Raw genomic sequence first — 144,179 nt, 5'->3', positions numbered from 1 at the left:
TCATCCGGCAGCAGCGTTTCCTAGCAACGCCTCTTGAATGTACTGTACAGTATACTACCCCATCTCATGGGCGCATTTAATAATCTGCTTTGCAATTTCCATGTAAGCTTTGTTAAAAGATTTATGCTGCACTTGCATCTTAAGTGTATCTCGCCGCTCTTCTTAAAGGTGTGGACAGGAGGGCCTTTTGGTGCGTTATATGACAAAAGAATGAATAGCAGGAAAAGTCCATGTAAGGAGGTCAATGTTTTGCACAAGAGTGACTTTGACCCAGGCTTTTTTAACCAACTGTAAAGTTTAATAAATGATAATAATTTTATAGCGTGACCTCAGTGTCACGATAAAGCCCCTCTGAGTGCATACCATACGTACGGATGTTACACAAAAGTAATACTCTCTGCCCTTAGTCTGGAGAATTACTGTGCATTTCAAGTACAATTATGCAGCACATAGGGTTGAAAGAAGCACTGGAGCAGGAGTGCATCACGAGGCCCAAGAGCTAAGCAGGTGGAGTAGTGAGAGTTTGAATGTGATGAATTACGTATATTGTTGGATCTAGCTGTGAGGTTTATGACCCCTGTAAAGGATCCTCATCACCCGCTTGACAGACAGTATATATTCTCTGGGGCGGCCTGTGACTCCTGCTGCCTTGTGAAATTGTGACCACCATTTCTCTGAGTCACCGCGCATGGCTCCTGACTGCACACGTTCAAGCGACTCATCGCTGTGCGAGGGAATCGCAACACAGATGATAGGTCGGGGTTGCGCGGTATATGTGGTGGATGGTATACATTTGGCCCATGGTAGAGTTTTTGACAATACCAAACAATCGCGGTAAAAGTGGTAACACTTGTTTATATTGGCATAATCATATCTGCATCAATGTGAAAATGGCTTTTAGCATGTCTTAAGCATGCCAGAGAGCTAGACGAGCTGCCACCTGCCAGTGCCGTTTCTTTAATCAGCTCTGAAGTGTGTACATGTTGAAAACTAACCCATCCCCCTTGCTTTCAGCTGCTACTGGGGAAAATGCTAGGCGGTTAGCTAACTTGCTGGCACGTGTAAATATTGTCCTTCTAAGGTGCAGATGTGATGTTTACTGTAAGCATGAAGGGCTTCAATTTGATTGATTGATTTTATTTGGTGATAGCATAGAAAACAGCACATTATTACTATCGACAGTCAAGTATCATCACAGAGGATAAAAACTATGAATAAAGAAACAACTGGATCTAGGTTTCCCTCTCCCAGACACGGGTCACCGGGGCCCCCCTCTGGAGCCAGGCCTGGAGGTGGGGCTTGAAGGTGAGCGCCTGGTGGCCGGGCCTGCACCCGTGGGGCCCGGCCGGGCACAGCCCGAAAGGGTAACATGGGTCCCCCTTCCCATGGGCTCACCACCTGTGGGAGGGGCCATAGGGGTCGGATGCAGTGCGAGCTGGGCGGTGGCCGAAGGCAGGGACCTTGGTGATCCGATCCCCGGCTACAGAAGCTGGCTCTAGGGACGTGGAATGTCACCTCTCTGGCAGGGAAGGAGCCCGAGCTGGTGTGTGAGGTCGAGAAGTTCCGACTAGATATAGTCGGACTCACCTCCACACACAGCTTGGGCTCTGGTACCAGTCCTCTTGAGAGGGATTGGACTCTCTTTCACTCTGGAGTTGCCCACGGTGAGAGGCGCCCGTACGCTGGGGTTCACCCCGGTGGACGAGAGGGTAGCCACACTCCGCCTTCGGGTGGGGGGACGGGTCCTGACTGTTGTTTGTGCCTATGCACCAAACAGGAGTTAAGAGTACCCACCCTTTTTAGAGTCCTTGGAGTGCTGGAGAGCGCTCCCGCTGGGGACTCCATCGTTCTGCTGGGGGACTTCAATGCTCACGTGGGCAATGACAGTGACAACTGGAAGGGCATGATTGGGAGGAACGCCCCCCGATCAGAACCCGATCGGTGTTCTGTTATTGGACTTCTGTGCTCATCACGGATTGTCCATAACGAACACCATGTTCAACCATAAGGGCGTCCACACGTGCACTTGGCACCAGGACACCCTCGGTCGCAGTTTGATGATCGACTGTCATCTGGGAACGTCTGGCAGAATCCCCTGTCAGAAGGAGTTTCAACTCCCACCTCTGACAGAAATGTGTTCATGTTCCAGGGGAGGCGGGGGACAGAATACTTTGAAGACCTCCTCAATTCCGCCGACACGCCTTCCCATGAGGAAGCAGAGTCTGGGTTCTCTGAGGCGGGCTCTCCTATCGCTGGGGTTGAGGTCACCGAGGTGGTTAAAAAGCGGGGGTGGATGAGATTCGCCCAGAGTTCCTAAAGGCTATTGTGGGGCTGTCCTGGTTGACACGCGTCTGCAATATCGTGTGGACATCGGGGACAGTGCCTCTGGATTGGCAGACTGGGGTGGTGGTCCCCCTTTTTAAGAAGGGGGACCGGAGGGTGTGTTCCAACTACAGGGGGAAATCACACTCCTCAACCTCCTTGGTAAGGTCTATTCAGGGGTGCTGGAGAGGTGGGTCCATCGGGAAGTCAAATCTCAAATTCAGGAGGAGCAGTGTGGTTTTCGTCATGGCCGTGGAACAGTGGACCATCTCTACACCTTCAGCAGGGTCCTCAAGGGTGCATGGGAGTTCGCCCAACCAGTCTACATGTGTTTTGTGGACTTGGAGAAGGCGTTCGACCGTGTCCCTCGGGGGGGTCCTGTGCTTCGGGAGTATGGGGTACCGAAACCGCTGATACAGGCTGTTCGGTACCTGTACGACCAGAGTCAGAGTTTGGTCCGCATATCCAGCAGTAAGTCGGACCCGTTTCCGGTGAGGGTTGGACTCCACCAAGGCTGCCCTTTGTCACCAATTCTGTTCATAACTTTCATGGACAGAATTTCAAGGCACAGCCGAAGCGTAGAGGGGCTCCGGTTTGGTGGCCTCAGTATTGCATCTCTGCTTTTTGCAGATGATGTGGTTCTGTTGGTTTCATCAAGCCGTGATCTCCAACTCTAACTGGAGCAGTTTGCAGCAGAGTGTGAAGCGGCTGGGATGAGAATCAGCACCTCCAAATCTGAGACCATGGTCCTCAGTCGGAAAAGGGTGGCGTGCCCTCTCCAGGTCGAGGATGAGTTCAAGTATCTTGGGGTCTTGTTCACGAGTGGGGGAAGAATGGAACGGGAGATCGACAGGCGGATCGGTGTAGCGTCTGCAGTGATGCGGACTTTGTATCGGTCCGTTGTGGTAAAGAAGGAGCTAAGCCAAAAGGTGAAGCTCTCAATTTACCGGTCGATCTATGTTCCTACCCTCACGAGCTGCGGGTCGTGACCGAAAGAACAAGATCCCGGATACTAGCGGCCGAAATGAGTTCCCTCCGCAGGGTGTCCTGGGCTCTCTCTTAGAGAGAGGGTGATGCCTCCCAGACGCCTCCCCAGTGAGGTGTTCCGGGCACGTCCCACCGGGAGGAGACCCCGGGGACGACCCAGGACACGCTGGATAGACTACGTCTTTCGGCTGGCCTGGGAACGCCTCGGGATCCCCCCGGAAGAGCTGGATGAAGTGGCTGGGGAGAGGGAAGTCTGGGCGTCCCTGCTAAAGCTACTGCCCCCGTGACCCGACCTCGGATAAGCGGTAGAAAATGGATGGATGGATGTATGGATGGATCGATACCAGTATGAGTATTCACTCTTGAGTACTCACCAATACTTATTGAGTACCTATACTACGAGTACTTTTGATGCATACAATTCAAATTAACACAATGAGACCTTTCTCTCTTACTGACGCACATTATGATTTGCCGATGTGTCAAACCGCCGCAGTGTAGCACCAACTACTGGTGTGAAGAACTTATTCAATGTCAGATTTATTTATTTTTTGGCTTTACTATCTGCGGCTGGTGCGACATGGTGGGCGACTGGTTAGAGCGTCTGCCTCACAGCTCTGAGGACCGGTGTTCAATCCCTGACCCCGCCCGTGTGGAGTTTGCATGTTCTCCCCGTACCTGCGTGGGTTTTCTCCTGGCACTCCGGTTTCCTCCCACATCCCAAAAACATGCATGGCAGGCTAATTGACAACTCTAAATTGCCCGTAGGTGTGAATGTGAGTGCAAATGGTTGTTTGTTTATATGTGCCCTGCAAATGGCTGGCAACCAGTTCAGGGTGTACCCCGCCTCCTGTCCGATGATAGGGATCTGGGATAGGCTACAGCACGCCCGCGACCCTAGTGAGGAGAAGCGGCTCAGAAAATGGATGGATGGATGGATCTGTTGCTGGTATTGGCAGTCTTCACGAGTACACAAAACCCAAGGCCGGTATCAACCCGATACCAATACCTGATATCGATACTACTACAACTTGCTGTTCTCTAGCAAGGAGTTAAACAGCGACATTTCCAACAGGTGTTGGATCTATTAACATTTACAAATCGGTCCACATCTATGCCTTTCTGTGACTTCCAGTCTCCGTATCTCTGTTGCAACCTGTGATGACACTCGAAGTTCCCTCTGAGAACACCCTGTTTGATGGCGAGATACTGTTGATCAATTGTTCGGTATCATCTCAGTCTCACAATGTCAAAATTTGAACAGCATGATGAAGAAATGAATGCCAATTCTAACTGAACCGGGAAATCGTTCGTCAATGGATTCACAAACACCTGTTGTGAATTTTGTTGTTCAGCTCCAAGTTGTGCAAAACTTACCAAAACATTTAATAATTGACACTTTAGAAACTTTAACTTTTAGAGAAGGAGAAATTAACCCGCGATGTATCGAGTGTATTCCATATATCCACCACCCCTACTTGTTAGCACAGGTTAGTGATCTACTACGGCACATTCCGACTTCGAATACAGGTTAGGAACAGTAACCCAGAATGAACCAAGCACCCCCTGTAATTGATGATGCAGGCTGTTTTTAAGTCAGCGTTTTTCTGTTGTTGTTGTTCTTTTTTGTTTTTTTACAAAACTGATAACATCTCCTACTTGATAACTTTTTGGCCCACTATTCCAGAAGGTACAGTACATTTGAAACATTAAAGTGATTTATACTCTCTCTTATATTCCTTCCAAACCTTCCACTTATTTTGGGTGAAGCATTATCTACACAACTCTGACCTTGTGAATTTCCCCACTGCACAATAAATACATCAGGTGTTTCCTCGGAGGGGCTACAACTCCTTGGCTTACAACGGTACCGATATACAGTGGTGCCTTTTCTTAGCAGTTTAATTTTGTTTCCTGACAATGCTAATAACTCAAAACACTTGTATGTCAAATCATCTTTCCCCATAGAAATGAATGTAAATGCTATTAATCTGTTGCAGCGCACCCAAAAAAAAAAAACTTTTTTTGTAATGTGTTTTTCTATAACAAAAAACACTATTGTACTTCATAAAAACATACAGTAATATCATAAATGTAATTCAATAGAATGTAAACAATTAAACAGTTTGTGTATCATAATTTCATTCTTCAACGCTTATTGGCATTGTGCTGCTTGCTCATTTTGGTGTGTGTGCTATGGCCACCAGGGGGCAGTAAGCTATAACATACTGCACATATAAATCAATGAAGAAGATGGACACGACTAAGTTACTCAGTAAGCTACAGTAATTTCAGTCGTTTTTTGCAGGTGATAAAGAATACAAAGAGTAAAAATATATCTTCACAAGGCACAAGAAGGCACGCTCAGTTATTGTTGCACTTACTTTTTAAAATGTATTGTTTTATATTTTTGGCGGCAGCACGGTAACGACTGGCTAGCACTCCGCCTCACAGTTCTGAGGACCTGGGTTGAAATCCGGCCTCGCCTGTGTGGAGTTTGCATGTTCTCCCCGTGCCTGCGTGGGTTTTCTCCGTGTACTCCGGTTTCCTCCCACATCCCAAAATCATGCATGGTAGGTTAAGTGAAGACTCTAAATTGCCCGTAGGTGTGAATGTGAGTGTGAATGGTTGTTTGGTTGTTTGTTTATATGTGCCCTGCGATTGGCTGGCGACCAGTTCAGGGTGTACCCCGCCTCTCACCCAGAGTTGGCTGGGATAGACTCCAGCACACCCGTGAACTTAGTGAGGATAAGTGGTGTGGAAAATGAATGAATGAATATATTTTTGGTTGAGGTGTTTTTCATAAATATATTGACTAAGTACGACTTTACCACTGCATTAGTGTAAGTTAGTGATAGACTACGGCACTTACCGACTTACATAAATATTTGGGTTAGATTGTCGCCACAGGAACGGAACGCCGTCATAAACCGTGGATCCCCTGTGATTAATTACAATGTAACCTTTTTTGTTGAAAAATCCAGGTCGAGATAAATTTCGCAAAAAAAAAAAATAATTAAACATTTTTTTAAAGAAGTGAAGTTCCCCAAAAGCATGTGGAAAATTTCCCACCTTGATGAACTTTTTGACCTGTATTCCAAAACAGTACAGTACATTTGGTGCAAGTATATTTATCCCCGCTTATATTCTTTCCGATACTTCCACTTATTTTGGGTGACGCTTTATCTACACAGCTCTGACCTTATGAATTTCTCCACTGCACAAATACATACATCAAGTGTGTCCTCAGGGGGGCTACAGTATCCAATAACTGGACATGCATAAATATAAGGTTAGTATGGTTTCCTTCATCATGTTCACCTTGCTGCTCAGCCACCGCTACAGTTTTGCTTTGTTTTCTTCATCATGTGTTTCACTTTCTCTCCAGGGACCTGTGACTGCCACTCAACTTGAAGCATCCAACATTTTGGTGACAGACCCGGAGTTAGTCTCACTCTCAACTGTTTTTGTTGTTGTTTCCTTGTTTTTCCCCTTCACTGACTCACCCTCATTCTCTCTCTCTCTCTCTCTTCACCTGTTTCTCTCTGGAGCTTTTCCACCAGATTAAAAGAAAAAAAAAGATGTGTTGACTTCCATTTGGCTGACTTCACATCAGACTTTGTACACGATGCTCGGAAGCTTGGCTGAATTAATCAGCCATCCACTTTGAAAAGTAACACCACTGCCAGATGCATAGGGCAGTGTGACCAAATATGAAAAGGATTTTAGTGTAAAAAGACCTTACAGGTCAAATGGGGTGTCTGTGTCAGTTTGTAATTGTCTAGGATGATAAAATATGTTAACAGAGGGTGCCGTTGAGTTATTCTTCCGTTTAATCGCAGTCATGTTGCATGCTTAATCACTCTTTAGTGTCACTGACTGCAGGGAACAAAGGTGACACTGATAATACCCAGCTGAGATAAGATTCTGTGGGAAAATGTGTCTAATTAATATTTTGCAAACCCGCCCACACCCCCCAAAACATTGAATGACTCACCACTTATTACCTCAAATATTCTAAGAGTGCATTTGTACAGTTTTGCTGAGGGACTGATTAGTCCTGAAAACAATGTTTGGTTGCAATGTAATTAGTGGATGTGAAGTCCTGTGGAACTGCCATAGTTTGATGCCCTGAAGGTCATAAAGTTTGGAATTTGAGCAACATTTTCTGGAAAGAAATATGCCTCTAAAATTGTATTTAATTGTTTTTCACAGTGGTACCTTGACTTTTATAGGCTTAATTTGTTTTGTTTTTTTGAACATGCTTGTAACTCAATCTACTCATGTATCAAATTATGAGGGAGATGAGTGTTGTGGTGTTCTCTGCCGCCATCTAGCAGCAGTACATACACAAGGCAAAAAAATAATAACAAGGCGACAGTTCATGTCCAGATATTGTATCCATCATCCATTTTCTGAGCCCCTTATCCTCACAAGGGTCGCGGGAGCGCTGGAGCCTATCCCAGCTATCATCGGGCAGGAGGCAGGGTACACCCTGAACTGGTTGCCAGCCAATCACAGGGCACATATAAACAAACAACCATTCGCAATCATATTCACACCTACGGGCAATTTAGAGTCTTCACTTAATTTACCATGCATGTTTTTGGGATGTGGGAAGAAACCGGAGGGCCCGGAGAAAACCCACGCAGGCACGGGGAGAACATGCAAACTCCACACAGGCGGGGCCGGGGATTGAACCCCGGGCCTCAGAACTGTGAAGGAGACGCTCTAACCAGTCGGCCACCGTCCCGCCACCCAGATTATGGTACAAAGGATAAAATATGTACCACAATTGAACTGGAAATGGATCCGCAAAGTGGGAAAGTGACATGTCTCTGTCCTGGCTAGTCAGTATGATATTGTTAATAATACAAGAAAACAACCAAAAGTGACCTGCATTTAATATTTTAAGCAACTGTCGCATCCTCGTCACATTTGAGGACGCTCGCCTAGAAATGACCAAGATAATCTCACATGCTAATGATAGTTTACACTGTTGGTGTCCCTGTTATACTCCACAGTCTCCACTTTGCCGCAGAGGTCCGTTTTCTTGTTGCCCTTGGTCTCCGGGATGTAAATACAGTAACTGTTCGTTGTAAATGATTAGCATGTCTAATTCTCGTAGGATTCAACGCGGTTTGTTTTTCAGTTTTCCTGTAGCACGATTTAGGAGTGTTAAACCAACTACCCGTTGACAATACATTCATCGACTGATTTTAACATCCATCCATTTTCTGAGCCTCACAAGGGTCGCGGGAGTTCTGGAGCCTATGCCAGCCATCTTCGGGCAGGAGGCGGGGTACACCCTGAACTAGTCGCCAGCCAATCGCAGGGCACATACAAGCAAACATCCGCACTCACATTCACACCAACGGGCAATTTACAGTCTTTAATCAACCTACCATGCATGTTTTTGGGATGTGGGAGGAAACCGGAGTGCCCGGAGAAAACCCACGCAGGCACGGGGAGAACATGCAAACTCCACACAGGCGGGGCCGGGGATTCAACCCCGGTCCTCTGAACTGTGAGGCAGACACTCTAACACTCTAACCAGTCGGCCACCGTGCCGCCTGATTTTAACATGTTTTTTTTTTTTTTTAACGGCTCCACAAATGTGTTTTACTAAAGCAAACCTAGAATATTGTGAGAAGCTGACAGAATATGGTTAAAAGCCTCCATGTGAATGAATATAATTTGGAGAATAACACCAATCATTTCATGACTTTTGTTACGTTGAGTTACTTATTTTTTTTTCCTTTTAAAAGGTGACATTTTGTCAGGTTTAACTTGAGAAATAAATTATTAGTTTTCCTACCGTGTACAAAACTCCTCTCGTGTTCCTTAACAGCAGTCAACTCAGCAACGGTGACGAGTAATCCAGAGGATGAGTCCGTAATAATTCAAACAATGTTTTTCCGTCTACGGATTTAAAAAATAATTTTAAAGAATCATACATTGTGTTTTACGCATTAGCGGCCACTTAGCTACCTAGGTTAACACAATAAAAAGCTACTAAAACGCTGCTATTGACATAAAACCCAAATCACACAGCTAAGAGTGAGTAAATAGATTTTTAAAGTTCACAAACGAAATAATAAAACAAAAGCATACATAATCGTTAATATTTGTCAGTATAACTGCTCTAATTATTTTATGCCCGTGTGGCTTTTCTTCTTCTATTGTCACTATTGCAATTCGCACAGGTAATGTACAGCGCCGCCTGTAGGTCAGAAATATATTTAATCTAAAACCCTTCCGGGACAACCAGGAAATCATTTTGTCAATAAAAAAAAAATATTATTTTTAGACATTCAACTGAATATTAGTTAACTGGGAATTTAAATGTTAGCAAATTTCAAACGAGGAAAAATACAAACATAAAAATATTACACAAAAAGTAAATAGAAACATTTCAAACTATGTAGTGAAGTTCTATTGCCACACAAAATCCATCCATCCATTTTCTATAGCGCTTGTCCTTATTAGGGATGAGTCGGAGCCTATCCCAGCTGACTTTGGGTGAAAAGCGACGCACACCTGGGAAATGTCACCAGTCATTGGCAGGACAAATACAGACAAACAACCAATTATACTCATCAATGGACATTTTTGAGTTTTCAATTAACGAAGCATCCATATTATTTCAGAATGTGGGAGGAAGCCAAGTTTCCCGGAGAAACCCTACACAAGCACAGGGAGAACAGACAAAAGAAGGAGCCAAAATTCAAACCCCAAATTTCAGAAATTCTGAGGCCACAGTGCTACCCCACACAAAATTATACTTAATTTTTATTCAAGCAAGTTGGTAAAAATACTACTGCTTTGACTGAGAACCTTTATCATTATAATGGCAGAAATTTTGAGTCACCTGTCGTAACCGTAATAAATCTCATTAAATGATGTACCTAGGCCATGACAGTACACTAATTTCCCTATGTTTGTTTTAAAGAGTCACTTTGTTTGTGCACGGTAACTTTCAAGGCCATCTTCTTAGGGGAGGATAAAATGTGACGAGGAAGGAAGAGTCAGCACCAAGAACACACAGCAAGGTGATTAAAGTCAGTCCTGAAGGCCCTTTCGGGAGCAACAGATTAAGATGATGCTTCTCTCTCATCTTCCTCAAAGCTGGAGTCATTTCATGTGGGCCCCAACAGAGTGCAGCTCGTCTGAAGCCAGCATTGCTTCATAAATAAAACGCATCCATTTATGTTTGAATGTTGTTGATGATCATTTGAAAGATTTGATGACAGTGGCAGTTTTTGCAAAAAATATGTGTTTTACTGTTGCTGATTCAAATTTTCTATAGCAATTGTCCTCATTGTGTCACACACTTGTGTGTTTTGGACATACTTGGCAAATAAAGATGATTCTGATTCTGATTAGGGTCGCGGGTGAGCTGGAGCCTATCGAAGCTGACTTTGGGATTGTCCGTTCACACCAATTGACAATTTAAAGTCTTTAATGAACCTCATACATAAGTTTTCCGAATGTGGGAGAAAGTTGGAATCCCGACAGAAAACCCACGCAAACATGACGACGAGATAGTTCGTAAGGGTGATGGTTGTTGGTGTATGTATCTTGCGATCTGCTTGCGACCACCCCAGGTTGTACCCGACATCTTCACCCGAAGTCAGATTGGATAGGCTCTAACTCAACGACGACTCTAATGAGGACAAGCGCTATAGAAAATGGATCTAACTCATTCACGGCCAGCCATTTTAGAGCAAGTTCACTGATCGTTTGAGACCCACAGAATATTGTGTTCTGTGACAATATACAGTAAGCGCCAAACCTACCAAAAGAAAGCAGACTACCGACTTTTAGCGTAAAATGGTTTGTCTCTAGCTTTTTCCATTCTTTAGTAATCAGCGGTAGAACATAAGTGGATTTGACCACTTTTATATTGTATATTTCAATTTTATTTCACTCTGTTGGTGGCAACATATAGAGGCTGATACTGCTCGCAATGACAAACTATTTGGGACTGAAATACAACGCATGCTATTTATTATGATGACGTTATGATGTTCCGGACCTTGGCCAGAAGAGATTTTCCCGACCTGAACCTGTTTAAATTTGAATCGAATAGCCATGCGTTACTGTCTAGTTGTCATTTGTTGCATATCAGGTTTGATAGAGTGGGTCTTAAGAGCTTTTTCTTTTTTTCTCTTTGAAAAGAGTGATGTTATAACCTTGCTTACAACCTTGCTTTAAATGCGAACTTGTCTGGGTTCCACAATATTTAACATTTTCTTCCCGATGCAGACAATGCAGATGTTTTTCACGGAAAGCGCCCAAACCGGTAGACATGGAGAAGGTTGATGTTAGTGAAATTCTACTTAGCGCTGGATTTGGGATCATGAAATTTTGATGCATGTACATTGAATGTGCATCCATCACATAGTGTGCACGTGGGGGTACACGTTGATGTGCATGTTTTATCTGACATTCATATTATATGGTGAATGTATGTGGGAGCAAATGGGAGCAAATGTGCCTCAAAGGCCATACATATTCCGCTTCCATGTCACTCATATATTACTCAAGGGTATAATCAAATTAGAGTGAGTCGCTCTTGATCCCGCCTTGCACAAGATTTTAAAAGATCATAAATACTGTTCTAATTTGATCAAATTACCGGCTAACTGTGCCGTCTTGATGAGAAAGAGGTGCAATGATAATGTTTGCCAAATTATGTAAGCCTTTTTATAGCTATTATTCACGGTAGTTGTCAATTTTGGAAGCAGTGAAGCAAATGATTTGATAATGGTTTTGAAAGGCATTCAGATAAGCAAGGTCTTGCTTCGTCATTTTCTTCCACTGTTTCCCCGCATGCACAGACAGCCATTGTGCCACACATAGATGAAGCCATTAGCACAGATACATTAAACATGAGCCGCGATCTGGGCAGTGGAATAAAATGAAACAGATGGTAAGCATATTTTGAGCTGAGCCAGCGTGATTAATTCACACAATGATGACACAGCATCGCCAGCAACAGCAATGAAAACCTGTCCTTATAGGTTTTCATTGCAAAAACAACACAAAAAACAAAGTTTGACTTTTTTCAGTGATGTGAATCTCAGTATAGTGGTGACTTCACATACGAGTCTAATTTGCACTTTGACCAAGCTTGTAATCTAGAACACTTGCCCCATTGAAATGAATGAAAATGTTATTAATCTGTTTCACCCCCCCCCCCCAGAAAACAACAAATGTGTTTTTCAATAAAGAATATAACACTGTAATATTCTATAATATTAATTTATTAAATTACAGCTACTTCTGGTGTATTGTAGTATAATATTGTCATGCAGACAAACAAAGAGTTTCACTCAACTACAGTAATTGACTCAGTAACCTGTTGTAACATTAGTCATTTCTCGAGGATGATAAAGAATACTGTATATGCCTGTGAGTGTGGATATATTGTCTGTCTACAGGTGTTGCTGCACCATTTGTGTTCAAATATTCATGACTTAAAGTGTCATAACACTGGAACTCATTAAATAATAACCACCCCTGCACTGAGTTTCTCCACCCATGACATGACTTTTGTGTTCCCCCGCTAATTTGCAATTCGCTACCGGCAAATTCACCTGTTTACGGACATTTTTGGGGAACCGGTTCTCCTTCATTTGATAAAAACCTCATTAATTTGCCATTTTTGTGCTTAGGCCAAAGCCCTCTAAAATAAAAGTAGTACTTCGGTGCCATGTTGTGGTATCTTGGTGCCAAGGAACTATTTAGCCTTATCAGGAAAAGCATACTAAAACTCTTTTTCGTCATTTGGAACTAGTGCCTTAGACAGGGTGAAGAGAATTATGAACAGCATTTACAAAACCTTCAGGTTTCTGCAAGCTAGCAAAGAAAATGTCAAGAAAAAGCCTTCTACAACAGCTGAACCATATTGCAGAAAACTTCAGGTTTCTGCAAGGTAGGAAAGAAAATGTCAAGAAAAGCCTTCTAGAACAGCTGAACTGCGTATATTTGGGGTTAATCAGAGGCACTTTAAATGGTGGCAGGCTTGGTCCCATTTAACATGAGTTTAAAGTGATTGGTTATTTCAGCACACAAATACATCCCAGTTAGAGGAGGGTGTGTATGCTTGTGCAATTACATTATTTCAGTTGTTAATTTATACCTTTCCTCTAGAAAAAAATAACAAAACATTCATCCATCCATCCATCCATCCATTTTCTGAGCCGCTTCTCCTCACTAGGGTCGCGGGCATGCTGGAGCCTATCCCAGCTGTCACCGGGCAGAAGGCGGGGTACACCCTGAACTGGTTGCCAGCCAATCGCAGGGCACATACAAACAAACAACCATTCGCACTCACATTCACACCTACGGGCAATTTAGAGTCTCCGATTCATGCATGTTTTTGGGATGTGGGAGGAAACCGGAGTGCCCGGAGAAAACCCACACGGGCACGGGGAGAACATGCAAACTCCACACAGGCGGGGACGGGGATTGAACCCCACACCTCAGAACTGTGAGGCTGACGCTCTAACCAGTCGGCCACCGTGCCGCCTAACAAAACATTATTTAATTTAATAAACAAAATATTAATTGAAATTTTCAGGTCAAATTAATGTTGGAAAGGTCTTGAAATGATTCATCATGGTGTAATTTTTTTTATTTTGCAAGGACCTGGCCTCTGAACAGGGGTGTGTACTTTAATATCCACTGCATGTGACATCTGCTTGTTGCTTTTGAATGATGGATGTGTCGTGCTGGCGCGATGGATGGTGACTGTCCTCCTACATCGTGCGCATGGGGGCGGGGGTACCAGTTTCTCTGGAGAGAATGGGCTAACCACTGTCTCTTTTGTGCGGTGACCCTCCAAAAATGTATTTACTCATCCCACTACTACCCCACCACACCACTGAGTGGCACCTGCAACACATCTGTCCCCAAAAGTACATATCAATGTGAAGAAGTGTGACAGCAAGCTTGAACAATGTCTTTCCAGGTTGCGCTACGGACTATCTGTCCTTGAGGGGACAGTTGCCCTCAGACCTATCTGTCAGAGCAGAGCATTTTACAGTACATTTCCTCGAAATACACAGGCTGCAACCTATCACAAAAGAAGCATATTTTTCATACACTTTTCTTTTGTAAGGTGAGATGCCACATAGTTGTTGCTCATTGATTGTGAGATAATGTCATGTTGTTCCATTCATAGCATGGCATTACGCTACCAGCACTTTTTGTGACTCAAAATCAGTGTTTTGTTTGTTTGTTTGTTTGTTTTTTGGCCCTAATATCGGTATCAGCATTTGCCCCAAAATAATTCATATCGGTCGGGCTCTATTACTTGCAGAAGGGTTTCTGTTTACACTTCCATGACATATATCAGAATTGTGCGTTCTGAAATAAAAATATCTGAATTGTGTCACTTGAACTATACAGTGTAAATTCAGCCTCACGAGCAAGCATCAGCACGAATTAACTTCAGCAGCCACATGTTCAACTCCTTGTTTTCTCCACAAAACTAATTACTTTTTTGTTCTACTTTAAATGATGATTGACTGTGACATTTGATGATAATGCAACATCACCCAGACCAGCAAAGTCATTATTTCGCCCACATGGGAATATATTTGGCAGTCAAAGTTTTGTTTGACTGTATTAAACATTTCACCCAAGGAATGATTTATTCCACCTGACAAGGAGTCCGTAATTGAATGTGGACTTGCAAAACTAAAACTACACTGGCACAAAGATGCCTATTTTCCATTGGATCCCAATTATAAATGTTCCTCATGTTCTTTTGAGTATGGTAATGACATACAGCGACACAGGGGGAAAGTAAAGAGGGGTAAAAGTTTTAGCAAACGATAATTAACTGGTATGTTTACATAGCTACCCCGCTCACGTGGCTTCTAACAAACGTCATTAAATGTCTAGACAGAGAAAGTGTTCCTTTGCTCTTCTTTGTCTGAAGTGCTTTTTTATGCATTGGAAATACCGCAATTAATTCAACTTAATGATGAACCTATTAATGTGCTTAAGTGCTACAACAGTATTTAAGATTGCCACTTAGATAAAAAAAACATTGATAGATTATTCAAATTTCCGTTTTAATGAACTTCACCTGAGTGGAGTTCATTTTCTCTCTCTTGTCCCTTTCTGATCGAAGTGCTTTTTCTGAATACCAGCAGGTGAATATAATTAAACTCTTCCCCGCTTACATGACCTCAACAGAAGAGAGGAGAAGGAAGATGAAGTTGGAATGAAAACAGTGCCTTGCAACATTTAGCCCAATCAGCTCTCGGAGCGTGTGTGCTGACGGGAGGGCTTGACTCTTGTGGCGAAATAAAGTGGAGACTCTATTTTTCTATAACATCAAAAATGCATGTCAGGAGGGAGTGCATTATGAATTCCATATTGAGGTTTTGTTCAACAAATGGATGTGCTCTTTATTTATTTATTTATTCATTTATTTAGTATAGACATCACAAAAACATTGCTTTCAAGTCCCTGTAAAGTGAAACTAAATATGCCTTGTAAATTTGACACAACACAGAGAAAAGTGTTTGTTAAGAACTCTGCCAAATTTAAGTGATTAAAGAAATCGGCAAGTAAAACGAGGCTTCAAAATCATGCAAAATCCAGCCATTTTCTCTGCTCTCAAACACTGTGGGCATGTCCGCTGAATGCATGAAACCATATATCAAATCAATTTCCCAATTGAAATTAATTGAAATGCCAATAATCCATTCCAGTACCCCCAAAGCCATCACCATATTTTTCTGTATTGTATAAAAACATAAGAGAATGTCATAAAATACACTAGTTTTACAAAGTGTACTTACTGTATGTATTCTAGCATTTGCAAGGTGGATGTGTGCCTTTAAGGGGCGCTGCCAAGTGACTGACATCAGGAGCTGGAGTTGGGTTGGCTTGGTTATCACCAAGTGGTAGTAAAAGCGAAAGATAAACATAAAACCGCGTTCACCACACGTTTTGGTCCGTAACCAGCCCTTAGTCTGCGTGTGAGCGTCTGGTTGTGAGCTGAGGCCTACAGCAGCTCCTTGTGAGTGTTCTCATTTTATATTTCTGTTTGTCTTATTTAATAAGTGACAGAAACTGCACCGGCGACTTTAGTTCTCGTTATCCCGATGCAGGGACATTAGAGTACATTAATTGCCATGTCTCACAACTAAAAACAAGTCATAAATTGGGGCACTCACCTAGGTGCCAAGGTACTTTTAAGGAGACATACATCAATGTCACTAATTAAAACAGTTCCCATTTGTCTAAATAAAACTTATCGGGCATTATTCTGTCAAAATACATAATTTATTATTCATTACAGTCAACTTAAAATGAACTTGTCACACTTTGGTTCATACCATGCTGTTTTGGGGGGGCGCGTCTGCGTCATGCAAATGCACTGCACGGCTCTTATTACCAGGAGGACCGATTTAGCAACTTTTCTGACCAGCTGATGCTTTTTTGTGGTGTTAATGGAGACTTTTAAAGACTATGAGACTTCTTCTAGAGTAGGAGATATTCCCCACTCTGCGTCTAGATGCATCAGAATTGTATGGGCGGGAGGCACCTTTTTACCAGATGCAGAGTGTCCTGTAACATTACTTTGACAGTTTCACAGTAAATAACTTAACATCTAAAAGATTTTCCTTTTAATTTCCAAATTTTGTATGGAAATGTGTATATTTTAGACTTCTTCTTGTAATTCACTGTTTTATCATTACTATTTTACCAGAAGCAAATTGTCCAGTTACATTACCGTGACAGTTTCACAGTATACTGTGAAAAGTATATATACTTTTTATGTCTAATTCTAAAGACTTGATTTTTATTTTATTTTAAAACAAAGTGTGTACTTCTTTGCATATCTGCTATTTTGTCAGGTGCAGATTGTCTAGTTATATGGGGTTAAAATGGGTTATGTTGAACTTATGTGGTTGTGATGTAATTGAAGCCAAATAGTACATTAATATGCAAGTCAATCTTTTTTTTTTTGTCAAAGTAAAATGCTGTAAGCTATTTTATTGATAATAAAACACAGTTTTACAGGCTTTTTAAAAAGGTTTTCACTCCATGAACTGCGTCATCTTGTCTCACTATTACGACACACACTTTCTATTAACTACCTTAAAACATTATTCATTTATTCCATATATATACATGCACTGTTCAAGTCTGAGGTGCCGAAACCTGTCCGACTTCCAACGTTTTGGCATTTCAATCCCTCTTATTCGACGTGGCGAGTTGAGATTTACCCCTTCTCATCTTTATTTTTTCACACAAAAGCTGTGCTATTCTCAAATCCAAAGGGATGTAACGCTCTTTATGATATTACAGTTACATAGACACTTGAATTTCACAGACAAGCTAGGCAAAACCTTCTCTCACGCCTGCTCATTGAAAAACATACTTGACGAACATATTCGTTGGTAGCAGTAAACAGATGGATTCCAGTTGACAAATGTAAATGTCCACAGCAGAGAGAATTGCATGAGAGAATTGCAGTTCCTATTTTGTAAGGCTATGGCAACAGCTGTGCCTGTATTTGCATGTTTACTGGTGAACTCAAAACCACCGCAATGTGATGATAACTTTGCAGAAAAAAAGGGCAAAGAAACATGGCAAAAAAAAAACCTATGCAGGTGTCAAGTGCAATTCATTTGAGTTAGTGTTTGTGCGCGCTCAACTGTTTTTTTGGGCAGCGTTTGAACACCCGACTACCTGGGGAAGAGTCCAAGACTGTTTACAAGCGAGGTAACAAATGGAACACATTAACAACTCTTGAAATATTCATCCCAGTGCCAGAGCAGACACTGACACAGTAGCCAGTAAGAGAATGATGAATCTAAAGACGCCGGTAAAGGAGACTGACGAGTCAAACACCTTTTTAATCCACCGCTTACTGAAAAATTCAATTAGGAATTAAATCCTTCCTATAGAATGCATAGTGTACTTATAATAGCTCTACATTTACATTAAGTATGAGTCTGTGCAACATCCGGATGCCGTCTGTTCTAGTTGCAGTTGCTAGGTAACAAGGACTTCATGGGGGATATCCTCATTATGAAGTATTAAAAAGTGTCATTAATTGCTAATTTGCTTTGAATATCTAACTGAAATGCAAGCATGCACATAGCTAGTGTGGATTTTCTTTGGTATGATTTACAACAGTAACATGTACGTATAGATCACAAAACAGGGACTGTGCCAGATGTATGAACTGTTTTGTAAGCGAGATGGGAGGAAAAAAAAGTCACGGTCCATGTGTCACATTGGCAGAGGGAAAGCGTTGCACAGTTCTGGTGTACAGTTATGTACTGTACGTGCCCCCTCTCTCATCAAACAGGCACCTCCACAGCTGACAATCCAGCATCCTCGTGTGAACAATCTTATTTTTAGACCGGAGAGCACTTGTTTTATTTCAGTCCTCGCGGCTCTGCCTGCAGCACCACAATTATTTGATGCCCCTTCCATGGCCCATGAAGTCATTTTCCTCAAAGCATAAAGCCAGCAAATGGATAAACAAAGGGTGCTGTGATTTATGAGGGATCACAGCGTTGCACAGAAACATTCCTACTGGCTGGATTTTTTCCATTTTCTTTCCTCTGTAATCCTGCTTTTGGTTCATTTCCCCTTAAGGAATAAGGGGAAGGGGGGCAGCAATCAAAATACGTATGACAAGCATCAGCATGATGTCAGACATTGATGTCTTTTATGGCTGTACTCGGGCCATGCCGTCATGTACACAGATGGTCAATCAAGCACATTTTTCTTTGTGTTTGGGCCCTTTTATCCCTGTAAAGCCAAAATAAATATAGCTTGTAAATTTCACACACCATGAAAAAAAGTGTTGTCAACAGCCCTGCTAAATTTAAATTGTAAAAAAAACACCCGAGTAGCCTATATAAAATTTCAAATCGTGAAAAATCAAGCCAATGTCAAACGCTGAGTGCATGTCCGCTGAATACGCTGAAACCACGCCGCCTCGACTGTCAACTGTCAATCAAATGCCACTACTACGACCTGAAAAATGGATGCTACTCTGTCTAAAAATGTTCAATAGCATCCTGCATTTTTATTGATAAGTTTCTACAGCTAATGCTCTCATTTTAATCACCACAATTGACCCCTCTGACCCTCTTCCCCGTTCGACTTTGTTAAATTCATTTTAGTCGATTTCCTTGAGGTTTTTAGAAATTGTAGTTGGCCAGATTAAGCCATCAGGCTCCCATTATGACTCTGTCCCTCCTCATTTCTGTAAGGAAGTTCTCCCAAGTACAGGGCAGTCTGTTCTCGCCAATTTAAAGAGTAGTCTGTCTTTTGGTGTTGTCCCCCAGAATTTTAAACATGCTGTGGTGGAAAAAAAAAAAAAAAGACCCAGTTGAAGTCGGTTCTGGATGAACATAATATAATGGAGGTTCTCCAGTCAGGTTTTAAGATGCTGCATAGCACAGAGTCAGCCCTTTTAAGAGTTTTTGTCTTGTTTTGCTGGACCTGACTGCAGCATTCGATACGTGTGGACCACAGTATTCTGTTGGCTTGTTTACAGCACGGGCGGCACTGTGGCCGGCTGGTCAGTTCTGACTGAGGAGTCGGGGTCAAATCCGGCCTCGCCTGTGTGGATTTTGCATGTTCTCCTCGTGCCTGCGTGGGTTTTCTCCAGGTACTCCGGTTTCCTCCCACATCCCCAAAACATGGTAGGTTACTTGAAGACTAAATTGCCCGTAGGTGTGAATGTCAGTCGAATGGTTGTTTGTTGATATGTGCCCTGCGATTGGTTGGTGACCAGTTCATGTTGTACCCCCGCCTCTCGTCCAGAGTCAGCTGGGATAGGCTCCAGCAATCTTGCTACCCTAGTGAGGATAAGCGGTATGGAAAATGGATGGATGGCTGGATGTTTGCAGCACCTGGTGGGCATTAGTAGTAGTGCTCTTGAGTCGGTTAGAGCCTATCTGGTAGGCAGAACTCTGTGGGTAAGCCATGGTCGTTTGGAGTCCCATTCTGCCCTACTGTCTTATGGGGTTCCACAGGGTTCAGTTTTAGGGGCCCTGCTCTTTTCTTTGTACAGTATTTGCTGCCACTGGGTTCCATCCTGAGAAAGCATGGGATTTCTTTACATTGTTATGTGGATTTATGTCCCACCAAAGAAAAATGATGCATTCTCCTTAATGCCACTTTTGTTGTGTTTTGAGGACATTAAAGCCTGGATGGTATTGAACTTTTTGAATTTTAACAATAAGAAAAAAGAAGTTATGGTGTTCAGTCCCAGTGGCCATTGTAAAATCCCCTCCTGTTGACTTGGGCCCCTTGACACGCTATCAAAAGCCAACAGTCTCAAATTTAGGTTTTAAACAGGACAGTGATTTTAAATTGGATTGGCTAATTGCTGCTGTGGTCTAAAATTGGTGCTGTTGTCAAGCCCAGCTTTTTTATCTTAGGCAGCTGGCTAAAGACTCTTCTTTTACAACAGCACTTTGAAGCAGTAATCCATGCTTTTGTTACTGTAATGCACTTTGTTTTGGAGTCAGCCAGTCCTCCCTCAAATGGTTGGCTCAAATTGCTACTGCTCGCCTCCTAAGCACGTAGGAGAGAGCACATAACTCTAATTCTGGCCTGCCTTCAATGGCTTCCTGTGCATTTTAGAGTCCAGTTTAAGATTTGTTTTTTTAAATTATTTAATTTTTTTTAAAATCTCCAGCCCTGCACTCCTGCCCATTGCCTCGGGTGACCTGAGCAGACACTCCTGGCTGTACCTGGCTGAACTAAACGGAGGCTCAGAGGGGATAGAGATTTTTCCATTGCCGGTCAATTTCTTTGGAATAACCTCCCCCTAAACATTAGGCAAGCTCCCTCTTGGTCATCAAAATTACATAGTGGTAAGTGTCCAGTCTTTAGTGATCATCTGCCAGTGGAGAGCATTCGGGCAAACTATAGATCCTGCACTGCCTCTGCCTTCCGAGCAATGTCTCTGGAAAAGGAGGTTGACAGTCACTCATTGGTCTTAATGGCGCACATAAAATGGGAGGCGGGAGATAAAGCGAGCATCGGGCTCGCACAGCCTCGGCGTTCCTTCGACAGAGAGTGGCTTTGGTGTGATGTGTCCTTCTCAGCCTCTTTTCCTATAGTGCTGTTGGGGACCAAAGTGCTGATGGATGGATTTTGACTCAGGTGCAAAATGAGCTGTTTTGCAGACGCCCACACCAGTTATCTTACAAATACAATACGCCAAAGACGAGGCGTCTGTTGTGGCTGTGTGTTTGCGTGCGCACATGTTTGTGTGTGTTTGCATCCACTGTGCAAAAACAAACAGATGATGGCTTTTTTTTTTTTTTTTTTTAGCTTCTAACACACAGGAGAAGAGTTGTATCTCTCCGTGAAGTGCTTTCTGAAAAGCAGTTACGTCAGTTTGCGCTGGCTATTTTCAAATTTAATTATCAAAGCTATTTATAAAGGCAGGATTGGTGCCAAGAGATGATGGTGTGGGGGGGCAAAAGTATAAATGTGAAATGAGTTGTGACAGAATGAATCAAGGGTACGGAAGAGTTGTCTCCTCCTGTGGTGTCGGCTTTTACACTCACTCTGTTGTTTTAATCTCCCTTCTTAATACCAGCCTTGCCTGACACAACTTTGATCACTGTCATTCTGCAAACTTACACCATTGTGACAAATGCATTATTCATCCCTCCTCTGCGGCCTGTAGTGCAATTCTCTCATCCGCCTGTCAGTTTCCTCTTTTGTCCCGTTTGCTCTTTCACAGGATGACACTCCAGAATAAGTGAGCAATGATTCATAATACTCAATTAAAAATATGAAGCCCTTTTTATGGTAAGGGACCATATTTGATAAGAGAAACAGGATGATATTACACATTTATGTCCTTAATTATCCTTAAAATCCACCATTAAAATTAAACACAATAAAAAAGACTGCTATGCAGTATTTAAAAAAAAAATAATTCAAGTTAATGTTTCATTTTATTGAGTGTAGAAAAGGTCAACAGAGGTTGTCTGCATCAATAAATTCTCGCACCTGAAAGCTCCAATCCTTAAATATTTTTATCCATCCATTTTCCATACTGCTTATCCTCACTAGGGTCACGGGCGTGCTGGAGCCTATCCCTGCTGACTCTGGGCGAGAGGCGGGGTACATCCTGAACTGGTCGGCAGTCAATCGCAAGGCACATATGGACAAACAAGCATTCCCACGAACATTCACACCTACGGGCAATTTAGAGTTTTCATTTAACCTACCGTGCATGTTTTTTGGAATGTGGGAGGAAAACCGGAGTACCCGGAGAAAACCCACACAGACACGGGGAGAACATGCAAACTCCACAGAGCTGAGGCCGGGATTTTAACCTGGGTCCTAAGGACTGTGAGGCAGATGTGCTAACCAGTTTTTCCACTGTGCAGCCCAAATATTTTTATACAGCATAAAAATATTATCACAGAATATATTAAAGTGGGCGGCACGGTGGCCGACTGGTTAGAACGTCAGCCTCACAGTTCTGAGGAGCGGGGTTCAATCCCCGGCCTCGCCTGTTTGGAGTTTGCATGTTCTCCCCGTGCCTACGTGGGTTTTCTCCAGGCACTCCGGTTTCCCCCCACATCCCAAAAACATGCATTAATTGGGGACTCTAAATTGCCCGTAGGTGTGAATGTGAGTGCGAATGGTTGTTTGTTTGTACGTGCCCTGCAATTGGCTGGCAACCAGTTCAGGGTGTACCCCGCCTCCTGCCCGATGATAGCTGGGATAGGCTCCAGCACGCCTGCGACCCTGGTGAGGAGAAGTGGCTCAGAAAATGGATGGATGGATGGATATTATAGGTCGCTCAGAACCTGAAGTGGGAGACCAACAACAACTTCATCCTCAAAAAGGCCCAGCAGAGGATGTACTTCCTGCGGCTTCTGAGGAAGCACGGCCTGCCAGAGGAGCTGTTAAGGCAGTTCTACACAGCAGTCATCGAATCAGTCCTGTGTTCATCCATCACAATCTGGTTTGGTGCTGCCACAAAAAAGGACAAACTCCGACTGCAACGGACAATCAAAATCGGTAGCCCCCTACCCACCCTTGAGGACTTGCATGCTGCCAGAACTAAGACAAGAGCATGCAAAATCCTGTTGGACCCTCCACATCCTGGTCACCACCTCTTCCAGCTCCTTCCCTCAGGTAGGTGCTATCGAACAATGCAAACTAAAACTATCAGATATTCCAACAGTTTCTTTCCTCTTGTCATTAACTTCTTAAACAGTTAACGTACAATTCCATTGTAACGTGCTGCTAATTTTGTTTTGAGATTGTTGTCACATCTCTGTCGGGCCAATTATACATTATTCGTGCACTCAATTTTGCATATCTGTTGTTGACCAATACTGGCCACTCATGTGCTTGAGAAGTATCTGCACCATTTGCACTATTGACACTTTTCCAGATTATGGCAGTACTAGTCACTTTAAACTGCTTAAATTTCTTGAAGTCTCTGTGGCATTTGCGCAATGGTCACTGTACCAGACTATTGCTCTATTAGTCATTTCAAACTGCTCTAAATTGCCAGAAGACTTTGTCAAAGAAAAAATTGTGGCGAGGCACAGATCTGGCCAAGGTTACAAAAAAATGTCTGCTGCACTTAAGGTTTCTAAAAGCACAGTGCCCTCCATAATCCTTAAATGGAAGACATTTGGGACGACCAGAACCCTTCCTAGTGCTGGCCGTCTGGCCAAACTGAGCAATCGGGGGAGAAGAACCCTGGTGAGAGAGATAAAGAAGAACCCAAAGATCACTGTGGATGAGCTCCAGGGATGCAGTCGGGATTCTAGAAAGTCAACCATCAAAGTCAACCAGTCGGGGCTTTATGGCAGAGTGGCCCGACGGAAGCCTCTCCTCAGTGCAAGACACATGAAAGCCCGCATGGAGTTTGCTCAAAAAACACCTGAAGGACTCCAAGATTGTGAGAAATAAGATTTTCTGGTCTGATGAGACCAAGATAGAACTTTTTGGCCTTAATGCTAAGCGGTATGTGTGTAGAAAACCAGGCACTGTTCATCACCTGTCCAATACACTCCCAACAGTTCATAATGGTGGTGGAAGCATCATGCTGTGGGGGTGTTTTTCAGCTTCAGGGACAGGACGACTTGTTGCAATCGAAGGAAAGATCAATGCGGCCAAGTACAGCGATATCCTGGACGAAAACCTTCTCCAGAGTGCTCAGGACCTCCGGCTGGGCCGAAGGTTCACCTTCCAACAAGACAATGACCCTCAGCACACAGCTAAAATAACGAAGGAGTGGCTTGAGAACAACTCTGTGACTGTTCTTGAATAACCCAGCCAGAGTTCTGACTTAAACCCAATTAAGCATCTCTGGAGAGACCTGAAAATGGCTGTCCACCAACGTTCACCATTCAACCTGACAGAACTGGGGAGGACCTGCAAGGAGGAATGCCAGAGGATCCCCAAATTCAGGTGTGAAAAATCTGTTGCATCTTTCCCAAAAAGACTTATGGCTCAAAAGGGTGCTTCTACTAAATACTGAGCAAAGGGTCTGAATACTTATGGCTGTGTGATATTTCGGTTTTTCCTTTTTAATAAATCAGCAGAAATTTCAACAGTTCAATTTTTTTCTGTGAATATGGGGTGCTGTGTGTACATTAATGAGGGGGAAAAATAACTTAAATTATTTGGACAAATGGCTGTAATATAACAAAGAGTGAAACATTTAAGGGGGTCTTAATACTTTCCGTACCCACTGTATATATATATATATATATATATATATATATATATATATATATATATATATATATATATATATATATATAAGCAACCAATTAGATCTTCCACTGTTTCATAAAAATAGGGTAATTTACATAAAAAGCACCCCAGCTCAACTGGGTGAAGATCCAGAACCACTTTCAAATGGCAGCCGGAGTCCAGCCACCGGACGACACGTTTTGAAACACTATATGATGCAGAGGCACTGACATGCATAAACACTCACATCTCCCACAGGTGAGACGCAGTTGCTATCGTGTCAAAGCCAAAAGGTAAGCAGAGCTGCATTGAGTTTTGCTAGATTCACAGATTAGCATTAGCTTCTGCTAAGCCACACTTGATACTCAATTAAGTTGTCCACATGGGGGTTATTTGTGTTTGGTGATGTGTCGATGCACCACATAACGTTTATACACAGAAATTCTAGGCTCAGTCAAGGTGATGAGTGGGTCCAGTTTGATGATGTCAGTATTACGTCTTTGCATTTTGCAGATGATGTGGTTCTGTTGGCTTCATCAAGCCGCAATCTTCAACTCTTGCTGGAGCGGTTTGCAGCCAAGTTTGAAGCAGTTGGGATGAAAATCAATACCTCCAGTCTGAGGCTATGGTCCTCGCTTGGAAAAGGGTGGCGTCCAGGTCGAGGAAGAGATTCTGTCCCAGGTGGATGAGATCAAGTATCTTGGGTTTTACTCACGAGTGAGGAAAGAATGGAGCGGGAGATCTACAGGTTGATCGGTGCAGGGTCTGCAGCGATGCAGACTTTGTATCAGTCTGCCGTGATGAAGAAGGACGATTTACTGGTCGATCTACATTCCAACCCTCACCTATGATCACAAGCTGTGGGTCGTGACCGAAACACCATACAAGCGGCCGAAATTAGTTTCCCGCGCAGCGTGTCCGCGCTCTCCCTTAGAGATAGGGTGAGAAGCTCAGTCATCCGAGATAGGCTCAGAGTCGAGCTGCTGCGCCTTCGCATTGAGAGCAGCCAGATGAGGTGCCTTGGGCATCTGATTAGGATGCCTCCTGGACGCCTCCCTGGTGAGGTGTTCCAGGCATGTCCCAACGGGAGGAGGCTCAGGAGACGCTGGAGGAACTATGTTGCCCCGCTGGCTTGGGAACGCCTTTGGATCCCCCCGAAAGAGCTGGACAAAGTGGCAGGAGAGAAGAGAGTTTCCCTGCTTACGATGCTGCCCCTGCAACCTGACCTAGGATAAGCGGAAGAAGACAGATGAATGGACTTGGGACTCTGCTCCCGCAAATAAAAGCAGATCTAATTGCAATACCCCGGTTGTATCCCTGGTCATCATGGCAGCAAAATCTGGACTTGCTACCTGCTCAGCAATACATTGGAAGGGCGATATTGTGGCTAACTTGTATCAACAGATTTTGGGGGTATTTTGACAAAATAATTACACAGATGTTATTAAAAGTTTTTTCTGTCTTGTAAATTGAAGGGGGAGTTTGCAGCTTTCTAAACGTAGCACCTGACTCAACAACCAGACAAAGACAGAAGGCGTTTCCATATTTGTTTTATGGTGCAGACATTTCCTATAAGCCGCCACAGAAAATTCCTCATCCCAGTTTGTAGTCAAACAGAGCACACGGGACCTTTAAAAAGCGGATTCCACCAATTTAAGAGAGATCACAACATAAAAAAATAGCTACATTCTTTTTTTTTTTTTTTTCTTATCAGCGTGACTGACGCTTCAACAAGTGTCCATGGATAATGTAACAGGCTTCATCCTGACAGAATAATATAATATGCGAGTTTCTACAATACAACAAAGGGAAATAATCACCTTTGACAGGAGAGGAGTCGATGGATAAAGTACCAAAGTAGTGCTTGAATATAAAACAAGTCAGGATGGAATTGAACAAGAATGCTACGTACTTGCCTCTGGTGTTCACTTTTATAATTTTAATGCGCCCTTAGAGCAAGAATTACTTGACTCACTCATTGATATTCAAGACAAAGAATGACTGAATGATACAGATGCTGCTAGAACACACTGTTTTTTTAGTTAATTGACTTTTTGCCCAGTTATGATAAATAGGATTCTTTATCTAAGACTTGAATGAGTTTAAAGATGTTTGAAGAAATTTCTTCTCATTCCAACAGAACAAAATGAAGTCCGAAGCACAATGACCGATAAAAGACAAATGTCATGTCATTTCAATTTATTATAACAAAGTTGACCCCCCACTAATTCCAATCATTACTTTGTCTGAGGTCTGCAAACGCTTGAGTGGAAACCATTAACACAGATTTTCACATTAGACAGATGAAGGTACCCACTACACTTTAATGGAATGGACATACTTCCATTTCATTTTGTAAAATAGGCCCACACATGCTGATGATTGGGTCAATTAGGAAAAATCTTTTTTGCCACTTCAGATTGTGTCCAGAAGAGGTGCTTTAAATGTTTGGATGAAACTTTATTTGAAAAAAATTGAAAATTAAAATGTTGCCATTGCTATAAATCCCTTCTGAAGTTGAAAAGATAATAGCACAAAGTAATCAGGGCCGTACAGAAATGACAGAAAAATAAATTAAATTAAATTACATTATGAGAAAAAAAGTCAAAAGAATTTGTATTTTTCAAGAATAAATCAGAAAAACGTCTAACAACGTATTCCACCTAGCAGCTACATTTTTTAATTCCTGAGACTGTTGCTAATGTACATAACGTGTGCCATGTGCCCTGCATGACTTGCCTTGTTTAGTATACTTTTATATTATACCATATTTAATTTTTCATATTTTGATTATTTCACTCGAATTGCATTGCATCTGCACCATATAATGACAATAAAGGATTTTTATTCTATTCAAAAATCTAGAAAAGTACTACACTGAATTCATATGTTTTTGAGTCTTACTGTACTGTAATTAAGTCTTATTTTCCACAAAAAAATGTTTTAATATTGGGCCTGCACGGTGGATATGTGGTAACCAGAATTGCTGTAAGCACATCACAGTTCTTTGGTTCTGGGTTTGAATCTCAACTTCCTGTGTGGAGTTTTCCCAAAACATGCACGTTAGGTTCATTGAAGAACATGATAAAATTTAAGCTTTGGCCAGAGCTTGGACCTACGCTGGATATTAAAAGTCTGCACACCCCTATTCAAACACCAGGTTTTTGTGATATAAGATCCACCATTAATATGACCTGTACAAATAAATATTTTCAAGAGCGGAATTAATAAAATAAAATAAAAACTGAAATGGTTGCAAAATTGTGCACACCCCTTTTCACTGGGATGTGGCTGTGTTCAGAATTAACCAATCACATTCAAACACATGGTTTTTTTTTGGTTCTGTTTGGCTGTTTGGTCAAGCAGAATGGAGGATCTGTATCCCTTTTATGTTTTATTGTGTCACAGTGGAGTTTTTAAGATGGCGCTGTGGTTTCTTAGTATTATAATGGATATTTATTGAGAATCAGAGTCGATAAGTCGAACAGAACAAAGTTTCTAGAGGGGAGTGAGAAAAGAAGACAAAAGACAAAGCACTAACTGTAAACAAGATGAGAAAAGTAAATCCTTATATATCTAGAACAATGACACATTAGACGTGAGTGTTGTATGGGGGAATAGGTTTACAGGGAAGGACATGACAAGATAGGACAGGACAACCAAGGTTGGACCTTTTGGCCATATTGCTTGAAGGGATGTTTGACAATTTCTTTTATATCACATAAACCTGGCATTTGAACATAGAAAAATTGGAAAAATATGCCCCCTTTAATAGCCTTGGTAAATCCAAAAGAAAATCTTTGGGGGTGACCTGAAGGAAGTGTTAAATGAGATGTCTTCACAATCTGGAAGAGAAAATGTAGTGAGTCACTGCAAGAATAGATTTCCATTTGTTCGCCATGATCAGCAAGTCTGGGCATGTTTCTGTTCAGATGTTGTTTGTCATAAAAGCTGCCAACGAAGATCATCAGAACATCTCGCAATCTCCGAGCGGCTCTCTACAACTTCAGAGGTGCTCACGTCTTTTGTAATCGCTATGTGCGTCAATTAGTTCAACGCTGCATTCCAGTCCTGCCTGTTCTTTTTAGGTGCAGTACTAGACATCTGGCTGCCACAGTGACAAAGGAACCAGAGGGACGTCTGAGCAAAGATGTCCTTGGTGATAAAGACCAAGTGTATTCTAGGAGAGCAAGTGTTGATCTAGATGGGGCATAAAGGGAATAACACCCCACTTTGCTGACATTCGCTTTGCTAGTCTGATTGTTCCCGTGGGTTTGTTTGTGGGACTCCAAAAACAGGCGTATGAACATTAGGTTAAAATACAGAATCAACTGCTGGTGCTTCTTTTCGAGGCTCTGATTTTATCTCCGTAGGCTTAAAAAAAATAGTGTTATTATTGGTTCCCTATGTGTGACAGAGAGAAAGTGCATTGTGAATTATGAGCAGCAGCGGTGATTTCACAGGTTTGGATCAAAACAATGAAAGTGCCAGAGGAAAATCTCTCTGGCAATGACACTGGCGCAGAAGCTTTAATCTGGCACACTTCAGAAATAGATCACAAACAGACGCAGCCTTCTGCGTGGCCTGTAAATACGATAAAAAACGGAATACTATTTAACGAAAGGTCCATTGAGGATCGTGCCTCTCCCTGAGATTTGAAACAGGATGTTGTTGTCTAGTTATCTACTGGAACACATTATTCAGGATCAGTTGGCAGGGACGTGTGGAGTGGATAGTGTGGATCACAGAATTTCATCTTTTCTGGGATGCATCTGTGTACAGTTGGAAAGACGCTTTGGTGTATCAATCAATCAACCATTTACAAACCGCTTGTCCTCTAATGGGTTCTGGGTGAGCTGGAGTCTATCCCTGCTGGGTGAGAGAGGGTGTACACCCTGGACTGACCACCAGCAAATTGCAGGCCAGATATAGACAAACCATTCAAGCGCAAATTCATACGGATGAACAATTTAGAGTCGTTGAGGAACCTAACATGCATGTTTTTGGTATGTGGGAGGAAGCCGGAAGACCAGATTCAAAGCCCATACCTCAGATGTGTGAGGCAATCATGGATGTAAAATTTATTGAAAATTAAATAAAGAATCTTCATAATTTATTAATCAAGGGTTGGGCTTGATCTCTTAATGAGCAAGACATTGAATGAAAATTCCAAGACCGACCCCTAAATCAGGGGTTTTCGCGGAAATGTCTGAAATGAGATTTTCCTGAATTAATTATCTTTAAAGTCATTTGTTGTTACAGGGTCTTAAAGATCTTAAATCTTAAAAATAGCACGTTGATGTCAAATGGTGTCAAACCCTCTGACAACCAAAAAATAACAGTCAACTTTACTGTATTTATGTAGCCGTGAATCACAAGAGTCTCAAAGTGCTTCACAGGCCCACAGTGCACAAAAATCAATGACATCCCCTGATCAAGACCCCCCAGTCCCTCATCTGGACAAGGAAAAACTCACAGAAACCCCTTTAAGGGGGGCCGAAGAAACCTTAAGAAGGGATCACAGATGGACGAATATGCCTTCCAGGATGACCAGGCAGCAATGGATGCAGAGTGGGCAAAATGTATCACATGATACGATGCTGTAAGGTGGTAATTTAAAAAGCATGAAAGTTCATTTAATGAAATGAAGCGCCGCAGGTAGACCGCTACGAGGCAGTGGTCCTCCTTAGGTCTTGTCCCAGCCGGTCGATGCAGAATCCTTACAGCGACAGCCTCACTTCGCTCATCGACAGCTAGCCCCCTCTCCAAACAGGAGGGGAGGCGAGAAGAGCAGCGCCAGTAAAACAGGCAATGTTTCATTTTGTGGAGTATAGATAAGGTCGTTTTTTTTCATACTGATATAATACTATGCTCATATCGCCTACTCCTAATGATCACATGAAATGAATGAAAGGTCTTAAATATGATCAAAGTGGCTTTAATACAAATCTTCAGTTTCCTTAAACCTGCTTTTCCCCGAAGAGTAGAAGCTGGTATGATCATATTATCTAGCTTGTGTACTGTATTTGCAATTCCCAGAATTGATTTATTTGGGGGCTTTCACACTAGCGTAATTGAATCCATGTTTATCAAACTTGTTTCCTTCCTCTGTAAGGGAGAGACAAACTTCTTCCTAGGTTGCAATTTTGCCAGTGTCAATTGGCGAGCCACGGGCACCACAATATGATAACAAAAAAGCTGTCAAATGCGTTGGCACCACATCTGTCCGAATGGTACCTGGTGTTACTGCAGAATATGCAGAGGGCAGTGAGAGATGGAAGTGAATCATTCGCTGTGGCCACCTCTGAACAGGGTTAAGCCCAAAGTGAAAGTAAGTGACAATATAGTTTTTCTGTCATCATGCTAAACGTATATACCCTGCTACTTACAATATCGTATTAATGCTATAAAAAAAAGGTTCATTCGAAAAAAAAAAAAAAAAAAAAAAGGGTGGGGGTTGGTTATATAAGACGCTACAGCGTTTGCACTTCATACAATACTGTATGTTTAACCATTTTGGTCTTTGCTGACCATTTTTGTCCACCTCAATTCCTTTTTAATTTTAGCTGTTTTAATGCAAATGTTATGAAGATTACCAAAGGTGGCGACTTTTGTCTGACTTTGTAAAGTCAAACTTCAGCTCTTTAAATAGACCCATAATTTACTGTTCACATCAAATTGCACCTTGTGGCTTTATCAAAGACACTTTCGGCCGATTGAAAGTCATTAAGACTATCATTTTAATTCCTTGTCATTTACTGGATTGATCATTCAATTTGGGTGATGTGTGTTTCCTTATGCACTCAATTTGACATGTTCTTTAATGTTTTCTGGAGGATTACACCATTTAAAGAAACGTTTAATGGCTTACTGCACTCCAACGGAGCAAATGAATGATGCATATTTGCTTTTAAGACTGTGCTGACCATGAAAGAAGAATCACATTTTAATATAAGAGGTGGAATCTCCCACTGCTGGCTGTGGAAAGAAAAAATATTAGAAATATAATTTTAAAAAGTTAGTACTGAGAACAGATCAAAACAATTTTATGTGTTTTACAACCACCGCTTTGTGCAAACAAACCGTGATTTGAAGGGGATACAAAAAAAATGAATGGAGATTTGATACTAATTAACAGAAAAAAAATTAAAATTAATAAAATCTGTAAGAAAAAAGAAACAGAAATAAGCAGGCGACCAACCGCCTGGGAGTGGAGAATAGCGGTGATTGTCAGATAAATAAAACGGGACAGAGAGAAGGATAGAGGGAGCGAGCGACGGAGTGTTCCCTCGGTAACCGGCAGCTTGTCAGGTGTAATGCCATTGGAGGTTATTGACGTGAACATACAAGTAGCATGCAGTCAAAAGAGTGCTAAAACAATGCTGTTAGATCTTTATTCCTGAAGAGATTGGGTAATATACAACGATTGGAATGCATTGTGAACCAAATCATAATGTGATGGGTTCAGTCAACAATGAAAATGGGGCTGTGACTTCATAGAGATTATGGGTTTGGTATTATTGCTTTCATCAAGGAGACTGCTGCACTAGCTTCTCACTGGAACTCGTGTGTGACCATGAAGATCGACCGTTGTATCACCGGGCGGAACAGCAAGGTAACTGATCTACTGACTGTCTTATTTGACAAAATACCCAAAAATAGTGAAAGCCATTTAAGCATTTATTCCATATCCTTGATATTTATCTTATGGCCCATGTACTAGTAGACTCTTTGTCCTCAATAGTAGCACGATTCAGGACAGTGATAGAACGACTGTCTTATCAGTAATAATTCTTCCACTATTATATTCCACTACTGTATGACATTTCTGCTCACCAGCAGGAAAAATTGTTACTTGTTGATATCTGCAAGCTACTATTACTACTAGTGATGTGCTAGATGTTAACAAGTAGAATTTTATAATGTCACCAGTAGCACACAGTTGTCAACTACTGCACAGCTTTGCCTCATTAGTAACATGTAGTTGTCCGACTAGTATGCCAATGTTGTCCTACCAGTGAGTACAAAGAGCTTACTAGTTCATGGACCTTAAGCTTAAACTGGCTATCAAAGATATAGAATAAATGCTCACATAGCTTTCCATAAATGGTTTGAGCATTGACTCGATATCCATTACATAAAGCTTAAGAAAAGTGTTACTAGCATGACACAGTTGTTCTACTAGTGCACGGAATTGTCTTACTAGTGAGGACAAAGAGAGTTCTGGTATGCCATGGACCTTAAGCTGGTTATTGAATATATCAACTAAATCATCAAATGGCTTTATAAGCATTTAGGTGCATGTACTAGTACACTCTTGGTCCTCACTAGTAAGACAATCAAGTGCAATAGTAGAACAACTGTCTTACTAGTAACATTCTTTTTCCACTAATGCCTTCCACTACTGTATGACATTTCTGCACATAACTAGGACAATTTTTCCATGCTAGTCAATCAACTACATGTTACTAGTGTAGCAAAACTGTGCACTCATCCTACTAATATGCCAAAGTTGTCCTACTCGTGAGGAGAAAGAGAATAGTAGTGCATAGACCACAAGGTGGATAGAAAATAAATGGCTATGAGCATTTAGGTCCAGGTACGAGTATGCCGTTTGCCCTCACTAGTAAGACAATTAAGCTACTGCATCTTACAAGTAAAGTTTTCCACTACTGCCTTCTACTACAGTATGACATTTCTACATACTAGGACAACTTTGACATTTTAGTAGTAGAACTACATATTACCAGTGAGGCAAAACAACCAGTGGGCATTTTGGTGCAACTGGTAGGGTCCAGGAGGCTGCTAGTACATAACACATGCCTGCTACTGTAGTTGGGCCTTGAAGTATTACTAGTGTAGCAACATCGGTTACTATTAAGATTTAATTGGGTCAGAGTAGGTTAAAACTGGCCCTAGTCGTAAAAAAAAAACTTGACCAGAAAGACACAGTCGTTCTACAGAATTGTCTTACTAGTGAGGACAAAGAACGCACTAGTGCATGGACCTTAAGATGGATATAAAATGAATGCTCAAACGGCTTTCCATACTTAAATGCTAATTGATATGAGCTCGCCTCAACGAGTGATTGCGTTGTGCTTATCAAGTAGAGGGAGAGACCCTTTGAACTGAAACGTGACTTTAATAAACATGTGGAAATTGCGTAGCTTTTTGTGCCCATTTCAGGTGGGACATGAGATGCAGTGTCGAAGGCATCGTTGAACAAAATATCCATCATGTTTGTGCAACAAACAGAGTCATTAAAAATGGCACATGGCAAAATAGCACGCCTATGAAAGAGCAAAGAAATACAGTGAACGAACATGAAGATGGAAACAAGGTAATATAGTTTAAGGCTAAAACATCTTTGTCTATTACCTTTTGTATAGTCAATAAAAGGAGCATGCAATCAACAGAACATCGTCACAACTTTACATTAAACAACAAAAGCAAGAAACTCAAGGAACAAATGTTATGTGCCGCTCGTCGCCACAAACTAGAATCATGACATGTTGGTTTTAAATTGTATGGCTTTGTGCAATTTTCCACTCTCTGTAGATTCATTAATGGATTTTTTTTTTTTAATAAATAAAGATAACATGCCAGGAGTTATTGAGATTCAGTTCTACATGCGCTGTTTTCTTACATGCCTGATTGTGCTAATTGTACACTGTCCTAAAGAGTCCGAGGTCTCTCATCGTTGCATGTACACACCATACATCCGGAACAAGATGTGCTCCACTACATCGAATCTGTGTATCATTCGCTCTTTTCATTTTCAACTGCCAATCAAAAGTAAATCATTAAAAAAAGGAAAAAGTCACTCATTATTGTGTTATTTGTTATTTAACAAAAAGAAAGGTAAGCATTTTTCCAAATTCAATTTTAGGCTCAGATCAAAAATACTTGAAAAACAGGCCACTGACTGAGTTTGATTTTAATATTTAATTGGTTTGGTTTGCGTCATCCATATGTTCAGTGGTACACTCTATGTGAGCGTGTTAGCCGCCACAATAAGACAACTTGCATATTATAACCTGGACAATTGTGTATTGTTTATAGCAGTGGTTCTCAAACACTTTTCACCAAATGTAACCTCAAAAAATAGCTCTCCAAATCCCACCATAATAACCACGGTTAAAATAAAGTACTAGGCCTAAGTGTTCAACAAAAACCAAGGCAGAGTTTGACTGAGAATAGCAAAAATCTGCAAATGGCAGAGGTTTCCCCAAAAGTGATTAGAATTGCCTATTTTTAAAAGTAAACTTCAAACTATCAACATACCACAAACCGTCATTCCAAAAGACTTGGGAAGAGGCTCATGGCATTTCACATACTTAGAAACACACTGTGGACAGTATCTTGCCATGAAAAAAATATTCAGACTTACTGTATACTTCATAAAAACGTGAATAAGGCAAGGTTTTCTATGAATAATAGGCTCCAAAAATTAATTTGTGTAAACTGGACGTGAATTGGCATGAATGGGTTCCAGCCTTCCCAGAAAAAAACAAAACAAAAAACATACATATTTAAACAGAATTTGAAACAAATTTGGCTAAATGATGGCTCATATCTTGAAAAACTCTAAAGTCGAGTCACTCGTACATTATCTGAAGGCACCACTGTATTAGAATCAAATTCAGTCCTGTGACCCATTTGTGCATTTTATCTGAGCCTAAAAGTGAATCATGAAAAAAAGTGAATTTTTTTTGGGTCTTTTTCTTTTTTTGGGATAAAGCTAGATTTAAAAACAAACCACAAAATAATGAGTCACTTTTTAAATTGCCAGTTGAAAATGGAAAGAAGGAATTTATACGCAGATTGTATTTGTGCACATATTGAGAAGAATGTTGTCAATTCATAAATCAGGAATAGCACAAGGAAAGTTTAAAGACGGGTGTCTTCCTTATGTAAAGCGATCTGAATTCATCTTTCTGAGTTTGGGCGGCAGGTGTCCGTCCATCCTGCCTCCCCCGGCCAGCCGCTGCAGCTTGGGGGGTAAGTCCGCCACCGACTTGCTGATGGGCTCTGTGCTCATTTTGGAGGCCTTCCCGCCCTGCTTGTCGTCGGACACGCCGGGCACGGAGCTGATTCGCTGCAGCTTCATGGGCAGGTCTCCGAAACTGTAAGTCATCTCCGAGGTGGTGGAGCTCATCCTCAGCAGCTTTTTGGGTAGGCCGTCACGTCCCGTGATCTTCTGGAGCTTGGCGGGCAGCTTGGTGGTGCTGTCATTGTCCTCCAGGGTCTCCAGGCAGTCCAGGGAGCTGTTCTTCTCCCCGCTGTTGCACAGGGACGGCGCCATCAGGGGTGAGGAGAGCAGCAGGGCCTCCTCCTGCTCCTTCACGCTGTACGGCGGGGTGGGCACCTCGAAGGTGGCGTGGAACTGGGAGTAGTCCACCTTGAAGAAGCCTTCCTCCAAGGAGATGACCGGGAAGAAGCGGTGTCCCCACAGAACCTCGTCCTCGGTGTAGGACGTCCTCGCTTGGCACGTCATCCCTGTCAAGCGGCACAAACACAAGATGAAATGATGTCATATTACCTCCATAAAAATTCACTCTAGACAGGAGTGTCACGGTCGTTTTTTTTTTTACAAGGGCCACCATTGCAGTTATGGTTTCACCTGGCCGGGCCAATTATCAGCGCCGATATTCGGCCTTTTTTCAAAAACCATTAAGAGATCAAGTTAAAATGAGGCAAACTTCAGGGAACTATTTTTGTATTTATTTATTTACATTTTCAGTTTACTTTATAAGAGATGCTGCTTACCCTGGGAAATCACTGTACTTTTTGTTTTTGTTTGAACTTTAACCAAAGGTAAGTGAAAGATTAACGTTTCAGTTATATGGAAATTTTGGAAAACTTTAGGGAGCTATATTTATTTGTTTAGGTTTTCATTTAAGACATGCTGCTGAGCCTGGGAGCTCCCTGCACTTTTTGTTGGAATTTTAAAACATGTTGCAAAGCTGAAAACCTGTTTAATAAATATATGCTTAAAGGCATTTAAACTAATTGGTGGAGTTTGTCTTATTAAAATGTTGATGCCAATATTTTTCCCGTTACAGCAAATGAATATCAGCTTCACATATACCGATATGTCGGCCTCCTTGACTACTAATAACCGGTATTGGTATCGTAGCTGAAAAAAGATAAAAACATATGGGTCTATCTGTAGTTATAAGGTATAAATATAAAAACATAATAAAAGACAATACAGTATAAAGCAGAAAGCCACACACACTGTACAGTGAACTGCCACCAAAAGCAGAAATTGAGACCCCCCTAAAAGATTTCCAATCGCCTATAGAAGCCACAAGATAGAAGCAAAGCACCACATGAAGCGCTTCAACTCACTTCAACAAAGTTCCTTGGTACCAAGATGCCACAAAATGACTTTTCCCATTAAAATGCCATAAATCCATCCAAGCCTACCGAAAACAAACATTTTTTGGTTACGTTTTTAACACAATAACACTTTAAATTGAACGCTTGTATTTTCATAGTCCCACATTTTCCAGCATTCCAGATTTTCTTTTTTGGAACATATCCTCTGTTATTTGCTGAGTAACTCACCTATTTGCCACAGGCATGCCTAACATAAAAATATTGCTTTCACACTATTTTGTGCCCAAGACCTAAGTTGAAGTGAGGGCAGGAGCTTCAGTTAGTCAGGCCATAGCCTTGTCTCGTAGGGAAAAAAATGCTTTACGTCTGCTCCATGCTCCTTGAAAATGTACTTTATTTTTGTATTTGTATGTTTGACTGTGTTCAATAAATGGCTGCAAGTGTATCAGCATTTTTTTTTAAACTTCACTCCAGCGGCGGTGTGTCTGTTTACTAAAAGTGAAGACAATGTACATTTTAGTTACAGTTTTTGGCCAGAATCATAAAGTAGACTTGCATGATTTGCTTTAGTGGCCACATGAAACGATGTGGCGGGCCGGATCGAGCTCCCGTGCCTTGAGTTGGACACCAGTTATCTTTAGCAGTGACCGCAAATTATTGCCCAAGCAAGGACTAATGTTTGGAGATGATTAAACACGGTGGTGCTTTTATCACAGGCTTGGCACTCTTCCATTACAACCCAGTATTTAGTTTTGGGGATGCTTTTTCAATTTCACATGGAGAAAAAAAACAAACAAAAGGACTCAATCCATGACATCACAGACACAGCTGCCAAAATAAAAGCTTATAATTTACTGTCACTTTTTAAACCGATTGTTTATGAGCCGCTGCAGAGTGACTCATAAAAAGGACAATTCAACCTGAAAATGAGTGCGAGGTAGATGCTGCATTAAACTCTCATTGCATTTGTCATATATGATAGACTCAATTTGTCCACTAAAATGTTTCATTCATGTGGTAAATTTCATTATACAGAGGCCGGGGACATTTATCTACTGATTCTTCCACTCACTACTGACCATTTGTGTACTTACCAATATATCTAATTTGTTCCTTGTTGCTGATAAAACTGAATAATTTGGCAGAAGCAGTGACAAGTTGGTTGTTAAACCGGGTATACACATACCAATACCTTGGCAACTTGACAATTAAAGTCAGCAAAGGGCCGATTATTGAATGTCTCTTAAAGATTATCCTGCGATTATCTTGTGGTGTGGGGTGTGTTCAGAGTGATTTTTATTCATTTCTGATCGCTTCGGAAAATGCTGACAGTCGTAAATGTTAAACATGATCAATAGAGTTCTCCTGATCCGATCAAAAATCAGATTTGATTACGTAATTTTCAGCTGATCGGAACAGGCTCAAAAAGACCTCTTTTTTCCCCCCTTTCTTCCCACTGTAAAATATGGATTTGAAGATGAAAATAACAACAGTTGAATTGCTGTAGACTGAAGTGTTACTTTATTGTGCTGTTTCCCCGCGCACTCACAGTACAGCAAGCGAGACGGACAGTGCCGGAAGCAGCTATGAAAACCAAACGGCGAATTCGGAGAGAGAAAGCAGATACTACGAAGTAATTCTGCAAAGCCAAGTTAACAAACGTGATGCCTTGAAACTACTTACTTTCAAGTAGTAACATGACTTGAATTATTTTGTGACAAGGATTGTCATTGAACGAGGTAATAGTGTTGTTTGTAGATGACTGGAGTCACGCAGCCGAGCATCAACTACGCAGCTGCATGGACTGGTCATTATACATTTAATTAATACACACACTTCTAAATTACTGTAAATGTATGAAGGAAATCATATGTCGCGGTATCGGAGTCGATATCGGCTGATACTCAAAATCAAGTGACTTGACTCGTTCTGACTGTTGAATATTTATGATCACAAATCCTTGTGTGTGTGGTTAACACTGAGGTCACAACAATGGCCAACGAGGACGCAACCTGAAGCTTGTGCCGTTACCAAATAAGCTAGCAGATAGCCTAGCTTCTACTGCTGCTACTCTTTCTTTTTTCTGCACCGTGCTGCTTCTTACAGGTCAGTTTTGGTACTACCACAGACAGGGTTTAGGGTTTGGGGAGCGTAAGAACACACTTACCAATTTTTCCCTTGTCATATGTGGGGTCTCTCACATTTAAACAATCTGTTGGTGGACCCCGCTTTAGTCTGTTGTGCTATTCTTTACCCAAATGCATTTTCCTTGGGGATGGGGAATCACCTAAAAGAGAAATAAACTGGCTTCTTAACTGGACCAGTTACAACAGAGAAAATAATACCTAGCACAAATTTCCAAACGTTTTGTTTAATGCTGCTTAAGGATGGCACATAACAAGAGAAAATACATTTTTTTCTATTTTAGGAAAGTGAGCTTTCATCCGACAAATAGGGTAAAACACAACTTTTAGACTAAAACTCAGGTCCTCTGAGCTACTTGCATTTAGCGCACTAAAAAAGATAAAGGATTACTTGGTGGAGGAGCAAAACACAAGAGAATTGGCTGCAGCCGAAAACCCTTCAGACGGTCTTTCTCTCTTTTGATGGTAGTCATGATGCTGCTTAATGGGACTAAAAAGGAATCCAAGTCAATCCAGAGCTGTGTTACATTCACAACATACTAAGCTAAATCTTTGATCATTTTGATTTGTACAAGGATTGCATTTAACTCTGAATAGTGTTCCCCCGTTATATTGTTGGTTTATCATTCGTTGTACGGTATTTATTTGTATTTGCTTCATTTTACTCTGCTGTCTGCAGCCAGGTCAGCGTTGCAAATGAGAATTTGTTTTTAATTGCAATAAATAAAGGTTAAATAAAATAAGTAAATCATTTGAGCCCCTGTTATATTGTTCTTTTTTTAAAAATCCTTTTTCTGTTTTTACAGTACTCTACACTTACTGTAATGGAAACTTGTATTACTAGTTTTAGTGTGTTTTTCTATTTTTAATCGTGAATTGCGACAATTGGTTTAATTAGAAACAGTAGACAAGAAGTGCCTCCAGTCTGCTCAAGAAAAATTGCGAAAGGTCGAGTTGCGAAGCCGACTGCATGCATTTCCACGAGAGGAAGGACCCCCTGAATCAGCCGCCATGCCCCACCCCACACCTTTGAGAGCTCTGTCTTTCTTTTTTGACCACCTGGCTGTGAGTGTCTGTAGTATGTGTATTGATCGGAAGATACGACTTTATAAAAATCCAGCTTTGAGAACGTTCTGCATGCTGCATGTCTCCATGTCGAATTGTGTGACCTCTTAACAAAGACAACAAACTCCGCAAGTGACTTTCTCTTCAAGTATTTGTTTCAGACACTGTATTCTGGATTAGAAAACTTTTTTCTCTTTCAACATTACTTACTGTAGGCTCTTGCATGTGGGAAAGGAGAGTCACATTCTCTGACATCCTTTCCTTCCGTTTATAGAATGCCAGGAGAACAATAAAACACAAATTATGCAAAAGCTGCTGCCAACCACAGTTCATGCTCAGACACACACCCAGACTCGCCAGCATTACATAGCAACACATTAGGCCCCGCTTCTTGAAAGCACACATGAAGGCTGTTACATACTGTACTTTTGATTTGGATTAGCTTAATATCATTGCCAACGTCCAACTTTAACGAGATGTGTAAAAATGAAAAAAGTTTTAATGTTTTCCTTTTTGTTTCAGGATGAAGAATAACATTCTCTGGGAGTCAATAGACGTTTTATGCGTTAGAATGTGTTGTATACTGCCAATACTGTGCTAAAAATATAGAAAAAAGGCAAGGACATGAGGAATACAGTATATTACCTAATTTAAGCAAAATTATCTGCCAATAGAACAGGAAGATTTGAATTGGCAAGATTCTTTACAACAAATAGCTAGTCTAAAAACACTGATGTCTTAAAACTAGTGTATTTATACTACCTAAAATCATATAAAAAGTCTACACAACCCTGGTCAAATGGCATTTTTTTTTTTAGGGGAATATGAGAACAAGATAAATAATTTAGAAGCTTATTCCTCCATTAATGTGACCTATAACCTGTACAACTCAAATGAATAATAAAAAAAGGTACATAAGTACAAATTAATAAAACTGAATTAATGTGCTTACACAAGTGTTCAAAAAAGTGTTAAAATGTTTTTTGTTTTTTTTCCCCAATCCAATTATAATGGCGTCAGGGGTCCACTATAATACCAACTTGTGGTGTTTTTTTTGTTTTTTTTTTTAACTCCACACATAGTATTTACCTATTATGTGGTTTTTCTCTGACATTTTTGTTTGAAGCCTTCCTGATGTGCTGCCACTGAAGCCCCAAAATAGAAAATGTGAAAAAGTTACACTTGGAATAAAAGTGACAGGGGATCAGCCACATGTTATTGGCTGCTAAGTGGTGACAGCCCATCACCATTATTGAGTAGCTGCCATTATAACCCCTTGCATTACATCTTACCACTTTGCTTGCGACAGAGCTCTGAGCCATTTCACCACCTATTTATTTTATTAGCGTGAGTGAGCTTTCAAATAATCTATAATTGAGTTTGCATCTAAAACAAAAAGATTAAATCAGTTTTTATCAGTCCAAAGAGCCCTCCTCTTTAGCATTAAGGAATGGCTTCCGGGCACTGGTGTCAAGGTTTGTTGAAATCCATTAGGAAATTGGGGAAAGCGGCGTCTTACTATCATAGATTTTAATTACCGCCTTAAAGCCGCGATAGCAGCATCGGTCCAAAGTGAGATGAAGATGTCATGATTGGAAGTGGAGGCATCTGTGCCTGATTCCCAAGGTCATGAAAGAATTCTGCCTCTGTACACAAGCACAGATGTGCATGAGACTGAACATTCAGAGCATTGAGGGTATTCATAGTATTACTTCTGCACAATTGCCTCCCAGTCCCGAGGCCTTAGGCATATGGAAGTGTGCCGCAATGAATCTAATGGGGAGGAAAAAAAGCTAATAAGAAATATAGCCGCGGTTGGGAGTAAAGTGGGATCGCAATCTGGGAGCTACCGTGAGCCGCTCTAAAACCGCGCGGAATATGTCGCCACAAGTCGGCTTATCGAATATTACAGTCGATGCTGCATTGCCGCCGACTCCCCGAACACACCCACAAGATCAAAATAACAAGCTTCGGAGTCCAAACAGATAAAGCCAATATGTGCCGGAGGCAAAAGGTTGCTACAGTAATACACAAAGATGAAGCTAGAGCCAACATCAATTACTATTGTTCTGTTGCACTTGGAGTTACTGTAAGGCTTGGGAATGGTGAATTTCTCAAGAAGAAATACAGCAGCAGCGGCCCTTGGGGGTGCTATAATTGATTGCTTGTATACTAGGGTGCCTTGAGATACGTTTAATTCTTCCCTGCCCACTCTCGTAACTCAAAATATGTGTAGCTCTAATCATCTTTCCCCAGTGAAATGAAAGATAATACCATTAATCTGCTCCAGCCTGACCCCCCCCAACCCCTAAAATAATTGTAATAATTTTTTAATGAGAAAAATAGCACTCTATAATATTGTACTTTATAAAAACATACAGTAATGTGAATAATTAAACAGTTTTTGCCTCATTTTTTGCTTCAATCCAATGGCCATTGTGCTACTTATGGTGTGTGCACCCGGGGGCAGTTTAGTACAGGAATACGGATATGCATGGAGTTGGTAAAAACTCTTCGGTAAGCCGCAGTAATATCAGTCATTCTTCACAGAGGATAAATAGTATATGACTGTGATTATTGTTTTATTATCATTCTTCATATGTTGCGCCTCTGTTTGTGGTCAAATATCCGTTGCTTAAAAGGTTATAACCCCATGACACCTATGCTATTTGTTAGCAATGTCTATGGCATTTGGCATTTTTATTTGTTAGTATTAAGCGAAACTCGACTAACTGATCGAAGGCAAAGGTATGTGCTTGTTTCAAATACACAATGTGTAATTGTCTTTGTTTTATGCTTAGTTTCACAGTATGCAACTTTTGAAGAATTCTTCACTATCTGCCAACTGCTGCTTATTGTGGAGTTGAGTTGAATTCCCCGCCACCATGTAGCGCTTGTATCCCAAATTTTTGCTCGCAAGTCAAAGCGAAAAAAAAAAAAAAATGTCAGAACGGCAGCTTCTATCACAAACAACTCTTAAGTCAGGTCACTCATATCTCAAGGGACCTCTTTATCTCAAAGTGAAGAAACTTGCAAAACCATATTTTCAGCGCAGAACCCATGTTTCACATGGACATTTATTGCAGACAGACGCAGTGTTGGGCCAATGATAAAATTAGCCAAAAACGACAAAGGGGCATTTGTAAATGATTTTTAAGACACTGTTAGATGATATAAAATGATAAGTATGAGTGAGCTGAATGGTGGCTGGCATTTCTTTATCTCAAATGGTCATTGCTAGCATGCTAATGCTAATCTCGATTGCTAACCATTTCACATTTAGCATTTTGCTGTCTCAAATTCTGAGCACCAAATTTAAACCATATATACTCAGTACCAACATATTCAGTTATGCAGTTTAAAGATTGAAGTCCATCCCTCATAAATGAGAATAAAATGCATGTTAGTAGTTAAAAAAAAAAAAAAAAAAAACTTAATAAGTAGTAATCGTGGGCGACGATTATTATTCAATTACTTGATTAATAATCAATAGGAGAGTCCATTCTAAAAAGATTCAATGTTGACAGCCGTCAGTTGTTTACATTAATACGTATTAATAAGGTTAGTGGCCGGAAACGTTTGACTCGCCCCAAGTGCTGGCAACCCGTGCAGCGCCACAGCATGTTCCCTTGTCTGCAGACACGCACAGAAAAAAAAGTCAGTAATGTGGGCTGTCTAATCATGTTGAAAAGGGACAATGGTACAACCCTTAATCATAGTTATTAATATTCTCTCAATTGCTGTAGGTTGTACAAGGATTGACACCTGGGCCGCGGCATAATTAAAGAGGCGCTTGCGACACCTATGTTTAAGTGTGTTGCTAAAGAGCAGGTGTTCGGCAACACACACACAAACACACACACGCGCGCACAAACACACACATACAGTGGTGGCAAAGAGGAATCCAGCGCAGTTACATTTGTGAGAGATTTGCCCACATATTGTACAACAGGCACATTTGGGTTGAGTAGCCAAATATTGTACTCAAGTAAGAGTACTGTTACTTTTCAATAATATGACTCAAGTAAAAGTAAAAAGTAGTCCTCCAAAACATTACGTGAGTAAAATAAGCTCCTCAGTGAAAAAAATATTCAAGTACTGAGTGATGAGTGAATAACTTCTGATTTATTTTTTAAATCAGAGTATGCACGTCAAGTAAAATAAAAATAAATAAAATATGAATGTGCAAATTCAGATATTGCTGAACAAGATCACTTAATCTAAAAATATAATAAATAAAATCTTTATAACAGAGTCAGCTGGGATAGGCGCCAGCATGCCCATGACCGTAGTGAGGATAAGCGGTAACGAAGATGAATGAATGAATGAAGGAAGGAATGAGACATCTTTATAAAATATATTCTTTGTAAAACAACAAATTAAGGCAAAAACAGCCCCAAGAAATGGTCTTGTACTATATTGTTTCTACTTGTGAAACAGCACAATACTGTAAGCTCACCAGGTAGAATACAAAAACAGGAACAAGGCTGCAGTGGATATAAAAAGTGTACACACCCCTGTTCAAATGCCAGGTCTTTGTGTTGTAGACCAAGATAACTCATTTTAAAACTTTTTCCATCATTAATTTGACCTAGAATTTGTACAACTCAACTGATTTCTTTGTGTATCTTTCTGAGAGGGGAGGTGACAATAAACAACTGGAATTAACTTGAATGTGATTGACTTGGACTTGCTGGCTTCTTGTCCAGGTTGCAGAGGTTTCCTCTGGCCATTTGGGGTAACTAGGGGATTAGCTCTGGTTAGGACCGTCCCAGATAGTAGTCAGCCATTTTGATGGTTGTCTGCCTTAAACGTTCATTGTCACAGTGGTTTCATTAGTCTGCTGACTTTATTACTGTAAGTCTGCAGAGTTAAGGAATATATTCGTATATTCATATCATAGTTAGCTTTCTAGTTACTGTTAGAAGAACCCTTACCATATATTTAAGTAAGAGTGGTTAGCCTTAGCCCACATATGTTATTGTATCTCTACAGGGAACCTTCATCGTTGTCATTAAATATATAACTTGACATCGAGGAGTGTGTTTCTTCATGAAGGAGCCATGGTTGTCGTCGAATGCTGTGTCCCTGGCTGTGCCTTCAAAACCTAAGATGTGTCTCCCCTATAGTCATGGAAGGGGCATTCTTCGCTAGGCTCTTGACAGTCCCCAGCTGTGGTGTGGCGACATCCTGCCGCTCCATAATATACGTGAGCAGCTCAGTCCGGTCAATGTACCTCACCTACAAGTCATTGCTTGACCTCGGCCTCTTGACTAGTGACTTTCTGTCTAGCGACAGCAGAGTGAGGCTGTATGATGGGCAGGGTCTCAACACCCTGGACACACAAAACGTGTCCTCATCCTTCAATGCTACGCGGTCAACCAACAGCGGCTGCAAGGGGCAATATAGTCCCCATGACGCGCATTACTCATGTCCCCAGTGGCTAGCCCCTCCACCACGCCCTGCGGAGTTGCCATTCCCTTGCATGCTAGATAATAACAAATGAAAGACTGGCTGCTCGACGGATACGCCTCCTCTACGTTCAACACCTGCCCCCATCGAAATACATGTGGACCCAGCAGACACACCGAAAGCATGCCACACCGCCGCCGCCGTGCATCTACACTGGCAGCAAAGGGTGTATGATGACCTCCTACGGGACGAAGCCCTTGGTGTCGTTGACTCAATGCCTTCATATGGTAGTCACTCGTAAACATGACAGCTCCCCCCGCAGGACAGTGGACCTCTCAACAAGTTCTGACAATGTGAGACTTTCGCTATCGAATCCCCGTTTCACTTTGCGCGTAGTATCCCAAAGGACTCCTTGAAAACCATCATAGATGCCTGGAATGGCTACCACAGTGTACCTCTTCGCGAATCGGATCATCATCTGACCACCTTCATCACGCCGTTCGGCCGCTGGCGTTACACAAGGGCACCACAAGGTTTCCTGTCGTCGGTGGGAGGGCTTCAACCGGCGTTTTGATGCTTTCCTCTCTGACTTTGAGTGTAAAGAACGTTGTGTAGACGACACTGTCCACTATGACCTAGAGCAGCACTGGTGGTGGACCATTGATTTCCTTACACGTGTTGGTCAGTCAGGCATCGTCTTAAATGCGGACAAGTTTCAATTCGAGGGCAGGTGCGGCGACCATGCTGACTTCAGGGTTTCGGATAATGCCATAGAACCACTCCCGAAATACTTTTCATGGTTTTCATGGTCTTCTGAACTGGAGGTAGCCTTCCAAGCATCTAAACAGGCCATTGTGTGGGCCATCCATGAGGGCGTAGAGATCTACGACATTCAGAAACGTACCGAACTGCGCCCGAACTGGTTACTTCCTACTCCAACAACTTTGTGACTGCATCATTTTATTATTATTATTTATTTTATTATATTCATTTCCTCCAGCCACTCGGGGTAACTAGGGGATTATCTCCGGTTAGGACTTGTCTCAGACAATAGTAAGACATTTTGATGGTTGTCTCCCTTCAACGTTCACGTCACAGTGGTTTCATTAGTCTGCTGACTTTATTCCTGTAAGTCTGTACAGTTAATTAATATATTGGTATATTAATCCACTGCCATTGACGGCTTTAAAAGATTGGAGCAACGGCGCCCCATGCGGAAGTCAAAAACGAAAGTCTAAAAACGGATCATGCACGCAATTATTGATTAATGAAGTAGCGAGCGGCACGTAGATGATTCTAACGGAGTAAACGTACTGTTTCTTCTTAACATAAATACTCAAGTAAAAGTAAAAAGTATGCTTCATTAAAACTACTCGGACAAGTACATCCATCCATCCATTTTCTGAGCCGCTTATCCTCACAAGGGTCGCGTTCGTGCTGGACCCTATCCCAGCTATCTTTGGGCAGGAGGTCAGAGGTCTGTTACATTTGTGAAACCATATAAATGTTGAATCGCCTCATCATATTATTATATATACACAAAAAATTGATGGATAACTAGTTTTGAAATCAAGGGATCGTTTGTTCAGCTATTGTTAAAGCTACTGTAAAAAGGGTTTTAGTAACAAAAAATATGCCTGCAATATCATTATTATTTATTACATACGACAATTTTAAAATTTGGTACAGATTTTCTGAAGAATTATGGAAGTTGACATACATGATTTGCTTTCGTGGGGCACATAAAATGATGTGGCGGGTCGGATCTGGCCCCCGGGTCTTGAGTTTGACATCTACGATGTACAACAACATGCCTCACACAGATCTCACTAACATAAAAGTCAAAATCATGGCATAAATGACTCTTTTGTGTCTCAACCCTAAAAATAGGAATTCAGACAAAGGAGAAAACCCACATCTGTGTGTATTTCATATTATGGGCAACACCTTATGTAACTCCAAGAAGCCACGCTTGCCTGAGACTGTGTTTCTATGGAAACCAACTATAGGAATCTGTGTACTCCAAAGTCATAAGCCTCTTCGCTGCTTGTTGAAAAGAAGCAGTGACTAGAACAAAAGTCAGGGCTTTCATTTGAAAATGTGATTTCTGTGCAAAAGCATTTGTCACATTTTTAAAAGCATTTTAACCGTCAACACAGTTCTTTGGAACAAAGCCACAAGGCCACTGTTGATATTACAAAAGTTGGCTTGCACAGTAGAAATATTCACTCTTACAGTTTTCCAGAATTAGTGGCTGGACTCAAGCGTTTTACTCCCACCTTAATCCGAATCCCAAAATAAATACATCAAAGTATGAAGGGAACATACAATAAGCACAGTGTAGTGGTTAGCGTGTCTGCCTCACTGTTGAGAGGTTCTGGGTTTGAATCTCAGCTCAGGCTCACCTGTGTTTAGTTTTCTCTGGATCCTCCGGCTTCCTCCCACATTCCACAAACATGCTTAGTAGATTAATTGAAGACTTTGACTAAATGTACCATGCGATTGCCTGGCGACTAGTCCTGGGGTCTACCTCAAAATTTCACCTGGGATAGACTCTAGCGAGGGCATGTGCTCTAAAATGGATGGATGGATAATGATCACAGCATAACTCCAAGTCAATCACACTTCCGGGAAATCATTCTATCCAGCAAGGAAACAATAATGATTGTTGGGACAGAGAACAGATAGGAGAGGCAATTATGACAAAAGCCTGGATAGGGCTGTAAAAAAATCAAATCAAATCAAATAACTTGGCTAAGTCGACTTCATAAACAGGTCGACGCAAAATTTCTCCCTCGAAGCTCTGCCGGGACACCCCCAAAAAAGTTCCGACCTGAACCATGTTTGCGCTGCCGGAACCAATCTTTCACACGGACATTTATTGCAGATGGACGCAGTGTTGGGCTACTAATAAACTTCACCACAAATGACAGAAAAGCGCCTGTAAGTGATTTTTAAGACACTGTTAGATGTGTAATGTATATATAACATGATTTATGAGTGAGTTGAATGTTAGTTAGTGTTTTAGATTGTAATCGCTAGCGCGCAAATGCTCATCGCGATTGCTAACCAATTAGCATTTAGCATTTTGCGGTCTCAAATTCTGTACTCCAAATTTATACGATACACTCAGTACCAACATATGCAGTTTAACAGGTCAGTACACAAGGAGAACAACCCGATTTGGGAATTGTTTTATCAACCTTTGCCAACTCCGAGCACAGTTTTGCGTTGGTTTTGCTAACCCAGCTGACCCTGAGAACTCCCTGCACTTTTTGTTTTTGTTTCAACTTCAAAGATAAGTGAACTTTAACATTTCAGTTACATTGAAATTTTGGAAAACTTAATTTACTGCGGAAAACTTTTGGGAGCTACGGTATTTATTTGTTTGCGTAAGTTGTCATTAAATTTTATAAGACATGCCGATGAGCCTGGGAGCTCCTTGCACTCTGTTAGTATTTAAAAACAAATGAATATTGGCTCCAAATATCGTCTATTTTTACCTAATACAACGGAGTAAGCCGGAGAAAACCAACACAAGCACAGGGAAAACATGCAAACCCCAAGCAGAAAGGGCAGAGGTTCGGACTCAGAACCTCTTGCTTGTGAGGCAGATGTGCTAACCACTAGCGCTTTGGAAACTACTGTATAGGTGAAGATTTTGTGAGTATTAGTTGTAGAAACTAGCAGACGTGTTCGCTGCTGATAGAATCGCATGAAAATATGTATTTACAAACCAATTGGAAGAAATGAATGTCTTTGGAATTACCCCATTGTGCCAAAGACTAACCTTCTGAATTTAGCTTGTTTCAGCTTATTTAAATGTGAAGATGATGCTTGTCTTTTCTCTGTATATGACAACAAATTAAATACTTTTGAGTTTGAACAGCTGGTGGGCGGTAGAAGCAATTGGAATACATCAACGGGGAGCTCAATGATGAGAATGCTGCACTTTTCTTTTTACTATTTTCCGACATTTCACAGAACACATTTTAATTGTTATATTATGATATTATAATTGTCTTTTGTAATTTAATTACCCTACTCATTTTTCAGACAATAAAAGAGAATCTGCGCACAGGCACCTTCATTTCGAGACTCATAAACAGCAGGAAATGACAACGGTTGGAGAAAAGGTATTGGAAGTGAAGCTGCAGGGAAGAAAACATCATTGGATTCTGACGCAGCCATTGCTCATGCAGCCCGTGCAGAGCAGAGAATTGTGTAAGTACGGATCCATTACACTTCTTCTCACAGTAAATGGTAATGTATTCGCCTGTGTGACCACGTATAAGACAATACTATGACATTTCAATCCGCAACGGGGTGGCCCATCTCAGACAAGAGCCCCATAATGAGACATACTCCGACAACTCACTTTTTTTCACCGCAGACAAATCCGCAGTGTTCACCCACCAATGCTCCAACTGCGCACATATAAGGCACCTCTCCTATACAGTGACAACTTAAAGGTCGAATACAATCAGTTTCAGGATGCTGGCTGACCTCTGATTTTAAAACCTCTTTTTTCATGGAGCCATACCCTGTCGTGAATAGCAAAAAAACGCAAATAATTGAGGCCCTCCTGCCTGAAAGTTTTTTTTTAGAATTGCCTATATTAATAGTTAAATGTAACTATAACAGGTATTTATTTTCAGACTCATCTTGCAACATTACCCTTAACTAATTCACTGCCATTTCAAAGCAGTTTCCTATATTGTCAGCAGTTTCACAGCATTTTGACTGATCTTTCAAGGCCCACAGAATATTGTGCTCTGTGACAATATAAAGCACCGAACTTAGCAAAAGAGAGAGTAGATACTCTTCTTTAACCAGAAAAAAAGTTTGCATCTAGCATTTTCCATTCTTTAGTAATCAGCAGTAGAACATGGGTTGGTTTCACCAAAAACACCAGTATCTGATAAAAAGGTGGAGAAAGTGAGCTTGTGAAAAACGTCAAACTGAGCAGTGACTTTGATACTGATATTTTTGGCTTCCATTACACCTCGAACTATAAAACAACAAAAACAAGATTGAGAACGTTCTTTTGATGGCAAAATTATTTATTTACAGATATGTAACTAAGAAAGGCGCTATGAGGGATATTAACCAGCCACAGGGCCACAAGTTGAACATCAGTGGCTTTTACACCTAGCGTTCATCACTCATTACATGATACTTTCTCACAATCACAACACACACGTTCTACTAAAACGGTGACAAATTCTCTGTTTGTACCATACATATACATATTGTGTTTGAGCCTAAACTTGTCCGACTTCCAACATGTTGGCTTGTTTTGCCCTTACAAACGACGAGACAAGCCGTCAAAATAAAATATGTCTTTGCTCAATACAGGTTGTCTAAAAATGTCATTATTCATTTTAGCTAATACAGTGGATTAATTCGTTCCGTGGCCCCATTTATAACCTGAAACGTTCTTAAATTGAGGCAATTTCTCCCACTGAAATGAATGGAAATGCAATTAATCCGTTCCAGCCGCAAAATAAAATTATACTTGGCTTTTTTTATCATTGTGTGGTTAAAGATAAATATAGTGCAATATAGAAAAAAAGTGAAAACACTTATATTGCTATTATAGAGAAATAAAACACTAAATAAATATGATAACAGTTTATTGCTCATTAACTTTAACAAAGGATGGGAAGGAGAATGAGGATTATAGCCTTCTTCCATAATAACACTTAATTCTGAGTCCCGTGTTTTTTTGGTTTTAAAAAAAATCTTTTGTCTGTTTCTTTTCTAATTCATTGGTTGATTATGGAACAACAACCTGAAAACATTTCTTATTCTGTTCAGAAAAAGAAAAAAAAAAATCAGAAAGTGGGATATCAGATTGTCATTTAAAAGATTAATTGCTGCCACGCAGTGTGCGTGGTTCGGTAACTGTTTTCATGAGTGGCCGATCAGTTGGACACTGTTTTTTCCACGATTCAAAATGTTACAGTTTACAGCCAATCAAAATGCTTTCACTCACGCTGAAAATACATTTCCAGGTTTTTACGCAAGCGAGACACCGAACGGCCGCGGCTTCGCCCCAAGCAAAATAATTGCCGTATATAAATAGTGTGTTACATCAATACTTGACTATATTCATAATGTATAATGTGCTTGTGGATGAAAAGCAAAGCTTGTTGATCAAAATGCACGGGAACCACACGTACCTCGCTGGGTACGTTCAAATGAATGGAGTCAGCGAGACTCCTTTAAAATATTCACACTCACTCTTTTATTCCCGCCCACGTCCACTCCCTTTAGCAACCCGCCTCTTCCTCAACTATTATTCTATCTTTTTATGGTTTAAGAAATGTAACAGGCGGCACGGTGGACGACTGTTTAGAGTATCTGCCTCACAGTTCTGAGGACCGGGGTTCAATCCCCACCTGTGTGGAGTTTGCATGTTCTCCCCGTGCCTGCGTGTGTTTTCTCCGGGCACTCCAGTTTCCTCCCACATCCCAAAAACATGCATGCAGGTTAATTGAAGAATTGCCCGTAGGTGTGAATGTGAGTGCAAATGGTTGTTTGTTTCTATGTGCCCTACGATTGGCTGGTAACCGGTTCAGGGTGTGCCCCGCCTCCTGCCGGATGATAGCTGGGATAGGCTCCAGCACTCCCGCGACCCGAGTGAGGAGAAGCGGCTCGGAAAATGGATGGATGGATGGAAGCAATGTAATAACGTACCATACACTGTCTATACAGCATCAAACGCCTATACAGGCTCGCTATTCAGGGAGTCCATATAGCCAATCGGTCAATGTGCAAGGTTACATCAGCAACTCTTATTTTTATGAGATTGTGCGGTCCAGTCGGGTTCGACCGCATCCTCCGGTGTGCGGCTGGCTTAACACTATCATTAGCAGTTTCATTTTTACGTATCTTGGGTTCCATTCTGACTGTTTAACCCTTTTATTACTTTTTTAGAAAAAGCTCCGTGCGACGATAGCACACCTCTTTCAGTCTTCATTCGTAATGTGCCGACTGCTTGTCACATCCGATTGTCTGAATGTGCGTATAGGTGGAACTTCCGCTAAGCAAACGCCTCCGTCGAGTGGTGTTTTGACGTGATTACGCCAACATTAACCGTTCGTTGTTTTAATTAAAGAGACGCTACAATGCAATGAATAGCATGCTGTACATACTGTAAATAGTATTTTTGGACGAAAATAAAACAATTTCTGGACTTTTTTTTTTTTACCACATCAATTACAAACACAATTAGATTTGTGATTGGATGATCGAGGATGTTGTTCCAAGCCTCATACACAGAGTCAGTGATCGCCACGCAGCCCAAGTAGAAGCACAACGTAGGACCTTACGTTCGTCCATACCAAGACCGTTCGCAAACCGAAAATAATACGTAACTAGAGGTAAGTTTTCCATGAACATTTTGTACATAACCCGAATTGTTCATAAACAGTCGTTTGTCACCCCAGGTTCCACTTTATATACTGTACATAGGTGTGTCAAACTCATTTTACCTTTTTTGATCACTATAACGTTTAAAACATTCCTCAGTAAAATGTTTTATGTACTTGCACTGTCTGTGATAGTGCGTAATATAAAACACACAATATCCTGCTGCCTCACAATTCCATCTTTAAATACCTTAATTCCAGGAACTGATAGTGCTGCTTGAACACAGAACTGCACAGTTTGTTATAGTCTTGGTGTAGAGAACCTGGCAGCCTTGCAGTCATGAAAAAAAAGAGACCTGCTGTGCTAAAAGATCTATTTCTAACACTAGTGGTTAGTGTGTAGTGGCTTCACTTGATTGTTATGCTCAATGATATTTTGTTCAACAGGTGGCCAGAAACCACAAATTGATGTTTCTCTCTAGCTAATGGGAAAAGCTGACAAATTCCTGGTTTTATGTTACAATCACCAAAAATGAGGTTTTTGCAAGTCAATCCAGTGTTAGCAAGGTCACTCTCACTACTACCACACTGTCAATGGCATTTCTAAAGCTAGTCTTGTATTTCCCGTAATGAGGATGTTCAGGCTTTCTGCTAATTTGAAGGATTGAGGATTGTCGTTCCTTCATTTCTGGCTTTTCGACTCACTTAGCATTTTATGTTCATAACATACCTCAAGTGTGGGGAAAGGAAAAAAACCCTTCAGATGGTCCGTCAAAATTTAAGTTCAGCCTGCAGTTTAGCGCTCTCATTTGGATGAACCATGTGACAGCACTAACAGCATTAAAATAATCCTCTGCTGAGTTTTTTTTTTTTTTTTTTTAAAGTGCATCTTTAACAAAAAAAAGATTACTTTTAGTGACGTGAAGAAATGAGCGTTAACATTTAACTCATAATACCATATTTGCTCAGATAGCGGCTTGGTGCATTTATTATTGATTTACTCGATTGACATCTGTTCTGAGCAAGGCGTTTATTTGGCTAGAAGTATTTATTTGTATGTATTGTATGGAAAATACCTCCTGTAAAAATATCAATAACATTCTTGATTAATTGATGTTAAATCAACTATCATCACTTTAGCATTGACTACAACAAATATGAATCGTTCAAACCCTAGCTGCAAGATATTAATGGAAAATATGCACCTAAAACATAACAATGACATCGATTAAGTCGATGTCGAACTGACTGTCATCACCTCAGCAACGACTACAAAAAAAATCTGAATTAATTCAGCCCTTAGTTAAAGAGATATTAATGGAAAATATTGACCATCTTCATTCTATCCATCCACCCATTCCCTATACCGCTTATCCTCATTCACCCCCCACACTCCCATTCACACCGAATGACACATTAAAGTCTTCATTGAACCTAACATGCATGTATTTTATGCATATAGATACCCATAGGAGAGTCAACTTGTAAGATTCCCATGGCCCTGAGGATATCTCCGTTTAAGGTTCCAATAAATGCACTTTTTCTTTTCTTAATAGTTCGCAGCTTCTGTGGCCTAATAGAGTGAGGCAGCCGCAGAGTCAGCACAGTGACAGCAAAGATAAAATGGCTTCTTTGGGAGGTTGGGGGGGCTGCAATAGAAAATACTGAACTCAGCCAGCCTTGATAGTGGTTTAAAAAATAGGAAATAAAATAAAACCCGAGTGGTGAAGACGTTTTTCCAGTTTGTAAAATCTGAAGGAGGATATTCATTTTGGTACAAGGCTCAGGCATTTTTTCGGCTGCAGATCTACGCTGCGGACAATCTGGAGACAATCTAGTGTCAATCTCGGAGATGTTACTATCATCCATCAGAAGCGACATTGGAATTGGGTTTGTTTGTGGAAAATGGCTTCTTAAAACGATTCCAGCATCGCAGAGATCTTTATTCTATTTAGAGAAGAGCTCACGAAGTACCTCTTCATCGCACTCCCCTTGTCTCTTCCTATCGCGCTCTCTCTTGCATGCAGTCACTCACACACACACACACACACACCTACACAGACTAACACACACTCCCCAGCGCAGTGCTGTCAGCAGAGTCCCCTGACAAGCTTTTAGGCATGGAGAAGGATTATGTGTTATGTGTAAAAAGAAATGCAAAAAAATAAATACCGAATTTTCTTGTGTATGATACACATTTTTTACACACAAAGCCGATACTGTGCATTATACATAGGGAAAAGGGAGATGGGGGGGGGGGGAATTTCACATTGTATAAACATATACCGGTACCTCTGGGTTGTGAAAAAGTTATACTTTCCAATATTATATGGAACATATAATGTTAATTTATATATAATACAGTATATTGTCACTGCTTACAAAGAGTGTGTTCGGAAATTCAATCTGACGCCCTAACTCTACTCTGATAATGCGCGTTCCCCACAACGTTTTGAGTTTCTGAACAGTCCAGGAGTAGCAGAGCAGCGCTTTAGTACATTTTTGACCGCAGCTCGAGAATTATGACGGCCTCACGGGCGACTCCAAGTTTGTCGGATTTTGGCAGATTTATTTCTTGTACCGCCACCTCACGGAGCACATCTCTCAAATAAAAAAATGTTGAGTAAAAGAAGGGAAAGTTACTCTGCAGCTTTTAAAAAGAACGTGAATGTGGTGACCCACAAGAGGGAGACATTCGCCAGAGGAGGGCATCTTCGAAGATGGGGCGAAAGATGAAACATTCAAAGGGAGTAGTTGGCTGTTTGACGTGAAAACACTCAGTTTGTATGCGAAGAGTAAAGTGACATGACTGGTTCTCGTCTCCTCATCTCGTTATTTACCGCAGTCAGATGCAGCTCGGCAGTTTGACATCCATCCATCGATTTTCTGAGCCGCTTCTCCTCACTAGGGTCGCGGGCGTGCTGGAGCCTATCCCAGCTGTCATCGGGCAGAAGGCGGGGTACACCCTGAACTGGTTACCAGCCAATCGCAGGGCACATACAAACAAACAACCATTCGCACTCACAGTCACACCTACGGGAAATTTAGAGTCTCCAATCAATGCATGTTTTGGGATGTGGGAGGAAACCGGAGTGCCCGGAGAAAACCCACGCAGGCACGGGGAGAACATGCAAACTCCACACGGGTCCTCAGAACTGTGAGGCTGACGCTCTAACCAGTCGGCCACCGTGCCGCCACATCTGACATCATCTTTTAAAGAAATCTGAGGAGTAGTACCCTCAACCTGAAGTTGAACCAGCGCCGATTGGGTTGAAAAACCTGTACACTTAACAAATCATGCAGGGGTCACCTGTTCTAAGGGTCCTTAGAACAAAACATCATGGGTAACATGCCGTTTTTAACAGAAATCTAAAAACCTAAATTTGAACCGAAATCAAATGGCCTGAAAAAACAACAACTGTATACCGAATAAATTAAACAAGTTTCAACTTTAGAACAGGACAACATGGAGGGCCTAAATGGCTAACATCCTACTTCTGACACCATTTTTAACAGAAGGAGTAATACCCACAACCCAGATTTGAACCCAAGACTATTAGGTTGAAAAAAATCTACCCTGACCCAATTACGCAGAGCAGTTTACGTCAAAGAATGATAAGCGCGAGGTCTGACAGTGCTTCACTCAGTGATTACAGTATCCAATTCATTGTGCAAAACAAAGGACACCTATTGATCCATAATAGGTGCTGCTGAATAAGTTAAACTGTAAAAGTGCAGAGCACTGCCGAGCCATCGCTGAGACAATAACGTTTTAATGCTTAGACGATTGCATCATATTTAAAAGTCAGATTCAATGTAAATCCTGTTTCGAGCTCAGTACAGCAGCTGTTTCTATGGTGACCAAACTGTTAAAAAAACAAAAAAAAACGCAGCATAACCAGAAACATTCCATTGCTTATTTCTCAGTATGAATTTTCCAAGACGGAAGTAAGTCCCTTGTGCCGTTTAAATTGTGTCCAAGTGTGCGATCCTTTTGCAAAAGTGGCTTATAGTTGTTGGCAGCTCGAAGCTTTTATTGCTCCTGCACATCGGAGGCTGAACTGAGCGAGAAGAAAGTGTGCGGGGGGGATGATGGGAGGAAAAAGCAAGGGAAGTGCACTGCTGCGTGGGGGAGGGGATAGCCTAGATGCTGAGGAAGCTGGAGTGGGGATGCTGTCGGCGAAAGAGCGGAAGGCGTTGCGAGCGGAGGCTGCCAGCCAACTCTGCGCAAGGTGGGGAGTCGGGCAGGGATGAGGAGCATAAGGCATCAGGCCATTAACAGAGGAGGCACAAGTGGAAGTAGAGGCAATGCTGAATACTCCTATACAGGCCACCCGTTACGACCTTGGATGCAACCACATCGAAACTACCCATTCATCCATTTTCTGTGCCGCTTGTCCTCATTAGGGTGGCAGGGGAGCTGGAGCCTATCCTAGCCGACTTTGGGCGAGAGGTGGGCTACAACCTGGAGGGGTCGCCAGCCAATCGCAAGGAACGTACAGACAAACATGCATTCACAGTCACATTCACACCGAAGGACAATTTGTTTCCCAATCTTTACCGTGCCAAGGCACAAATGTTACATTAGAAAAATCTCACGACACACCAAACGGAAAAATTATATATGATACGATATGAATGATATACAGGGGGGCCTTGAGAAATGAAATTGTCTATTGAATTGAAGCAAAAAAAATGCGGCAACAACTGTTTAACAATTTTACACTCTATTTTATTATGTCATAATTGTATGTTTTTTATGAAGTACAATATTATAGAGGACTATATTTCATATTTAAAAAACAGTCCAAACATTTTGGGTATTTTGGCGGCTGGAACGGATTCATGGCATTTCCATTCATTTCGATAGGGAAAGATGATTGAGCTAAAAGTGTGGTCACGGAACAAATTAAACTCATACCTCAAGGCACCACTTTTCAAAGAACCCCCATTTATTGTGGGGGGGATATGTTTAAGACCCAAGTGCAACAGGAAAATAGAGACACCATGTATAAAATGTTTAACCCCTCCCACATGCTCTTAATACATTTTTGGAAGTCTGACTTTTTGCAACTATGGGGGATTTGTTGTTTGGCTGTTTAAGATCATTTCATTATCAATTTTCCAATGAAAAGCAATGTTCAAAATGCCAGGTCATGTTGTTCTTTAAATTGCAAGCTAGTTGAGATTAAATCAACGGCGCCTCAGCTGGTCAATTGCTTCAAGACGCTATTAGTCACCAATCATTTCCACAGTATGGACTGAATTCTTAATGACTGATGAATCAGATACCATGCCCATTTCCAATCTCCGTCTGATTAGATTCAGAGGTGCTCCCCAAGTTTTTTTTGTAGTTTTGGTATATTTTGAGCACATGATTGTGATTTCACAAATGAGCACAAAGAAGAGTTTGATGTGTTAAGCCTTGGGAGAAGTCAAAAGAAAGGGCATAAACAAGTCCAGACACAGTGAGTCGGAGTGACAAGAATAGAAAGGGAAAATCCCAGAGGAGCGTCTTGCCGGAAGACAACATATTCATGTAGCTTTGTGCTTCGGCTGCACCATTGATTCATCTGCACCTCAGGGACGGTGGCAGCTCTACCAATCAATGCTGCCCGTGGCCATCGCCGCTTGAGCATCACAAGCTCTCCAACAAACTAAACTGCCAATATTATCACAGTAACACAACATGTAGCACTTTGCCCCGAGTGCTAGTCGTCTCTAACGGCGAGCTCTCGCTTTGCTGATACCGCGCAATGAAAGCGTCTCTTGGCCTGAAGAGAAGACACGAATGGATCTCCGGTGGTTTCATCACCCAGGTTCATCCCAGGTGTGCCACCGCGCTCGTCTATCGGCGATTTATTACCATCCGGTGGGGGTTTGACAAATCCCTCAAGACACAATTAACGTGCTTCCCCCTCGAGAAGCCAACGCAGTTCATTTAAAGGGGATAATGAATCCAGGACGTCTGGTGCCCATTATGTGGAGTTCACATCGACATGTTGACGCACACATGGACCGAGGTGTAATGATCGCATTCAAAGCTATTGCGAAAACGTCACAGCTCTTGGAAGTACAAAAAAAATATATAAAAAATCTTTGAATGCATTCGTTTTTTGGATCAAACAAGGCTTTTGGCTTAAACTGAAGAGTTAAAATGAGAAACCAACTGTGAAGCTTCACTGAATGTTTTGCCAACCTTTTCCGATGAGCAGAATTTGAAAGATAAATGTGCCTGATTTGTTTCTGGATTCCTGACTGGCTCAACCAATAATTTCCACAGCAAGGTTTAATTAACACAAGTAAGGAGAGGGGATCTGACATTCTCAAATTCATGAGTATACCAAATATTTGCATAATATAATATATAATAATTGCGCGGCACGGTGGACGGTGGGGTTCAATCCCCGGCCCCGCCTGGGTGGAGTTTGCATGTTCTCCCCGTGCCTGCGTGGCTTTTCTCCGGGCACTCCGGTTTCCTGCCACATCCCAAAAACATGCGTGGTAGGTTGATTGAAGACTCTAAATTGCCCGTAGTTGTGAATGGTTGTTTGTTTATATGTGCCCTGCAATTGGCTGGCAACCAGTTCAGGGTGTACCCTGCATCCTGCCCGATGATAGCTGGGATAGGCTCCAGCACGCCCGCGACCCTAGTGAGGAGAAGCGGCTCAGAAAATGGATGGATAATAGTTGGATCTGCCAAACATCTATTACCTACATATTCCTTTCACTGACAACCCGAAAAAACACAAGTTAATAGTCTTAAAATAAGCTAAGGAAGAGTCTAAGGCCTGGTAAACACATAAAGATGTTTCCACGCCAAAAATATTTTTTTATCTGCTACAGATCCAACACATGATGAAAATAAATAAATAAATAAATACAAATATATCAGGCATTCAACAGTTTTGGTTGTCATGTGTGTGGTGTTTTTCCGAGACCCTAACCACAGCAGACCACACATCAAGATTCTATTGCTCCACTCTTTACACACATCAGACCTAAGGACAATCTTATAGGATAATTTTATAACTATATATGTGAAATTGTCTGGCGTTTGACATGCTTGGTCGGGAGGGGCCGATTGTCTTTATGTGTGTATCGGGTCTAAGGTTACGTTCACACTGCAGCTCATGATACCCAAGTCAGAATTTTGCAGCTCGGGTTCTGACCAGAACCAAGAGGTCAGAGCATATTACACCAATTCTAAAGTCTTTACACTGGCTCCCAGTCAGCTTTAGAATAGATTTTAAAGTTCTGCTCCTGGTCTATAAATCACTGAATGGTTTAGTTACTGAATACATGAAAGAAATGCTAATGGGATATTAACCCAGTAGGGCTCTGAGATCGACAGACTAGTGGAGCGCAGAGTCCAAAGCAAACATGGTGAAGCAGCATTTAGCTATTATCAGAATCAGAATAAGAAGAATCTTTATTTCCCAACTATGTCAAAAACACAGAAGGAATTTGTCTCCGGTAGTTGGAGCCGCTCTAGTACGACAACAGACAGTAAATTGACAGAGAATACTTTTGAGACATAAAGACATGGAATAAGTTGCCAGCAGAAGTGACGTCAGCCCCAAGTGTGAATGTTTTTAAGCCCGGGTTAAAAATTCTTCTTTTTTCTCATGCTTTTTAGAGCATTTCCACTTTTAAATGATAGTTCTTGCACTGTCCGCTGTTTTAATTGTACTTTTTTTCTCTCGTTTTAAATGCTTATAAGCTGTTTTTTTTCTTTAGTTTTAAATGCTTTAAATCATGTAAAGCACAATGAGTTACCTTGTGTTTGAAATGCGCTATATAAATACATTTGTTTGCTTTGCTGAGCCCACCTATCCATAAAACCTAGTTACGCCCCTGAGGCCACTGTCAGTACACTACAATACAAAGAGATATTGTCTGTAGCGCTTATCTATAGGTCAGTGGAGATACTTTTGGAAAAAAAGGTGTTATACAATGTTTTCACTGGTTGTTTACCTTCCCAATTATGACAGTACATCTCAGTATGTTCATCCCAGAGAGGACTTAAAGGGGTTGCGATGATATATAAGCCTAAATGGAGGTGAGTCATGAGGCAGCATGAATAGATTAAGGATGGAGGACAGTGTAAAGCGTGAGTGCAACTGTGAGATCTTTCTGGGGAATCAATAGAATTGACCAGACGGACAGGAGGTAGCGATACTGACATGGTTCAGGAGGTTATGAGGCCATGTGGTAATCAGAAGGTCACATACTGTGGCTCCCTCCACTACTTACCCACCCAAGAGACAGAGGCAGAGTTTCCTTGAAAAAGATCCCAAACACCTAATGAGTCTCTTCATCAAAGTGAAGAGACTCTATAATGGTGTAAAAACGAGGCTCTTTGTTAAGAATAAGACTCGTTCTATTGTCAAGAAAAATGAAGTCATGATTTTTAGCTTCTTCACATCCAAAAACCATCCATCCATCTTATCTATATTCCACTGCACTTGTACTCATTAGGGTTAGAGCTGAGCTAGAGCCTATCCCAGCTTTCTTTGGGCGAGAGGCGCGGTACATACTGGGCTGGTCGACAGCCAATCACAGCGCACACATAGACAAACAAGCATTCACTCTCATATTCACACCTCTGGACAAATTAGATTCTTAAGTGACCCTAACATGTATGTTTTAGGAATGTGGGAGGAATGTACACTGGCTTCCTCCCACCTTGTTGGTCCATTGAAGACAGAAGAAATTGAAGAAATTGTGTGAATGGTTGTTTGTCTATATATGCCTTGTGATTGGCTGACCACTCTAGGGTTTGAACCCCTTCTTGCTCAAAGTCAGCTGAGATAAGCTACAGCTCACCCGCAACTCTAATGGGACAATTGCTATAGAAATTGGATGGCTGCATCATTATTTATGTGTAGAAAAATCATCCATTTATTCATCTTCCGTTCCGCTTATCCTCACTAGGGTCGCGGGTGTGCTGGAGCCTATCCCAGCAATCTTCGGGCGAGAGGCAGGGTACACTCTGAACTGGTCGCCAGCCAATCACAGTGTGTAGAAAATATTTTTAATATATATTAGGGATGGGTAGGTACTGATACCCGTGCCAAGTATTGGACAGATACCGGCCGTATTTCAAGGAATTGGGTACTCATAGAGGCTGCCGATACCAACCACCAATACTTATGCAAAAAAATGACATTGAGTAAGTCCTCCTCGCTAGTAGTTGGCGCTTCACAACGGCGTTTTGACACATCGATGAACCATGTGCATCAAAAAGGAAGAAAGGTCGTTTTACACAACTATCCGTCATTGTATAAATTTAAATTGTATTGTATGTACGGTGCGTATTAAAAGTACTAGTGATATAGGTACTTGATATCGGTATCGGTGACTACTCAAGACTGAATAATTGTACAGTTTTCGGTATGACAAAAAGTGGTATCGAACATCCGTAATATAAAATGATACATGTAATTAGACTTTACACTGATCTGATCGGCCTGATCGGTATCGGCCGATAATTAGCATTTTATGCTGATCGGCTGATCAGAGGCGGGTACACCCTGTATTGGTCATCAGCCAATCACAAGGTATGAACCAAGAACACATTATTTCAATTTCCATTATTTCCTATGGGGCAGGGAGGAAATAAATGCAACATCAGCAAGCACACCGGAACTTTGTGTCCAACTGTAGGCCTTCCACTGCAATATATGGAATACTATGCAGTAAATAACTCAAGAGCATGAAATCTAGTTTAACATTCACCTACCCAGTTTATATTCCGCATGGACAAGCCGTGATTCTCCTGGGTCGTCACCCTGAGCACATCCTATTTGGACAGCAAACGACTCTTCTGCAGTTATTACTTCCCCTCTGAAGTCACTTTAACCCTTCGGGACCGGGAGCACGACATGGAGAAGACAACGCGCTCTCGCCATAAATTACGGGTCAGCTCGTCCTGGTATTTACGATCGAAGACGTCGCGAAAAAACTCAATGCATTAGCGGATACGAGCTAATTGAAACTATTAGCCCTTCCATAGTAATGAAAACTATCCCTTTTCCTTTCAATTACGTGTGCTGATAATAAAAGTGTGGATCAGGCCATGATCTTGGCTCCTTTGCTAATCAACTGCAATAAATGTTTCCAATTAATTACAATGGCTGATTTTTATTCCAGACCGAGAAGAAGAAAAATATCTGCATGCAACAATTACACTTAATTCCATGTTTAAAGCTTCATTTGCACAACAATAAATCAAGCAAAGGTGGAATGGCAGTATTAGAGGGACACATTATTTTCAAAACAGGTAATTCTTTTTTATTTAGCTGAATTGTAGAAGCCCATTTAAACACACGCATTAATTATGCACCTGCAATCTCACGCATGCATCTGTGTTTATAGATTCAACGCAATGCCACCTACACAAAGCTCCTTTCCAAATGTATAATGTGGCATGGATAACGGGCATTATTTCCAAACCGCTCTCTCACACATGAATAAACATGACCAGTGTGATCCAGTCTCCATTGCTTGCCACCCACATTCACTTTAAAATGAGCAGATATGCTATTTTTCTCTCTCCAGGACCAGGAAGAGGGGGCCGACAACAATAATAACGAGGAATGCAGAGGAAGACAATATTTGTTTTTATCTTATCGTTACAGTTGCCTCACAAAACTCTACGAGTTAACATCTTGCACTTCACTAATAGTACTCGTTGTGCGCAGATGTCCGCCACTGTACAGTTTTGCCTCATTAGTAACATGTACGTAGTTGTCCCACTTGTGCTTTTCACACTATGTCAGCACAACAACCAAATGGAGTCGTCAGTGAAATCCTTTCCGGCATGAATAAATTTGTGAAGTCAACACCTTGTTACTAATTTATGACCACTTGTAAATATGATTTATTTACAGCCTTTCATAGATTTCACCACACATCTAATTCTCAGTACATTTGCATCCATTAAACCCCCAAAAGGTTACAACTACAAACTGTTTGTACGTTTTATTTATTTATTTATTTGTTTTAAATATCAGACCAAAATTGAGGTCAAAGAGGGATATGATAGAATTAGCCAGTTTTGGGTCCATGCAAGGTAAGCAGAGCTGCAGCAGCACGGATTAGCGTTAGCTTCTGATGAGCAGCACTTAATTGAATGCTCAGTCTAGTTCAACGCGGCAGTGTCTTTATGTTTGATGATGTCGCCATGCGCCACATACACACAATGTAGTGAATGAAGTGCTGCTTCCATGAGTGAAAATCCTGTTACTGTCTTTATGACGCTTGCTTTCCCCCCCCCCCCCCCCCCCCTCCCTCCCCCACTCACTGGGCTCTGCTCCCGGCAAGTAGAAGCCACTTGCTTGACATGCACTCCCCTAACTCCATCCCCGGTTGTCATGATAATGAAATCTGTAATCGCCTCGGGCCCAGCAGTATATGGGACGAGGTGTCAAGTCACTCATTTGGGACCTGCTTTCAATTATGAAAATCTCCTCTAATTAACACTGCATGCATTAGGGCTGGGCGTAACAATCAATTAAGACTATGGAATTGATTGAAAATAGAGTGCAATACTTGAATACCACCAGCAGGGGTGCTGTTGGGTCTCTCTCAATTACTTTGCAGTCTGAAGAACAACAACATTACATCACCTATGCCAAGATGAGCTACTGCACGTCCAGACAATGCAATTCCTCCAATTGGCATCTTTCTGCTATTTAGACACTGGCACAGAAATAGAAATTCAGAATTAAATAAATTTAATTGATTGATGAATTGGCTGATAGTTTTTCCCAATTTCATTCCAGGAAAGGTTGTCAAATGCCCACCAGTATTATGCAAACAGCATTTTTTTTTTAAATTGAATAAGTCAACATTTCCCTTCATACTTCAGTAATATGTACAGTGGTGCCATGAGATACGAATTCTTTGAAAAATTATTGTTCACTATCTGCCAAACTGTTGCTTGTTGAATGAGTTATGTTCACTGCCGCCATACAGCACTCGCATCTCAAATTTTTTGCTTTCTGGGGTACTATACAAAGGCCAATTTATGTTATTTACTGTAGTGAAAACAGTGATTATAACTAGAATAGTGGACTATGATACCGCCGTCCTTGTGTTGTGATTTTTGATTCCCCAGTGTCATTAGTGTCTATGAATGTCGCTTGACACCTTACTATGTATGAAGGTCTGAATCCAAGGTATATATAACATTTACTTTTTAATTGCTTGTATACAAACAGTGGAGTCTCTGGAGGGTCTGACCACCTAAGATGTAACAACAAATAAAAAATCGTATTTTATCTACCCTTTCCTGAAAATGTGTGTGTGTGTGTGTGTGTGTGAGTGAACCATTTAGAATTTTTCCATCGGCCTGGCAGGGTATGGAGCAAAACATACAATGTAGAGAGAATGTGTGTAACAAACCAAAGCTAATAAACTGAACACACACCATCACACTCACATAGAGTCTCACCTTTTATTTATTTATTTATCTTGTTAAAATGTATACTCTCAATAGATTAAGTTGATTTTTTGTTTTTGTCTGTATATGTATCTGGCATAATGAGATGAGATTGGTTTTATAAACCCGATAAGGGTTTTCTGATCTCACCCGCACAATCTCTTCCTATGATATTGGCTAAATTGTTATATTGTTTTTGCTTTACATGTGCAAATAAGAAATCCATCTAACCATCCATTCTCAAGACCGCTCATCCTGTTCAGGGTTGCGGGGTGCTGGAGCCTATCCCAGCTTACATTGCGCGAAAAGCAGACAACACCCCGAACTAAAAAGGTTTATAATTACCTATTGATGACAAAAAATGGCGGCAAAATACTATTTTGGTCTAAATGAAGCTCCTCAATTAATTTTAACATATTTCCGTGGAGATGGCACGGTGGACGACTGGTGAACTCATCTGCCGCACAGTTCTAAGAACCCGGGGTCGAATCTGGCCCCGCCTGTGTAGATTTTCTCGCGTACTCCGGTTTCCTCCCACATACCAAAAACACGCATGGCAGGTTAATTGAAGACTCTCAATTGCCCCTAGGTGTGATTGTGATTGTGAATGGTTGTTTGTTTATATGTGCCCTGCGATTGGCTGGCGACCAGTTCAGGGTGTACCCTGCTTCTCGCCCGAAGATAGCTGGGATAGGCTCCAGCACGCCCGCAACCCTGGCGAGGATAAGCGGTATGGAAAATGGATGGATATTTCCGTGGCACCAAGATGTTAGAAAAATACTACTTCTGTCTAAATGAAGCTCCTCACCTTGATTAAATATGGTTTTTGATGACAGCAAAGTAATAGTGGTGCTTTACAGACTTAGGAGTTGAATTCGCTCTGTGACCACGGTACTCAAAACACTGAGCTCTCAAAAATCTTTCACCGTTGAAATGATTGGAGATGTCATCAATCTATTTCAGCTCCCAGTTTAATATTAGCTAAAGTTTAATATCACAAATGGCCCATAGAAGATTTTACAATTTCTACCACAATACCTCCTTTTCTTTCTGCTTTAGTTACATCCGGAGTGTGCATGTTAAAACTCAAATAACTCACTAACTCAAATCCTGTGGCTACGCCACCACTCACATATGGCCGTTTTTCTGTTAAAAGAAAAAAAATCATGTTGCCTTTATGAGCCATAATAAAATCATAAATTACACGCAGCAGCCTGCCAGGGATCTTACATTCAGATAAGCCAAACATGTCGCGTCAGGGGCAAATTGGTGTCTTTCTACAAGCAGGGAAAATAATTCGTATAATCCTGCAAAGTCAATAAAATCCTTGTATCGCTTACGTTTTGTTTTTAAAACAACAAACTGCACGGCTTGTACAGTATTAACCACGACATAGTTATGTCAATGTGATTCTTAGCCACCAGTGATCATTTTGTTGATACATCAGGATCACAACATTGCATCAATTACTATAAAAGGATTTCACATAAACTGGAGCTATTGTTGCAGATAATTGCATTATTAACATGGCTTCAAAAAGGGAAACGGTCCGTTTGTTCAGCGCACTCAGCAAATCATAAAGGACTCGTCGCAACGACATGGATATGGATATGTCAATCAATGCATGTTTTTTGGGATGTGGGAGGAAACCGGAGTGCCCGGAGAAAACCCACGCAGGCACGGGGAGAACATGCAAACTCCACACAGGCGGGGCCGGGGATTGAACCCTAGTCCTCAGAACTATTCTTGTACTATTATGACTAAACTCAAAACTATGCAAACTTATTTTTTTTGAGAACAACTTTATTCTCTGAATGTATGTCCTTATTGTCGTAATACTACGACTTTAATCTTGAAAAAAAAATGTTGTTGTTCTTTTTAGCAAAAAAAAAAAAAAATAATAACTTTCTTCTCGTGCTATTACAACTTTAATCTCAAATAGAGCACTCATTTAAAAAATATACAATCATTTCCATAACACTACTTTTTTTCTCCAAAATATACAACTTCTCATATTATAACTAAAATTGAAAACATACAACTGTATTATTGTAATGCTGCGACTTCCATCCATCCATGCATCCATCCATCCATTTTCTGTACCGCTTATCCTCACTAGGGTCACGGGCCTATCCCAGCTAACTGCGGGCAGGAGACGGGCTACACCCTGAACTGGTTGCCAGCCAATCGCAGAGCACATAGAAACAAACAACCATTCGCACGCACATTCACACCTACGGGCAATTTAGAGTTGTCAATCAACCGACCATGCATGTTTTTGGGATGTGGGAGGAAACCGGAGTACCCGGAGAAAACCCACGCAGGCACTGGGAGAACATGCAAACTCCACACAGGCCGGCCGGGATTTGAATCCAGGTCCTCAGAACTGTGAGGCAGATGTGCTAAGCAGTCGTCCACTGTGCCTGTTGCGACTTTTAATCTAAGAAAACACTTTTTTTTCTCAAAAAAGTATCACTTTTCTTGTAATATTACAAATTGAATCTAGAAACTATAAAACTTTTTTTCAAAAACAACATGACTTTATTCTCATAACATTACGACGGCAACCTCAAACTATGTGATTTTATTCACATAATATTACAACTTTGATCTAAAAACCTATACAACCTTTGTTCTTGAACTTCTTGTAAGAATATGACTTGAAGCTCAGAGTGTTTTTTCTTTCCTACTTTTCAGTCGAGTCCTAATACTCCTTCTTAATGGACAAAAATGTGTCTTACTGAATCATTGTAGTATTTGACCTTTTGCTGATTTTTTGAGGCACCTCTTGATTTGGATCTCATTAGAATGTGCAGGTAGATGCTTTATTGATCCTGTAGGAAACTATGTGTGTCGTTAGCATGTTGTGTGCATCGGACCTATGGACCTGATGAACTACTGCAAATGCAACATGCTGGGACGGTACAATTCGTGCTAGATAATGTCTCTTGTTAAGTCATCCCCAACTTTTAATGGAAGAGACTTGAGTTTTTCCTCAGTGTAGACAGTCTCAGCCCTGCATTAATTGTAGTGAGATGTAAAGCCGATACACCGAGCACAACAATGTGAAAACATTCATCATCTCACCACGGCACGAAGACAAAACTAAGAAAAAAACATAATCGAGCCTGTACGCCTGGAGTTATTCCAGGAGCAAACCCACACGTCTCATTTGGAGTGCACATGAAGTTGTGATCAAAACACCTTGGGCTGCAACTCAAAAGGAAGCAAGGAGGAAGAGCTCGTGGCGTTCTTATACAATGCAGAGATTGAAAATAAAGCACAGTAGAACAAGCCTACATGTTGTGTGCTCGATATTTTGTTGCAAAGGCATACAAAACGAGTTGTTGTCTAGCAGCAAAACAAAACAGCGTGTTTGTCAGGCTTTAATTCATAGGTGAAAAGACCAAAGAGCAGGTGAGTTGGATAACATCTTCGCTAATAAACACCATACTTCACGTAAATATTACATGTTATTACACCCCTATTGTGCTGCAATCACACCTGTGGGTGATTTTCCCATTTCAGTCACCTCCTCTTTAAGCGCGTCGCCATCTTAATAAAGCAATTTTATTCCGGCGTCTCATAGTTGCCCGCTTTATTACACAAATCCTGTTATCATTGTCATATTATAAGAATGAAACAAGCTAAGTTTAGGTGCAGTGCTGCAATCCTGCATACTCAAGGAGAGGTTGCCATGGAAACAGAGTTGCATTGGCCAGAAATGAAAGCGTCTGAGGATTTAGACTTTCACTGTACATCAATTTTTAACTGTAGATTGTTTCTACATCAGCCCCCTTTTTCTCCGCCACTACCGCTACTCGCCCGCCACACGGAAACGTCAAGGAGGTAAACAAGAGAGCGTAATAGCCCTGAAATAAACAATCCAAATACAAGCTATGACTGTGATGCCGCGCATTAGTCTCTGCCAACACTGCCGACACTGTAAATCTTTAAAGCTACATCTGTGACTGTCACAATGTGCATTCAAATGATCGGGTTCATCCACATAATTAATTCTGACAAATGTAGAACATTTGACAAAATTAGCAATACATTTTGCAGTACTTTGTTGGTATTATGCTTAAGAGATAAATATCATTTTCCAGAGACTGTGCCACATAGTTTGTTTGTTTGTTTGTTGACTTTGAGTTTAGATTTTGCAGTCTGGCTCACCATTCAACCAATTGAGATGTTCTCCAGAGAGAGTGCCAAATAGTTTCCTTGTTAGCGTTCACGATAGAAACAAGTTGCATATCCCATTCATGAATAAGGCAATCATTTGACACAAAGACATACTATTGGTACTCAAGGACTTTGCTCAGGGACTTGGTACCATAGGAGTCCAGTCTATGTCTAGGGTAAGTGGTACAAGTCGTGTAGCCATAAAGCAAGACTAGGAGCACCAGGACTCTAAAGACTTGAACCAACTCCAAACACTCTAGTTTAGCGACTCCATTCTCATCCCAGATGTTTGTGGACAGATTGAAGGTACAGATTTAAGGCCTTTTCACGCTGCACTTAGCAATTTGACATGTCAGATGGCGGAGTGATTTCAGAGTGCTAATAGCAAAAGATTTTGGTGGACTTGCACAGTAAATGGCATGGAAAAATGGATGAAGTAATAAATGCGGTGTCCCAGTGTGACATAAGAGAAATGACATACCGTGACATGGTTAAGAAGACATAGCGATTGACAGAGATGTCCACCACGTTAAACCAAATCCACATTGCTGAGGTGCGGTCTACTTGACTTCCAAACCAGTGGGAAAAGCCTCCAGGCTTCTTCATGGTAGACCGCTAAGCGACCACTTCCAAACATGGGCTGGCGCTGGGGCGCTGTTGTCCCTGTCCCCTGTGTGCCGCGGCGAACAACAAGAAAACCAAGCGCAGTGTGAAAAAGCCTTTTGACTTCTAGACATCTGGATGGCCACCAGCCGGCCAACCAATTGCATCATTCTCCAAAAAGTATGCCACGTAGTTAGTTAAGCTGCTTTCACACCACCTGCACGGCAAACTGGCGTATCAGAAGCATAATAGGAGAGCCAAAATTTATTCGCTTATGCCTTTCAGACAGAACTCACCGAAGCAGGATATCGCCGTGTCCGAAATGCAACTCTGCACAGCCTCAGGCGTCCAATCTTGTGAGGGTACAAATCAGATATAACTCAGATATCTGCCGATGTGACTGCAGCATTAACGGCCAGATCGGAAATTGTCCTGTCATTGCCAACCGACATGTTTATGCACACTCACACACAATTTCAATGTATAAAAGGAACAATCACTCCAGGCCAAACTGAACTGTTTTTGCTGTTTGAAATGTTGTTACTCATAATACTTCCAGACCGTTGCTGCCTCGCATTTGTGAAAATTGCTATACTTTGGCCCTGTGTGAAAGAAGTCATTTTAAGAGTGGGTTTTGACAAGGGTCACTTTAAAATAGCTGTAACTAGAAAGTCATGAAATTCAGATATAGGCACAAAATCAGAATTGGTTATCATCCAGCCTGAGTGGTTCGATGTTGTGGATTTTACGTCTGTGAAGTCTTCCGAACTCTACTGGCAGGGTGACCAGCCTTTCCAAAGTACAGGGCAACCCCTGAACTGTATAGACACTAAAGTCAGTGTTAATACTGTACAGTAGTACCTTGACTTACAAGTGCCCCAATTTACGAGTTCATTGAAGAATGAACTGTCCATAGGAATGGTTGTTTGTCTCTTAAATGTGCCCTGCGATTGGCTTGCAACCTGTCCAGGGTGAATGCTGCCTCTCGCCCCAAGTCAATGAGATAGGCGCCAGCTCACCCCATGACCCAAATGAGGACGAGCACGATAGAAAATTCTTGGATGGATGTTCTTTGTTCAAAGCTCATTCTGGCTGTCACTATTAATTCCAGTTGGTTAAATGTGGAGAGAACCCAACATCCATTGAGATCTTATCTGATATTTCCCATATGTCCAGTTGGATCTTCTCACAGTGAAGGCTCTAGCATGCAATTCTCAACATTATTGTTGTCATCATTATCAGCAAACCACTCCATTCTGTGTTACATATAAACTGAGAAGTCAAGCTGTTACTGTAAGAGACAAACTTAAGAGGGAATCGGGGTAATTGTTGTCAAATAGACCCTTTGGCAGCCCTCTTGGAGCGCAGCCTTCATATTGATTTGGCCTGTACAGTTTGATGACAGCTTCTTGTACTTTTACGACGCCCTCACAGTGACTAAATCTGGCAATGGAATTCCAGATCGACACCCAGCTGCAATTCAACTGCGATTCCTGCATTTCTGTTAAAGTCGACTATCATTGTTCAGACTTTCAGTCACCGTTCACGCAGTCATCAGGCGATCTTCTTGTCAATCTTTATCCACAATGGCAGACACTGTGTTGTGTGTCAATCATTACTGCTGCAACATATTTTTTACGGGTAAAGAGGGGATGTTATAAGATTAGAGTTTTATTCTTTCAGGTAATAAAGTTGTAATCTTTACAGGAACACTGTATTACTATTGTCACTGAAATGGAGATTTAGACACCCAAATAGTGAATGTATTGTTTTTTTCAAAGTAAAACTGAAGTAATTATTGTTAATAATTGTCTGGCTATGACCAAGTATACAAAAGGAGTACAATGGTCGCACACAAATTAAAAAATAAAATAAAATAAAGCTACGAGAAACAAATGTCGGAAGATTCTGACAAAAAACTAGGCCTTTTCTGGGGAAAAACCATTGTTGAAATGATAGATAGATAGATAGATAGATAGATAGATAGATAGATAGATAGATAGATAGATAGATAGATAGATAGATAGATAGATAGATAGATAGATAGATAGATAGATAGATAGATAGATAGATAGATAGATAGATAGATAGATAGATAGATAGATAGATAGATAGATAGATCGATCGATCGCTGGGGATGTTCCAGACCCACCCGCAATAGGTTAAAATCTGTACTGTAGAAAGTGAAGATAGAAAACCATATTTAAGCAGTATTACCCTTCCGGTATGCTTTCAACCCATTTAAACTAATTTAAAAAAACACTCTTTAAAGTTTTCCTTAGTGCCTGTTTTTACTCTCTCTTTTTCAAGAAATGGGACACTTATCATATAACATCACTTTGAGGAAGGGAAAGAAGACTCTTGTTTAGTGATAGCAGTGGGTCACTGTATATCATTAATTGAGTATGAAATGTTTCAACCAGGAAGTGGACTGCAGGTCATCTGTCCCACACAAGGGCAGACCTATTGGCAGTGAGGCTGACTTCAACAGACCCAGCGACAGTTCTCATTGCAGTCAGTCTGTCTCCAGGACGCATGTAGAAGGTGCAAATAAAGGCGGACGCACAACGCCTTGGGTGCTAATGAAAGTGCATTAACTTACTATGAACACATTCCAATAGGTATTAAAAGGCTAATTTCCATTTTAAAAAGTCTGCTGCCACTGATCTCCTCATCGTCAGCCTATTGCATTGGAGGATTTCCCTCACAATTTACCAGCTGTGTCAAACACGTACTGAATTCAAAGGAACCATACTTGAGGCACTACTCATCACGGAAAATGGAACTCCCCTGATTCCAAAGGGACCATACAAAGCAAATTGTTATCCCCCCATGAGAATAGGCCCCATGAAGTATTTCGCTGGATGAGCAGAAGAAGAAGCTGAGAACAGCCAAACTGTCAAACTGTATGAAAGCAGGGCTCACACATGCACACTCGGGAAGGGAATCACATCTTACAAGCTCATATTATTGCAATATTTGGGCGACAAAAAAATTCTGTGAACCCCTGCTATCGTAATAGCGAAACTCCACGAATAATCAATGCCCACCCCTTAAAGGACTTTGTAAATTCGTATGGATGTCAAAAGATGGCGGCAAAGCACTTCAAACAGAAAACCATAAAGCATCAACTCCATACATGTAGCTAGCATGTACACAATCATGAACCCATGTTACATAAACGACTGTCTTCAATTATTCAACAGAAACAGTATGGCATTTCCACGGAATAATAAATGTTAGGCGATACAGGCACATTGTATCGCAACATTCCAGGCAGCACTGAGGTCTACTGGGAGTGATGCAGCATAATTAAGAGCAAGAAGGAGAAGTAGAGAAGGTCCCCAACTGAGCTCAACCAATAGTCATTGCTCCAGCAGAGCAGAGAGAAAATATGCCGTGCCTATTGTTGCATGTTCTGTGTTGCTGCTCCGCATGTGTTAAACAAGAAGTTGTTTGAAGGTTTATAACTATTGTAACATCCAAGCTAACTTCCATTAGCCTTTCTGTGGCGTTTCGCATAATAAGTTAGCATTATGCTCACAGACATTTGTTCTAGCTCGAGGCAAGCGAGACAGTTAGAACAGGTGCCAAGGAATACTTCAAGAACTGTGTCGTAATAGGTTTAAAGCGTGTGGGAATGGTAAATCTGTGGGGGAAAAAAAGTTTATGTGTTGCACAATAAATGAGGGTTCACTGTAGCAGGTCTTTCAAAACATTACATGGTTTTTCTCATAATAATATCACTTGTAACAGTATGAATGTTAGTGAATTCATACAGTACTGTGCTGTGAGAGACGCTATATACGTATATAGCAATATCGATACTTCCTTCCCTAGCATACATTGACACTGAGCTCCGTTTTATCACCCAGCGGTGTTAAAATACATTGGTTGTAAATTACGTCACCTGAAACCAAAATCAATCATCCGTGATTTATAAATGCTAACCGCTACTATTACCAGCTGTGTATGCCACAGATGCCAAAATCAATAAAACGCAATCAAGGGTTCAATAAGAAGCCCATTTGGCTGTCAGCTGGCAAATGATGAAAAAGATCAATACCATTCATATTTTACCCAAACATATAGGTGCCGCAGCATCTCAGGAAAACCAACCAAAATAGTGCATCAGACTTGACTGCACACGTGACTTTGGGCGTACTCACCCGTGGTCTCCACAATACCCTCCAGTATCACCACGATCTCAAACTGCTCCGTTTGCATGGAGCTCTGCGACAGGTCGTAGAAGGGGCTTTTGGTGTCGATCACGTGGCAGATGGTGAGCGGTGAGACCAGAAAGAGTTGGTCCGCCCCCGTGCTGAAGCCTACGTCCAGCTCCAACTGGTCCAGGGGAAGGAACTCGCCTTCGGGGGTCTGCCGAGACTGAGGGGGAGTAGGCAAGGAAAAATTGTCAGGTCAATGGATGGATGGATGGATGGATTTGAAATTAAGAGTACTATTATACAAAAATATGCAATTTAACATTTAGAAACTACCGCCATTTAAAGCAGATTACAGTTGTAACTTGGCTTAATGTTTTGTGACCCAGCTCGTAGATGAATTTAATTAACATTAAGACAGCGCTGCAAAATTATCAGTTTCTCTGATTTTGCTTAGTATAATATATGGTTAAGTAAAATTAACATTTCAGTTTTTCTCCACATCGAGAGGAGCCAGATGAGGTGGCTGGGGCATCTGATTCGGATGCCTCCCGGACGCCTCCCTGGTGAGGTGTTCCAGGCACATCCCACCGGGAGGAGACCCCGGGGACGACCCAGGACACGCTGGAGAGACTACGTCTTTCGGCTGGCCTGGGAACGCCTCGGGATCCTCCCGGAAGAGCTGATGAAGTGGCTGGGGAGAGGGAAGTCTGGCGTCCCTGCTGAAGCTACTGCCCCTGTGACCCGACCTTGGATAAGTGGTAGAAAATGGATGGATGGATGGATGGAACATTTCAGTTGTATTCTATAAACTACTGATAACATATAAATCCCAAAGTCCAACTGCAAAATAGTCATTAAGAGCCTTTATTTGCAGAAAATGAAAAAAGATCAAAATACCAAAAGAGGCAAAATTTGTTTTTCAGTCCCTTATTTATCCTTGCCCACATGCCAGGGCATCGCAGTAACTTAATTGCGCCTTTTTTTACACTTCACTTGAGTGGCGGCGTATCGGAATCTCGCTCAAAACTGTAATTTTGGCCCGCAAAAAAAAAAAAACAACAATCAAGCAATAGCTCCCAACCTGAAAAAAACTCTAAAGCTGAGGCACTCGTAAGTTAAGGTACCACTGTACCTCCATACACCTCATGATTTACATGTGACTTGGGCGAGTGTGGACGCTAACGGAACGGGTTCACTGGTGTTTATTGATGATGTGACAGGAGTAACAAGATGAATTGTGATGGGTACAGGGCTATTTATACTCGCCGCTCACATACAGACTAATGCTTCAAAACTGAGAGGAAGCCTTTTCATAGTGCAGATAGAAGGAGAACCTCATCCCTTATTGTAAAGTAACAAAGATTTTGTATTTTGTAATGTCAAAATTAGTGAAGAAAAAATTTAAGCCAGCAAAGCCCACAAACAAGGACCAAGTGAGGGTGTCTCAACAATCTCAAGTATTCTACAAACCCCTATTCCAGTGAAGTTGGGGCATTGTATGAAATGGAAATAAAAAACAGAATACAATGATTTGCTAATCCTTTTCAAACTATATTCAACTGAACACACTACAAAGACAAGATAATTAATGTTCAAACTGATAAACGTTGTTTTGTTTATTTATTTTTGCAAATATTCTCTCATGATACATGTTCCATAAAGCTGGGACAGGGGTAACAAAAGACTGGGAAAGTGGAGGAATGCTAAAAAAAAAAAAAAAAAAAAAAATATAATTTTTTTAAATAAAAATAAACACCTGTTTGGGACATTCCACAGGGGAAGAGTTTAATTGGAAACAGGTTAACAGGAAACCGGAGTTAAATAATCCGGCCAAGAAACTACAGTATAATAATGTTTGTGAGAGACTGCGGTGCGTCCCCATGAGGCTCCGTGTGCGCAGTGGGCGTGAGCAAAGGATTGACAGCCTATTTGGTCATGCCTCCTGTCTCTAACATCCCGGATTGGCTATTTTGGTTACAACGTGCCAAGTTTTCAAATAATAATTCAAATACAATTAGACGCATAAGATGGGGCCAGAGAGGGATGATTTTTCAAAATATACTTTTAATAATATTCTACCGTCAGGTCATACATCCATCCATCCATCCATTTTCTGAGCCGCTTCTCCTCACTCAGGTCGCGGGCGTGCTGGAGCCTATCCCAGCTGTCATCGGGCAGGAGGCTGGGTACACCCTGAACTGGTTGCCAGCCAATTGCAGGGCACATAGGAACAAACAACCATTCGCACTCACATTCACGCCTTCGGGCAATTTAGAGTCTCCAATTCATGCATGTTTTTGGGATGTGGGAGGAAACCGGAGTGCCCGGAGAAAACCCACGCAGGCACGGGGAGAACATGCAAACTCCACACAGGCGGGGACGGAGATTGAACCCCGCACCTCAGAACTGTGAGGCTGACGCTCTAACCAGTTGGCCACCGTGCCACCCAGGTCATACAGACAATTTTAATATAAATATGACAAAAAGTGTTTTTTTGTTTTGTTTTGTTGTTTTTTTTTAACTGCAAACTATACGTGTTAGATGATTTGGGCAAGTGAAAGGACTACTCAGATTGCATCAGCTATACTGCTACACGGCAAAAAGAGACATTTTGAAATGAAGATGAGTAAATGGAATTAATTGTCAACTTGGTGACAGGCCGAGTTGAGTGGCACTTAAGTGTAAATCCCTTTTATGCCTTCAAATGAAAGTTGTAAAGGATACATTTGTTTTCATCGTGAGACTGAGTGATGATAAAAGATTTTCAGCCAAATTGAAAACTGACATGTGATTTGGTTCGGAAAAATATCTGGTAGAAGAAATAAGCTGTGCTGCCATCCGTTCTGTAATGAAGAGGACCCAAATAACTTTAGTTGGGGGTTTGGGGGTTTTGTTTTGTTTTTGGAATCCCAAATCGCAATTTCAATGCACTTAAAAACATGGATTCCCCCCTCCAGTGGCCACTAAAAACCTCGAACCCCTCACATCAGAGACTCGGGTGACTCACTTTGAGCAGTTTGCAGCGGATCTGCGCGGAGACCATATGGCTGTTGCGCAGGTTTCCCACGCGGAACATGAGCGTGAGTTTGCCGTCACGCATGGAGATGGCCGCGTGCTCGCTGAACATGAGCGTCTCGGCCCTCTTCTTGGGCTGGGACATCTTGATGAACATGCAGCCGATGAGGAAGGCGTCCACGATGGAGCCCAAGATGGACTGGAAGAGGAAGAGGATGATGCCCTCGGGGCACTTGTCCGTGATGTAGCGGTAGCCGTAGCCGATGGTGGCCTCCGTCTCGATGAAGAAGAGGAAGGCCGAGGGAAAGTTGTAGACGTTGGCCACGCACGGCGTGTACTTGTCGTTGTGCGCCTTGTTCAGGTCCCCGCGGATGTAGGCGATGAACCACCACATGGACGCCATGAAGAGCCAGGCCACCGTGTAGGTGAGGATGAAGATGAACAGGTTCCAGCGCCATTTCAGGTCCACCAAGGTGGTGAACAGGTCCGAGAGGTATCTGCTCGTCTCGCCCCCCAGGTTGCCGTGCTGGACGTTGCAGCGGCCGTTCTTGTCTACGAAGCGCTGCCGCTTGCGCTTCTTCTCCGCCGGCGCCTGCTTGCTGAAGCCAGAGCCGCTGGAGGAGGTGGTCACTACCTGGTAATCGTCCCCGAATTTCTTTCGGAGTGCAGACATACTACGGAAAGAAAACAAGAGGGAGGGAGAAAAAGAATGACAATGCTGAGAATACAGTACAAATAAAAGTCCACCAGCAGCGTCCGTGCGCAAAGACGAAAATACAGTTAAAATAATCATTTAAAAAAAACAGACAAGAAAAGTGCGCTGCCTCGCTTGCCTGCTGCTCACACCGTCCTCTTTCTCCACGCACGACTCCCGTTGCGCCCCGCAGCCATGAAATAATCACCAGTGCGCGTGTACTTTCACAAGCCAGCCGAGGGAAGCCATACGAGAAACCAGACGGGGGAGACAAAAAAACAACAACAAAAACAAATTACGCACAACAAGCTAAGGTGTCCACTTCTTGTGGCTTCCTCATCACAGGAGAGCGTTTGCTCAAACGCAAAAGTTCAAAATCCACATCCACGCGCTTCCGTCCAGCGCGTAAAATGAGCGAGATTTCCAGGATTGGGGAAAGGCTCGGTGCGCACTCGCTGCAGGCTTCTCGCTCTCTCGCTCTCTCTTTCTGCAGTCCTGCTTTGGACCGGACGGGTGGAAACATGCATCCAAATGCCTTAGTTAGTCCCCTTTCTCCTGCTCTCCTCTCTTAGGCGAACGTCGGGTGGACTCTCATGATGAGGTCCTCCTCGTCTGCTGCTTCTTTCCATCTGACTTCTCCGCGAGCTGCTCCTGCGCACTTGCCCACGCTGCCAGTGATGCGTTCACTGGCTTCTGGCGGTGCCAAAATGACAAACAATTTAGTGGGAGGAAAAGGGGAACCAGTGTGGAACAACAGAATGTCAGTGTTGCATTCTAATTGACACTTGGCTCATTTCCTGTTAATGCAGTGAGGTGAGGTAGCACGGTGCAATCTTGTGGTTAACTCGTTCGCCTCGCAATTATGCGGTCGGGGTTCAAATCCGTGCTCCGGCCTTCCTGTGTGAAGTTTGCATGTTCTCCTCGTGCTTGAGTGGCTTTTCTCTGGGTACTCCGGCTCCTATCCCCCACATTCCTGAAACATGTTTCTTATCATTGAAGTCTCGACATTGTCCGTAGATGTGAATGTTGGCTGAAGAAATGCTCCAAGCCTCCAGCGTCCACTGTACCCTAATGAGAATAAGTGATACAGAAAAAGGATGGATGGCTGGTTTACTGATTTTATCTAGCTATTAGGAATCGGGATCTGACAACATATCCTTGGGAAATTATCCTGTAGCCTATCCCAGCTAACTTTGGGGAACTGGCCGCCCGCCAATTGCACATAGAGATACTAATACTACCGGGATTATAAACCATTCGAAATACTGTAGCTGTTAGTGTTCGTACAAAACCTTCAGGCTTCTGCGGAACAGCTGCATGTTATTTGAGGTTAATCAGAGGTACTTTAATTGAGTTGTACAAGTTATAGGTCGCCCTAATGGTGGAACACGTTTGGAAATGATTTGTTATATATCACAAAAACCTAGCATTTGAGCAGGGGTGTGTAGACTTTTTATATCCGCAATATAGACAAACAAGCATTTACACACAATGGCGATTTATGAACATAAAATGCATGTTTTTGGAATGTGGGAGGAAGCCAGAGTAAGAAAACCCACACAGACATGGGAGCTTCTTGGGAAATAAATCTGTGTTTTGTAAATATTTTAGTTAAATGTGAGAATGCGACAAACTCCCATTTCCACAGCAGTGATGTATAGAGAAAAATAATGCTTCCCCGAGGAGTTGGAGGTCTGCATGGATTTCTCAACTGCCCATCCATCCATGCAGCTACACTATCATGAAAATTGACCTGTAAATATTAGGCACAGTTTTTGTGCTTGATTTATTGCCAGCCTTCCCAGTTAACATGGATGTTTGACTTCTAAAGCCGTCAATGGCAGTGAATGTGTTGATATAATTGAGGTACAATACAATCATATCCAAAAATACTTTCTTACAATAATGCTCCGTTTCTGAAATTTGCAGTGAAGTAAAAATACCGGTCGTGTTTCTTTTTCTTTTTTTTTTGGTCGGCATATTACTTGCAGAAAAATTGGTTGGGTGAACTCCCGCAAGTTTGACCACTTTTGGGGTTGAGCTGTACTTAGTTGCACGCTACAGCAAAAGCAACGCATAGTAGAGAGCTCACGAAGCACCAAAGGGATTTCGTTGTCCGAAAGTAACACTCAGGGGATGGGCACAAGAAGTTCCGCTGCTTTACATATACTGTGGAGCACAGAGGTGATAATAAAAAATATGGAATCAGAGTGACATTGCTGAAGACTGGATTTCCTTCCAAAACTGATGAAAACAGGTCAGGGGGGGTCCAAAGAGGACTGCAGGATTACTGAGGAATTGTTGTCCAGCACAGGCTGTGTCCTACATATGACAACAATCATCATATTTATTAATATTTCTGGGCAAAGGGGTTGCAAGACTGAAGCCATTCAGCATTGGATACATTTAGATTAAAATATATTGAAAAATAATTTAGAAGTGGAGTGTTTCCCCATTACATCGCAGTTCATCGAGCCCGATATTGATTTTTAAGCAATCGTTAACATATTTGCTTCTTTTACAATTAAAATGAATACATTATAGGGCACATTATTTTTTGCCATTAGATTTACAGTAACTTATTATAGTCTAGTTTTCCAATCAGAAAAACCAAGTATTTCTTTTGCAAGGTTGTTCTCACTTTCCAAATCCATTGTGATGGCTACGTGAAACCAAGCAGACCTGCCATCTCTGGTTACAAATGCAATGTGTTTACAGCTGCTTTTGGGTCACCTGTGCAAAATAACTTTTAATGACCCCCTCCAGCCCATTCCTTCTCCATCCAATGGGAGCGTGCACCTGCATTATTCCATTAAGCCTTCACACAAGGTCCCCTGAGAGCAGAGGGAAATGCTGCTGACACTCACTGAAAAAAACTTGACGAGACTCGGCAGACAAGGTTATGAATGTAACGGTCACAGAGGAAAATGTAGTAACGTAGTTACCGGACTAAAGATGGGTACAGTCCAGGGATCAGCTCAAGTTACACATGTGCATGTCACAAGCAAGTCAAGTCACTTTCTTTGGCAAGTCAAGTCACAGGTCATCATCGCAAGTCGTGTCAGCTGATTAATGCAGTCTTACCTCCAGCATCTAGTCTACATAAAGAGCAAAGACCAATAAGGTCAGCTATTCCAATTTATGGCCAATGTATGTAATCTGTAGTGTGTATGTATGTATGTATGGCATTTTATCATGTCTCAAGTCAAGTCAAATTCCAAGGCTTTAACTCCCAAAAGTCAAGTCAAACTAAACACAAAACAAAGATTTACATGTTGCTTATATAAAACAATCTCACAGCCTCTGCTACCTGAATGCTAACATACGATGGGAAACTCCATCGGCACACAGGCTAACAATTAGCATCTATGTGGCGGTGTTGTTAGCCGAGCAACACATGTAGACAGATAATATAACAATACCCACAGGCATGGATTCTTTATGCTCTGCGACGAGCGACTAATATTACTGCTATACTGAGAAGCGGAAAGAGAAGTTGAGTCTCCAGTAAAGTGTATCTGTATGTCTATCTTATACTGCCCCCAGGTGGCCAAGGCATGCACACCAGAACGACACAAAGAGTGCTATTTTTCTCATCAATAAACACATTACAAATTCATTTGTATTTTTTTATGAGGCTGCAACAGATTTATGGCAATTTCAATGGGGAAAGATGTTTTGAGTTACAAGCACGGTCACAGAATGAATTAAACTTGTATCTCAAGGCACCACTGTATAGTGATTCAGGAGTGGGGAATAAGTGAATGATTCTGAGCACAGCCTCTGTGTACCTTCTTGTGAACCAGCGTGTTGTGGCCCTATTGCTCTTTGCGAACACCATTATCACCTAATCCATAAATCAATGACAACGGCTGCTTGGATATCTAACCAGAAACCCGTTTCCATGGAGATATATGAGTAAAGAAGTAGCCATTTCAGCCTCATGAGATTAATAAATCAATAAACAATCAAAGTGACTTTCTGCATTCACGAGGCAGGCCTCTTTCCTTTGGTGAAAAAATGCTCCACGGATTCATCTTCAGTTGTTCATTTTGTTAAATGTCAACCTCGGTGGCTTGATTTTTGTGCTATTTTTAAACAACATTTGGATCAGTTGTCTCATGATCGATATCCGACAAAACCTCCTATGACTATGCAACCTCCTTTTTACATTTTTTTTATTATTATCTCTTGTCTAGTCCGACACCAAACAGTCCAAATTGGAGTTTGGAGACCCAACTAAATGATGGCATATAGCGGGATGGAGAAATGTTGACACACTCCTTCAGACACCAGGTCATCCTAATTGCCGGGTGAACATTACAGTTCAGCACAACTTTTTATAATGAGTTGCGTGGGGGGGGGGGGGGGAGTGGGTCAGAACTGTTGGGGGAGAGAACGGCTATTCACATATTTGCAGAGCAAAAAATAGGGCTATTAGTCGGGACTGGCCAACGGGCAGCCTACACTCTCAGTGTGCAGTGGCAGCTCTCCACTGATAGGCTCATTAGAAGTGTCTTCCAATTGTCTCGTGCGCACGCATTGCAAGAATGCAATTAGACGGTCAGTTGTGCGATCTCTCAAATGGGTCCTCAAACCAGGGGATAATAATACCGTTAAATATCCAGATGTAGGACAAATTGCACTTTCCGCAGCAATTTTTTATAAATGCTGAGAAACAATGTCAATCCAGACAAAGAAGAGTGTTCATTATAATAACACTATCCCATAAATACTCTGAAAAAATGCCCCCTCGAAGTTTGGCCTGAGCTATCTGAGTGGACACCTTAGCAGAGTAGTCAAAAATTGTCATCAAGTAAGAGAATTGTTACTTTAAATGACTCAAGTAAAAGTAAAGACTAGTCCTCCAAAAGTATTTAAGTCATCAGTGAAAAAAACTAGTCAAATACTGACAAACTGGTGAGTGACTTCTCATTTATTTATTTGCAAAATGTGCAAAATCAAATATTGCTGTTCATTTTGAATGCGCAACTGCCATTTGTATTCACGTGCTGTGGTTAACCTGGTGATTTTATTCGATAAAGCATTACGTTTTGTAAACACAGACCGAGACAGCCCCTCCCTTGTATGTTTCAATTTCCAAGTGGAGATCTTGTAGGGTTTAGGCAGACACAGATGACACCGCAAGACAGAGCCATTCTTGTTCGCAGTGCATACGTTGTACATTCATTTTCTGTGCTGCTTATCCTCTGTTGTGGGTGGGCTCGATCCTATCTGTAAGAGAGTTCTACTTTGTGGCTTGCAAACAACATTTTTCAAAATCCCTTGATTCCGTTTTAATCATAGCGTGACATTGTTACTATTCAGCTTGATGAACACAAGTAATTATAATAAAAGGGAAATCTATTTTTGATGTTTATCAGCTTGCAATAAATAGTGTGCCTCCTCCTCCTTCTTTCAGTAGTTATAAGAGATGCATTCTCACCACACCTCTTCATGATCCCCCACAGGCTGTCTGTGACAGCTGAATAAAAGGAGGACGATCATGCCAGGGCTTGTTTTTGTCACACGCCAGGAGGCAGCTGATGTGAAACTGGACTCTGTGCAAAATCGCTCAGCTTAGCGACAAAAACAGGATTGTAAGATGTTTTGTTTTCTTTCCTGTTGGTGATGTTAATTCGTATATGATTAAAGATGAGGTCAAACTTTCTTGTGAATGGGTGGTACGAGTTCACTATATGGTTGTTAAACCTCGCCCAACAGTTGGTCAACTGTGACGTTACTTGGTGGCGTTTCCAGCCTGTGGTACCTTCATTTTTTTTGGGGTGCAAACACACAACACTGCTGTTCACCAAAAGAACCTCATGTCTACAATGAAGCATGGTGGTAGCAACATCAAGCTTTCATGTTGTTTTTCTTCAGCTGGAACTGGGGGCTTAGACCACGCAAAGCAAGGCAAATTGATTTATATAGGTACAAGGTAACGCAACGTGCTTCACATGATTAAAAGCATTTAAAAACAAAGAGAATACATTTTAAAACAAAGTACATCAAATAAAAGACCGCTTACTAAAATAACCTAGAGTGCAGGAATTTTTATATATTTTACTAAAATGCTTTAAAATGCTCAATCGTAAACATGATAAACAACAAAGAGTTTTGAACCCGGCCTTAAAAACAATGACACTTGGGGCTGACTTCAGTTCTATTGGCAACGTATTCCATTTGTGTACAGCGTAGCAGTTAAATGCTGCTTCACCATGTTTGCTTTGGACTCAGTGCTCCACTATCTGACATGAGTCTGTAGATCTCAGAGCCCTACTGGGTTTATGTCCCATTAGCATTTCTTTAATGTATTCAGGACATAACCCATCCATCCATCCATTTTCTGAGTCGCTTCTCCTCACTAGGGTCGCGGGCGTGCTGGAGCCTATCCCAGCTGTCATCGGGCAGGAGGCGGGGTACACCCTGAACTGGTTGCCAGCCAATCGCAGGACACATAGGAACAAACAACCATTCGCACTCACAGTCATGCCTACGGGCAATTTAGAGTCTCCAATTAATGCACGTTTTTGGGATGTGGGAGGAAACCGGAGTGCCCGGAGAAAACCCACGCAGGCACGGGGAGAACATGCAAACTCCACACAGGCGGGGACGGGGATTGAACCCCGCACCTCAGAACTGCGAGGCTGACGCTCTAACCAGTCGTCCACCGTGCCGCCGGACATAACCCATTTAGTGATTTATAATCCATTTGCAGAGCTTTAAAGTCTCTTCCAAAGCGGACTGGGAGCCAGTGTAGAGACTTTAGAATTGGAGTAATATGTTCTGACCTCTTTGTTCTGGTCAGAACCCGAGCTGCAGCATTCTGAATGAGCTGCAGCTGTTTAATGTTCTTTTGGGAGAGTCCAGTCAGAAGAATAGTCAAGTCTACTGGAAATCAAAGCAATAATAAGCTTCTCCTGGTCTGCTTGGAACATGCAACCGTTCACTCTGGATATGTTCTTCAGCTGGTAGAAAGCTGTTTAAGTGATTCATTTGATATGACTGCTGAAAGTCAGATCAGCACACCAAGATTTCGGTTTTAAAGAGAGCGACTCCAGGTATTTACTAACAGCAATCTTATTTTCTTGACTGCCAAAAACAATTACTTTGGTTTTGTTGTGGTTTAATTGAAGGAAAGTTTGGCTCACCGATTTATTTATGTTTTAGACAGTTACACCAGGGTTGACAAGGTAGGAGGAATTATGAACCATTTCAAATAGCAGTCAGTGTGAACACGAAACCTTCAGGCTTCTGCTAGAAAGCAAAAATATTTCAGGATCTAAACTTTATTTGGGGTTAATCACAGTCACTTTAAAAGGTGGCAGGTGTGTACTGACTCCCATTTAACTTAAGTTTGAATCAAGCTGGTTCATTCTGAACACAGGCACATCCTAGTTATCAGAGGGTGTGGACACTTGTACAACCACATTATTTTAGTTATTTCATTTGACTTCCCCCCGTTTTTTTTGATTCAGCCGAGTTATAGGTCACATTAAAGGTGGAAAAAGTTGTTTAATTATTTACATTTGTCAGTTTTCTTATATCACGAATACCTGGTATTTGAACACGGGGTGTAAATATTTGTTTCTATCATTACAAGGAGCATAGATAATGGATGAATAGAGAGTATTATTTAACATTGTTTTATTTTTCCTTATTTCATAACCCCTATTGAGACTTACAAATAGTTGTTCATAATGAACACATGTAAAGTGTTAATGCAAAGATTTGTTATACACTGTTGTGCTGATATTCAGACTCCAATCTTTCTATCCTGGTGGGATCATGAGCCCGATCCAACTTTTGTCAGCCAATAATGACAAATATTTGGATGCTCCTCAGTAACCCATTTCATAAAAGTAGCCCGAGTGAGCCCCTGATGGGCAGATGTGGACGGGATTGATTTATTAATCCAATCAGAACGAGGTAGTACATGAGATGCACTTATGCTCTTCTCAGAATCAGCCAGCATTGGAGGTCATTCGCTAAGTGGATCAGCCAATCATATCGGGCAAGCTTCTCTCTTTTTCCATCTTCCATTATAATCTTCACCTCCAGACAAAAAAAACATCTGCCTTAAAAATTCTGAGTAAAAGTCTGCCTCTCTTTGTTTTGCTATTGATTTGTACCTTTTAAAACAGTGATTCCTAACCAGTATGCTTTGGGACATTATTACAAAATTATCCAATTTCACTTATTTGGTCAGAAAAGTATTATTTATTTAGTACAAATAATGTATCTGTGTTCATCTAACTTTCCCAGCAACAGAAAATGACATGCAAAACAATATTCTTCCTTTAGATGGCAAAAGGTACATGATTAACCTGTGTCAGCACTTTTTGTGACATGTTAGTTTGGTGGTTTGCTGTAAGATTTTTTTTCTAATGTAAAATGCAATGGGGCCTTGAGATACGTGTTTGATTTGTTCCGTGACCACGCGCTTAACTCAAAACGTGTATGTCAAATCATTGTTCCCCTTTGAAATGAATGGAAATGCAATTAATCCGTCCAAGCCTCTTCCAAAAATATATATACTGGATATACTTGTAATGTGTTTTTTTTTTAAATAGCACTGTGAAATATTTGACTTGATAAAAATGTATGGTGGTGGCACGGTGGTTGACTGGTTAGAGCATCTGCCTCACAGTTCTGAGGACCGGGGTTCAATCCCGGGGCGCCTGCGTGGAGTTTGCATGTTCTCCCCGTGCCTGCGTGGGTTTTCTCCGGGCTCTCCGGTTTCCTCCCACATCCCCAAAACATGCATGGTAGGTTAATTAAAGTCTCTAAATTGCCCGTAGGTGTGAATGTGAGTGCGGATGGTTGTTTGTTTATATGTGCCCTGCGATTGGCTGGCAACCAGTTCAGGGTGTACCCCGCCTCCTGCCCGATGATAGCTGCGATAGGCTCCAGCACTCCCACGACCCTTTTGAGGATAAGCGGCTCAGAAAATGGATGGATGGGTGGAAAAATGTATGGTAATAACAAAATAAATATCATGTAAAGAATTAAACAGTTTGTGCATCATGATTAATTCATCGCATAGGGGTCGGGTGCAATGTGAGCTGGGCAGTGGCCAAAGGCAGGGACCTTGGCGAGCCGATCCCTGGCTACAGAGGCTGGCTCTAGGGATGAGGAACGTCCCCTCTCTGGCAGGAAGGAGCCAGAGCTGGTGTGTGAGCTCCGACTAGATACAGTCAGGATCGCCTCCACAAACAGCTTGGGCTCTGGTACCATTCCTCTCGAGAGGGGTTGGACTCTTTTCCACTCTGGAGTTGCCCACAGTGAGAGGCGCTGAGCAGATGTGCGTATAATTTTTGCTCCCCGGCGAGAGGGTAGCCTCGCTCTGCCTTCGGGTGGGGGAGATGGGTCCTGACTGTTGTTTGTGCCTTTGCACCAAACAGCAGTTCAGAGTACCCACCCTTTTTGGAGTCATTGGAGGGGGTGCTGGGGACTCCATCGTTCTGCTCGGGGACTTCAATGCTCACGTGGGCAATGACAGTGAGACCTGGAATGATGTGATTGGCAGGTACGCCCCCCAACGACACCAGCGATGAGGGATGCTGTCAAGCTGAAGAAGGCCTTTGTAGGAATCCTGGGGCAGCTGATGGGTAACGGCTGGCCAAGTTGAATGCAGCTTTGTTGGTCGCAGAGGCAAAAACTCGGGTGTGGGAGGAGTTCGGTCAGGACATGGAGAAAGACTTCCAGACGACTTTCTGGAAATTCTGGTCCACCACCGTCTCAGGAGGGGGAAACCATCAACACTGTGTATAGTAGGGATGGGGCGCTGCTAACCTCAACTCGGGACGTTATGAGTCGGAAGGGAGAATACTTCAAAGACCTCCTCAATTCTGCCTACAAGCCTTCCCATGAGGACGCAGTCTGGGATCTCTGAGGTGAGCTATCCTATCTCTGGGGTTGAGGTCACCGAGGTGGTTAAAATGCTCCTCGGTGGCAAGGCCCCGGGGGTGGAATAGATCAGCCCAGAGTTCCTAAGGGCCCTAGATGTTGTGGGGCTGTCCTGGTTGACACGCCTCTGCAACATCGTGTGTACATCGGGGACAGCGCCTCTCGATTGGCAGACTGGGGTGGTGGTACCCCTTTTTAAGAAGGGGGACCGGAGGGTGTGTTCAACTAGAGTAGGATCACACTCCTCAGCCTCCCTGGTAAGGCCTATTCAGGGGTGCTGGAGAGGAGTGTCCGTCGGGAAGTCGAATCTCATATTCAGGAGCAGTGTGGTTTTGGTCCTGGCCGTGGGTTACTCATCATGGATGGACTAGCAATTTTGCCATCCAAACTCCCACAGTGCATACCAGTTATTATAAAAAATTAATCGCAACGTGCTATCACACTCAAACCAAAAACATAATACCAGAGATCCACACTATACAGTGTGTCCAACAAACTAAAAATACAGCGATTAAACAGTCTAGCACGTCAATTTTCTACGTTCCTACCCTCACCTATGGTCACAAGCTTGTGGGTTGTGACCGAAAGAACAAGATCCCGGATATGAGTTTCCTCCGCAGGGTGTCCGGGCTCTCCCTTAGAGATAGGGTGAGAAGCTTGGTCATCCGCGAGGGGTTCAGAATAGGGCCGCTGCTCCTCCGTATTGAGAGGAGCCAGATGAGGTGGCTCGGGCATCTGATTAGGAGGCCTCCCTGGTGATGTGTTCCGGGCACGTCCCACTGGGAGGAGACCCCGGGGAAGACCCAGGACACGCTGGAGAGACTACGTCTCAAAGCTGGCCAAGGAACGCCTCGGGATCCCACGGAAGAGCTGGAAGAAGTGGCTGGGGAGAGGGAAGTCGGGGCTTCCCTGCTAAAGCTACTGCCCCTGTGTCCCAACCTCGGATAAGTGGAAAAAAATGGATGGATGGATGGACTTTACTATGTTGTTCTTTTAAACACACAATTCTTTTTGTTTTATGTTTAGTATGACAGTAAACTTCAACTGGGAGTTGCATTAAACAGCTTGAAGCCTCTTTTTTTTGAAAAATTGTTAACTATCTACCAAACTGCTGCTTGTTTTGATCTGAGTTAACGGTGAAAACTGCTTTTTACTAAAAAACCTCTACTATCAAGATGAGGTTTTAACATGACTGGAAGGATGCTGAAGCACCAGCAGGCGCACCACTGTGATTGACAAGTAATGTGAATCCATGTGGGTCAAAAAGTGCACCCATGAAATTGTGTGTGTCTCAATTAATTAACAGCTTAATTATAGACACATTGACCCCCTTAGTAGAAGCATTAAAAGAAATTAAGGATAACATGTTATAGTCACATACAGTATTCTTGGAAGGAAATACAAATATTGTACAAGCGTAGCATTTCCTCTTGGGCAGCAAAAGAAATAAAAATAAAATAATTTATTTCATGTCTAAGATAGCAATGAAACAGGAGTGTTTTGTGACAAAGCTCCTGGTGGCTGTTGATTGATTACGACACAATTACCACTGAAAGCAGCACGGCCCTTCAACCTAATCACTGCTTTAGTCACTAAATGTAGATTATCACATTGGAGATGCTGGTCAGGGCCATTTCCATCCTTCAAACCAATAGTGGATTACACAACAGCATATGCCAGAAGATGCTGCTATTGTACCCCCCACAATGAGCCTGGATATGGAGGTGTGTGTGGACCCCACTTGGGACCTGATTTATTAAGATCCCAAACAGCGGGTGATAAAGTGCGTGTTCACTCACTCAAAGAGCTTGTACGAGCTGTTAACAACAGGTGTAAAAGTGGTGGAGCTGAAGTATAATCTTTCATCAGCAAATTCAATGTAGTAACATGTGATATTATAAACAAAATTAACTTTAACTTTAAGTTGCAAGATGTCAGCTGTGGGCTCAGAAAAAAAAGGCACTGTTTGATTATTCCCCACCTTTCCCGAGCTCCCTCGGCGACATGATTGGATTCACTTGGTGATGGAGCCCCTTATATTGAATGCGGGAGAAACAGGCTGAACAGCATACAATCAAGCACATCAGGGAAAATTGGAGAGATTGGACACAAAATATACAGCATGGTTTTGGAAGTCGAGGCACGAAAAGTATTTAAAGGGAGTCATCACAATGGTCTAATGTTAAACAGCTTAGCAAGATGATCATAGTTTGAAAGGGGGAGGTTCAATTCGCTGTGACCTGGACAGGCACGCCTACAATTATTTTTCCCAGTGTACTTCTGACAATTACGGCTGGGCTTAAAAATCATATGTTCACTTTCTTGTATTGTGTGAAATCTAGAGTTGTATCGAGGTTATGTTGTGCAGCCAGGAAAATTGACTTCTTGGCAGCAAACATCATTGACGTCGTTGATTTGAGCTCAACTAGTTTGCTGGCTCAAGAAGTCGTGCCTGCAGTATGGATAAAATTTGCTTCTTCCTGGCCAGGTGGACATTCTGGGCAGGATGGGAAGCTGGGAGTCAAAAGAAGTTCTGACCATTGTGCCAAACTCTCAGTGAAAAGGCAAATATATTTCAGAGTGCTTGGTGGTCTTGGAGCCAGTTCTGCAGCAAAAGGAAATCTTCCGTGTCAGATGTAATGCGTGGAGATGATTACAATAACGATTCAAACACGTTTGCTCTTCGTATAATTTGGCTGATGAATCATTTGATGGATTGCGCTCATCGTCCCCACTGATTGTGGCTGCTATAAAGCGAACGTATCTTTACCAAACTTGTAGGTCACGTCAACCTGACCAATTAAATATTAAAATCAAATTCACTCCAATGTTTTTCCATTGTTTTGCTTTTGATCTGAGCCTAAAATTAGAATATGAAATTTAGACCTTTTTAAAATATTTTGTATTAGAGAACAAACTTTTTCATTCTTTGATTGCCAGTTGAAAATTGAAAGAAAAACCGTCACCCTAATAGCATTATTGCCTAAGTCATTTTAAATGAACTGTCACAATATCAATAAAAATAGCAATGTGCTTGCTAAAAAAAAAAATTATTTTTTCTTTTTGTCTGTGTACATTCTCAATCATCCAGTTCACGGTAATGTGAAAAGTTTGAATCGAGGCAACGGGTCGCCACTTTTGTTGCTTTTTTTTCTAGTTTTCATAAAATGTTCAAAAATGACTTGGGCAATTATGCTACTAGGCTAACGAAATGATACAACGATTCGAAAGTAACGTAAACATACACCGTACGTGACGGATGGCCATCCACCCACACTGGTTATATCATGTCACTAAACTGACTGTGGACAGGTGAAGGAAGTATTTCGTGTTCTTTCCTCATGAAAACGCACTGGGGCATTTGCCATCTACACTGAATATAATTATGGTTTAAAAATTAAGATTAATCAATTAACTTATGGGGGGGGGGGGAAAGGATGCTTTGATCGACCTTACTGACAAGAGAGAGAATTTTCCCATTAATTAATCCCATTGCTATCATCTGGATCTGTACCACAATACAGGAGGTCGTCAGTTTACGACGGAGTTCCGTTCCTTACGCAGTGACGTCACCTGAATTTGTACATAGGTCAGAACGCTAATCTACGGTAATGTGAATATTTGGATGAAAAGGTATGTCAGAAAGGTTAGCACAAAAGATTGATTTCAAATCCAAACTACAAGCAACACATTTTTACCCTCATAGAAATCCCCCTGAAGTCTAACAGACTTTGCCAGCCTTCTTTGCCACGCCTTCATGCACTCGTGGAATTATTCTTCCAGGACCCTCCGCAGTTCCGTCATCACAGCCATCTTGATGGCCACGTCTTCCAAAAGGGGTCCCCTTGGTGACCCACTTGAGTTTGGGAAAGAGGAAATAATGACATAGAGCCAGGTTGGGTGAGTAGGGAGATTTCTCCAGCACAGGGTGGTCTTCTCAGTCAGGAACTGTCGGATGAAACCCATGAGTATGGTTTCACGAAATGCAACTGCGCAAACTTGTTCATTGCGTGTCATTTGTATAGCATGCTAAATCAGACAGCATTCGCTCAGTGGTTTCTGTTTTCAAGGCCACAATTTGTGTGCCTAAATCGCCTTACTGAATGATAAACCTATTTCGCAACGACACTCTTATTGGCTCATATTGGCTTCGCCCAAGCCGCAAATAAGGTGGCATTTATCAGTGGCGCAGGCTGATCTGTATCTCTTTAAAAGCATCAACTATTTGAAGTCAGTTTGACAGACGTTCACCTCGCCAGCTGTCAAACTATAAAATGAAGAGGAAAACTCCGTCATTGTTTATTTAGAACATTAGGCTGACGTTGATGTACTTTAGGTGTTCAAATTGAGTTAAAGTTATTTCGATTAGGGGCATTGAGGATCACCCTAAAAGTACCATGACACCTCTTCATTTAAAAGACAACTACAACGAGAGGATTCGTCTCCAGTTTCTTAAACGCAAGCGGTATACATCCGAGTTGAATTATTCCTGTTCAAATGGGAGCTCACGCGTTATATAACCGAGAAGCGTTCAGTCACCATGGTGAGACACTATGCTCATGCTCCACCTTGGCGAGAGCCCCAGCGAGCCAAACAAAGTCCAAGATAAGGCCTCCATTAGGGCTCTTATTTCAAAGCATTGCACCCTTAATGGACTCCCCTGGTCCAGCCACAGACCGGCTATATCTTATCCTCCCAGGCCTAGTTAACAAGCCCGGGTTTTGCTCCCTACAGGTGTGAGGCTGTTTGAAACCGCAGCGAGTCCCAACAGAGCGCCTGTAGTGAGCAGGGTAGGCACTGATGTGTTGTCAGCTCTGCAGCGGCTATTAATAGTGGCGCAGTACAGCCGCTTTGGAGAGGTTTACCTTGTAAAGTGGAAAGGGTATTGGCGTTATGGGGGACTGATTATTATTTGACTATTTGGTGATATGCAGAAGTTTGCAGTCTATGTTCCAGGACTGTTTGCAAAAGTTTGATTAAACAAAAACAACCTCACACTTATTTTCTTTATTTTCTTAATGCAGGACCTTCTTTTATGGCTCTGATGCTGGATCTCTGTTTTAAAGAGGCTAAAGACGCCAACCCTCGCCTTCTACCCAGCCCACATCGCACCCACTGGATTTCATAAAGAAAGCAAAGCAACAAGTTCTCAGTTGACTGTGAGCTTCTCTTCGAAAATTGCACCAGGCAAGAGCCAAGCGCCCGCACTCGTACCTGGAAGCTTGACCTTCCCAATGTTTTACCAACTCTGGGGTTGAGAAAAAGAAAGTTTGATATGCAGGATATCTGGAGTCAGACAGTTTGTGGAGCTGCCAAGTCAAAAGCCAGGAGAGATAATTGGTGAAAGCAAAATGGAAAATACTGCACCATTTAATCCAGATTGTCAGGCAAGGGGGTGGGAGGCAGGAGGCAGTGCATCTTGTCATCAAAAGGTACAGTAAGTGGTACTTGAAGTAGACACCATTTAATGGTCTTCCACTGTCCCTATAGTTGTACAAGGATAATCATTGTTGATGGGCAGATGCTCCTTTCATTTACACTTTTTAAAATATGTTTTAATCTTTAATCTTCTATTTTTCTCTAAAAAGGCAGACTGTACAATCAGGCAACATCACTTTGGGACCAGTACACTGAAACAATACAGCCCAATTATAATATCACACATTTAAGCAAATTTCAAATAAATAAATAAAATAAACGGGAGAGTGGTATGACAACAGTGACTGAATTTTGGTCTGTATGCCGAGCAGGCACTTAGCAGGGATTCAGTCTTTAAGCAGCATTCATTCATAAAAGATCACTGTGTTGTGAAATGGGTAATATTAATAGGTTCTAACAAAACCTACCTACAGAATAAAGAAATATTGTAAAAGGCACATTCACAGCTACTATTAAGTGCCCAATTTGAAGATGTGTTAGAATTCATTCTAAATTTCAATTGCATTTTTTTTTTTCAGTTAAAGTTGTACAGGGCGGCACGGTGGCCGACTGGTTACAGCGTCAGCCTCACAGTTCTGAGGTGCGAGGTTCAATCCCCGTCCCCGCCTGTGTGGAGTTTGCATGTTCTCCCCGTGCCTGCGTGGGTTTTCTCCGGGCACTCCGGTTTCCTCCCACATCCCAAAAACATGCATTAATTGGAGACTCTAAATTGCCCGTAGGCATGACTGTGAGTGCGAATGGTTGTTAGTTTCTATGTGCCCTGCGATTGGCTGGCAACCAGTTCAGGGTGTACCCCGCCACCTGCCCGATGACAGCTGGGATAGGCTCCAGCACGCCCGCGACCCTAGTGAGGAGAAGCGGCTCAGAAAATGGATGGATGGAAGTTGTACAGACTTTGTTTCTTTCACATGTATAGCGATAATTCTTCAGCTTAAATCTTCTGCTGTGCTGTACTACTGATTTTGAGGTGATGCGAAGTCCCAAGTGGGAGCTAGAGTCCAGAACTTGAATTAGTCGGACGGAGTTTCTGTGCTTTGCTGCCATTTTGGTTTGCAACAAAGTGGAAATGAGCTCAGCAGTTAAGTCTTTCATGTCCATGGGAGAACAATGTCTGTGTCTATGAACGTGGTAGTTACAGTTACCACAATTTTTAGTATCCTGAGGGGAAAAACAGCGGCATCTATTTTGGGACACACACCACAATTACCAGAGTTGAGGCCACTGTTTGATGAAATACGACATTTCCTTTTGTCTGAAAATAATGATGGACACCTGAACTTTTTTGTTCAAGTCTTCCAATCTGTAACAAAGTACAACATCTATAACCAGTTAAGATATATATATTTTTTTTTTTCACGTGTAATGAGAATTTGTACTACAGAGCCCCGGACATGACATGAGGGGGGAAAAAAAAAACCTTTTGTTCGCACTAACTACTACATCGTGTGCATGAACTGCTACTTTGTGGTCACAAACTACTACAATAAACTATTTCGTGCGCACGAACTACTACATCGTGCAGACGAACTATTACTTTGTGCGCACGAACTACCACCTTGTGCGCAGAAAATAGTTATTTTATACGTACGAAGTACTTGTTTGTGCTCACGAAATAGTTACAGGGTGTGCACGAAGTAACGCCGGCTCCAAACTGGACAGGAGGGTAAGCAAATCGAGCGCACCCTTCGAAGTTGAAGGTCGAAGCGAGGCTAAAGCTCGTAAGCTACACATTGGACAGGGATATTGACGAGAACATGATAAGAAAATAAACTTACCCTGAAGTCATCGCATGTGTCTTGCAGTTTCGGCTGCGTCACGTGCAGCAAGTCCGTAAAAGCGTGCTCGATTTGGTTACCCTCCAGTCCAGTATGGAGTCACCGTTACTTCGTGCACACAATTACCACTTCACGCGCACAATTACTTGGTGCGCACGCTGTAACTATTTTGTGCGCATAAGTAGTTTGTGACCACGAAGTAGTAGTTTGTGCATACAAATTCGTAGCTTGTGCGCACAAACCACTAATTTGTGTGCACGAACTAGTAATTTTTTTTTCCACGTCATGTCTGGGGCTCCATAGTATTCAGACTGACATGCTTTGCAAGATTTCTATCTCCAGGGCGCATACATTAATGACGTTGTTGATGTAATAATCAAATATGTTTTGGCAGACCCTCAAAATAATTAAAGGTACACAGGTAGACAAGTGGCAGGTAGCTACATGATTGCGGCAAAATGTTCAACGTTGCCTAAGGACAGCTGATTGACTGCTGACTTTTTGATTACAGTTGTGCTTTGGGGAGCTCATAAGACTCCTCTCTTCGATATGTTCCACAAAGTTTACGGTGCATCTCCTAGCAACAGCTACCTTTAAATGTCATTCAACCATTGCCATGGGAAATACTCACCCAGAGACATAATTTCGCCCAAAGTTCTGAGTTTTATTATTTTTTTCTGTCAGTTGGCTCTAACCTTTGTTTTTGTTTCCCTTGTTCCCTTAGGAGGAAGGAGGTGCGCACCTGGGAGTTATTGGTAATCAGCTCCCAATGAGTTTGCAAGATTGTTCCTTTTGTTCCTTTGTGTGATCGGATGGGACATATTTTCATTCTGCTTCTTGTCCCATGAATTTTGGGCCTTTTCCTCCCTCTTCTTTAGTTTTTGTTATAAACCCTTGGGATGCACCGATACCAATATCAGGATTGGTATATGTGCCGAGACTGTACGTTTGTACAACCCCAATTCCAATGAAGTTGGGACGTTGTGTTAAACATAAATAAAAACAGAATGCAATGATTTGCAAATCATGATCGACCTATATTTAATTGAATACACTACAAAGACAAGATATTTAATGTGCATACTGATAAACTTAATTGTTTTTAGCAAATAATCATTAACTTAGAATTTTATGGCTGCAACACGTTCCAAAAAAGCTGGGACAGGGTCATGTTTACCACTGTGTTACATCACCTTTTCTTTTAACAACATTCAATAAACGTTTGGGAACTGAGGACACTAATTATTGAAGTTTTGTAGGTGGAATTCTTTCCCATTCTTGCTTGATGTACAGCTTCAGGTGTTCAACAGTCCGGGGTCTCCGTTGTCATATTTTACGCTTCATAATGCGCCACACATTTTCAATGGGAGACAGGTCTGGACTGCAGGCAGGCCAGTCTAGTACCCGCACTCTTTTACTACGAAGCCACGCTGTTGGAACATGTGCAGAATGTGGTTTGGCATTGAAATAAGCAGGGGCGTCCATGAAAAAGACGTTGCTTGGATGGCAGCATATGTTTCTCCAAAACCTGTATGTCCCTTTCAGCATTAATGGTGCCATCACAGATGTGTAAGTTACCCATGCCATTGGCACTAACTAAGCCCCATACCATCACAGATGCTGACTTTTGAACTTTGCGGAAGGTTCTTTTCCTCTTTGGCTCGGAGGACACGACGTCCACAATTTCCAAAAACAATTTGAAATGTGGACTCGTCGGACCACAGAATACTTTTCCACTTTGCATCAGTCCATCTTAGATGAGCTCGGGCCCAGAGAAGCCGGCGGCGTTTCTGGGTGTTGTTGATAAATAGTAGAGTAGTAGTTGCATAGTAGAGTTTCAAGTTGCACTCACGGATGTAGCACCGAACTGTATTTACTGACATTGGTTTTCTGAAGTGTTGCTGAGCCCGTGTGGTGATACCCTTTACACATTGATGCCGGTTTTTGATGCGGTTTTTGGGATCGAAGGTCACGGGCATTCAATGTTGGTTTTCGGCCTTGCCGCTTACATGCAGTGATTTCTCCAGAGTCTTTGAACCTTTTGATGATACTATGGACCGTAGATGATGAAATCCCTAAATTCCTTCCAATTGTAACTTGAGGAACATTGTCCTTAAACTGTTCGACAATTTTCTCACGCACTTGTTCACAAAGAGGTGAACCTCGCCCCATCTTTGCTTGTGAATGACTGAGCAATTCAGGGAAGCTCCTTTTATACCCAATCATTGCACCCACCTGTTCCCAATTAGCCTGTTCAACTGTGGGATGTTCCAAACACGTGTTTGATGAGGATTCCTCAACTTTCTCCGTCTCCTTTGCCACCTGTCCCAGATTTTTTGGAACGTGTTGCAGCCATAAAAATCCAAGTTAATGTTTATTTGCTAAAAACAATCAAGTTTATCAGTTTGAACATTAAATATCTTGTCTTTGTAGTGTACTCAATTAAATATAGGTTGAACATGATTTGCAAATCATTGTATTCTGTTTTTATTTATGTTTAACACAATGTCCCAACTTCATTGGAATTGGGGTTTTACATGTACTCATAGAAATGCTCCGATACCTCGACACCGAAACCTTGTTGAAATGCTTGTTGATCCTACCAGTAGCATATCCATATAATCTCAAAGATTAAGGCATGTAAATCTAAGTACACACCGACCTCTAAAGTGAAACTGTGAATGGCTCATTAAATCAGTTATGGATCCTTTGATCGCTTCACTGTTACTTAGATAGCTGTGGCAATTCTAGAACTAATACATAACATGCTTCATTAAAAGTTTTTGTAAAGTAAAGTAAAGAGTAAAGAGAAGTAAGCGATCAAGCGGTGTGATTATCACTTCAGTTGTCCTGCCACGGTTTTAGTTAGGAACTAAAATGCCTTGTCTTACAGGCTACATTAAGGGAAATTTGTTGCAAGACTGTAAGAAAAACAAACAGTTGGATATTTGAAATGTCAGTAATGAGAATTTGTTACTCTGAAAAGTGTTATATTTCAGTGAAACTTATGCAATGTTCAAGAAAACTGAGTTTTTTCATCACAATTGCGAAACGTAACGACATTATCAAGTATCGGTACTTGGTATCATCGAGTACTGAACTGTAAGTACCATGTCTAAAAAAGTGGTATTGGTGCATCCCGAATAGAGACTGTTGGTATATTACAACAACGCTCAGTTACATCTTTGGGGTCTGACCTTGTTACAAACCTTAAAACCCAAACTGTTTTAGTTCAATATATGTATATTCGCACATCAAAACTTATATAAAATATAAGATGATATATCATGAGCATTTTTTTTTTTTTTTTTTTTTTTTTGAATTGTCAAACATTGACATGGGTATCTGCCTTCAATAGCCCATGTTCCCTGGATAATTAACAGTTTCATTTAGCTGCAAATCACTGATATGAAAGAAGGATGATTTACTTTTACAGTACATCAACAGGGATTGTGTTGTTTAAAGGATCGTACCAGGACATCAGTGGACTCAAAGTCTTGCACACTGAAACACAGATGCTCCTTTTTGTCAATGTCCAGCAGCTAAGCAGTGGTTTTCCGAGCAGTGTTTGTACAGCTAGCTGCAGATTTAATTGCCAGTTCTGGTGCTTGTTATGTAGCCCGAAGGGCAGCATCTCTTGAACCTGAAGTGAGCTGTAAAAGGAAAATCCTCCAAAGTGCAAGATGACCAGGTGCTACAGGGTTCTCTATAAATGATGACGGAGGCAATTAGCAAAAGAGGAGTAAGGCTGGAGCCACCTGATGAAGGCGTGGAGAATCTGGACTCAGTGATAAGACGACAGAATGGCCGAGGAATCATAGACTCAGGGTCATGTTGCGGAGCAGCCATTGCTGGGAGCGGCTTCCGTTGCAGTCCCTCAAGGTCGGGACCATCTTCTCCTCCTCCAACAGCATGTCCAAACACTGGTTGCTGTTCACGTGCAGCAAGGTGAGTCTCTGGAGAAAGAAAGAAAGAAAGAAAGAAACAGCCGTATCATCCATTCTTGCATTTTTAACCCCTTATTCTTTGCGGGGTTTGCGGGAAAGCTGGAGCCTATCCCAGCTGACTTTGGGTGAAGGGCAGACTACAGTGTCGGGGACAGAGAATTGCGAAAATCCTCAAGTAATTGACAATTGCCTATAGATTCCACAAGCACAAAGCACTTTCTTTGTATTAGACAAGGCTTTGGCCTGACTAAATGAAGCTCCTCCCCTCACTTGAACATAGTTCCTTGGCCCCAAGATGGCACCAAAGCAATATTTGAACTTTGGCCTGAGCACACAAAAAAAGCAAATTTCTGCAAATAATGGAAGATAGGTTCCCCCCAAAACCCGTAATTAGGCAAATTAGAAAATGCCGACCTTGGATTGGTCGCCAATCAATCACAGGAAAAAATAAAACAAAACATTTTTTTGTTTTGTTTTTTGATACAGCCTATTCAAGCCAAGATGCATTAACCCTTTGTCATGGGTGCTCTTCTGTACAAACTGCACAGATAGCGAAGTGGGGGGACCAATAGCACTGTCCCATTGAGCTGGTGCCAGTACTGGTTCAGAGCTAGAGCCAAAATTAGTAGGTTTTTTTTTACTACTGCAAAAGCACCCACTTGGATCTCTCAAAACTGGTGCCAGGCTAAAAATGTTTTATTGGTCCAGAGGGACGATTCCTTTTACATCAGAGGCTGGAGGCAGTGACCACAGGTCCCTGGCGACAATATTCAGCCCCCTTTTTAAATGAACAAGCCAGCAAACCTTTTCCGTGTGATACTTTAGAAACAGAGATGCATATGGTGGTAGGGTTGTGCGATATGGCCAAAAAATAATCACGGTATAAAATGAATCCCTTTATGGTGACGGTATACATCACAATACAAACAAGGATAAAGGAAGTAATTCAGAATTTTTGAAGTGTAGCTTATACACCGCCATTGAGGCGACGATTAGTGAATTAGAGTAGCGGCTCCGCACCTTTTAAGGACAGTGTTGAAAATGACAAAAATTACATTGGATTTTTTTTAAACCATATTGCGATGTGAAATAATACATGATCAGTGTTGGGCAAGTTCCTGTTCTATGCGAAAAATTTCAAAGTTCCTTTCATCATTCCAAAAATGAACTACTTCAGTTCATAGTTCCTAATTCAAAATTTTGAACAAAATTCACCAGTCCAAAAACGAACTATGTCATTGTTGGTCATACTGGCATTTCATTTCCCCATTGTTGCCACCCATTCAGTCCACGTGGTAGTTCCAGAGCAGAGCGGACGGATGAATGTTCTAAAACTACACTATCAAGGACAACTAAATGCAGATATTGCCATCAAAAGCCCCATCAGTCTTGCTTTTGTTTTAGTTTAATGTGTGGCAAAAGCAAAAAAAAATTAGCATCAAATTTAGGATTCTGCATATGTTTTGTTGTTATGTGTTGTTGTTTTCACAAAAAGCTTGTTTTCTCCACATTTTGGTCAGAAACCGTTTATGGTGAAACCAACCCACGTTCTATTGTTGATAACTAAAGAACAGAAAAAGATCGAAACAAACCTATTTTTCTGGTGAAAGAAGAGGGTCTACTCGAGGCTCTAAAAGGGCTGGCAATCCAGGGATCTCCTCTTTTGAAAATGGCTAGCACTGAATCAGTTAATAAGTGGTTTATTGTTGTTTATTAAGTGAATTTAGCCTCAAACTCTTTTGACCTCAAGTGTCACATCTTCACAAGATCATGCATACAAATGGACTTGCTCCTCCTCATCCAGCCTCTCCTTTCTGCTGTATTTCTCGAACATGCACCGGAGGAGCCAGAGGACGGAATAAGTGCTTTTAAAATGTCCAGACAAGAAAAACAGAGCTGATGTGATGAGTCAAACCTAAGCGCAGCATGATAATGTTCTTCACGTCATCTTGAGCTCAGGGACCCACGAACAAGCTGAGCGGAGCATTTAAGTGAATTCGTAATTCACTATTTCAGTCCTCACCCGAGTAGTTTCACTTGACAGAATCACAAGCAGTGCCTCTGCTCAGGAAAACAATTTGAACAAAAAATCCTCAATGTGGAAGACAGACATAGTTTTGGCATTTCTGCATGAATGCACTTTTTTGTTTTTTTAAGTCTCGGAGTTATATTGACTTTTTACAATCTGTACACTGGTGTAAATATCATACAGAGTGCATACTACTATGCAACATAATTGGCCAATAAAGTTGATCCTTATTCTTTCTGCAGATGTGAAGAAGTGGCATTAACACGATCAAACTGGCATTTAGATTCTTCATTAAAGCGAGATTGTGCCTCAACTGTAGGAAGATGTTTTAAACCAATGCGGACACAGAGACACTCAAGCTATGTTTGCACTTGGGTCATAAAACACCTAGAGCCTAATTCCTTTCTGCCGAGATACAAAGAAGTGCACACACATCATGAAGTTCACAGCATCTTTGTTCAAACCGAAGAACAAAGAGATCAGGTGTTGTACACCTGCCGAATAACCCTCTCCCCCCTCAAAAACTAAAAAGGAGAATAGCACTTAGTAGAACGCAGATGTCTGCTTAGGTTCAAAAAATGGTGTTTGTGATTGTTGGAGTCACGACATTGTGGCAAGTGCCAGTTTCTGGAATCAGTCCTCTGACATCAATGAGGCAGCAGATGCCAATGATTTATATATATATTTTTGAACTAAAACAACAACAAAACTACTAAGGTTTTTGTTGGGTCTTTTGCGAGCCTGGAACAGATGACTTGCATTTCCATTCATTTCGTTTTTATAGTTACGAGGATGGTCATGGAACAAATACTTGTATTTCAAGGCATCACTCACTTGATCTTAATCGTGGTACCGTGACATCCTTTTTGTTATGTATTTTAAATAAAGAAAGATGGGCATTGTAATGTAGAAAAACAAACGAGAATGTCAAACAAATAAACTGATTTTATAAAGTGTAATACAGTTCTATACGTACTGTAGTATCTATCTATTGGATGTGTGCCTTTAAGGGGCGTGGCCTGGCAAGTGACATCAGGGGCTGGAATCGGGTCGGCCAGTTATTGTGCGTGTGAGCGTCTGTGCTTGAGTTGCGGGCTACAGCAGCTCCTTGGGAGTGTCTTGATTTTGTACTTGTGAGTTCGACTGGTTGTGACGTTCAATAAACTGCTAGACGGTGTATCGGCGACTGTGGCCCACACACGAGGGCATCACATTACCTTCACTTCATTGGAGTGGCAGTGTGTCTGAAGCTCGCTCATAAATCAAATTAAAAAAAAGAATTTAAAAAAACTCGAAAAACTCGGAAGTTGGGGCACTCATAAGGTAGCAATGTATTTGAACCCCCCAGCTACTGTTTGGGACAAAGAGTCTGCATGTCTATGAGTGCTTTGAAAGTGACATTGCTTCCAGAATGTGAATTTTTTTTTGTAATGCTTTTTTTGAAGGATTTTCTCCAATAATGAGAGTAGTTTGCTAGAAATGGAAATGGCTCGGGAATACTGCAGCAGATGGGGAAAAAAAATCATTCTAGGTTTTAAAAAAAAATGTGAGTGCCCTGTCCTTTGCTCATCATTATTTCATGTCCCCTCTCGGGTAAGAGAAAACTCTCATCTCAGCCTCCCGGCGAATCAAGCCGTGTCTTTGGCGCATGCGGCTGAATGTGTCCGCAGCTGAGACTGGTTTAATTAAATGAGGACAGGTTCTGACCATAAGCCACAGCTGAGGAACATTATCCTCCTTCGCCCGGCAGCTCACAGGACCCGCTGAAAAAGCTTTCCGTGTGTAACGTGCGGCTTGTGTTGACTTAAGAGGTGCGTTGCTTTGAGGGGGAATAACGAAACGACCAGTTCCTTTGTCTCTCCGCGGTGACGACCAGCAGTCTCATTTGTTCTAATGGCACAGCGCTCCTGTGTGTACAAGCTCTGGCTCTGGCTATGGTACAAAGAACTAAGAGTGAAAAGCAATCCAGGCCATCAAACAGCAGGTCACTTGACGACTGCAACTCTGACACACACTAGCAGCAGTGGGAGATCCTTACCCAATTTACCCAGCCTGGACACAAAAACGTAGCCAGTGAAATTGCTCTTTCCATCGTTTTTTTTTTTTTTTTTTTTTTTTTTTCCCCTTTTAACGGCACAACAAAACACCATTCAGACTCCCAGTACCACAGTGGGGGGTAAACAGAGCTGGATAGACACCTGGCTGGAAAGACAAAAACAGACAAATGCAGCATGTAAATGAGCAGGCAGAATGCTGCTGATAATTGGGATTTGTGGGTTTTATAACGTGTGCGTGGCGTACAGTGTGCACAGCTGCTGCGGGCCAATAGCTGAGAGTCCTGAAGGGCCAGGTCCACAAAAGGCATGGTTCAAAATGAAGGATCACTTCAAAAGAACTTGTAAACAATGGTCAGCCCCTTTCAATCAACCTCACACGCAAACAATAATGAGCTAAAAATAAACACGCTCCAGTTGACAGCAAGTGAATTTTCAACGTTAAATATTTGTAATGGAAAACAAATGTCAAACGAGATCTAATTTAGCGTGAAAACCAACAAAGGGTATTATGGATACTATTTGTCATCGCTTGATGTGCCCCTGTCCCTGTTTACAGGCCTTCTCCCTGAAAGGTCATCGGTAAAGGCTACTTAATGCTTCCTCAAACCATCAAGCTCACCAAAACAGGCTGTGCAGTGATTTGTTGTCATTACAAAGACCAACGTGAGCACAAATCAAACTATAGTGGACTCTCTGAATTCGATTGGTTTGGTGACTTAAATTGAAAATAGACAGAAAAAGAAAGGAAGAAAAATTTAAATCCAGAACCCGAACAAAAGGGAGAACGAGAACTGTAGGTCGCTAACTCAAACTAGTATTGTACTCTAACTACTAAGACAAACGACTACTGCTTGTACTCTACCAAGTCTTATCTCTCCAACAGTGCTCACCTCAAAAGCCCTCCAGACCAGGCTGAAGCTTAAAGAAAATAATCAGTGGGGCTGTAGTAGAGGCGCCTAGCGACCTCCACCCGTGTGTAGTTGTGCAGGATCCAGGCCTGAAGGGGACTGTTGTTACAGTACTCCACAGTGGGGCCAAAGGTGCCGTCCTCGAGGCGGCTGATGGTCAGACATGACTGGGTGATAATGTGAAGAAAGGTGTGCTTCTGCGGCGAGCAAAAGGGAAGGGAAGTTGTTGTTAGGAAATATTCACAGTAAATATTGAGATTGTTTGGCTTTTTTCTTCTTTTGCATTCAGGGATAATTTAAAGCCATCAATTTAAACTACAGAAAATGTTAGAATTAGGAAGAAGATTTTATTGTCACTTTTGGTGATAACACAAATAGCCTCATGAATAAAACAATCAACCTTTCTTTACATACAGGATGTAAAAACATGCAAATCACAATGAAACATAACTAATGGACCAAAAATTCGAATACATTTTTTTTAGCGTTTTAATGGCTTTCTAGGCAAACAACACAAATGTCACGGCCGTTGGAAGTTAATGTGTTATTTATGCAAATCTACTCTCTACAGGGGTTAATTGGAAGGATTGGTGTGTCATTGAAATGCTATTTTGAAATGATTGTATGCACTGAACTGTTGGATGTAAGCCTGCTGTAAATAATCTTTGGAAGTCACAGACCTCAAGGGATTAGGCTACGCCTTCATATACACCAGCAGCTCTAGGGAAATATTCATTTAATGCCTCCTTACTTGGTTTTCTGGGAAAGCGCTTGATGTTAAAGAAAGAGACAGACGAGGGGTTTCGTGGCATTTAGACTGTCTCGGTCATCAACTCCTCTTGTCTGCTTGGAGACCAATGTGCTTGTGTGTGTGTGTGTGTTTCTCCTGAGGAGTCGAAATGTTGTCCATTAGAGCTGGTTATTGAGAAGAAGCTAATGATTCGATTGAATTGCAATTACTCAGGTTGCGGTTCAATTCCATTTTGATTCTCTGCAAATTGATCCGATTCAATATTGATTTTAATGCTTTGATTTTGATTTTGTTGTGCTAATGCAATGCTTTAATTCTACCTGGCAAAGCTTACCAAAGACCTTAGTTTTGTGTAGTTGCTGTGTTCTGGATTTACGCAGGAATCCAAAATGACCCCAGACGTCAGATTTAAAAGTTGGAGGCGCTGGCTTCATGCTGGTGCTGCTTGCTTTAGTCGTCATCTTGTTGCCTAGTCAGTCGAGTGTTAGGTGAGGTGATTCAGAAGATTTGCTCAATCACTATTTATTTGGGTATTGCAACGCATCGATTAATCTATATTTTTACACACCCCTAATGTCCATCCATTTCCACTTCTTGGGAGAAAAACTCTCTGTCGAATATTTTTAATACAATAATTTTGACCGTTAATTAAAGGCTCCTGTAGAAGGATCATTTCACTGTCCTCGGGAGTCCAGGTGCGCTTCATGGGGGTTAGACTCCTGTTTACTTGCACACAAGTTGAAGTCGTGTCACTTGTATCTCAAGACGCCACTGTATAAATTAATATGAACTTTCTAGCTGCGACTATAAATAGCAGGATAGAGATGATGCTTCCCCCTTTACTTGCCGGCTCTTGCCAAATGAGCTCGCCATGGTCTACGCTTTCAAGTGGGTCACCTCTAAGTCATTCGAAATGTCCCCCATGCACACATCCGCTCCAGGTTTGTCACTTACCAAGCGCTCAAATGCTTTGCGTCTTGGACATGGCTGAAAGCGTCTCTGCTGGGGCCTGGACCCATTTAGATGATATTAGCAGAACTTAGTCTAGCATGTTATTCAAGATGGGGGTGCGGAACCATCATGATATTCCAGATTTGGAAGATAATGCGTCTGCTGGTGGTTGAGCAACAGCAAGAGGATGAACGCTGAGGGGCATTCTCACCATCAAGGTGCTACTTGAGAGATCCTTTCTCACCTTCAACACACTTTCACAGTCCACAAGACGGATAAAGCCCCTGTGGTAGCAAGCCTAGCTTGGAAATTATTTTCATAGTTTGATAAAAACCAAAAATATGTTAAAACTCGGAAAAATACAGGTAGCATATCCCAAAGCAAACCTTCTTGAACCAAATCAAATGTAAAGATTTTCTTCTTTTCTTTATCTTATTGATTAAATATTCTTAAGGGAACCATATTGGCTGAGAAATATCAATAGGCTCGTGGCAAGTTCTTTTCGTGTTGTGAGGGAAGTAGAAACAAGAATGATTTTCTCAACAATCAACTTGTAGCCTACTGTCTAAAGACAACAACATAGCAATAGGAAGTTAAAGTCAATGCAACACTGGCATGGAAACATGACTTGAAACAATTCAGATAAATCCTCACGTTGTTTTAAAAAAGAATATTCCAAAAATAACAACTGTTCATTTTCTCCAGGATGAATCAAAGAAATATAGTCAAATCCCGACAACTGTTTGCATTTTGTGCCAGCTCCAAAATAAAATTCTCTAACCATACTTGTCCGTCCTTCTTTATTTATATGGAAATCGTTATGCCCTCCCCATTGTGCAACAAATGTCAACGTTCTCCCAGGAATCATGCTTCTAAAAATAGTCTGCATTCTAGTGTTCAATGCTCCAAGCCAAGGAACATTTAATACTACCTTGTGCCATTTCAAAAAAGCTCTTCTACACGTGTCTGGTCTGATCAATCAAAGTACTTGAGGGACCCTTGTGTCCCTGCTCCTATGGCATGCAAAATATCAAAGTTCTTGTGGGACTTGTGCTGTTGTTTTTTTCCCCTCTCCCTGTAGATTTGATGCCAACTATAGACAATAGGTGACCGATAAATTCAAAGTAACTTTAAGTGATTGAATTGTGACCCAAGGCGAAAAGAAAGTAATGAATAGGAATAGAGAAAAGTCTGGTGGTCTTGCGAACGTGATGAGCAAATGGTTAATGGAGCCTATTGCATTCAGTGCAAGATTCTCTCCACCATTGATATCTTGTCAGAGTGTTGTGAGAGTGCTGTGGAAAATTATCCACCTCCATCCATCCATTTTCTGAGCCGCTTCTCCTCACTAGGGTCGCGGGCGTGCTGGAGCCTATCCCAGCTGTCATCGGGCAGGAGGCGGGGTACACCCTGAACTGGTTGCCAGCCAATCGCAGGGCACGTAGGAAAAAACAACCATTCGCACTCACAGTCATGCCTACGGGCAATTTAGAGTCTCCAATTCATGCATGTTTTTGGGATTTTTGGGATTTTTGGGATGTGGGAGGAAACCGGAGTGCCCGGAGAAAACCCACGCAGGCACGGGGAGAACATGCAAACTCCACACAGGCGGGGCCGGGGATTGAACCCGGGTCCTCAGAACTGTGAGGCTGACGCTCTAACCAGTCGGCCACCGTGCCGCCCTGTATCCATCCACCTGTTCCCATTCAAACAAGAGAATAAGTCATGACCCAAATTTTACTCTGTGTAAGTACAACAGGAAGGTTAAAAAAAAAAAAAAAGAAAACAGCACGAAAAAAGAAAACAGACATGTTACTGTCTACAATCTTTGCTCCAAACATGTCCCGGTACTTTATAGGAAACACAAGCCATGCATCTCCTGTGTTTGAATCCTGATGTAACGCTTGCTGGAAACACGACTGTCGACTTGCTCAAAAAAGGTAACACAAGCGAAACAACAAGTGTCTATTGCTAAAGCTTTAGAACCTACAGTGCCGCTTAAGATAAATATCAGAAAATAAACAGTGCAGTGGGAGTATATATTGGTAAAGATTTTCAGCACCTTTTCTGTGGTCGAAGATGTGCAGTTTCATCACTTCATGGCGTGCACATTTCAGCGACGTTTTAATTCCCAAGTGTAATAGCTGGATTAAGCGTTGGTCAATTGGGCATGCCTGCAGAACTGGGTGCAGGCAAAAACAATGACCAATTGACCCATGCTTAATCCAGCTGTTACACAACAAAGTCGCTTTTTTGTTTACATTTTGGTACGTTTTCGCCATATTTGATAATACTGTATTGTCAAGTGTATACAATTAGGTAAGTAATTTTCAGTACACTACAAAGTGCAATTTTGACCAAAAAAACAAAAATAGACTTAAATTTAAGAGGGGAAAAAAAGTTGTTCTCTTGATGTATGAAACATTTACCAAAAATGAGGTACAGACCGTACAGTGGGTTACCTGTACCGTCCCGACACTTGCTAGTACATTTGTGAGTAAATTGAGACAAGATCATCAATATTCATCAGTATTTATACTTTTTGTGTCATTTCTGTTTGCTGGTGTGTGGGGATTTTTTTCTGTTGGGAAACACTTCTCTACATTGCTCTCAACAACCTTTTTGAAGATGTTCAAAATGCTATTCTTTAGTTTTACCTTGTGTCTGTTTCATATTCAAAATGCACGTCGACCTTGATGAGCATACTTGTTTATGGTCATTGCTGTGGTCATACGTCTGTCTCCACGTTAACAACAAATAAATGGACTACAATAATATTTAGTGCGGAGGAAGGCCTAGTGTGACAGTCTTAGAACTTTTATATTATGTCCATAACATTGAGAGATACTAGGCAATCTGTAATTACACGCAAAAAAACAAAGCAAATACCACTACAAAAACATTTTCAAAATTTTAATTATAGTCATTTTTCAGAGAAAAATGTCTCCAGTGCTTTGAAAATCAACCCATTTTGTAGTTTCATTGTTTATGCACACGCACACACACACACACACACACATATATACATAAGAATTAAACATGCATTTATTAATGATAACTTTCTAGCTTTTTAATGATGTATGACTATTGATGCCTGCACTCTGTACAGTAATATAACAAATCAGGCTTGGTGCATGTATACATAACTAAATTTATTATCTTGGTCCATACGGGGCCTTAAAATGGCCAATAAACCATCTCCATAAAGTTACACAAATATTATGAACAGAAAGGATATTTTTACAGCTTTCCATCATGTAAAACGTCTTTTAAAATTAAAGTCATACTCAATTTATACCGTACTCTGTTGTAAGTATTGACGGAACTAGAATCCTGGACATATATTTAGAATTGACACACAAAATGGCAATGCATGACGATAAACACTTCTCTTCATTCTAAAGGAGCACAGGCTTGCACTGAGGGCTGATCACATAAATGATAAATGATCTAATCTAACCACCACCAACACTGCACGCAGTGCTTAAGGACAAATATGTCCCTATGTAGGAATCACAAACAAGCACGAATGGGAAAACATCATTCAAGTGATGGCTTCTACTGCTTACCTCAAAATCATATTCCCATTTGCCAACATACTGGGTGAACGAACAGAACACACAATAGGAAAACACAGCTGCTCCAGTCAAATGTGTGCTAAAATACTGACATACAGCACCACCTGGTGTTCAAATTCCCAGGAAAACACATTGTCAACCTCAAGACAATGCAGGGAAAAGATCCCATTTCTTACCTCGGCATCGTACTGAAACATCTGATTGCCCTTCATGTGGTGACACTTGAGCATGACGACAGGCCCGTTGAGACGCGAGACGTCCAAACAGAGGTCGTCTGTGCGTATTTCTTTGTCCGCCGTATATGAAAACACCTGAAATCAAGTCCGCGAAAAGCATCAGCATTGTCACTTTTATAGTTTATATCCATCCATCCATTTTCTTCACCGCTTATCCTCACCAGGGTTGCGGGCTGCTGGAGCCTATCCCAGCTATCTCAGGGCGGGAGGTGGGGTACACCCTGAACCGAACCGATCACCGGCCAATCGCAGGGCACTTCCTCCCACATTCCAAAAGCATGTGTGTTGGGGCCAGTGATGTGAAATTTTTTTTAAATGATTATTCGATTGGCTGACGACCAGTTCAGGGTGTACCCTGCCTCTCGCCCGAAGATAGCTGGCATAGGCACCAGCACGCCCACGACCCTAGTGAGGATAAACTGTACAGAAAATGGATGGATGGATGGCTTATTCTTCCAATTATCCCATTGACTAATCGAGTGATCGGATTAACATTGATTTTGCATTATTAAACAACAAAATGTGCACGTGTGGTGCAGGTATTATTATTATTGTCCAGTTGGGATCACCATCCTCATGTTCATGCCTGGTGAGTGACGTGGGCGTCAGTGAATGAAGGAAGAGTTGGCTGTTGTGAGCTCATGTTAGCAGCTGGCTTTTAACTGGCTAACAGTTAGCCAGGCTGGCTGTCAGTTGTGACCATCATGTATGAATGTTTACTAGGTGTTTATTTTGATACCGTTTGTTCAATAAAGCGAATAAAAGCTCACCCGAAGCTGTAGACATATTGCACTTTATTTTCTTGTTTTTTTTTTTTTTTTATTATTGTGAAATGCTCCTAAAGTTTCAACATTCTGTGTCTCTCTCTCTTTTCCTGCTGGCTCGCCACCATCGCGCCAACTTATTTCTACACAGAGTGGTATATGTGTCTCCAGTAACATTAGTCCATGGGGAAAAAATGAGCCCTGCGGCTTTACTGTAATCAAATTATTTGAGTGATCGGAGTAATTGTTGCACGGAAGACTAAAAAAAATTAAGACGTGTGACATGGCCGTTTGTTTATAGGCTATGTGCCCTGAGTTTGCCAAGGATAGACTCCAACTCACCCGAATAATGAGGACAGGCACTATAGAAAATGGATGGATGGAGTTGAAGAATTTCTGAAACTGAGTCTACTTTTTCATGCATGCAATTGTTTTTCCTCACCTGGTTTCCACCCATGCCGTGGCAGTTGAAGAAGCCAACTTTCTCGTTCTCCTTTCGTCCCATGTTGTCTACGCATTGGTTGGTCTCAACATTCCTGATCTGTCCACATCAAACACAGTTACAAATGATTGTTGACTCTTTACCCAGACAAACAGCATGGCTCAGGTGGTAGAGTGGTCGTCTCCCAACCCAAAGGTTGTGGGTTCGACCCTCAGCCCTTGTGACCATGTCGAAGTGTCCTTGAGTAAGATACACAATGAGGAGAATGAGGAGAAAGTGTTTGAGTATCTTGAAAGTAGAAAAGCACAACACAAGTGAAAGCCCCTTTACCATTTACAAAAACAATTGGACATTGGTCGTTTCTTTACACACGCTTTCCTGGCTACTCGCAACATTTCTGGCTCCTGTCAAAACTGTCCTGGCAAATTTATCCCTCCATGAATACATTTGGAGGCAAACCACTGTCTGATTCCATTTCAGAGATGCTAAAATCATGTAGAGTGTCATCAAACTACGGCAAACTAGGTTTTTCATTTTCACCAGGTGACTTTTGACAATAGAAATCTCGGCCTGTCACGTTTGCCCAAGCTGTCTCCCTGCGTTGTCTCACGTTCATCCCGTTTTGTCCTTGGTGGCCTGAAACAGGGAACTGAAACTGCCATGGCCACAGGGATCATACTGTTAAACATAGCCTAAGATTGGCTAGTCAGCATTACTGTATGTATACCTATTATGCCACAGGAGAACAACAGCCGACCGATATAGTCCGGTATAGAATTTTCACAGACACCAGTACAGGAATCTTGCAGGATTAAAGGCTGATTTCTGACACTGCCATTTAGTTTTACAGTTAGTTCTACGTGCAGTAGGCCTAGAAAGACATATTCATGCAACAGTCATTACATTGACAGTAACATTAAACTTTAACTGTACATTTCGCAGCCACCACTGTCTTTTTTACATTATTCCAACAAAAAAGATTTGGTCTCTCTACAATGTATAAATGCATTTTATCTACAGAATATAACAAGTACACAGCATTTCTGCGTAAACATGCTTGGAGCAATACCTGCTTACTGTACATCCCACTGTTTGTTTATCACACAAGTACAACCCAAACACTTGAGGAGGTTGGAATTCATCGGGTTTCTTTAAGCCCTCCTCAGATGCCATTTGTCCCAAAGCAATAAAGTAAGCAAAGACGTGATACACAGCACAGCGAAGCATTGTATCAGCCGTATCACGGGAGATCAGAGGACAAAAAAGCTCATACTTCCCCAAGCGAGTAATATCTTCTTGGGATCTGGGAGTCTGGGTAGATGTTCTCCAGATACCAGGAGAAGGGTCTGCACATCAAGGCCCCGCGGAGGGCTTTGCGAGAAGAGACGTCCCCGTAGTTCACTCGCATCACTCCTGCAGGCACAATTAAAACTTTATTGAGTCGGTGCAAGGCGACGTACTCCGTTGTGAGATGCTGGCTGACTTTCAAGTTGTTCTAATTCCAAAACAATTTACCCACCGGAAAGAATCTAAAGTGAGTTAATTCATTTCAGGCTCAGCTTTATTGCTGTACAGACTACTTACTATCCTTTAATTAAAGATAAATGACAGACACATAATGCATAGGGAACAAGGAAATGTGTACAGTGTGATAGTGTCAGCTTGTGGCGTTTTACAGGGATTTCTGGAATTAACTCATTCACTGCCGTGAACGTTTTTAGACGTCAACATATACTACCATCAACATATATACAGTATACATCACGTTTTTTAACAGGTGAGCCATGGAGGAGGGTCTCACCTAGCTTGCCTGTGAAATTTTGGTTTGGTAAATCAGTTTAATGATTAACAGATGAGGGAGAGAAATGCCAACACATTGAAAGTTGGACAAGTTTAAGCACCTCACACTCAAACAGAGTATGTACTGTATGTATGACATAAATAGAGTATGTGTCGTAATTAGTAGCTGTGTGTCGCTGTCGTGAGAAAAGATGACGACGTTCATAGAGTGAATCATGAAGAGCATGTAAAAATGACACCGATGTTCAACTCAAGCCATGCGGGGAGTTACCATTGCTCATGGTGAGTTTCTTAGGTGTAGATCTGTACATAAATAAGTATTTTGCCATCCAAAGCCCTTTCTCTGTCTTGTTTTTGTTGTTTTAAGGTTTGAGGTGTCACAAAAGCTCAAATAATGGCATCAAAGTCACTGTTCTGCTTGAAGTATTTCTTTTCACTAAAATATTACTTTCTACGCATTTTGGTCAGAAACTGGTGTTTTGGGTGAAACCAACCCATGTTCTACTCATGATTACTAAAGAACAGAAAAAGCTAAAAAAAAAAAAACTTTTTTTTCCAGTAAGAGAAGAGATTCTAGACTATCTTTTGGTAGGTTTGGTGCTTATATTGTCACAGAAAACAATCTTCCGTGGGTCTTGAAAGATCACTGGTACCCTTCTGTGTTGAAATTACAAAACAAAGCTAAAGAACACTTATGGAGTCAATCATTCAAGGACAATATACAGCATTTTCCCAAAATGTGTATCAAATAAGTTAACATAATATTAGGACGAGCTCTTCATTTCAAACAGTGCAGTTGTACACCATTCGAAGCTATCCATCTATTCGTTTTCTATCCCGCTTGTCCTCATTTGGATCTGGGTGAGTTGGCGCCTATCCTTGCAGACTTTGGGGAAGAGATGGGGTACACCCTGGAATGGTCGCCAGGCAATCGCAGAGCACATATAGACATATGACCATTAATTCTCACATCTACAAATAAGGACAATTTAGAGTCTTCAATGAACCTAACATGCATGTTTGTGGAATGTGGGAGGAAGCCAGAGTACCTGGAAGAAACCCACTTGAGCAAAGACAGAACACGCAAACTCCACACAGGAAGGCCAGTCGAACCTCGAACTTCAAAACTTTGAAGGCAGACGTCCACGACCACTGCAAACTACGACCCCAATGCCGAACACGTCAATTTAATGATGAGCTCTTTCATTCTCAAGCAGGGTTGACGTGCGAGTGACAAATGACACATTTTCTTTTACATTGCAGCAAGTGTTGAAAATGTGTGCGCTTTTTATCTCAATTAAAACCCCATGATGCCCCAGCCTGCAATTGCTGAGAAAACTTTGCAAAAAAGCTAAAAACCAAATTTAAAAAAGTGGAATGTTATTATTAAGGTAATTAGTCTCTGATTAGCAAATCGGTGTCACAATTCTGAAGTTGGAGGTTCGAATCCCGGCTCTGGCCTTCTGTGTGTAGTTTGAATGGTCTCCCCGTGCTTGCATGTGCTTGGGTTATTACTTACGATAAATACATTTACAAATATTTAACACAATATTTTTAAATGGATAGGTAAAATTTATTAATTTACTAATACTTCTATTTTACAATAAATTAATTAACCAAGTATTGTAAGATGAATAAAAAAATTGTGTACATGTAAAATAATTTGTTTTAGTAATATATAAGTAATTCAAACATTTAATCAAATGTAATACTTAAATGTATAGATAATATTCTTTTACTAATATTTTTATATAACTGTTTCCAATGAATTATTTGGATAAATTTAATTTGGAAAATATTTCTTTTACAAATAATATCATTTTATTATTTACTATAAATACATTGACCAATTATTTAATGTGATGATTTTTCAAATTTATAAATTTTAGGAAAAATCATCTAAAATAACAAATATTCTAGGATCTGGGGGCCGCACTTTGCCCACCCCACCCTAAATTGTCCATGGGTGTAAATGTGAATGTGAAAACTTGTTTGTCAATATGTGCCCTGCGATTGGCTAACAACCAGTTCAGGGTGTACCCCGCCTTTCAAGGCACCTGGGATAGGCTCCAGGTCAGCTCACATGCGACCCTAGGGAGGATCAACGGTACAGAAAATGAATGAATTAATAGTCTCTCTATTAAAGATATACAGCGCAGTGCATTTTTCCTGTCAATGCAAACACAGCATTCTTTAATACCAACATCTCACACTTTAATCAGGGCAAATGAAATTGTAAATCAACTCAGATAAAAGCAATTAAGGCCACACACTCTTTTTCTCCCCCGGCTTCCCAATTCCTCTCTCTCTCGCACGGTCTGAATTTGTTCCGAACATCACATGTTGCACATGATGAATAGCCTCTTTGATTCCAAAATCACCGGGGCAGTGCAGGGACCAGGACGCATAGACACTTTTCATAGAATCACGAGGCGCCGCTCCCAAACTCACATGCAGTATTCCCAGATTGTTCGCCCTAAAGCCCAGTGGAACCGGTTAGCGATTGAGGGGCCGCGCTGTGCAGAAACGCTCATCCATCATACCACCCCCACCTGCAACATTGCCTGCTAAGGTGAAGTAGAAAGGTTGCAATTTGCGCTGTAAGATCCGGACGATTTACTGATGATCCCTGGAAGGTCGGCCGGTATCTAAAACATTTAAGTGGGGTTTTCCTAGCTGGAGGCTAATCACATTAGCGAGATGGGGGTTTGGGGGGGGCGCTCTTCTCACAGTCGGCACGGTCAGATTGTTCGTGTGTGCTTTTAAGTCGATGAGCTTTGTCGTGCCCGGACGTTGTTGCCAAGTACGGTTGTTTACTGTAGCGGTCTGACTTCATGTTAATCCTGTTTCAGGATGCAGTTATCGAATATTTTTAGAATTGATTAGCGCATCGATTATTGAATAAAAATGGATTTTGCCTCATGAAACACAATATTTTGGGGGAAAATGTAACTGAACGAGGCTCATCACATTTTTTTCTTGATTGCTATGTTTTGTTTAATGCCTTAGTTTCATTTGAATCCCATTAAAAATAGAATGTTTTGGTTGATCTCTCATATTTTCTGAATGGTACCCAACTTACAAATTCTGACTGGGTATGTAAAATTGACTGGGTATGTAAAATTATGAGCCCAACTGTACTGTATATATTAACAGTAATGTTTGTGTATTTTACCAAGTAAAGCACTTTTTAAGTCCTCTGTGAAAAGTGTTATATAAATCAAATGTATTTACTTAAAACAGGATACTTGGGCTAAAAATCTTATGAGATGTAATGAGAGAGCTGTGTCAAATTTCGGACTTTACAAAGATAGCACTAATTTTTGATTGACTCTGTGTAAAATGTTAATAATGTGTAAATTACAAATGTGAACTAACGCATACTACGATGCAGTGCAGTTGTGCACTGGAAACTACAACCAAAAAAACGGAGCTTTATAGGACTCTTTTGGTCTGCACCTGGTGATATGATATAGAAGAAATCTTTGAAATCATCCATCCAGACTTCTGCCAGCCGCCTGTTGTTTTTGTTGATGACTTGGCCCGTTCCTCCGGGGAAACTGTAAGGAGTAGCCTTCCGGAACACGTGGCCAACATGGGAACACGTGACAATCTCCAAGGAACCGCCGCACTGCCAGATCTGAACAGATATAGGGACAGTATAGATGCATAGAAGGCTGAAAGAAACAGTTTAGATAGACTTGAATTGGCAATCTTCAATTATGCATCAGGCTCTGTACTACATTAGTCTTTATGAGTTTTAATAGTAGTAGTACTAGTACTCGTAAGTCATTCGGTGCTCCAACCACTGCTGGTCGCACATATGGGGATATACAGCAGAAAAGAATAAACACGCATGCTAATGTTAGCTTAGCTCGTTTCTAGGCCGGAACACTGGACACTTCAATATTATACTCGACGTGTTCACTCCCACTGCAGTAATCTATTTTCTCGCTTTACTCTTTAGACGTGGAAAACTGGCGATTAGTAGAGATAAGCCGAGTCAGTGCTCTTTTTGCTTGACCACTGCTGCCAAAGAAGATGTTGCTCATGTGGATGTGTGCTTAATCTCTTTTAAGGGAGGATTAGCAGTTAAAAAAAAATAAATAAACACTTTTGGTCATATTTGTTACAATTGTCAGTACCTAACAGTAGTAGATAAGTAAAACTATCTGTGAAAAAAAAAATCAGCTCATTTTGTGCCTCTCATTTGATTCTTAAGAAACCACTGTGGCCAAGAAAAACAACCAATCAGAGACACAAGGTGTGACTGACAAGTTGTCAATCATTGTTGTGCACTCGTGGGCACACTCATAGCGCGCACAACCCTGTGACCTGTTACCTTGAGCTTCAGGAGCTTTGCTAAAACTACGGCGGAATAGCCACCTCCATAAAATACAAAACTGCCCATCCCTCGTTTGCCAACAACTGGACAAGCAAACAGAAGCAGAGGAAAGCGACCTCAGGCAGCTGAGAGGATTAGGAAGCGACATGGAATTAGCAACATTTCTGCTACACAGGTAACTTTATCACCTCTTTTCGATTTTTTATTGATTGCACAATTTTAAAAAAAATTCAACTTCAAACACATAACATTTAGCTTTCCAGTTTTAGTAACACTCCATTACAAATAAGTCACGCTACCAACGTAGTAGCCATGGCTAACGTCGGCTTGTTTAGAGTGCTAATGCTAGCTTAGTATTGTTAGTTCTGTTATTTAGTTGAAGCTGGATATGCGTTCTCTGTGACTTTCATAATTCCATACCATTTTGAATAAACTTGCAATTGAGTTTGTGCACGTTAGTGAGGGGCAAGGCTTTGGCTGGAGACTTGGAGGGGGGATTAGTGATGTGAAGCTACATTCAAACCTTGCTAGCAATTTTTAAATAGCAAACTCCCATTATACAATCCGTATTGAATTTGAATTACTTGAATGTCACTATGATCATTGGATGAACTAATACGGTACAGCAGTGGTGTCAAACTCAAGGCCCGGGGGCCAGATCTGGTCCGCCACATCATTTTATGTGGCCCGCAAAAGCAAATTTTGTGCCTCAACGTCCATGACTCTTGCTAAAATCTGTGCCAAAATGTCAAATGTAATATATAATAACATTGAGCTATTGCAAACATTTTGGTACCAAACACTTTCATACAATAAAATGTATGATAGTTGAACAAAGTATTATCTTTGACTTCTGATTTCAAAACTAGTTATCAATCACTTGTTTGCATACTTTATATTAGTAATTTGATGAGGCAGTTAAACATTTACATGGTTTCACAACAGCCCTCTGAGGAAAACCACTACAATGTGGCCCTACAAAAATGAGTTTGACAACCCTTCCTAAAAGCAAGTCCATTATCATAATAATCAGTTTTACACCAATCTGCAGATAAAATTACCTACTAGATTTAAGAGTATTTTACCTGATAATGAAATATTTTTGTCAATAATAGAAAACCAATGAATACTGAATGATCACAACAGAGAACAACTGTCACCATGGAAATGGAGAGGTTTGTGAGAGGCCAATCTCTGCCACTTGGAGAGAAACTCCCATCTCCTCCTGATTGAGATGCTCATTAAAGACATCCAAGATGTTGCCAAGTATCATCAGCACAGCGGTAATGGTGGTACTCCCATAAATTCAAAGGTGGTTCTGCCAAGTTTTCCTTCCGCTTTTTTTCTCCTCACTTAACAGAATTGATTGAAAACACGGTGCAGCAACAAAAAGGCGAGACAAATGGCATTTTTATATAGTCTGCTTGAAAGCCAGAAGATAGACTTTCGTTTACATTCAGTGTCAGCAAGTTAAACAAATGGCCTCGGCTGCAGCAGGAAAAATTACCACAAATACTGTAATTGTAAAAGAGGAATGCTTTTCACTACCACACGTGGCCCCAAATGAAGTTATTCATGTGTATTGACTGATAAATGAGGCAAAAGGTGTTGTCACTCACTCTGAAAGATATCTCCAAGTTCTCTCCACCCCAGATATCCATCCCTGGATCATAGCTTCCTATTTCTTCAAAGTATGTTTTGTCTATGGAGAATAGCCCTCCTGCCATGGTGGGGGTCCTGAAGGAAACCCACAATACAGTTGGACAACATCCAACATCATATCTATTTTTGTATTCTTGTTTCCAAGTAAATTTCATAGAACAGTACAAATTGTTCAAGAAATGCAAACAGAGTGTTAGAGTATCAATTATTTCTGCTCAATTAAGAGTCTAACAACTGTTAAGAGCTTTGATCCTGGAGTGATCACATGAGACCTTATGTGGAGGTGATAAAAGTAAACATCTCTCTATTTCAAAATAAACATGTTCTGGTGTAACAGAGCAAAAACGACAAGTGGTGTCAGATACACAGATAAAAATAGGATCTATTTCTGTCAAGTGTTATTGTGATGAAATTAACTGTCCATGTCTTTTCTATGGCGTAACGCTTTTTATGTAATCTGACTTCCTTTCTGGCTCTGATTAAACCGTTTTACTAAAGAGAGAAGACAGTCGTACGTCAAATTGTTGTTTTACATACCTGACAGGAAGTGTTCTGTCGCCCTTCCGTCGATCCATCTCCCGCTGGGGAACGGGGTACCAGCGGAAATTCAGCTTCCAGTTGAATCCGCCGTAGGTCATATCTGAGCCTGCCATGTATTCAAAGCTCTCGTCACTGATAACATCGATGATGGGGCACACCACTGCTGTCCTGGGGGAAAAAAAAAAACAATCATAAGCATAAGACGTTGTGGTTAGCACCTCTCAGCAAGAGAAGTGTGAATCTCAGTTTCAGCCTTTCTTTGTGGAGATGATAATTTCTCCCATTTCCATGCATGGCTTCTCTTGGGGTACTCTGGCTCCCTCCTCCAATTAAAAAAGAAAGAAGTGTCTTCGATTGATTAAAGTCTGGTGCGGCGTCGTAAGTCATACAGCATACAGGGAGGAACGACTGATCCCAATTCTTGATTTCTTTTGTCGGCTAATGTTTGAAACAGACGTGAACGTACAATCTAGCTGTCAAGTTGCGGCTCTCAGCGTGAGGTACTAATCGTTAGATTTCACTTTCTGTCGAAGGTGATGAACTCGTACAGTGTGCCAGTTGGTATTTAAGATTAAAACTGCTAAAATTGTACAATGTATGCCTAGTTTTAGTAAGATGGTGTAGGCTTTAGCCCACTAATATTACAATCATTGATACACAGAGAGACACAAAAAGATGACCAGGAAGTAATGATGGATTTGAACTGGTATGTCTAAATAGTTTGTTCACCATCAATGTTTAATCAGCATTCCCTCTCAACGAGCAAATTAGGTAAATTGGAATTTTGTTAACATACTAGGGATTGAAGAGGCAGTGCATTGATCATAAAAGTCAAGTTTGTACTGTTAGATTCAACCTTTGATATGAGAAAGTCAACACCTCACCTGTCCTCTTTGATGCGGGCGAGCAAGGGTTCAAGCCATCCCGCAGTACACTCACAGTGGGCGTCCAGGAAGGTGATGACCTGACCTTTCGTGGCAGCTGCCCCCCTTAATCTGGCCCGGATGAGACCTGAGCGCTGCTCCATCCTCAGGATCTTCACTGGCACCTCAAGGGTCTGCACATAGTCCTCCAACTTTTTCCCTAAGAAGTCTAAAATACCACAAGAGGCACTTTATTAAGCAGAAATTCAACCACCCATAATATAATCACTGAATTACAGTAAGCATCGTCTGATGGCCCTTAAAGTTGAACCTTACTAATTACAGTGAATATTGGGCGGCATGTGCTGGTTAGCACATCTGCCTCACACTTCTGAGGACCCGGGTTCAAATCCGGCCTTGTCTGTGTGGCATTTCCATGTTTCCCCCGTGCCTGCGTGGGTTTTCTCCGGGTACTCCTGCACGGTAGGTAAATTGAGGACTCTAAATTGCCCGTAGTGCAAATTGTGAGTGTGAATGGTTGTTTGTCTATGTGTGCCCTACGGTTGGCTGGTGACCAGTTCAGGGTGTACCCCGCCTCTCGCCCAAAGATAGCTGGGATAGGCTCCTGCACGCCTGCGACCCTAGTGAGGATAAGCGGTTTGGAAAATGGATGAATGGATGGAAACTGTCTGTATGAACTGACAGTAGCACATTATTGAAATGATCTTTTTAAAATCACCCCTCTCAGCCCCATCTAATACTTCTAATTTAATTTCAATTATTACTTTACAACTAGGTACAGCGGGACAAGAATAGCAAATCAGAGAGTCAGTGACAGGAGGCGTGACCGAATAGGCTGTCAATCATTTGCACACACCCACGGCGGACAAGGCTCACAGGGACGTACCCCAGCCTCTCGCAGAGTAGACTATTATAGTTTGTTGGCTGGTTTATTTAACGCAGGTTAGCAACAAAAGTTAAAAAGAAGGAATTGGACAGCCTTCTACTTCAAATCAAGGGTAATGATATACGTATAAATGGGCTATGTGTCCTATAAACATCTTGGAAATCCACGTGTACGGCATGTCACCGTTCTCACTGAGTTGTCAGGTAAATTGATTGCCGCTCTTATTTTTTATTGATTGTATATTCCAAAAAATAAAACATCAAACCGGTAACATTTTGTCTATTGTTGCACACTCGCGGCCGACCCTGAGCTGCATTCTGAGGCGGCAAGACGAACTGGTCTTTTCCTGGAGAAACGCGAGGCGGCGGGGGCAGGGACTGAAATGAGGCTACATTCAAATATTGCTAGAAATTTGAAAACTGCATATTGTTCCTTTGAGATGATAATACCATTAGAGTAAAACCCTTGGTTGATGTAAGTTTTCTTTTTGTTATTATTGAGACTGACCCCTTCCTGCTCCTGATAGAGTGCTGCGTCATTCACCAACCTCGCTCACTGAAGTCATCCACGAGCACAATTTCCACGATTAAGTGTCTGGGAGAGCGATTGACAACACTGTGGACTGTCCGCAGCAACGTACTCCAAGCCTCGTTGTGAAACACAATGACGATGCTGGTGTTTGGCAAGTTGTCTGGGTATATCTTGGTCTTACAGCTGGTGGGGCATTCAATAGAGAGAAAAGCCAAGACAAATAAGTAAGCCAATAAATAAATGGGACACAATTAACATACTTCAATTCAAAACTCTGACTGAATTTCTTGCTTTGGCTTCTGAGAATAGCCTGTGAAAGCTCTCATGTTAAAGTGTCAAGAGGTTCAGTTTCAAATGATGACTGGTAGACCATTGAAAAGGATCATATTCGGATAAGTATTGATTTTTCACCAAGTCAGTCAGATTCTAATTACAAAATCTTGTTTCATACTATCAGGTTCGTAAAGTCATGATCATGTTTTTAGGTGATTCATATGAAACACTGTTTGTGACAATGTCCAGTACGTCAGTTGTGTTGGATCTTGAAAGGTACATTAATAATAGTTGATGTCTATATAAGAAAAACAGAACCAATTGTTTTTCTCATGCACTCCAATTGATTAAAACACCATTAAAGTAGTTAATCTTTCTAATTGGCAGTCCACTATATATCTAATGCATTAGCTTGATGTATTTATTACACAATCAGGGGTTGGGTTCGACCACTTGACTCACGCTTAACCCCATTTTTTTATTTTACCAAGACACTATGAACAATTCAATGTCACCAGATACAGCAGTTGAGATTACTGAACATATGTCTTTGAAAGTAAGCAGAAAATGCAAAACCAATGTTGACATCAGCACAAACTTGTCCTTGGCATGATTGGATGGATGTCCATCAGCGTTGACAATTGGGGTGAATGCACACTGACACCTCACTGGATGAGGCTGAATAGATAATGAGCCTGGACAGGCAGGAGGACACCCAGGAGTGGGAGTGGGAGTTATTAGAGGGTGTAAGAAGTCAGCAGAGCAGACAGCCTTGCTACTTTAGTCATGTCTATTCAGAGCGACAGGAATGACTGACACAACTAGGCCAGGAGGTTGCCCTCCAGCACAAAACTGTTATTGCCATTCAGAGTCAGCGATTCAGAAATCTTGTAGCTTTCGAATGTGTTTGGCACACAGCTGCTGAAAAGATGACAAGCTGTTGCAAAATTTATACTGATGGAAGGGTAGCTATCTTTTTCACTTTGTGCGCAAAATTATTTTTATATTTTAAAATTTGCAGTGTCAGTACTTCATCTGTACATGCCCCAACAGCAAAACATTGTGAGATAAAGGTGCATGGCCTCGTTCTCATGGACAGACAGTGTGGATTGTTCTAAATCAAAGTCCTGGGGCGAATTGGATTATTTAAACGTGAATCATACAACGATGAGTTTGTGACCAAACAAGAAGTATCTTAGCAACAAGAGATGATCGTATGTAATCAAAAGTGGATACTTTGGTCCTTGGATTCTTATGAAATGCTCAAGTGCCTTTTAAATGGACATAAACAAAATCCACAGCTAACCTGCAGGCAAGCAACACCCGTATAAAAGGGAGAGGATGAGGACCTATTTTGTTTTTCTGAGATATTCAGACACAGTTGACACAAGATGCTTACTGGACAACTTCCTGGTCAAGTGTTCTTGTCAGGTCCAACTTAGAGGACACCTTTAGGCAGACCTACAACGTCTCACAACTGAACCAAGAACACCTCCTTGACCACATCGGTTGACCTCGAGAAGGTGATCGGGGACAAGAAAGTCCGGCATCCATTCTTCGATTGATGCCCCGACAACACAGTTGAGCGGAAGCAAATTGATGGATGGACTATTAAAGATAAAGGTGGCGTGCTATATAAATGCAGTTGGGCTGTTTTTCTGTGAGCAATTATTTCACTGGGACTGCACACTGACAGTTTTTGTTATGCCTCATTGACTTTGCATGAAATTGCTGTCTAGACGCAAATGAAACCGATTACATAGTGGGATTTATACTTAAGATTACTCTCCTCATTAAAATGGAATGTGATCTTAATACACAATATTTACTTATGATGCACTACAACACCATACTTGATACACGCATTATTAATAGATGAAAAAGCAATAAACATTTCACGCACCCATCCAACCGGACGTCCGGCAAACTCCTGTTGAGTGCAATCATATCGCTGGCTATCAGGTTGAACTGGTTTATCTTAAAAAGCTCCTTCATCTTCTCGTGGTCCTCCTTGGGGATGTTCACAGATTTTCCCATCTCACCGGGACCCTCGTGGCTACGAGATATCACGGCTGGAACACAACGTAAATATGCATGTAACAAACGAATACATTTAAAAATTTATAATAGACACAGTCACCGCCACGGCCACAACATGTCTATGTTAGCGGCAACGGTATATGATAGCAATACAAGATATAACACTAACTTGAACGATGCAGGATGGCGTAGCATTTATTGGGGGACATCAAATTGTGCGTAATTTAGAAGAAAACGATGAGTTGGAAGCGGCGCCTGCACCACTTCCGGGTTATCGTACTTTTAAATTACAGCGTTATAAATCAAGATATTTGATAGATATGAGGGGCACCACGTCATAGTTTTACAAATTTAACTTGAGGCGAAATGACGACAAACCTTTATAATCAGTCTCTTATCGGAAGGTGGCTACATTTTAGGAACTTTGAGTTTTAGACTTTCTAGAGGTTTCGTTCCGAACCCAAACACACACATAATCAATGCAAGGGGTGAATTTTGTAGAAAATGTAATAATGAAAAGGGGTTTCTACAGGATAAAAAACAGACAAACACAAAACAAACAAGGTATCTACGAACATTGGCAAAGGAAGGGATTTGTGACGTGAGATGCGCAGAATGGGCGTGTAGTGAATCCATATAGCTGAGGACTCCTGGTCTCGTTAATATAACCCAAATATGCACTAATCCGTACTTTTAGTAGACCGCAATGTTGGACTTACGTGTCTGGAACACGTTTGATGCAGGCGAGTCAGGCTCCCGAGTGTTCGGCCAGCCCGGTCCGCACCGGGAACAGGTGGAGTTGACGGAAGGGAGGAATGGAAAAACAGGAGCAGCAGGAGGCCAACGAGTTCTCAGGCAGGACGTCTCTAGAGGTGACGTTTGTAGCGGGCGCGTTGCGTCCACCTCCGTTCCCTCAGACTGAGTTCGGGCCCCCAAGCAGGGTGGCTCGGAGCGCTTGCAGGAAGCGCTGCAGCCGGGGATCCGTGTCCTTGTCACCTCGGGTGAGGTGGGCGTCCTGCCTGGCGCGGTCGTCGGCGAGGTGGTCGGAGTGACCAAAACGACTTGTGCACCAAGACTCCAAAAAATTCTCAACTTCTCTCAGCTCCCCTTTTATGGCCAGAGCCGGTCAAACAGGGGGGGTTTACCTCCCTCCTTTTCTACCACCTTCCCGAACACCGAGGGGCCGGACTGCCTTTTGGTGTTATTTTTCCATTCTAGGATTCTTTTGTGGTTTAAAACCAGTGGAATAAAATATTAATTATTGGATTTAAGATAACGAGACCATTTTCCCACCCTGCATTGTTCCACGCTCATTCTCTTTCACAACTGTAATGAATGTTTCAAATGTTACATGGTGTGGAGAACATTACTATTTTCATGTGACATTTGTGGCGTGGGGTGAGACATTCCATCTGGTTCAGTTAACAACAGATTTGACGTTAGACATTCAAGTTTGCAGCAATACAGTCACTAGTGGCGTTCATGTAAAGTTCTTAAAATATTGACACCCAGTCGAGTCACAGACTGTCTTATGAACCCATGTCTGTATTGTTGTTCCGTCGTCCGTGGGTGTCGCTGTTGCCTGTTCCAACTCCCAAGTAGCAGGTCTCAGCAGGGTGGAGGCATCCAATCCTTCGACTGGCGGGGAGTTAATTAGCGTTCGGGGGCGAACCCAGCATCCTTGGGTCTCCCCTTTGAAGGCCCGGGCAGACGTGATTCACTTAGCGTCGGCATGGCAAAGCAAATGTCTGTGTTTTGTTGAAGATTGTTTATTGTGTTCATCCGTTTAGAGTCTGCGTGTGAATCTGGAGGTACAGTCTACCTCGGCGGGGAGCGGAGGTAGTGCGAGGCTGGGGTGCCGGGTGGCATCTTTTGCGTGGCATTTCCGCTACAATGGCATCTTTTTTTTTTTTTTTTTTTTTTTATTAAGTTCCTGAAAACCATTGATTTTGGAGAACCAAGGATTCCACCCTACAGCGACCATATGGAAAATGGGATGACATTATGGACTTCTATGAAACACTGGGTTATGAATAATGGCTTCACTCATCGCAAAATGTGAACATGTTATGTTCTCTTTACAGACAGCAGTAGTACCACACTTAAGATGCTTCCCCATTGCTAGGATTTAGGATGCCGTGGTATTAAATACAACCCTGTCTGAGTGACCCATTTTATTTCATTTTAATCTATTGTTCAGTTTGAATTTAGATATTTCTATGAATTTACAAATTCATAGTAAAACCATCCCACAGTCCCTGCCCACAGTTACTCTCACAGCCAAATGACTGTGAAGCATTAGAGCCAGCACCATTAGCCCAATGTAAATAAATCCCATGGAATTATGACGACAGCCGGCTCTCTCTAATAATCTCTTAGAGCAGAGGTGGTGTTTGCAATGAAAGGGAGGCACGCAGCTCACATTAGCTTCATGGCCGCAGGTTAAAGAGGATTCCTTTCAACCCCCTGCAAATGGAAATGCACGAGTGTCAGCTGATTGTTAACATCAAGTGCTTTCCTTTATGAACACCGCCATGTGCGTGCAAGCTTAAATCTGATGGATGCAATTTGAGAGCTGACAATCTACACCCAAAAATATCTCTGGGTACACTTTTTTGTTCTCAAACCATGGTCCCTCCAATACCAGTTTCAAGATGCCGGTTGGACTGAAAATTCATCCTATAGATTGTGCAGAATTTATTGTAAACCAGCATGATGCTACGATTCAGTCTCAACTGGTTTGACTTTGCTGTCTAAAGAAGTATGTTCATGACATCAGCGAAAGGAAGTTGAGCTACATCCACCCAGACCTTTGCAATGGCACAACCCCTCCAGGTAGCATTATTCCGTTCAATACAACACTGGTGTGCAAATTACTTTTTTTTAATGACTTTTTGGTATTATTATTAATCGACACCGTGATTTAATTTTCACACAGGTGATCAAGGAAATTCAGTCAAATATCCATTCCCACTAGAAAGAATTGCTGATATCTCACAGAATTGTTAAATGATAAATATTTTAATCTTCTGAACTAAACTTGCGCTAAACCACTTCATTTATGAAATTGCATTCTCACCAGTCTCTGCAACAGCAGTAGGTGACATATAAAAGATTTAAAACCTGTGACAAGTTCATCTTGAAAGCCCTGTTGTGAATAAAACAATGTTACTAATTGTTATATCTTCAAGTATTTAGGTCATGAATGAAACCGTGTTGCCAATTGATGTATCAAAGATGTTGTGCTTTAACAGAAGTAATAATTTGACTGGTTTTGAACCTGAACAGTGTAAGCGGTAAACAATGTATGACTAGCTTGAACCATTGTTGGACATGCACTAAATAGGAATCATTTGACTGCAGTGTCAGTCTGTTCTGTGTGTGACACCTGAAAGATTTAATCCTGGGATATATGCAAGGCATGTGCAATTATAGGTTCTCTGAAGCAATTTTTCCACAGATGCTATGTATAATTTTTCCTTATAACATGCCTCAAGGTTGCTGCACTGAACCTTTCTCTTTATAATCAAAATTGATGAAGGCAGAGTGCTTTCAGCTTTAAAACTGCACAAACATTGTACTCTGAACATCCTCTAACAATTCTTCAGTTTCCGTTGTAAAATAGAAAGGTCTATATAGTGTTGCAAGACCGGAGGCTTTTTGTACTTCGCTAACTGCCTGCTAGTCTGACCCTGTGCTTTTGTATTGCATATTACTTCATTCATCAAGGTCTTCTGAAATGCAAATTAAATGCAGACCAGGGCCAAAGGATTTTCCGAACAAAAAACATTTAGTTAGTACTCCTACTACATACTAAGGTGTATCCATTGCATGGTCTGTAGCCGGTCGGCTCGCGCATTAGGTAATATAGGCAAATGCTAAAAGCCCTGAGGTCTATTAAAACTAGTTATTACTATTAACTTTTAAAATGGAAAACCTAACATAGGCTCAAAGGTAAAGCAATGCTCAATTAATATTACTAAAAATTATAATACCAAATACCTGCTCTGTCTGAAGCTACATGATAGCGTTTCGATTTGAATGCACTTTCATTCATTACAGTGCACTTTTATTCCACTACAAGATTACTGAACTTCAGCAATGCAAGATTTTACAACTGGGGTAACAGTCAACATTAAAAACACAACCTGTGCAAGACGATAAATGATAGCTTTGCGCTGTCTATTTTCCAAGCAAAACAACTTAATGTTTCCAGACATTTGGATCACAATTAGTGTCAGTAGCTGGTAGCTCTGCCTCAGTCTAACCTGAAAAGCCGCTTAGAAATCAGCTTACTGGAGGGCATGTAAGTAAATGAACTGCTCAACAGGCCCAAAACACAAAGGAAGTGTGCAGTCTTAAAACGTCAGTATTTGAGTAGTTGTTGGCAGTAGCTCAATGTAAAAGGACTTGACTTGGACCTTGCTAAGGACAAAGTATGGAATTGGGACTGGGTTTAGAATATGTGCCAGTTTGCTTTCCTAGACCTCCCTAGATGCCCTTTAGCACTGATCTGAGATTGATCTCATAGTGACCTTGTATAGTTTTATATTCCATTCCAGAATTCTAGATCATATGGAACAAATACACCATCATGCAGCCTAGTTAATGTCAAATCTTAAGGAACCAGACAAGAGGTGACAGACCGAGTTCATTGCCTATTTAACCCCTGAACACTTCAATCCGCATCAAGTCTGTTGGGAGACTGTGAACTCACCGCGGAGGGCAGGAAGCAGCGAGCGGTCCTTCCTGTCGTCACATTTGTTACATTCGCTGAAGTATAGCAGCAAGAAGACGTCCACGAGCACCCAAACTAAAGAGGTGGTCAAGACCACCTTGCAATAGACAAACCGGCGCATCAAATCCCCTGGATGCCAGCCAGCCAGCCAGCCAAAGCCTGAGGGGGGCGGTTGGGCCCAAGCACTCAAGAGAGCTTAGTGTGCTGGTGAAGCACTGGAGACTTGAAGATGGTGTGAGGACTTTGGAAGGAGATTGGACAGGTTTGGCCAGCAGGCATCATGCCACTGGAGAGACACAAGACACAAAAGAAGTCAGAATGTTTGGCAGTTTCTGGATTTGGATTTTACCCAATTTGTAACTTTTTTTTTTTTTTTTTGTCCTGTTCGGCTGTTAGGTCAAGCAGAATGGAAGATCTGTATCCCTTTTATGCCGGAACAGTTTTACTGTGTCACAGTGGAGTTTTTAAGCTTCCGCTGTGGTTTCTTAGCATTATAATGGATATTTATTGAGAATCAGAGTTGATAAGTCGAACAGAACAAAGTTTCTAGAGGGGAGTGAGAAAACAAGACAAAAGACAAAGCACTAACTGTAAACAAATGAGAAAAGTTCATCCTTATATATCTAGAACAATGACACATTAGATATGAGTTTTGTATGGGGCAGTAGGTTTACACCCTGTGAGGGAAGGACATGACAAGATAGGACAGGAGAAGAAGCATGCAGGACAAGGGTCGTGAACCCAGCTGTACAACTGAAGTGGGGTGGGATTGACTTTGTAAATTATAAAAGTCTATAGGTCGAGAGTATGAGTGAGGGGATACACAAGCAATTTGCATATTCATGAGTTATTTGTCACAATAAGTGAGTGGCCCCACACCCAGTGAAAGAGTCCCAGGGGTGTGTGCCTGCGGACACATGCAAGTGAATTGACACCGTTTTACGTACACAAATACTGACAGAAGTGTCCGCACCGCGGAGGCTGAGGACCCCACCCGATCAATCGAGGGGCGGGATTGGGCCCAGGGGTCCACCCAAGAGCAGCCCGGTGGACGGCACACGTCCCACACCGAGGGACCCAGGGCGATCTGCCGGCCCCACCAAGGCGCCCCGACAACTGGCCACCCAGTGGGGGCCACAGGGACCCAATGCCAGCCCCCCAGCGTCACGCACGCACAAACAAACACACAGAGGCTGTGTCCGAAATCACTCGCTAATCACTATATAGTGGTTACGCCATTTGTGTCCGAATTAGGGATTTTATGCTCGAGCCTGTTTGCTGTCTGATTCGACCATACAACTCCTTCATGAACGCCTTAAAAAGTGTCAGAATCTCTCGCCGAATGAAATGGAAGCTTTTTTGATAGATGTAAAGCGCTATTGATACAGTGCATCAATATCATTTTCCACCAGCCAGGGAGGGAGAAAATATTTAATTTACAATCATTTTAGATAGATCGCTGTCTAAAAAGGGTGCTGGCCCGTACACTCGCAGTCCGGAGTTTTTAGCCGAGCGGTAGCGCACTCAGCTCTCCATCTGTGTGGACGGTGGTGGCACGTGGTCGAGTCCATATGTGGTTGCGCCGCAAGTGACGACCACCGTTACTCAAAGTTGTATACATAGATGGCTTGTTGGTTACATACAGCAAAAACACATCTTTGATGTTGCGATAATTGCATGCCAGACACGACATGAACCAACAATTTTATAAAAAGAAAACAGTTGTTCATCAACCATTTCCATCAGCTAAAGTTGCTACAGTGATACAAGTGATACTCTTTCACAAGCATTTTACCTTTCAAAAGACTATGAGGTCAGCCAACTCAAGAGTGGGTTAACGCCATGGATGAACGTATGAAAAGTGCTATATAAAGAAATTTGGTTTTGATATAACTTAAAAATCTAAATGCAGATTTACCGCACAATCTGTAGGCACTACTGTGTTATGAGATATCACATTATAGTAATAGTCACTTTGGAGCATTTATCTTATCGAAAAAACAGAATGACAATGATAGACTACTAGGTCTTCATGGAACACACATGTAACAGTGAGACACAACAGCCATGAAAAAAGCTTTGTCAACGCTTCCTTTGAAAAGCAATACACAGATTTAGCCAACAGAAAGAGCTGTTTTTGTTTGTCAATTGCTTTGAGGCAGTGAATCATTTTAGGCCAATTGTCTCAAAGTGATTCACTGCTTTAGAAAGCCTCGCTTTCTCCATCCCTAGTCCAAATTAGTGATGGCAGCCATGGCAGTCCTTTTGAGTGTACTGAATCACTAGAATCATCCATCCATCCATCCATTTTCTTTACCGCTTATCCTCACAAGGGTCGCGGGCTCCTGGAGCCTATCCCAGCTATCTCCGGGCAGGAGGCAGGGTACACCCTGAACCGCTCGCCAGCCAATCACAAGCCACATAGAAACAAACAACCCTTCACACTCACATTCACACCTACGGGCAATTTAGAGTCTTCAGTTAACCTACCATGCATGTTTTTGTTGACGTGGGAGGAAACCAGAATGCTCGGAGAAAACCCACCCAGGCACGGGGAGAACATGCAAACTCCACACAGGCGGGGCCAGGATTTGAATCCCGGTCCCCAGAACTGTGAGGCAGATGTGCTAACCAGTCGTACACCGTGCCGCTAATTGATGTTCATGCTGTGGTAAAAAAAAATAATAATAAATCTGACGTTACTCACTATTTACTCAGTACTTGGCTAATAATTTCACTGTGTACTTTTACTCTTAGTCAAGTAGTTTTTGGGAGGACTACTTTTTTTACTTTCACTTGAGTCACATTATTGTCAGGTAACAGTAGTCTTACTTAAATACAATATTTGGCTACTCTACCCACATCAAGAGCAGACATCCTCAATTGATACTCTTATGTTTAAGCAACATTTTTGCTCATCAGATCAGCCAGTGTCGTATTTGTTGCACTGGTCTTTTGTATTTTCGCGTTGAGGTGGTGCGGGTCGTGACCCTGGTTGTGGTCCCAGCGGAATCGCAAAGCACACGTAACATCGGCGACAAGAGTTGATCCGCTAGTACATCTTGTATTAATTAGGAAATGCGGTTACAATTATCGAATTAGTTTACGGATGTTGAAGTTAAATGTATTAAGAGACGGAGCGATGTTAGGGATTATGTCACAACACGGAATGAACGAACTACAAATTCCGAAATGGCCAATAAAAACTGAAAAATATTCATATTAATAATGAATATTTTTCCTGGAGGATGCATTTGTGATTAGCCTTTGAAGTTGGAAATAGTGAAAAAGGAAGTGAAACAGATAATGATTTTAGTCAATTCTTTTCCAGAATGAGTGCTTAAAGAGGATGCTATTCATGTGGCACAGTTTGAAGCAGGCATAAGGTGCAGGTGGAGATGGGCCTGGCTCAAGTTGGAGGCCAAAACAAAAAAAGGTAAGAAATTCGGCAAATTTAATTATAATCTTAAATTTGTACATCAACATTTACTTGAGTGGTGTAAATAAATGTTTTTCTGCATGAAGAAAATGTGTTTATTTTTGCCTTATTGTACTCTTCAGAGTCTTCCAGATTGCTTAATTTATGTTAAAATTAAAAGAAAATTCTCTGTAGGGATCCCCCCCTACAATGTTTTTTTTTGGTCACCTTTTTCATGCCTTTGGTGTTTGCATGTCTGTTTATGTGTAAATGTGACTTAAAACATTGTCTTAAGGTTTTTGGACTCACAATACACAGCGTGACAAAAGAGACAGGTCGAACTTCGAGGTACCACTGTACTTCCTGTGGGGTGCTGCAAAACTTTTGTTTACACAGTGTTGCTGGAAGGAAGTCCATTATAAGAGCGGACACCAATGTCCTAGTTTAAGACCCTTCTCTATCCAAAGAGATGCATAATTAATCTTTTGATCATAGTTTCACTGATGTTGTCAACCATGTGTTTCATGTTGATGAATATCAAACTATGCTGACAACATGGAGCAAAAAAGAAGGAGGAAAATATTATCAAAAGTTCTCAGTATGATGCAGTGTTGTTCTGAAAATGACAACGGCAATAGTAAGTGCAGTGCTTAATACCTATCTGAAGAACCAAAACTGGGCTAATTATTGTCAGCGCTTTTTGTTAAAGCTCTTGTATTGGATCTCATTAAACACATTATTTTGGTCATCAGCTATGATGTCACCAAGGTCCAGACCTCAATACTGTACTTTTTTTTTTTTTTTTTTTAAGTTTTTACAGAATTCACAACAGAGCTTTCAATTCCTACAGTGGCAATGTAATCCGAAGGTTTTTGTTTGTTTGTTTGTTTAATTTCAAACTTTAAGGGTAGACACTAGACACCCAATTTCAAAAGCTTTTGACCAAATTCATTAATTGATCGTTTTTCCCATCCTTCCCTTGTAATATTGCTAAACTATCCTCAAAATAATATGAGTATATTCACGTAACTTTACAAGTTCCACCTCTCACCCAAAAAGATTTGGGATAGGCCCCAACTCACCATAGTGACCCTAATGAGAACAATTAGTGCTATATAAAATGGATTGATTGGCTATAATTGTGAGTCAAAGACTCAACGAGTAAAACTCTCCTTGTGCCTCTGGACCTCAGATAAAATGTTGCCCTGAACTTGATGAGTGAAGGTTTTCTGGCCATGGCTATTTGTCTGAAAAGGGCAAGCATTGAGATGTTTCTCATGCATTACTGCGGTTGAGGAAGCACATTCATCTTCCTCAACTTTGAGTATCCAACGACCAGACAATGCATTATCATATTGACACTAATATTTGGAGAGGAAAAAAAAAAAAAAAAGGCCAAGTGTACCCGCCATGCCAGGAAAGAGGGAGGGAGAGGATTATGGAGCAGATCCCATTAAGTCCATTAGGCAAATAGACTTCTTTTATGCGTATCCCCCCCACAAAAAAAATAAAAATACATTTGCTGACTATTCACACAGATTGTCAGGCTTGTACATGATACATTCACTGCATTGCAAAAAAATACAAAATTCTCATTCAAACGATGGCACACTACGTCCATCACATGCGTGCAGACATGGTGCAACGTGAAGGAATTGTTTCAGTCGAAAGAAAGGTATGCACGCGTCATCACATAATAATATTTCAAATATATATATACATGATCCTTTACCTAGTAAGGAGTCATCTGCGCTTGCATGCACTGGCAATGAATGAATCCTCCCGTGGCGTGTGAAAAGCAACACGAAGTTGGTGTGGGTCTCAGCACATAGTAAACAAACCGGTGTGGATGCGGTGTCGTCGCTCACCATCGTCGCGCTCGCTACCTGTTCGGGCTCCTTGGCACAAGCTCGCCGCAGGAAACGCTTCAAAAAAGCCTCCTCTTCTTCATACATGTAGCCACTCGGTTCCTTTTGGATTATGTATGTATGTATGTATGTAAAAAAAAAAGCGGTTCAGACGTGCCTGCGCCCCGGCTGCGATTGAAACGATGAGCGCGGGGGAGCGGAGAAGATATTCGGCGCAATCTAACGGCTCGGCATCGACCCGCTAATGTCTCCGTGTCTCCTCTCTGATTGGCCGAGAGCGACGTCAATCGGGCAAAGCCTCTCGGAGAGGCGGGGCTTGAGCCTGAGGTTTTAATTTCTTTGCAAAACAATACGAAATGCCAAATAGGAATGCAAGTAGTACAGTTCACTGTAGTGATGTTAATGCAATACTATAATATATTATCTATTTTAAATATTGTATAAATGTCCAGATGTATCTCAATAAAGTAGAGCATTATAGAAAAATTTATTTCAGTAGTGTAGTTCAAAAAGTGACACTTACACACTACGACTCACAAAAGTAAGGGATATTGAATCTAAAATTTACTAACGGTGGTTCTTAAACTTTTTACAGCCAAAAAAAATAAAAAATAAAAAAATGATTTACCAAAACCACCAGGAACGACATTGAAATACAGTAGCTAGTAAGCCTAAGTGTTCATCAAACTCGAGACAGATTTTACTTCTAAAAAGTATACAGTAGTTAGTATGACTGTAACTCTAACATTATGCACAGTTTGAACATTAATACTGCGCGAAAATATAGGAGCATACAAATAATGTTTTAAAACAGACCGTTCTTAAAGATCAAATGCAAATGTAATGAACTTATTGAAGTAGTAGTATTGAAGTTAAATACATGTGAATTGAACTGCAGTGATTTTTTTTTCATACTGCTCGATGGAGCCCGTGTACCATGTCCAATTATTCATTGATTTAGTATTTTTTGCATAACTTTTAGTTCTCTAACAAGGAACTAAACAACAAAATTCATGACAGGTGTTTGATCTATGAATGGACCAATATACAACGTATTTCCCATCTTTGTGTAAAACAGCGTGAACAAATAGTCCAAAGGTTGAACGTTTCTCAATGTACAATTGCAAGGAACTTTTGGATTTCATCATCTACAGTCCTTAATATCATCAAAAGATTCAGAGAATCTGGATAAATCAATGCACGGAAGCAACAAGGCCGAAAACCAACATTGAATGTCCGTGACCTTCAATCCCTCAGGCGCCATTGCATTAAACACTGGCATCATTGTGTTAAGGATATTGTCATGTGGGCTCAGGAGCACTGCACAAAACCATTGTCAGTTAACACAGTTCGTCACTACATCCACAAATGCAAGTTTAAACTCTACCATACAAAGTGAAAGCCATATATCAACAACATCCAGAAACAACACCGGCTTCTCTGGATCCAAACTCATCTGAAATGGTCTGACAGAAAGTGGAAAAGTGTGCTGTGGTCTGACGAGTCCACATTTCACATTGTTTTTGGAAATCACTGAGGTCGTGTCCACGGGGCCAAAGAGGAAAAGGACCGTCCGGATTGTTATCAGCGTAAAGTTAAAAGGTAGCATCTGTGATGGTATGGGGTTGTGATAGTGTCCATGGCATGGGTAACTTGCATATCTCTGAAGGCACCATTAATACTGAAAGGTATATACAGGTTTTGGAGCAACATACAGTATGCTGCCATCCAAGCTACATCTTTTTCATGGACGCCCCTGCTTATTTCAGCAAGACAATGCCAAGCCACACTTGGCATTATTACGAAGTCACACTGTTGTAACATGTGCAGACATGTTACAACAGTGTGACTTCGTAATAAGTACTAGTAGACTAGACCTGTCTTCTATTGAAAATGTGTGGCGCATTATGAAGCTCAAAATATCACAACGGAAACCCCGGACTATTGAGCAACAGATGTTGTATATCAAGCAAGAATGGGAAAGAATTCCATCTACAAAGCTTCAACAATTAGTGTCCTCGGTTCCCAAACACTTAGAGTGTTGTTGAAAGGAAAAGTGATGTACTCGTATGACAGTGCTAAACATGGCCTTGTCCCAGCTTTTTTGGAACCTGTTGCAGGCATCAATTTCAAAATAAGTGAATATTTGCACACAAAAAAACAAAAACAAAAAACACATTTTCAGTTTGAAAAGTATCGTCTTTGTAGTGATTCAATTAAATATAGGTTGAAAACCATGTGCAAATAAATGAATTGTTTTTTTATTGCCGTTTTCCACAACATCCAAACTTCATCGGAAATGGGGTTTGTAAATATGTTTCACTTTTTCTATTGAACAACCGAAATAAAGTACGTTTGCCACGATATTCTGATTGAGAAAGATGCACCTGTGAAAACTTGCTGCATGGCTACAACATTAGGTACACTCGCAAAATCAAGTTAGATCCAGTACAAGGGAAATACACCTTTTGACTAGCTAGCAGATTTTGTTTTCTCGGTCACATGAAACATATGAACAGCCACTTGTTGCTAGGTGTATTTTATACAGACAAAAACTGCTCAATAAAGATTATGAAACGAGTTTATTTGTAACCACTGTCAAATCAGTGCCCTGTATTAAATGTAACGTACATGTCAGACAAAAGGAATAAACGCCAAATCTGATGGATAAGGAAGGGAACTGCCCCGTAGTTGTGCTCAGTTTTCATTGAGACTCACCAAAAGGTGTTTATTGAATTTAACCATTTATTATTGTGTTAGTAGTAGTGTTGCAACTGGACTTTGTCATACTGAGGACTGTTTCTAATAATTTAGTTATATGACAAACTATTCGAAAAACCTATGATGTTCTCCGGGCATTATAACATAGATATTGTTGAACTGAATTAATACAGTATACATCAAATTTGTGTTGGGGTGCTATGTGTAGTCTCATATTGGACATTGCTTCCATCTACTGGTAAGAATCGTTTTGCTTGTTGCTTCAGCCTCTGTGTGCGTGTGTGTGTGTGTGTGTGTGTGTGTGTGTGTGTTAGATTTAATAGCATAGGTACTTTGTCACTGTGTGATCTACTGTTATAGCCACGCTCTTGATTATTTAATTTGAAAAGCACTGAGTTCAAATTATACCTGTACATTGGATTCATAAATCATTCATATCCAGATACTAGTTTCCAAACATCCACTAGATGTCACCACTACAAATCCAAATTGTATACGGTACTGTGTACTGCAGCTTCTTTAAGGTGGTGCAATGTTTTATCACTGCTTTTGTATCCTCTGTATCCCTAACCCTCAGTTCAATAATTGAGGTAAAGTCTGGGAAAGAACAGACACCAGACAGCCCCTGACGACTGTGACTTCTGCAAAAGTGAATAGCTATGATCCCTGACGTGCCCTATTAGTTTCATCTTGGTACAGAATTTTGTTTTGAATGCAGTGTAATATTTCCACAAACTTGTCTATCTTTGTCCAAGCTGAACAGCAAAAGCTATTGCAAATCAAATAAGAGGCATAAGATGGGACCAGAGATGGCTAATTTTAACAAATATGATTATTTTTTTTTTTAAAGTTTACTTTGAAAACTGCAAACTTTAGCTTTAAATTAAACACAGTATGTAGACAGGAGGGCCACTTGCACAAGACAAGATGTGACTTCATGCAGCCGTCAGGCCTCATGGGGGCGCTCTTGCTGTGTTGTGCGGCCTTTGAATGCAGGCAGCCTGTGTGTATGCGTGTGTCGTGTAGAATGTCTGGCCCTCTCTCTCTCTCTCTCTCTCTCTCTCTCTCTCTCTCTCCCCTCTCCCTGGTGATCCATTGTGCTTCGGATCTGCAAGGGAGAACACACGAGATGCAAAGCCAGAGCAGAGTGTTGAAGTCCAGCAGAAGACCTCTGTGTGAACTTCTCCAAGTCCCATTCTCCTCATCCTCATCACTTGGGATCCAACTTCAACACATCGCCTCCACCTTAAAAACGGAAAGTTGAATTTGTTTGAAGAAGAGCAACACAAAAGTGGCCATGAACGCCACGGGCTTCAACAGGACGGAGGGCATGCTGTGCTGCAACCTGTCATCCGTGGTGAGCGACGAAGGCTTGGCGGCCGCCTCCCCCGAAGAAAGGAGCCTGTTCGTCATGCGGGTGGTGCAGATCGCCGTCATGTGCGTGCTGTCCCTCACTGTGGTCTTCGGCATCTTCTTCCTGGGCTGCAACCTGCTCATCAAGTCGGAGGGCATGATCAACTTCTTGGTGACAGACAGGAGGCCGTCAAAAGAGGTCGAGGCGGTCATTGTTGGGGCATACTGAACTAAAATCCCTGGATCGGGACTCGGGAGTTGGGACCCCTGTCCGTGCACAATGAGATTAACCCAGGAGGTAAAAACTGGTCCCTACCTTGGGGCTGTTGTTGTTGGGTTTTCTTAGAGGCCTATTTGTTTATATTTCGTATTCATTGTTGTAATGTCACCATAGTTGCAGTCCTTGTTATCATTAGATATGTTGGTGGCAAGGGAGCATCATGTAAATATGTACTGTATGTTTTGCATACAATGAGCACAAGTGTGTGTGTGTGTGTGTGTGTGTGTGAGAGAGAGAAAAAAAGAGAGAGAGAGAGAGAGAGAGGATTACATCTGCTATATTGGAATAAATTCACTCAGTAATTAAAGACTCCACTCCTAATTAAGGTCTGTTTTTGAATTTTAGATATCTACTCACTCTTTAAAACCCATTTTGATTTGGTACATCTCAGTATATGGAGAGGCAGAATGTAGCATATTTCACTTTTCAGCCATTATTTGTGTGTATGACAATAACATTCCGTTTTAGCTGAAAATGCATTCATAGTACTTCCCAATATCTGACGAGTCAAAAACATGTAAATCTCTTAACATCACTATCCAATGAAAAAGCATGCATCTCTAAAGGTTTTATTTGTTTGTTTGTTTTAATGTGGAAAGCACCATATATTTATTTATGTATATCAAATAAATGTTGATTTTTCTTTGTGTTTTGGATTAAAAATAAAACGTGGCAAAACATGCTTTTCATTGGACGGCGACAAGTGTGTTTAATTGCATGACCATTTCAAAGCAAAGCGAGAACACAGGAACAGTAGATTATTATTATTTATTTTATTTTTTTTCCCTTTACTCTCTGCCAGTTGTCCAGAAAGTAGTAGTGGAATGCTAAAGTTGGAAATCTGGGTTTTCCATGGCAATAATAGCGTGCTGATATCCTTATCACACTGCGTTAATTTTATATTTTCCTGCTTTATAAATTTCCATATAATGTTTAGGGGGAAAATGGAACGAAATGTGAGACTTTTTTAATGCATGATGTGCTTACTTGCTTGCTTATTTGCAAAATAAGGATTTTCTTCTTCTTCTGTGGTTCCCCAAAAGATGCATATTAACAAGGTAGGTTTATGCTAAAGCAGGCAAATATTGTGCTGTCATGGCAGTAAGGCTGATGCTTGATTGTGAAGTACCAACAACCAGAGGCAGAAGGCATGATTGATGAGGTGTCAATCATTCTTGTGCGCTCGCAGGCTTTACTCACGACGGTTACACCACCTGTCGTTGGGCTTGAGGAGTTTTGCTGAAACTATGGCGGAATATCGACCTCCTGTGAGCAACAAAAGTTACAAAGAAGCAATTTGGACTGATCCCGAGACAAAACAAGGGTGAATATAGGAGGTGAACCTTCAGAGGTGCAGAGGCCACAGGCAGCTGAGAGGATGATCAAACCTTTCCATTGACCAAAACCTATCGTCCAAAACCTATTGTTTTTCTAAACATTTTGTGGGGACTTAAGAAAAAATGTTTTGGGGCACAAAATACGACAAACAAACCAATCATGTAGGGGGGGGGGCTTCAGAACATTTAAGGGCAGCTTAAACCCATCTTTCCTCGAGTTCTTTCGTGTGTCTCTTATACTCCTTTATACTGTCATCATCATCAATTTAAAAGAAGTATTATCAATTTAGAGCTTACTGCTAACATTGTTCGTCCTTCCCGAGGTGCCATGTACCCTTTTATTGCCAGTGCAGTCTCCGAGGAGGTGAGAATGTAGAGATTAGAGCGTCTTTGTGGACATTTTTCCTCATGTCCCAACGGTCTGCCCTTACCACCAAGCACACACACACACACTAATACTGAGGGAGATGTAAAATATAGTGCCAGCATGCAGTCAGTCAGCCAACAGTGCACAACAAACTGATCTATCTGCAGGGCTTGTGAGTGATGCCTCCCTGGATATTTAGGAATATGTATAACCCCACGAAACATGTCTGGATGCACAGATGAAGTGCTATTTCGCAGTAGGATCTCAGTCAGTGTATTCTCCACGGGCCAGGAAGTCAGTCACAGCTGCGCTCCACGGCCATAGCCACAGCCACTGCAGGGCGTTGATTGCGGGCTAAAAAGAGGCTGCAGGTCCTGGCTTGGGAGCGCGCGATTGGCTGGCTCACAGAGGTCCAGTCGATGGAGCGGATAGCGACTAAAAGCTCCAAATAGCAGGAAGGTGGACACTATCAAACGCCTCCTCTTTCTTCTCACATTTCACTCTGCCCTCTTGTTGCTTAACACCTCCTAGCTTGTGGCAGGAAAACTGTTTTTATAGCAGCTAAAGTGTATGTATTGTATGATAGAGTTGTTTTTATTGTTTTCTCTTCTATGGATCAATCTCACACATCCATACTTTCATTTTCTATAGTGCTCGTCCTCGTTATAGGTCGTTATCGCCGCTATCCCAGCTGACTTTGGGCATGTGGCGGAGTGCACCCTAGACTGGTTGCTACCCAATCACTGGGGACGTATAGACAAACAAGCATAAAACACCTATGGACAATTTAATCTTCAATTAACCTAACATTCATGTTTTTGGAATATGGGATAAAGCTGGAGCAGTGGCGGGCAGGGGGGAGTGGAGGGGGTGGGGGCCCTGGGCGTCCACCTGGAGGGGGGTTCCAAACGGTTTTGGATGGGCATCAAAACGCTCACTGGCTGTTGTGCAATCGGAACAGACAACAGGTGGTAATGAGAGGCAATTAGCAAGACAACTCTCACATCTCGTTCCGTCCGTCAAACCCGCATCGCACCGCAGACTCTTCCGGAGTTGACTATGCTCCGATCCGGGTCGGGGAAGAGATCCCTCAAGAGAACATCCGTCGTCTCATCAGGAGCATGCCCCGGCGTTGTGGGCAGTGCATACAGGCCACGCAGACCACTGAGGCTCATTTTGATTTCCTCAGAAGTTGGATCAGCCTGTGATCTGATTTCCCATTTGGATTTTGAGTGGGACCTCCATGTGATGAGGAGTTTGATGTCCATGAATCATTCCAATGTAATTTTGTTCTCAACACATCCCACTATGTAATGAATAAAGATGTTCAACCGCAACATCTCATTTATTGACATCTAGGATGTGTTAAGTGTTCCTTAACACATCCTAGATGTCAATAAATGAGATGTTGCGGTTGAACATCTTTATATATTTTAGCAGTTATAATCCTTTAAGCTATATATTTGAACACAAACAGTGCATCCACACATGTAGACAGACAATATAACAATGCTCATATCCATATTTTTTTATCCTCTGAAAAAAATGACAACTACTATTACTGCATCTTATATACATATTGTCGTTTTGAGCATTGCAGAAACTAATAAATGTTCAAGATACCAACAAAGGTCCAGTGAATGTGTGTGTGTGTGTGTGTGTGTGTGTGTGTGCGTGCGTGCGTGCGTGCGCGTGTGTGTGTGTGTGTGTTTGGTCTCTTAATTTTTTTCCAAAGCTGTATATCCACATTTGTTTTTGTCCACAGAAATCCCAGTTTTTCATTAGAGCATTCCTTTTATTCATAATTGAATATAAAAATCATCTGACAAATAATCAGATACAATTAATTACATGCATTGTTGTGTTAGCTTTTTGTCACAGTTGGAAGATTACACGGCAAACAGATTTGAACTAACGTCGTCTGTGGCAAATTGATGCCATTGTTACACAATCATTAAGGTTTTACTCTTGTTCAATAGATAGCAAAAAACAAAAGACACCAAAAGAGCTGCACAGAAGACATTAAGACATTATAGTTTCATCACGGATGGTACCTCGAACACCATGATGCAGGATGATATTTTGCATAAGTACCGGTACATAGGTAATCGTACAGTCACATCTGTACCATGAGTGCACTTTGAGTTATCCCCCAAGTTTGAGTTATCTCCCGACTGTATGTTACTGTTGTCCAAATTAAGCTCTTAACTGACTTCAGCATAGTTCCTTAGTCCCAAGATGTCATATGCTGGTGGCAAACTGAGCACAAAAACAGTGAATAAGAGAGTTTTTCTGCATATAAAAAACATGCAAATATATGAATTTGCGAATGCCAAACTGCAAAATAATTCATAATGCAGTGGGTTCACTGTAAACGCTTCCCTCAAATAGACTGCTACTTTTTCCCATCAAGAATAAAAACACGTAGGAACTGTATCTCAGTTCATGGATCGTATTGAACACGTAAATTAAATCATTAACTGCTGAACCGATTTGGTCTCTGCTGAGATGTCTCTGAATGAGGTCCATTCACAGTAATAAAGAAGATCTTACTGAGCCGGCGTTTGTAACGACGACTAGCTGTTAGCTCTCACACATGTTGACACATCACTCCACAATGTTGGGTGGTCTCCAGGATTGTGTTCCAGGGACCACAGCTACTTATTTGTTCATTTTGTTCACGACTTATATAGGTTTTATTTTTATATTGTTGTCAGGGTAATAAGATTCCTCACTAAAAAAGACAATAAAAAAGATATTTGACTCGGGATGAGCACGATAGCTGATGAATTGATCATTAATTCATCTGATTGTGTGCAATTGATGGTTGATTAATCATGTCTTGACATAACTGAGAGGAAATGGAGTACACTACTTGGCTACAAGCAGCAGATGTTTTTGTCTGCATGTTCATAGAAGATTTATGCCAACACTGGTAAAAACAAATTTACTGTATATTTATCAAAAATAAACATAACATGCATGTTTTATTTCTGTGAGTGTGATGAACTATCCATAACCTCTTTGAACCAAAAATGAACAACTAAGCAAAATTTAAGAAAATAAAAACATTTGTTCTTGTTATTATTTTAAGTTGAAACCTCCATCTCAGAACAAAAAAGGGCAGAAGAGGCCCTGTTAATTCTATCTCAAGTAGTCTGCTGACTAAAGAAAACATACATATATGACATAAACTATGGGTTGAGCTACATCCACATGATGGAAATAGAATTCAATAAAATCACTCAATTTGATCACATGCAGGTATATTCTATTTCCATAGGGAAACATTAATTGATATAAAAACCTTGTGCTCAAAAAAATCCTAACCCTCAACCAAAAATATCCACCGCGTCTATATCCAGCCTGTCAGCATGTTCCAATAGTTTGCTGTTTGTACATTGTCTGCTTGCAGTTCATTTACTTTAAAAAATCTGGGAGCTTGACCAATATGCATTTCTAACAGCATAACATCTACTTAATGAAATTAATACAACGTTCAATGGAAAAGGCACCTTAAGGTGCTATTGACTCAGCTGTCATCAGAACACTGCTGATGAGGACAAGTATACAAATTCTATTTTATGAGCTCAAACAGGTCAAGATAATTCTGGACAGGCAGACAGGGCATGACCTGCTCATTAGTCATTTCCGCCTTCCAGATTGAGGGCTCTAAAAATAATAGCTGCAGTGATGTGTTATTGACCCCCGAAATCCATTTGCATTCTTGCGTGAGCATGTGTCCGGCTTTACTGACCCTCTAATCAAGCGGCGCAAGAGACCACAACCTCTGGAAAATGAAAAGTATAGCAAGCGATCCGAGGAAGGCTTCGTC

At 41.5% G+C, this 144,179-nt stretch overlaps 3 protein-coding genes and 1 long non-coding RNA gene across 14 annotated transcripts in view; 1 reads left to right on the top strand and 3 right to left on the bottom strand.

Annotated features, from left to right (window-relative positions):
• Window positions 1-9,505, bottom strand: part of LOC133486854 (uncharacterized) — a 148,992-nt gene extending 139,487 nt beyond the window's left edge. For both annotated transcript variants that reach the window (XR_009791142.1, XR_009791141.1), the window contains exon 1: window positions 9,128-9,505. This is a non-coding gene — a long non-coding RNA (uncharacterized LOC133486854). The remainder of the gene's footprint in view (window positions 1-9,127) is intronic.
• Window positions 9,506-32,449: 22,944 nt separating this feature from the next.
• On the bottom strand, window positions 32,450-79,602 carry kcnj3a (potassium inwardly rectifying channel subfamily J member 3a). Its single transcript, XM_061793024.1, has 4 exons — window positions 78,652-79,602; window positions 77,811-78,492; window positions 74,807-75,023; window positions 32,450-36,558 (listed from the first exon to the last, which is right to left on the bottom strand). Exons 2-4 carry the CDS (start codon window positions 78,489-78,491, stop codon window positions 35,969-35,971), a joined length of 1,488 nt encoding a protein of 495 aa, XP_061649008.1. The 5' UTR covers window position 78,492; window positions 78,652-79,602; the 3' UTR covers window positions 32,450-35,968.
• A 14,159-nt stretch (window positions 79,603-93,761) lies between these two features.
• galnt13 (UDP-N-acetyl-alpha-D-galactosamine:polypeptide N-acetylgalactosaminyltransferase 13) lies at window positions 93,762-134,510 on the bottom strand. Of its 10 annotated transcripts, none has more exons than XM_061792631.1 (14): window positions 134,287-134,425; window positions 128,980-129,286; window positions 124,126-124,294; window positions 121,966-122,132; window positions 120,533-120,740; window positions 119,646-119,816; window positions 119,066-119,183; window positions 116,561-116,741; window positions 112,575-112,714; window positions 111,302-111,400; window positions 110,036-110,170; window positions 109,851-109,880; window positions 104,562-104,776; window positions 99,456-99,594 (listed from the first exon to the last, which is right to left on the bottom strand). In XM_061792631.1, the coding sequence occupies exons 2-13, from the start codon at window positions 129,119-129,121 to the stop codon at window positions 104,591-104,593; spliced, it is 1,746 nt and encodes a 581-aa protein (XP_061648615.1). In that variant the 5' UTR covers window positions 129,122-129,286; window positions 134,287-134,425; the 3' UTR covers window positions 99,456-99,594; window positions 104,562-104,590. The 10 variants fall into 10 exon arrangements, with proteins under 10 accessions (XP_061648612.1, XP_061648618.1, XP_061648620.1 ...); XM_061792630.1 differs by having other exon boundaries at window positions 134,151-134,291; XM_061792626.1 differs by lacking the exon at window positions 128,980-129,286 and having other exon boundaries at window positions 134,151-134,510.
• On the top strand, window positions 117,390-139,329 carry rprma (reprimo, TP53 dependent G2 arrest mediator candidate a). Its single transcript, XM_061792637.1, has 3 exons — window positions 117,390-117,621; window positions 132,332-132,436; window positions 138,123-139,329. Exon 3 carries the CDS (start codon window positions 138,305-138,307, stop codon window positions 138,587-138,589), a length of 285 nt encoding a protein of 94 aa, XP_061648621.1. The 5' UTR covers window positions 117,390-117,621; window positions 132,332-132,436; window positions 138,123-138,304; the 3' UTR covers window positions 138,590-139,329.
• The last annotated feature ends 4,850 nt before the right edge of the window (window positions 139,330-144,179 follow it).

This window comes from Phyllopteryx taeniolatus, chromosome 12, assembly GCF_024500385.1.
Source record: "Phyllopteryx taeniolatus isolate TA_2022b chromosome 12, UOR_Ptae_1.2, whole genome shotgun sequence".
Lineage (NCBI taxonomy): Eukaryota > Metazoa > Chordata > Actinopteri > Syngnathiformes > Syngnathidae > Phyllopteryx > Phyllopteryx taeniolatus.
This window is presented reverse-complemented; position numbering and strand designations above follow the sequence as displayed.

Bases quoted from the DNA above. Each gene is read 5' to 3' on its own strand.
- kcnj3a (XM_061793024.1), bottom strand. From the start codon at position 78,491: ATGTCTGCACTCCGAAAGAAATTCGGGGACGATTACCAGGTAGTGACC. The intron at 75,024-77,810 runs GTGAGTCACCCG...ACTCCCCCTCAG, and splicing joins TCCGCTGCAAACTGCTCAAA to TCTCGGCAGACCCCCGAAGG. The intron at 36,559-74,806 runs GTGAGTACGCCC...GCCGCTTGACAG, and splicing joins GGGTATTGTGGAGACCACGG to GGATGACGTGCCAAGCGAGG.
- galnt13 (XM_061792626.1), bottom strand. From the start codon at position 134,373: ATGTATGAAGAAGAGGAGGCTTTTTTGAAGCGTTTCCTGCGGCGAGCT. The intron at 111,401-112,574 runs GTATGAGCTTTT...TGATGTGGACAG, and splicing joins GATATTACTCGCTTGGGGAA to ATCAGGAATGTTGAGACCAA. The intron at 110,171-111,301 runs GTGAGGAAAAAC...ACTTGATTTCAG, and splicing joins ACGGCATGGGTGGAAACCAG to GTGTTTTCATATACGGCGGA.
- rprma (XM_061792637.1), top strand. From the start codon at position 138,305: ATGAACGCCACGGGCTTCAACAGGACGGAGGGCATGCTGTGCTGCAAC.